Source organism: Ostrea edulis, chromosome 6 (assembly GCF_947568905.1).
Source record: "Ostrea edulis chromosome 6, xbOstEdul1.1, whole genome shotgun sequence".
NCBI lineage: Eukaryota > Metazoa > Mollusca > Bivalvia > Ostreida > Ostreidae > Ostrea > Ostrea edulis.
In genome coordinates, this window is record NC_079169.1 from 25243528 (window position 1) to 25365423 (window position 121896).

Here is a 121896-nt window from a genome sequence, read left to right on the forward strand (position 1 = left end):
TTAATTCAAGGGGAATTGGAATTTACTTCGTTATATCCGTAAATTCGCTATATCCGTGTTCGTTATAGACGCAGATTTTTATATAGAATATATAGAGAATTTGCCGGGGAAATCGTTTTCACTTCGCTATAGCCGTAATTTTGCTATATCCGTGTTCGCTATATTCGAGTTTTACTGTACATTTTACATTTATTAAAAAAAAAAACCCAAAAAAACAGTTACTCAGAAAAGACAATGTCTCTTTGTGTGGACTTGGTACTGTAGTAAACAGATGGTTTAGCTTAGCTAAAAGCAGTGTTATGGCGACTGTGACTCGACCAATGGGAATGAGTATTCTCCTATTCCACTAACTTATCAAAGCTTTAATTTTTGGTATTTGAACACTGTAATTTAAATCGACTATTTTTTTCATATCCACAGAAAATTCTATTTAGAGTAAGTTGAAAGTATTGTATTTGATATATCCCTGTGAGCTCGAAATAAACGACACCACAGGGTCGTCCACTTCTGTTTCATACTTAGATATTTTATTGAAAGTAGACATTAACGGCAAACTGACAACTCAACTGTATGACAAACGGGATGATTTCAGTTTCTCCATCGTCAACTTCCCATATTTATGTAGCAATATTCCATTATCACCTGCATATGGTGTTTATATATCTCAACTGATTCGATATGCAAGAGCTTGTTCTGCGTATTGGCACTTTTTAAATCGAGGTAAGCTACTGACAAACAAGTTGATGGTACGGGGGTTTCAACAGTCATCATTTCGCAAATTCTATGGTCGTTATAACGATCTAGTTCGTCAATACAACCTTGTATTGGGTCAAATGCTGTCTGACATGTTTCATACCGATTGTTAAGCCGTTCTTGGCACACTGATTTTGACTGCGGGTAACTCCGTTTACCTGATCAGGATATAGGGCTCATGGCGGGTGTTACCGGTCAACAGGGGATGCTTACTCCTCCTCAGCACCTGATCCCACCTCTGGTGTGTCCAGGGGTCCGTGTTTGCCGAATTATCTATTTTGTATTGCTTATAGGAGTTATGAGATTGATCACTGTTCGTTATCTTCACCTTGTATCCCCACTCTAGTTTCCATCTTGTATGGTGATATACTTGACTAGAGAATTTTTAGAGCCTATCCAAACAATTTTTGTTCTTGAGCTGTTTATGTTCAATCCAGAAAAAGTAATGTAGTAGTCTATAGAGTCAAGTGCAGCAAAAAGAGATTTTGGTGAACCCATTAAGAGTCAAAGTTGTGTCGTCTGCATATTGATTGATTGAGTATTATTTAACATCCCTCTCGAGAATATTTCAATCATATGGAGACGTCACCACTGCCGATGAAGGGCTGCAAAATTTAGGCCTATGCTCGGCGCTTATGGCCATTGAGCAGGGAGGTATCTTTATCGTGCCACACCTACTGTGACACGGGACCTCGGTTTTTGCGGTCTCATCCGAAGGATCGTCCCATTTAGTCGCCTTCTACGACAAACAAGGGGAACTGAGGACCTAATCTAACCTGGATCCCCACGGGATGTCAGCATATTAGAAAATTTTATGTTCCTTACCATTCACTATATTCCTTTTATATCTGCATCAATATCACTCTGTGATATATCACAGCTTTATATCATTTTGTACCTAGCTTTTCTTAAATATATCATCCCGTGGAGACGTTAAACAATATTCAATCAATCAATCAATCTTAAAGATATGCAGGTGTAGAGAAGAGGTTTGAAAATTTGTAAATTTTTGGCCATTGTTCTCCGCCCCTAAGGCCCCAGGGGTGCAGGAGTTTTGAAATTTGCAATTCATGTCCACCTTGTCCCACAAATGCCGCATACTTGAAGCGAATTGGAATGGTAGTTATCAAAAAGAAGTTCAAAATTTCTACCATTCATATATCTAATAACTGATTATTTTGGCCCCACCCTGATCCCAAAAACCCCTACCCCTGAGATCATCAAATTTACAATTTTGGTAAAGGACTACCTGCTCTTTCTAAAGATGATGGTATCTAAGTGTTTTAAACACAAACACCATATACTAAGTTTGTCCCTACCCTGCGGTCAAAAATCCTACCCCAGGGATAATTAACATTACAATTTTGGTAAAGGCCTTCCTGTTCTACATGCAAGGAGAAGATAACGAACAATGATCAACCTCATAACTCCTATAAGCAATACAAAATAGAGAGTTGGGCAAACACGGACCCTTGGACATACCAGAGGTAGGATCAGGTGCCTAGGAGGAGTAAGCATCCCCTGTTGACCGGTCACACCCGCCGTGAGCCCCATATCCTGATCAGGTAAACGGAGTTATCCGCAGTCAAAATCAGTGTGCCAAGAACGGCTTAATAATCGGTATGAAACACGTCAGACAGCATTTGACCCAATGCGAGGTTGTATTGACGAACTAGATCGTTATAACGACCATAGAATTTGCGAAATGCTGACTTCAATCGAAACTGTTGAAATCCCTGTACCATCAACGTGTTTGTCAGTAGCTTACCTCGATTTAAAAACTGACTATACCCAGAACAAGCTCTTGCATATCGAATCAGTTGAGATATATAAACACCATATGCAGGTGATAATGGAATATTGCTACATAAATATGGGAAGTTGACGATGGAGAAACTGAAATCATCCCGTTTGTCATACAGTTGAGTTTCAGTTTGCCGTTAATGTCTACTTTCAATAAAATATCTAAGTATGAAGCAGAAATGGACAACTTTGTGGTGTCGTTTATTTCGAGCTCACAGGGATATATCAAATCGACATATGAATGAAAGCTATCATTGTTAATAGAGAAAACGTCATCGATATATCAAAAAGTCGAATTGAAGGTCAGAGCGAGAGATTTTTTCTTCTCACGTAGAAGTTTTTGAATAAATTCTGCTTCATATGAATATAAAAACAGGTCAGCTAACAAAGGAGCACAATTCGTGCCCATGGGAATTCCAACAGACTGTTGGAAGACCTGATCACCAAAGACCAGGACGATATTGTCAATGAAGAACTCTAGCATATTTGTTATTTCAACTTCAGAGTACTTGTGCGTGCATTTAGTTTTTCTTACACATGTGCAGTTTTAGAGAGGTTTTTTGAAAATTGGTCTATTTTGGGAAGTATTGCCCCGTTGCAGGGGTGAAATGTAAAATGTATGTCCCCTTGTCACAAGGACGCTTCACAAGACGACAGGCGACTACCAATTGCAATAGGTCGCCTGAATTAACTCACTTGACCCCCCAAAAAATGATAAGTTCAATAAAACATTGATTGATTGTATATTGGTTATCATCCCTCTCGAGAATGTTTTACTGATATGGAGACGTACACACTGAAGGAAATGTTATAAATAAATAACTCTTTTACTTTCATTTCAAGAAAAAACATGATGGATTCAGACATAACACGTGTAAAACAGAGATTAAGAATCAATTACTAATTAAGGTTGGAACAAGTCGCTGTACTTATTGCCTTCGTAGAGGCAAGAGCCATTGTATGCCTACTACCAACTAACCATGAAATAAAAGTCTCCTTTTCCGGTGAGGCAATTTCTTTCTTATGACCCAATCGCAATCTTTATGAAAAGTAGTTCGCGGGAATTTTTAGCCCACAATGCAACTAATGCCACATGAAGGATTTAATAACTCATTAGAGTTAATGTCACATTAAATTTAATGACACGTTGATACAACCAGGTCCTGTCTTTTTCCATGTAAATTATAACAGAAAGAATGCAAATGTGTAAAAGTTTGTTGTTTATCTAAATGATGAAAAAAAAAAAGTATAAATGCAGAAATAAATTGACTGGAAGGCATACCACCATCTTGAGTAGAAATACAAGATATGAAAGTATTACACAACAACGTTCTCCCAGCCACAACATTGTTACAAAACACAAATGTTATAAAGCAACAAAATGCAACATGAATCGTTTTTGGAAACAAAAGTGGGGTATACAAAAATATGTTTGATAAAACTGTTAGAATAAATCACGCGATAGCGATCGAGAATTGCTTGATTAGTTAGAAAACACAGTTGAATTTCAACAAAAACATAAATATTGCACCGCATCCCTAACATCTACTGTGCACTACGTAAATGCTTAGTCTTAGATGAAAGAAATTTTGACCTCTTTTCTGTAACTTTTCTAAGTTATGTACAGTAACCTCAGAGTTCTAATGTTACAATAAACATTGTGCTCATTTACATTTAATGAATTTATTAGAATATGTCATTTTAAATAATATATTGTGAACAATATGAACCTTCTGATCTTCCGCACATTCATAGGTTTGTGGTTCATATTAATTTGCGTAATAAATAGAAGTGAAATAAGAAATTGAATTTTGAAATGTAACAAACACTGTATGATGAAACATTCAATCATTTTTCATACGCTAATATCATCGTAAATTTGAGCTTTTAGAATCGTTCAGACCTACGAAATCGAAACTGAAAGTTAGGGATTTTCCCATTCCTACGAGTTTGAAGACCCATCTCATGACCGTACGGTCAGTGAAAATGTAGGCAGAGCCTAATCTAAATAGATGTTATTTACCTGGAGTGGCTAGGGTCTACCAAGGTGTTAATTGCTATATCCCATGGCACTCAAAGAAATACACAGAGGCAGAACATGGTAGAAATCTACCTGTCCATGCTTTTTTTATATATATAGTTTTGATATACACAGGACCTGTCTCAGGGACCTCTCTGCAGAGTTTCTGTGGTCATAGTGGTTGAATAATGGTTGTATTCCTAAGGGTAGCTGACACACATTCTACACCCACCTCTCTCTCTCTCTCTCTCTCTCTCTCTCTCTCTCTCTGTCATTGACTCAATGAATAATTTCTGTTATAAATATAGAGGTATCATAAATTGATGACATTAATTATTTCAATAGGTTACAAGTTTTAAAACTTATTGTGCAAATTATTGTTTGATTTCTGATTGTGTAATCTATAATACATGTACAGGTATATAGAGGGGGAAAATTACAATTATATTGAAATTGCATTGTTCAGGGGCCTTTTTAAAAACAATTGAATTACAAGAAAATAGCAATTGTGGCCAGGTCATTTGCTATCACAACTCAGGTATACTGGGCTTCCTCAAGATCTAAAGAATGCCTGTAGATACTGGCTGTTATTGTTATCAAAACATCTCTCTGGGGTAGCCCCAGACCACAGTGTCTGCAGATGTCACTCCACCTGAAATCTATTGTTAAATGTTTGATTGGCAGGCAGCTTACAATTTGGGGGTGTCAACTTAAAATTGGGTCTTTAAAGGACATATCGATCGGTAAAATTCGGGTATCCGGGTCATCAAGATGGACACCGTGTTTTTCCTGATGCTCCCCGTGTGTGTATCTTCAGTATCGTTTCATACACGTGATTCATGTCCAGCGGATGTTGTGGAATGGAACAAGAGCAAACATCACTTCAACTGCTCCAAAACAGAATTTTACCATTGTCTTCTTGACGAAAGGAACAGATCTGGAGAATTTTGTATCAGTGAACGACCCTCTCGAGTTCAGATAGGTACGTTGTTGATATAAAGCGAAAGTAGAATAAACACCCACCACATTTTATGAATACTAGCTAGGTACTAAATAGCTTAAATAATAGAATTCTTATGTCGACTTGTTCATGTAAAATTGTCCAGAAATGGAAATATATTGCCTCATGTTCATCATCTTCTATAGTACTGTAAGAGTGATTTGAATTCCATTGTGGATCCGAAGTGTAACAACCTAAAAGGACGACATGATGTCCGGATATTTATTAAATCTCCGATCGACTACCATGTGTAAAATAAAGACCATGATAATAATTTCAGTGAGGTTCGTCTGTATTTAATTGTGGGGGTTTATTTGTAATTTGAACGATTTTGCTAACTTGAAAATGTGTTTGCATATCACAAAAATTACTAAATTCATCAGTTAGATTTTAAAAAATCATTTAGATTAAATTCAAAGTTTTTATGTTACTAAGTATAGTCACGTGATACACCATCCCAATGTGTATAGTTTGTATCTGACACAGGGAATGACTTTGACGAAGCTAAGCTCTATTGGAAGGCGGTATACTGTAGAATCCGAAATATACGCCAGGAATTTATTATCGTGTAACTTTTGCGAGAGACATCACTCGCGAAAGAAAATTATTCTCTTTTATTTTTCTGTTATAATACGTATGACAACTCTTAATTAACAGACCACACACAAATTCATGTTCACGCCATTTGACATATACGGATCAGTTTGCCATACTAAGTACTCGCGTAAAATAAGGAATCTGTAGTAAATAGTTGACATATTTTACAGTCTTTGGAAAATGCACTTCCTCTCCTTTGTGATTGGAAGAAAATACATAAAATAAAAATTCTAATTTATTTCATTGGTTGACATTCTGTTCAACGCAAGGGAGATACTTTGCTGGTGATTTGATTTAAGTCCGACTTAACAATTTTACAACTTGTTTACATGAAACGTTTTTCACCTTCGCAGACTTTTGTTTGGAAAGTTCTTGTTTTCAACAATTATATGCCATGCTATTTCCACTTTGTTGATTTTTATACCCATATTATGAAGAACCGACTTCATAAAACAACCATTTACAGTTTAATTGAAAAATTTGAATATTACAAAAATATGTAGATTCGATAGTACCTCTCTACTGGATGCTGGACTCATTACAGTGTTATATGCTAACAATGAGAGAATAGATCATAACACATTAAAACGAAAATGGATGTGTAACTTTTGGTATGTCGAAGTATCCTTTTCCAAGGAGGTGAATAACTTGACAAATCAAAAGATAGATAGAAATAACAAAATATTAAAAAAAAAGCAACAACAACAAAAAATAAAACAAAACAGCAACCATAAAACGTATGAAATCTAAAAATGAGGGAGGGGTTATCCTTCAATAAATGGCTTCATTCATCGTTTCAAACTTTCATTTCTACTACCGCTTACTACTGAATGTTATACAAAGGGGCAACCACCTTATAAATCAAACTACTTTGCTTTATCAAAACCAAAAACGTGCATTGTCAATGAAATCCTTTTGACCCAGCATGACGTTTTCAGTGTGCAAAAGATAGATGTATAGACTTTTGTTGTCCCGTTTCTCATTCCCCAGTCTAATTGTATATACAGAATCAAGTTTATTTTCGTCCTTATGTTCATTGCTTATCTTCATTGTGCAGTTTTAAAATGAACGAACATTCAATTTTACTTTTATATCAGAAATACTAATATATATCAAAATACCTCTCACCGGTTAGTCGTGGTAGCTCAGTGTTAGAGCGTGTGTTTCATAACCGGCAGGTTGTGAGTTCGAGCCCCGCTCAAGCCATTGCGGCGTGAAACCTAAGACGTAACTATAAGTAGTTAATTGCTCCTTCGCAAAACGCTCGGCATCACCAGTCTTTCGGACATGACCTTATAAACGGAGATTCCGTGTCGCGGCAGGTATTGTCACGTCAAAAATCCCTCGTTCTTACGGCCGTAAGCTATAAGCATTGATCTAGATTTGTGGAACTTCACCTACAAATGGTAACGTTTCAATATGAGTAAAAAAAAATCTTGATGGGACGTGAAACAAACAACCATCCAACATCAAAATACCTCTCTCTTAGGATCTTCTCTGCATCAAGGATTATACCCACACTTGCTTTGCTTGTTTTGAACTAGCCTTATTTGTACCAAGGCATTACCATGTAAATATATGGGGCAGGTTCAATTCCAAGTAATTACAAATCTAACTTCAAGATGCTGCTGCTTAAAAACTGAATACATATCAAACTTAATCAAGATGCTGAAATTATCAAATATCGACATCATAGATCGATTACCAAAATAAACTCTTTAGGGAGAGTGGATTCCAATGAAATGATCTTAATTTATCCTAGACACCTGATCCCACTAGACACCTGATCCCAGCTCCGGTATATCCTGGATCCGTGTCTTCCTGCTCTAAGTTTTGTATTATTAATAGAATTTATTAATTTGTCTGCTGTTCTTTATCCTTACCTTTTCCATCCTGCAATTGGCCTCCTCCTTTTAGATGGGTGACCAAGTAAAAAAGAGTTTATTTTCAAGTAACTATACATTCTCAAAATTTTATCTTTTCAATCCAAGTGTACAATTATGCTACAGGTGGTTCTGGTGTAGCAATAGTACTAGCATACATAAAAGTATATCGAATTCTTACAATGACAAAGGTCATTTTGCCAGGCCTAAAACACCAACTGCTGCCCAAATTGATCATTCAATAACTGCATTATCATTACAAAAACACTATTGATTTAGTCAAAGGAGAAAGTAAAGAATATAATAATAAAACTAACACTACCTCTAACCTTTGGATACTTATCTTACTTTACAGACTTTTGCCCAAGGTACAACAGCCACTCTGGAGTAATCACGACAGAACCTTGTAATATGCAGCATGGATGTCCTACTGTACCATTTACCTCAAACGAAGTATATAAATGTAGGTACTCAAACAAAACACACACTAGTATTTTCATGATCAATTGATAACCAAAATTCATGACAAGATTTTATTTTCACACATTGTAATTTTACTTTTGTAGACCCACCTTGCCTGAAGATTAATGTGAGAAAATAAGGCAAATCTTATATATCACATTATCATACGTGAAAATCATGATAAGACAAAAGAGAAGTATAAATATACCCATAAAAGAAGAGCCATATTGTGGATATTATGAAGATACCATTTGGATACTCTCATTTTCATTCATATTTCGATTCTATAAATCTCAGTGCATTCATAATAAAACGTACCATAGAGTTTTTCATACCTGCTTCATATCAAACATAGACATTAGCGGCAAACTAACAACTCAACTTTCTGACAAATGGCATGACTGCCGCTTTTCCATCGTCAACTTCCCATGTTAATGTAGCAATATTTAGTATCACCTGTATATGTGGTATATGTCTTGACAGTTTAGTGATGAGCTCGCTTTAATTATTACACATTTGAGTCACGTGATTTGCTCTTCATTACTGAGAAACATTGGGATTTACCCGTAATGCTTGTGAGAAAATGTCGCCGTCACTGCGGTATACTTCATAGACAAAAAACAAACCTTGCACTATCACCTCTGATGACTAAACCAAGCTGTCATACTTGCCTTGCTCCACTCTACATCCGATGCGAGGCCTCACCCAGACGGTTCGGGAAGTGTTGGAGCTGGACCAGTTGGTTATTATGCCGCTGCAGGAGGAACACCAGCACATCTCGCCTTTGAGGGTTCATGGTGATCTCTTCTGGAACAGAGATTTGTACTTCTCGGCAGCTCGGTACAGACTGGTGGCGGAGTGAAAGATTGACCGTTTTATATACCCGTCACTACATGTGTGAACCGTGCGTGTCTATTGCGCTGTTTATCTGCTATTCATTAGTGATTAATACGCCAATTTTGTAAATTTAATGCGATTTGTGCGCTGTATACGAGATATCAAAGTGATACATCTGTGGTACATGCGTGAAAGGCCCGTTAAACATTTGCATATGCATCTCGCAAAAATCATGCACAACTGTGTAAGATTTACTTAACATTTGCGTAAGAATTGCTTATAAACGTAAAATACGCGTAAACTGCGTAAATCTCAACCGACCAAAAATTTGAGCAACTTTTAAAAAACCAAAATCACGCAAAGACCCGTCTTCCGAAACCCTCGACGGACATCTGCGCACATCGACGAATGAAAAACGCAAGAAACACTTATGAATTACGTATGGCTCGCATGTATCACGAACGACCAAAATTTCATACGTGGAATATGTGCATATTGTACGTAGGAATGCTGGGGTGGCAGGGGATAGTTTCTTTGGTTTTGAAACATGTGGATAGGGGGTATACACCAAAGTCAGATTATGACAGACTAATGAAAAATCATATTTCCCTTTTATGTCAATACTTGTATTTCATATTAGTGTAGTTAATAAATTATGACCCTAAATTACATGTAATCTATAAATACTGGTGCTGGTGCACAAAACATGCACTGAGCAGGTTCCCCTTTTTTGCTTTGATTTTCCCTCATTTGGGCTAATCCGCACCACCCCCACACCATCACAGTACCAAACATGGGGATTTAGACACTGTGCACAATCAAGAACCCTATCTGCCCTTCTCAAAAATCTACCTCTCATATGGAGCCATCCACCTTCCCTCACAGCTACAGACCTTTTGCTAGACCCTGCATGTTTTCACCGGAATTTCTTCAGCAACTGACCACGTGTCTTAGTTTCGTATTTGCACCCATCTATATGCTAGGAATCATGGTGACACCTACATGTTGTATATCAACATTTTTACTAAGCACTCAGCTACATTTGACATGCATCCTAAAATTATTGTACACATTTTTACACATGTAATATCACTTGAAATACGGGGTAATTCGATTTTTTGAAAAAGATGACCGGGCCTATAGTGCGAAACTGTCCCCTGCTACCTGGACAACTCGCCCGAAGACAACTCGCTCTCAAGACAACTCGCCCACTCTGAGGACAAATCACACCCTCTCTTGAGAAAACTCGCCCACAATATTATACATGTATATAAATATATTATCACACTTTAATCCTATTTTGTGTGTGTGAATGTGTGTATATGTGTGTAATTGTATTTGTTTTACACTTTCAATCTATACAGATACTTTTTTTAATTTCAAACTTTAACATGAACGGTGAAGTTTAAATAGAATTATACGCAAATTAGTGGATTTCAGAAGAATGGTATCATTTTCAAAATTCAATTGACTAGGAATTATATTTATTGATCTTCACGTAATTGATTATAAGAAATAGATCTCCCCAATATTAAGAAAATGTTGAGGGTTTTTTTTTTGGGGGGGGGGTATCAATACAGTATATATATATATATATATATATATATAAAGCACTAAATAATCACAACTAGGTACTGAAAATTTTCGCCCCAGCCCGGGGTCGAACCAGCGACGTACGGCACCCACCGCCTAGCAAGATTGTCAAACCAGTGCGTAAGTCCACTCGGCCACAACGACTTCCCTAAGAAGGAAGTTTTGTTATGCTCCTAAAGCGCTACTTATACACACTGATGCAACCTCACACAGTCGCTGTGTCATTCAGTGTTTAAGATATTTTATAAGGAGAGTGGATCTCTCGATGCAATTGTATAGAATATTTAATATAAAGCACAAACAAACAATTATAACACCCAACCTTACGTTTACCCCTAGGATCTAAACGATACATGTGATAATCAATTAATTAATATATAAAGCACTAAATAATCACAACTAGGTACTGAAAATTTTCGCCCCAGCCCGGGGTCGAACCAGCGACGTACATATATATATATACTACATAAGTGTAAATTGGGAAGCGAAGCGTGAATATTCTGATACATGTAATTATATTTTAATACGTTTCTTAACTAATTCTTGTTGAAAAATCATAAAATTCTCATTTAGGAAATTTTATCATAAGGGCTTTGTTTTATTGATTATTTTTACGCTGGGATTTAAAAGTGAAAAATATTAAAATGTTACATGTAAGGATTACCTTAACGTTTGAATTAAATATGTAACAGCTTGATGAAAATCAAACAATTAGAGTTAAAGCAATACAAACTGATTATTGATAATTATACTACGCCGGTTGAAGAGCCAAGCTAATACACTCCCTATCAAAACCTAGCTTGCGTCTGCAATAAGTATATATTTTACATAAAAGTGATGATGAGTTTATGGGATCCAAACAATGGATTTTCACGGCTTGGTATAATTGGATCTTTCGTTTTTGCATAAAAAGACATGAAGTTTGGTGTTTATATACCAGTATCCATGTCTTTTTGTCTGTGATGTATATTTTATCTACAATTTTACCTATTTTTGGATTAAGAACAAAATATAATAATTGTAAACATGTATGGTATGAAGGGACGATTCTTTCACTCTTTTTTCTTCTTTTTGTCAATAACAAATGACAGGTCTTATCCCAATCATTGGACTGTGGATTATATAAAAAAAAATAACGAGTTAAAGAAAACTCTGGTCGCTGCATCGCAATTGTGAACACATAATCACTGATATAATTGATGAATTTTTATTTGATTTTTTTTTTATTTTACAGACCGACTGCGGAAGGGGTAGATGTCGTGTACTCCCCCTGGCCTATCGTCATTGGAATCAGTGTAGTAGTAGTAGCGGCCGTTATCTTTGTGATAGCTATCGTCTGTTATATTCGCAGACGACAAAGTAAGTGTGAAAGTAACACAATGCAATTGCACACGAGATCATTTACGTATGGGAGAGATTAACATTCATAATAATAGGAAGTAATGGATGCCGTATTTTCACCCGTTCATATATGTTTAATTTTGAACATTAGACTTAATCTCAGAGTAAACATCTTTACAGCATTACCACCATAAGGTCTATTATTTCAGAACCAAGGAGACGACAGGAAGAGGAATTCCCTTTACTCCATAGATGTGGTATTAGTGTATATTAAAATTAACAAAAGTTTTTACATATCTTTTACGTATTATATGCAAATACATCTTCCCCTACATTCAGTGCATATACCTATATATTTTAATCATATTCTTTTCCAGGAGTACCTTTCTAAAAAACATCAGCCTTTCATGAAGCATCAAGGTTTTTACAAAATGGAGGAAAATTTCTGTATCTCTGTGGACGTTGGGGATCTGGGAAAACGACAACAGCTAAACATGTTTATATGTCTGTAACCAAAAGGAAACCAGTGGTCATCGAGGACATAGCTGAATTTGATGTTAGTTCATGTACCGATTGCGTCATCATTGAAGAACCATTTTCAAAGCTTTTATCAGAGGTAGCAGTAGAAAATATGACGTTTAAGATGAAAACCCTCTGCTCAAAAATAGGGACTGCAAAAGACAACTTTGCTATTTTTACATGTTCTGATGAAGAATCGAAACAATTTTCATATGAAATCGAGAAACTCTTATTGGAATTAAAAAGTTGGCCATTCCTTGACATTTGTCTAAATTACGATAACTTGAGTCCAGGTGACAGGAATCAAATTCTACATTCAATATTTGATCACTACAATCTTACAACAGTTTTCAGGAAAGTAGAAAAAGTAGCTATTAATTTTAACGAAGTTTGTCTTGGTTATGCCGAAACATGCACACTGTTGTCCAGATGCAGAATCTCACAGATCAATGTTGGTCCCATTCTCTTTTCAAATCGACCACTGTTATATCTGAAGTTGTATTTGGAAAAAATGTGCAAGTCTTCGGAGGAGATGGAACGTTCTAAATTTGTTATGTTAGTATTCATGAGTCTTAATCAAGGGAAAATAGACCTAAACAAATCAAACATAGAACTCCGCGAACTCTTTATGGCATGTGACCTTTCTCCTGGGAAGGTCCAATCAACATCGATTTTACCTGAAGAATTTGTCTTGAAAGAAGGAGAGGGAGTATACGTTCTTCAGCATGACGTCATACAAAGACTGGTACTCGTAGTATTTGGTACGCATCATTTTGAAAAACTAGTCAGATTTTCTTCATGGAATGAGCCACCAGACTGGATAAAAGAGAAGTCGAGACTGAATAGAATATCGAAAATAAAAGAAACTTTACAGGAAATACAACCTATCTTAGAAATCTCTCATGAACAGATGACCGAACTTCGAAACAAATGTGAAAGCATTCCGGAAACACGTATGTCAGAGAATAGTTTACTAATAAGCCATTAACATGAAACAATAACTGTGTTTCTGTGGTGAATATCATGAGATACTGGTGTACTGTCTGGTCTGGATCTCAGAATTACATATAATTTTAAGTATCTTAGAATGAGGATTACGATATAAAACCGCATAGCGCTGTTTTAATCTGGTCACTATATACATTATCTAAGGAGTGAAGCTTATTTTGACCTATGTTATACGATATGAGATAACTTGGTGCAATTTCCCCTTTATAATTTACAGAGGAGGTTTTAATTTCATGTTCTGTTAACGTTAAAAATTAAAATAAAATAAAAAAAAACAACCGAATGCTTGAGTCGAATTTCTTGTACTCAATCATCGGATGTTTCCATGATTACCTAGTCGATCGGTATCATGTCCACATCCCAACATAGATTCCATCAAATTCTGTCAAGGAGTATTCTTTCTTGAAAACTAATCGTAACTCCGGCAGTTGGCGTTCCCCTTTCACAAGTTCTGCTAAGAAGTCAGAAGTTAGTGTAAAGATAATGATAAATCAAAGTACTGAAAGTACTCATGGGAGTTGAACATTGTGGAAATTCAGTTAGAACAGATAGCACTGGAAGGGTAGGGGGATAAATGACTGAATATTATTATGATTTTAGATACAAATCAACTGTTGTTGTTTTTCAAAGCGTTACAACAGCAAACATGGATAATGGAAGGCCCATGGGCCACAACGCTCCTCGAGTAACTGCAGTTGTGTTGTTGTTTTCTAGAATTTCACCCCTTTATATTCTCATGATAAATGTGACCACATATTATGGCCCAAACATTCAAATCAATATGGTTATCAATGCCTTGCAGTTATGAAGAAGTTTTTTCCCCTGTATATATACATTCAAGTTTAATCCTAGTTGTAGCTAATTCTAAGGATTCATTACTTGAAAAGGTAGTCCAATATGCTAAACTGTCACCTGAGTATACTACAGTCCTGTAGAGGATCAATGGAATGGTAAATAATTGTATAATAACTCAAAATAAATGAAATGCAAAAAAATTAAAAATCGTCCGGCATCGGAGATGCACAAACCGAGTTGCGCAAGGAATGGGCATAAAGGAAACCGGCAGAAAAGTTTTCAAGAATTATCAAGCAGGGAACAAAATTTTGCGTACATAAATTTCAGCCGACTTAAATCCTTTGACCTTGACCTTTAACCCTTGACCAAAATCAATAGGCTTCAGGGTTCGAAATTCACTTTTTCAAGCACTAGTCCGTACGGACTAGTCACTATTGATGTTCACTAGTCCGCAAAGCATATTTCACTAGTCCATCCAGTATATCATTAAATAATCATTTTATTCAATAGTATTTAATGAAACCAAACACATCACAGTTGCAAGTAATTCATTTTCTGACACCTTCAGAAGAAAAAGATCACCATACTTTATTTTGCATTCAAGATCTTCAGAAGCATACATTAACCTCCGAGTTAATCCTTTTATAAATGTCCATAAGTGCGTTCGAGATCGACGTTACCATTGTTTTCGTGCTCAGTTCTTACAGTCACAGGAGTTCGAAATTTTATCAATAAAATTCACTCGATTTACCAAGCCATGAGCTATAGTGTTACAAACTCCTGTGTTTGAGTCGTGAATGACGAGAACATGTGCGCACAAACGTGCTTGTTCTTAGATCACACTACTTGCAGTTCTTACACCTCGAATCCGTTCTCGTGATGCGTACTCGGAGTTCGGAATCGGCAGGAATTTGTGCTCGTCGAAGAATGGCGGTCTCGAACGCACTCCATGTGTTTGAAAGATCAGGATGTCATAGTCACGCAAACACTTAATCATGCAGGTAATCGACCATAAGTTCAAACATCTAAGAGACTCAGACAAATCTTGCTAAAATCTTAACCAATTCAAGATTGATTTCCGGATTTTCACTAGTCCGTACAGACTAGTGCTATAGAGAGTTTACTAGTCCGACGTTTTTTACTAGTCTCGGACTTACGGACATGAGGTAATTTCGAACCCTGGGCTTCTTTGTCTCATCAAGGGCGATAATCCATATAAGTTTAATTGAGATTCTATAATTTGTTAAAAAATTATAGTGCAGAAAACAAAATTTTCTCCAATTTCAGTCTATTTATAGCCACTGTGACTTTGACCTTGTGACCCCGGAATCGATAGGCTTCTTGTCTTACTGAGGGTGACAATCGATCTAAGTTTGATTGAGATCCTATAATTCGTTCAAGAGCTATGGTGTGGAAAACAAAATTTTCTCCAAATTTCAGTGTATTTATAGCCAGTGACCTTGACCTTTGACGTAGTGACCCCAGAATCGATAGACTTCCTGGTCTTACTGAGGGTGACAATCCATTTAAGTTTGCTTGAGATCGTATGATTCGTTCAAGAGCTATGGTGCAGAAAACAAAATTTTCTCCAAATTTCAGTCTATTTATAGCCACTGTGACCTTGGCCTTTGACCTAGTGACCCCAAAATCGATAGGCTTCCTCATCTTACTGAGGGTGACAATCCATCTAAGTTTGAATGAGATCCTATAATTTGCTCAAGAGCTATGATGCGGAAATGAAATGTTGATGCGTGCCCGCCCAAAGGCACTTCATCAGATCATAAGCCGAGTTCGACTTCATCGCAACTCCGCTAAAAATGAAACACTAGTCAAATAATGTTATTCATTGCCAAGGTATTTGGGATATTATACTGTGGCTCAAACAGGGGGTGAATGAACCTGACAGTATGGGAAGCATATAGTGGAATCAGACTTGTGATGCTGGAAATCTATAGTGATTAATAAATTATACATGTACAAGATCCATAACTATTTTTTTTCTTCAGTTTATGAGGGAGAATCCTCATGTCTCTTTCATCTGTAGACAAATAAACTGTAGACAAATAAACAATGTGTTTTGACCAGAGCAATTTCCAATCCTTTTTGCAGCATAAATTCAACATTGTGGCAACTGGGTTAAACTTTGATAGTGAAGTAATACATGGCAGCACCTTATCCCATGCTCTTAAAATTTCTGTTTGACACACACTCATGACATCCACTCATTCATTACAGAGTGCAGCAAAATCCCATTGTAATAGGGGATTCAAAATGGATAACTGGTACAAAATATGGTACATACTATTCGAAAAGGATAATGAATTTGACATATTGATGTCTTGGAAAAGGAAATTCTGACATCGGGGCTCTAAGCGTTTTCAAACATTGTCATTTGATAAAAGTGTTCTACATTTTTAAAAATAGAGATTAATATGTCTTTACATACATAGGTGAGAAAGTTTCCATTATTCCTAGCCGAGACATACCATGTATGCGCAAAAAATTCATAAACAAATATCAAAATACTCACGTAGAAAATGTGGACCTTACCGTCATCAAGCGCAGTGAAACACGCCATTTCGAGATTTTCGCCGGCGAAAGCTCGGTAACAGTAATGAATAAGGTACACTCATTTTGTATCTATTTTGTGACTTTCTTTATTAAAAGGAACAGTTCTCTAATGTGTAACGTGCAATTACTACGTAATTCAATAACTTGAAGCATGAAGCAGTTTCACTTTGCAACCGGATATAAGACATTTTATTTCGTATTCCGATCCCGATCGAAAGTTGTTGACTGGGAATGACGTGTTTTAATTCAATATACATGTAACATCAAGCATTTTTTATATCACATTAAAAAAAATCAAATATATACACATACACAATGTTGTAGAGTTATTTCTTGTAAATTTTCTGAGGTTTCGCACCATATTCGATATTTCGCGCCACGGTGTCAATAGGTCTTGTGTGCAGTTGTCGTTCGTTTCCCTATCAATGTTTATAGGTGACGCTGCGCTACAAACGACAATTTTCAACCTTATCTTTTATTTTTCTATGTATATCAGTATCAATTTGATCGAAATCTTGTATTCAAATTGATTTGAATACAATATCATTGCATTTACTTACATGTCAATTATCAAAATTAGATTAATTCAGAAAAGTTACATGGATTATTTAATGGCGGATGTTTATAAAAGTTTATGTTGATTTACCTAGGAGTAAATCAGCTGACACAGAACCCCCGTTGACGACCACTATACAAATCAATACAAATTACTACGCAGAAAAGTGCGTGATGACCAAGGGAGATTGAACATAGTTCAACTCCCAAAAAATGATATTACCAGTATTCCAGAATTTATTTTATTTTCCTTGTTTGTGTACATGGGTTATGATATATAACTTATTCAAATATGCAAAATGCTTTGTATGATATGAACAGTACCTGTATATACCAATAAAACTGTTTATTGTTCAATCCGCTTTTGTTCCATGTTAAAAAAACAATTTATCAACCAGTGAAAATGTTTCCATGAACATGATTATTTTATCGAAACTACGAAAACATAGCCCCAAAATAAACTTGTACATTATTCACCTTCTTCAATACATTTTTTATTTAGTTTGTCCAATCTGTTATAGTTTAATTTTCCTTATCCCGAGAAATTGAAAGCCGAAATAAAATGAGCTCTTACTGAAGCAAATTCCGAAAACACATAAATTTCAAAAAGATTCAAAACAGTCTCGGACGAGGATATCAAACTATTACGGTATATCCGATTGTCAGATTCAACGAAACGTAACATAAAATGTGGTGTTAACAACTTGTTTAAAATCGTTCAAGGCAATTCAATATTCATGATATTCCGGTCAAATTAGAAATATCTATATCATATTGCTAATATGAATGTATACTTACACGTGTAATCTACACATGTTCACTTTATAAATGGGTTACCTGAACATCTCTATATTTTCTACAATTAATAAACATATTGTAGAGATGTGTGGGCTCGTTCGGAACAATGGGATGATCATTAAAGTGGTTTACGAGTTTTGATATATTTCCCGTTTATCCTGTTTATCTGATAGTTATGAAACATTTGTAATGCATTATAAAGCTCCTAATAATAAAACTGTTTTATTTAACGACTTCAAACCAGTAGAATATGTGCACATAATTTTGGTGTTTAACTATATTCTGAAACCTTTAATTCTTCATATCTCGTGAAGGAGAAAAAATGATATGCACATAAACATTACATATATTGTCGGACTAAATGATACCCATTTAATGACTGGGTATAGTATCTACAACTGAATCTCGTTTACGCTGTGTCTTGTACAATAAAAGCCTGTATTACATTGTAGGTACTGTATACAAATAGTAATGAAATATCATAACGGAAATGTAAAAAACAGATGATATAATTCTGAATTATGGGAGAAGGATAATGAATGAATGGACATTGGCAAAATGATGGGAAACAAAAACAACAGTACGATGCTGAACAAGAGTGTACGAACTCTTCACCGTGATATTGTTTATAGCTTGTTTGCAAGGTCATGAGGGTGAAAGTGATCTTGGTCAGAGGAAACGTATAATTATATATAACCAATCGGAGTATAACAAATAAGTCACCAGAGGTCAAGCATTTGTATATATTATTTACGAGAAACAAGAAATTAAAGATTAAGCAAAAACATAGAAGTGAAGTTGAGTATGCAACTCTAAATTATAGATTTTTCAAGGAAATAATTGTGTTGGCTTTGAGTTTGAATTAAACGCCAATGTCAATTGTGCTGATTTTTTATTAGAGATATAACAAATATGGTCAGGAATGTTGAAGGATGTACGGGGGTATAAATGCGAGGAACAGAGGCAGAGTTCTTCAGTAGCTGAACAGAACTTTGTCTCTGTCCTTTCATTTGTACAGGTAAGATATTAAGTATAATTGCGCACTTCTTAAATAACTTTTTAATTCTTCAGATGGCTTCGTTAATTTCTGTGTGTGAACTTTTATAATAATGTTTGTAATTATTATTGTATACTGTGTAATATGGCTTGTAATCAATAATTATAATGATGAAATGTTTCTTTAATAAAAGAGTAGCTGAACAGAACTTTGTCTCTGCCCTTTCATTTCTACAGGTTGAACGAAAAAGGGCTACTCCGTTCAGCCTGAGAACACAAAGATCCCGAGGTTAACTGGTACTAAGCAAGTATTTGCATATCACGCTTTGCGCCATATCTGACTTAAAAATACTTCTTCCCCAAACTTGTTATATGAGCTATTACGAAGTTCAAGTCAGTTATGGGGCGAAATTGAATATGATAGAAATATGCAGATATAAGTATCATTCTAAACAAAAACAGGAACGGATGGAAGAAGAGATTATGTCAAACACTAAAACGAATTTTTCATTCCCCGTTACTTTTGACATCCCCTGCCCTTTTGGAAATTGCCGGTTAGGAGTCTGGCTTAATACACGATAATCAATAGCGGTATTTATATTATAATTTTTTCCTTCATAGTTAACCTTTACATGCATGTTTAACTTTCTTCCTTTTATAATCATTTAATAACTTTCAAAGTGATGACTTAACAACGATGCTGATTGGATGAAAAATTCGTTTGATTTCTTGGTAAAAAAAAAAAATTCGTCCGGAGTTCATCTGCACTAAGCACGTGGGACTACTTTTCTCTGGAATGCGTCTTTCCCGTTTTATTTTTGCACTACTTATAGAAGGGGAATTTCCACAAAAGCACTGTTAAAGAAATATATTCGTTTGATTGATTGATTAAATATTGTTTAATGTCCCTCTCGAGAATCTTTCACTCATATGGAGACGACAACATTGCCGGTGAAGGACTGCAAAATGTCGGCCCATGCTCGGTACTTACGGCCTTTGAGCAGGGAGGAATCTTTATCGTGCCACACCTGCTGTGACACGGGGCCTCTGTTTTTGTGGTCTCATCCGAAGGACCACCCCATTTAGTTGCCTCTCACGACAAGCAAGGGGTACGGAGAACCTATTCTAACCCGGATTCCCCATTTATTCGTTTGAGCTACCAAAAATAAACAAAACCAAAGATATGAATAAAATACAAATTAATTTAAAGAAACAACACACATATGCCTAGTGATCACGTGGCACAATAGTCAACTTGATGACGTAGGACATTGACTGATAGAAGTAGACAGATTACACGAGTTCCCGGTATATACATGTATCGTCTGCTGTACGAGTTCGATAACATAACGGAGCAAACGACGACTTTCGATTTGGGAGATATTAATGAAATTGAACTGCATTATATGGGGCCCAGTCAACGAGGGCAATTTAGATGAAGAGGTATTGTGCTTTTTACTTGATATTGAAATGGAGCCGAGTTGCATTCCACCGTTCCTACGACATAACCAGTGCTCAACGTCTCATCGAACGCAATGCAGCATACATCCAGTCACCACTTGTTCACTTCCTTTATATCTAATTCAGCTTTTAATCATTGCAACTTTAATTTGACGGATAATCTATTTAATTCTGCACAGTAACTCTGCCTGACCTGAACGCATAGCCAGTTTTGTTGGTGTTTTCACAAACTTCCACCAGAGTTCATTTGCTTACAAACCAAACTATTCCACTTAGGCATTATGGGATAGCGATTTCTTAGGCCGCGTATACTGTGTGACGTCATTGTAAAACGACGAAAAAACATAACGTCAAACGTAAATAACTTTCAAAACAAGAACGTAAACATCAAGTTCACTACTTTACACAATAATTTGAACAGAGTCTCCCTACTTTTTAATGGTCTTTTGATCATTTTATGTTTAAAATAAAATCCATATTTTTATATTAATGCTTTTAATGTCAATATCTTCAAACTTTTAACTACGAACTACTTCTTTAGTGTTATTTGCCTGCGTGATATTCGCGGACTCACAATATACAAATCTGTATATTGCACTACGTCACATAGGAGAGGTCTATTCGTAGGTGACGTAATGAGGCCTCGATGGGGAGTTTGGGTGTTTTCATTGTTACGAATAAGTATTCCTACGCGACATTTCAAAAACGTTAATTCAAGCTTTTTAATGAGAGAAACTTTTCATTTTTCTATTTCAAAAACATAATGAAATAAAAAGAAATGGAGCTTATAATTCTTTATTTGATGCATGTATCAAACGATAAATTGGACAGAAAAGCTACGCGCATTGATGAAGTTTTCCATCCAATTTTTATTTGTCATCTTATAGCGTAGCATTATTTAAGTTATTTTGTCTTCTTTGGGGGAAATTAAACTTCGAGTAATTTAGCTTTGCAGGTACTTTGATGTAGAACGTATTAGCTGATTTCCCCCAAAATCTTATGTTGAAGATTTCTTTCGTCATTTGGTATTGTAATAAATGACAATTTTTCGATCTTAATCACTCTTTTGTTCAAATTTTTAATGAGAGCAAAATCGAGCTACGGTGAGCAGAGTTTGGGTAATAGAAGCTGATAAACATAAATGGTATGTGGGTAAACCTATGGATTAATTTGAAAACAAAAGCAATTGTCACGGGGGGGGGGGGGGGGGGGGGGCTCCGTGGCCGAGTGGTTAGTGCATTGCGCTCAAAATCACACGGCCTCTCACCTCTGGTCGGCGCGGGTTCGAATCCCGCTCACGCCGGTAAGTGAGAAAGTTTCCCAGTTTACTTTAGGAAGGTCGGTGGAGACATTGTACATGGTACATGTACATTGCAGTACATGGTACATTGTATCTGCGTTCTCTCTTCCACCAATAAAAACTGGGCGCCACCAGATAACTGACAAATAGTTGAATGTGGCGGACAACATCAATCAGTCAATTAATTGTTACGGGAAGCCCTCAGTTAATATTCTTGATATCCTTCAATTCCTTTTTGATTTAGGTTTATTATGAGGTGTTAGATTTGTTGGAGTCGAGGCAAGGTTTCTGCTCCCCCTTCCCCGTTTTCTTTGGACCTGACTTTCTGCGGGCCTCTTTACTAAGAATATTAAGAATATACAATGACATAAGTTCTGTTAAAACCTCGTTATCAATCCAAGACAACATTGCAGCTCTGGACCCGGCTGTATCAACATCTAATGTGACGAAAGACACATTAAAGTAGCTCCATCCTCATGAATTATCAGTATTAGTAGTTAAAAGTAGAGATACAATATTAATTTCCACTTAATATAGTTTAATTCAATGTTACTGCCTGCTAGCGGAAGTGTTTTTCAAGTTCTTTGTGATACGACTGGGGTAGACAAAAAAATGTCTTCCTGTGTCCTTCAACTTCACATTCAGATTCATTGACTGTATATTGTTTAACGTCCCGCTCAAGAATATTTAACTCATATGGAAACGTCATCATTGGAAGTGAAGTGCTGCACAATTTACACCTATGCTCGACGCTTACAGCCTTTGAGCAGGGAGCGATCTTTATCGTGCCACACCTGCTTTAACACGGGGCCTCGGTTTTTGCGGTTTCATCCAAAGGACAGCCCCATTTTGTCGTTTCTTCCGACAAGCAAGGGGTATTGAGGATCTATTCTAACCCGGATCCCCAAGGGCGTGACATTTAGAGATGAAAATAAATATTAACGGCAAACTGACAACTCAACTGTTTGACAAACGGGGTGATGTCAGCTTCCCCATCGTCAACTTCCCATATCTATGTAGTAATATTCCATTATCACCTACATATGGTGTTTATATATCTCTCTCCAATAATTCGGTACGGAAGAGCTTGTTCCGCATATGAACAGTTTTTAAATCAAGGCAGGCTACTGACTAACAAGTTAATGTTATAGGGGTTTCAACAGTTGTATTTCAAGTCAGTATTTTGCAAATTCTATGGTCGTTATAATGATCTACTTTTCCAATGCAACCTATCATTGGGTCAAATGCTGTCTAACTTGTTTCATACAGATTGTTAGGCCATTCTTGGCACTGATCTTGACTCCGGATTGCTCCGTTTACCTGATCAAAATATATGGCTCACGGTGGGTGTGACCGGTAAACAGGGGATATTTCCCCCTCCTAGGCACCTGATCCCACCTCTTGCTTTTTCCAGGAGGTCCGTGCTTGTCCAACCCTCTATTTTTGTATTCTTTAAAGGGGTTATGAGATTGATCACTGTTCCTTATCTTCATATTTCATACAAGAACTCTTCATATCAAGGACATGAAAACATTATTTTAGAGAAAATTTCAGAAACGTTGCGTATGTTCTTCAGGCAAAAAATGTCTATGAAAGGGGAGATAAAAAAATCCATGTATTTAGGCTGAGTATACGGTACCCTTATTAAGTTAAAAAAAAAATACAGTTTTATCCTTCTTAGCAATGAATGAAAGTATATGACAGAACTTTTTTCAAATTTGTCAAAGGCAAAACAAAAATATAATTATTTTTTTAGATTTGAATTTTAAAATAAGGTTTTAAAACAAAAATAATTGCAATGTCAATAGAAATGTCAACCTAAATCATTTTATGGCAATAAAATAGCGTTGGTATTAATGTTTACAGAGTTATTAGTTTGATGATTTATCAAAATTAACATGCTTATTTGAAGTATGTAGCCTTTTATTAAGGATGACGCGAGCCAATCAGATAACGTGACAATAAAAGTGAGATCATGACCACCTACATATACATGTACGTAATTGTCAATGGAAGTGAAACCTCCGATCCGGTGAAACCAACTTCAGAATACGACTAATAAACTGATGACATGATGTTTGGATGAAAAGACACAAGTAGATCTATATTTGCCTAACTAGATATCACCGAAATCATTTGGGTAAGGTTATTTATACCCCGCGAAACGGTCTACTGTCGAAAATTTTCCTCAATGTTTGGGCTGGTTTTAAAAAATTATATTTGGTCATCAGACGTTTCGACAAAGCCTGTGTTTTAGTAACTATGAATGAACGTAAACAAAATATAGCAGGTGATGTCCTACTACCCATAGTCCACTGCGTCTCCGCACACAGAGGCACTACCAAATATCGTATAACATACATGTATACCAATCTGGAATTGTGTACATCCGTAATTACAACGCAGACTAATTAAAAAGCGCAGTAAATGCGCACTTAATGTCAGAGGTTTCCTTTAATGAAAAGCTTAGGGTTTCATAAATGAATTGAATTTTCAGGGTACGACATTGGAGTATATACATGTAGAAACAAGAGGCCCACAGGCCTTATCAGTCACCAGAGTACTAGTTAAAAGTATCACTAGTCCCAAGGGCTATGGAATCTAGAAAAACCCTTTCTGAATATCTAAGCTAAATTCTAATGTCCAGTATGAAACAGTCTAAAACAAGATGTGTTAAAATTTCAATGCCCTCAAAAGTGCATACACTGATGAAAGTTTCTACACAATATGATATATATATTAACATTAAACGATATGACTAATTTAGACCCATCTAGAGTCAAAACCCTGAAGTTTGAGAATTTCACCATTTTTTGTTCATTCTTCCGGCTATTCCTAAATATGCTTTCAAAGTTTTTAATTTATATGTCAAATAACAAAAATGATTTATCTTAAAATTCAGCCAAAGCTTATTTTAAAAGTTTTAAGACAATGGAATTCAAATTTCGGGATATGCATATTTTTCTACCGATTTTCCGCGCCATTGCGTGTGGCATCATATGCGCCCCTTCAATCGAGGAGGTACATGCAAACAGCTGGAAGCCATTTGTAATTAGTGTGTAAAAACCGTTCTAAACCGATTATCTCCTAATCTTATAAGTTCAATTGATTGTTAGATGTGTGATTATGCTTTTCTGTGCCGCCTTCGGTTGTAACAGTCGACAGAAGAAGGGGACTGGGATAAGTTTGTTTTTTTACCTCTCCAAAGGATGCCGTGAGGAGGAAGACAATTTTCTGCCGCTGTGAGGACTTTGAACCCACGAAGAATAACCAGTTGGGTTTGATACATTTTTCCAAGAGCCAGCTAGATAGAGATCCAGAAAACTCCAAGAGAATAGCTACGCTGGAGCTAAAATCCGACTGCGAAGTGATGCTGTACCAGATATTCCTCTTGTAGTGTATCAGTTTCAGGAATGTCGAACCATCAAAGCTACGTCTACAAGGAACGTTTTCATAAGGCCTATGTAAGGTATTAGGCACATTTATTCTTTAATATTTTCATATTTATTGTAATGTTGGTGTGATAATCAATGAATATCATTGATCCTGAAGTGAATAATGCACGGGTAGTTTCAGAAAATATTCTACAGGCATTAGGCCTATCAAAATTAAGATCTAGATCTACGTACATATGCACAATATATTGTACTTTTTATAAAAATGTAGAAAAATATGGTGTCCAGATAAGGTTAAATAACATGTAAATGAAAGAGAGGTGCAATTATCAAAGAAAACAGTTTTATGTATCTAAATGTGATTCTAATAAAACACACATAGATCACCCAAAAATACAATTCACTCGATACTAGATATGCCTTAGAAATGATTGAAAAGAGGCACCCCCTAACTCCTTACCTCTAATGATTGGACCGCGCTAACACCACCCCCTCCCCCAACTGAAATCCTACATCCGCCCCTGGTATGCATGTGCAGTGTGCAATACAGCTCAAATATCTATAACATACATGTTTGATGTTTGACAAGTAAATTGTGTAGATCAAATATTTTACTTAACAATTTCCTAGTAAAAAACATATTTTAGCTCTTTACTATACTTTATATAGGTTATTCGAAAAGTTCTTGAAGAAATGGAACTCGGGAATGCTGAGGAGAATTCGACGACAGCTGGACAGATGGACCCTAAACTTGCTTCGCTCCTACCAACAGCCACAATGATGGATGAACAACCAACTGCCATCGAACCTTCTACAGCTGATAACAACCCTGTTGGAACGGAAATTTCACAAGGAACCTAGGCATCCCTTCGACCCCCACAGGGGTCAAGGCGGATCCAGGTGTCACTTCTGTCCAACCCTGACGTACAGATTGTTTCCGTTGCTGTCCAGTGTTCCAGCCTATCTGATGGGGTACCACTTCAAGTGGCTGCTGGTTTAGTGGTTTCTGAAGAATTACCTGAACAGCTTGATAGTGTGGGTGAAGATCGACCTCATGAGCCTGACTCAGACTTTGATCCTTTGGAAGAAGTTGATGACAGGGAATCCGATGAAGAGGACCAACCTCATTCTTATCCATTAAGGACCAATGCCCCACCTGAAGAGGAACGATACTTCTTGGTCTCTGAAACATCTCTGGTCAAGTTGTTGCAGAATTATGGAGACTGCTTACAGCTGTGCGAGACATCTGTTCAGTACAGTAGAGGAACGATGATAGAAACTGTTTCTGTTTGCCCAAAGGACATTCCTCGCAGTGGGAAAGCCAGAAATGTCATCATGGGATGTCATGGTCTAATCTCCCTCTAGCGATATCAATTGTCCTCAGTGGCCTTAATGTGTCAAAGTATCTTCGCTTCCTACGACATCTGAGGGTGCCAACCGTTTCCACTTCTACGTTCAACAGGATCTAATCAGTTTATATAGTCCCAGTGTTGTAGAGTGAGCCTTTCCCCCATAATGAGACTTCCCCCCGGAAGCCTGGCTCTAGAGTGAGCCTTCCCCCGGAAGCCTGGCTCTAGAGTGAGCCTTCCCCCTGGGGGAAGGCTCACTCTAGAGCAGGAGAACCCCCGGGGAAGTCTCACTCTAGAGCCAGACTTCCCCGTGGGAAGACCTACTCTATCACTAGTTGTAGAGTCAGACTTCCCCCCATAGCAGGACTTCCCCCTCCATTTATTCCTGGTAAACTACTATCACTTTATAGAGATTGTTTAGATACCAGGACCATTTTCAGCAGGGCATTAGATGATTTTGCTTAAGCCGTTCATCAAACTCAAGAGAAGAAAACGGTGAATAAAACACATTGGAATTGATAAGCCATTTTGTTTGACCCATAGACCTTGAACTTTGACCCACACAATACCTATGTCGTGGTTAGTTTTAGAAGTTTGAACAATGAAATGAGGAAATTTCGAATTTATGTTAATTTCTTCTCATCTGCGTACAAATATCGGTTATGCTTTTAAACGTGTACAACTTCAGGTAGAGAGGTAGGTAAGTTGGTAGGTAGGGTACTTTTGAAATAAGACAATAATAGCTCAAACAGTTCTTTGTACCAACCACATCTTTTACATCAGTAAAGTATTTGAATGTTTCATTCTGCAAAAAAAAGTCATTCAAGGTCTTAATGCCTCTGTCAACCCAATTTGTATTAAAATTCCATTATTTAACATCAACAAAGTTTCTTATATCTAAATTCAAATAATCTGTAACAGAAAGAGAGCTTTCTTTAACTCTTCATAGAGCTTTAAACACATCTTCCCAAAACACATTGTCAATATGATTTACAAATTCATTAAGTATTTCTTTGGATAGGTGAAAAATGAAATCCACATTTCTAAGATTTAAAATACTGTGCAACATATGTTGCCATATACCCTCATTATCAGCAAGGTACCTTTTGGCCCATTTCAGCTTAATATAAGATATATAAGATGCCAAATGTACCATATTTCATCATAATTACCCACAATTGTATTTCTTTTAAACTTTTCTACCTTGTGTCCCCAAATAAATTTAAAAAATATTTTATTCAACTCTTCCAGTACTTATTTAGGTGGGTCAGGCAATGCTGAAAATAAGTGTATGAGCTTTGGGAGTGGTAAAGTTTTGATAATTGTGATTTTACCTATTGGAGTTAAATCCCGTTTAGTCCACAAACCTAGCAATTTTTAATGGCATTGATTTTAGATTGATAATTACATAAAGTCATGTCTTCCAGATGTTTTGTAAATTCTATTTCGAGGAGCTTAAAATTGCTATTTCCCCATTTTATTTTCAGATCATTACACAAAGTTTCCGCCGAACCTGATTTGCTCCCCAACTAAATTGCTTGTGATTTTGAAATATTTAAACGTAGTCCAGAAATCATTCTAAACATATCAATAACTCTCATAGATTCTCTAAGTGATTTTTCACTGCCATCTAACGTTAAAAAAGAGTCGTCCGCATACTGGCCTAATTTATTTTATTTTCCAGCCATAGTTACACCCTTAGTATTTCGATTTTCTTTGAGTGCTTTTGCCAACAATTCTACTGTAATATTAAAGATATATGGTTCCAATGGATCTCCTTGTCTACAGCCTCGTTCAAGACTGAAGAATTTATATAAGTTTCCATTGTTAATTATACAACTGTTACTAGAGGTGTATAGAGTAAGAAACCATTTTACAATAGATTCCCCAAAATCGAAGGACCTGAGTGCCTTTACAATAAAATCCCATTCCAATGAATCAAACGCTTTTTCAAAATCTAATAATAACAATCCTGGCTGATTTTCCTTTTTTAGAAAATCTTTTTCTTCTTTGGGAATGCAAGTTATTACACCTTGGGATTGAAATTAAAAGACACATTGCTGATTTTAAAAACAATGCAAAGTACATCATGAATTGTTGAGTCCAAATCAGTGTATTGTACAGAAAATGAACTCTAGTTCTTATGTTAAATTTTTATATCAAGTTTTGAAGGAAAAGGAGTTCATAGCCCCACAACTCAAAAGAGAGAAGTAGGAAGCTTATCTCAGTGAAACTATTTCAGAAAAATGTTGGGAATTTCATTATACGAATGCATCTTTATGCACAAAAGAAACAAAATTAATTTATTTTCAATACCGTATTCTTATGTGTTATATACATGTAGCTACAAACTCTTTCCTTCGCAAACTTAAACTTGTAGATAATGACTTGTGTTCAATTTGCAAAAGTGAAAGAGAAACAGTCAGTCATATTTTTTATGACTGGGTGTATGTATCTGCCTTCTGGAGAGATTTTGTGAAATAGTACAATGCATTTATGAAAAGTTATAAAATCACAAAAAGAAGTGTGTTACTAGGCAATATTGATGGAAGTTGTTTGGAAATTTTTCTTCTTTCGTTAGCAAAAAGCACATTTATTACTCCAAATTACGGGACTCAAAACCCAAATTGTCAGATGCAATTAATTTGTTTAAATACTTTAGAAATTTAGAAAAATATTGTCAAAATGTATTTCATAGCAAATCCAAAAAGCTTGGTAAATGGGCATTGTATGCTAACATAATGGACTAGTAGTTTGTTGAAAATCATAATACATTTATATGAAAAATAAAATAATTACCTTTATCTTTGAATATGTATGTGTATATATGTATGTTTATGTGTGTATATATATTTATGTGTGTGTATGTATATATTATACAAGTATATATCATATATACAATTTACTGTTATTGTTGATACAGAAGGTGCACAGAGTAATTGCAAGTGTGAATGAGCGAGTGTAGATTACAGTTTGAATGTATAAATGTGTTGAAAATACAAAAATAAAACATTTTTTTAAAACGTAGGTAGGTAGGTAGGTAGGTATAGGTAGGTAGGTAGAGAGGTAGATAGGTAAGTAATTCCCTGTCCGATAAACTAAAATTTATTTCATAGTTTGCATAGGAGGGGATGAAAGCGGGCGTGTCCTTCTAGAGCGAGACTTCAAGAGGGTGTTATGGCTCTAGAGTGAGTCTTCCCCCCTGGGGGTAAAGTTTATTCTATAGCACGTCTGCTGGGGGGAGGCTCACTCTAGTGCGAGACTGCCGGGGGAAGGCTCACTGTAGAGCCAGACTTCCGTGGGGAAGGCTCACTCTAGAGCCAGACTTCCGTGGGGAAGGCTCACTCTCTCACTCTAGAGCCAGACTTCCGCAGGGGGGAAGGCTCACTCTAGAGCCAGACTTCCGCGGGGGGAAGGCTGGCTCTGGGGGGAAGTCTTGCTCTATAACACTGGCAGTCCTGTCCACTTGGGATTTCCTCCAAGCAGAGCTCTTGGACAGGTATCGGGATAGGATCCCAACTCTTGGCGGTGATGCGAGATGTGACTCTCCAGGCTTCTCGGCTAAGTTTGGATCATACACATTGATGGGCTTAAAAAGTGGAAAAGTTGTTGACTTCCAATTAGTTCAGGTACATAGACATAATGTGTATATTATATGTATATGTAACAGTAAAATGAAACTAAAGCAAAATTTAATGAAAATTAGAAAAAATTGTATCTTGTAAAGGTATTTATGAATTCATACATGTGTATGTAAGTAAGTAATTGCTTTTATTATCCTATATTACAATTTACAGACCGCCGCGGTGGCCGAGAGGTTAAAGCGTTCGCCCCGCATGCGGAAGGCCGGGGTTAGAATCCCGGCCGCGACAGACCTAAGTCGTTAAAACAGGTAGTGACAGTTCCATCGCCAAACGCTCGGCATCTGGTGTGAATGTTACGGGTCCTTGGAGATGACCTTAAAAACGGATGACCCTTGTCTCAGTAGGTGTGGCACGCTAAAGAACCCTCACTGCTCAATGGTCATAAGCGCCGATCATAGGCTTAAATTTGAAGCCCTTCACCGATCTTGGTGACGTCTCCATATGAGTGAAATATTCTCGAGCGAGACGTTAAGCAAGATACATTCATACAATACAATTTACAGAGTAACGAGGTTACTGGATCAACCCATATAAGAGTTGGAGGGATTGAAGAGGGGGCTCAGTCGATTGGACTAGGCGGGGATTAATATCCAAACCCTTGACAGACAGGCATGGAATGGTTATAAAGTACATGCGGAACATGAGGACAAGAAGCACTACTTTGATGTATGGCACTTAACTAAAGGTAATGTTGAAAAAGAAATATGATATAAATAATTGAGATAAGTTAGAAAAATCTGAAATAAACAATATCAGTTTTCAATAAATTTTATAAAAGGTGGAGGTAATATGGGGAAAAATGGCATTTGTGTTAACAACTTGAGTGAAAAGTACAAATGCCATTTGGTTTTCAGATTAGTATTACGTTTCGAAGATAAATAAGTAATTTTTGGTAAATATTATACAGGTGTTTCAAACAAGCTGGAATCTGTTGCGAAGAAGGACTGTGAGGATATTCGACTCTGGGTAGAGTTCTGTCAACCATTGCTACTGGGTGGCAGGGCAGCCTCCAGTGGAGAGGATGGAGTTCAGAAGGAAAGGAAGTGGTCTTCCTTGGTGGAGCATGTCGCCAACAAGCATGACAGCTCTCATTGGATGGGAAGGCCATCCTTGTGTATCAGCCACCATCCCTTGCATCGTTATACGCTGCAATTGACATGTATCAACTGGTCACCACAAGAGTTGGGAGGCAAAATTAACCAACAGCAACTCGAGGGTATTGTAATCCGGTGTAACTCTCGGAGGGAAACTCCTGTCGGATCCTGGATACCACACATGCTGGAAGAACCTCCCGATTGCCTGGTCCAAGTATGTGCCACATCCATAGAACGAACCGTCTATAGGCTATGTGTCGATAGACTTTGTTAGGTTTAATTCATTATTATTTGACATTATTTTGTGCTTGTACAGATTAATATATTGATTTTACTTTTGTATATATTTCTTATTTAATTTATGATAATATTTTAACCATGATTCAAAATATGATTAACTTGTTTAATGTCTTACTCATTGATGGGTTCATTGTCATCGAGTGGCCCTTCTATCTGAATGCAGTCATAGAGGCTAACTTCCAGGACTCTAACATCAAACAATTGTCTATGAAAGTCTGGTGGTGTGTAATGCACTTGATTCCCGCATGTTGTCGATGGTTGGAACATTCTGTGTTTGTTCCCATTGGTTCACAGCACCCACACTCACACCTGCATGATTATAAAAATAAAACAAACAAAATTATTTTGAAATAGTACAAAATATTAAATGTCCAATGTCTTGCATTACAGGTAGTGTTAAATAAAATAACTGATATGAATCTCAGTAGAACATTGCCATTGTCATTAAAAGAGAAAAATGATATTTAAGTATATTTACATTTTGTAATAAAATGTCTCTAACTTCATGTATTCTTTTACACAAATTTAAAATGAGGCACGATTTCAATACATATAGGCGTCTGTATGCTTATTTGAATACTGCACAGAGTTTGAATAAATTATAAATACATGTACCGTCCAATCAAAGTAATCGTTATAGTAACGGAAGTCTTCTGTTTTTAAAGGTAGCATTAACTTAACTTTGCTATCACAACAGTTGTATACCGATACTCGGCTGAAAGCGTCTTGTTGAGTGGACAAATTCGCAAAGGGTGTACGATGAGCACCCAATCAAATTGCCTCATTAATTATTCATGAGAACGAGCGAGTAGGAATGAATGGACCCACGGGTGATGGAGAGATGAACGATGCGCAATGAACCGTGGGTTTCCGACGATAGGTTGGTATGGAATTGAGCAACATTGCTTCGTTTAATTATTAATTTGATACTACAGGAAATGTAATCTTTTGAAATCAAAACATATAAAATACAATGTGTTTGATTTTTAACGATAGCTAATATGAATTATATATTTACCAACACGTGTTCGACCGGCGATGTCGTTGATCACGATCACACCCATTGTCGCATTCCTCGCTGTTTTCCTGTGCGTGTAATCGGGATTCAGACGCATTGGTGGTTCAAACATATAAGGCTGTACGTTGATGTTCTCGGGAATGTCATCGATGTCGACATATTCGTTATTCGTCGTGATAAAGTATCGCCTTTTCACAGCGAATATGACGTCACGGTACCACGTGGCACTCCTATCTAATTAACTGAAGATCTATCGTACGGGTACAATTAGAGCCAATTCATGTACAATTAATTTTTCAGCACAAGCACTTAATCATGCATATGATTATAGATACAGAGGAGGTGAAATGCTCATGATTTGATACTTTTTAAAAACATGCGATATGTCCTTCAAATCCTAAAACCAAACTCTTACCCCCTAGGATCATGAAATCTACAATTTTGGCAAAGGACTACCTACTCCTTCTAAACATCCTTTTAGTTTCAATTTAGTATCATGACATCAAAGAACATATCATTTATATGTTTTGCATATATACACTATATTTACTAAGGTTGATCCCCTTCTGGAGTCAGAACCTCTACCCTGGGGATCCTGAAAGTTACAATTTTGGTAGATGCCTTCCTGCTCTATATCACTTTGTATTTAGTTCCTGCTCTATATCACTTTGTATTTAGTTCCTGCTCTATATCACTTTGTATTTAGTTTTTCTTAAAGATATGCAGGTGTAGGTAAGAAGATTTTTTAAAATTGGTAAATATTTAGTAGTTTTTGCCCCATCCTTGAGATCCCGAGGGTGCAGAAGTCCTGAAACTTATAATTTATGTCTCCCTTGTCCAAAAGATGCTTCATACAAAAGTTGAAAAGAATTGGAATGGTAGTTATCAAAAAGTTAAACTATTTTTTCACATATTTGGTATCTGACCATTTTGACCCGATCCTGATACCAAAAACCAGTCTGACTGGGATCATCAAATTTACAATTTTGGTAAAGAACTGTCTCTTCTTTCCATTGAATATCTATTTAGTTTCAATTTAGTATCAGTAGCACTAAAGAAGATGTTATCTACATTAAGTAAGTGTTTACACATAAAAATTATATACTACGTTTGATCCTGCCCTGGAGTCAAATTCCCCACCGCGAGGATCATGAAAATTACAATTTTCGTAGAAGCCTTCCTGCTCTACATCACTACATGTATGCATTTAGTTTTTCCTATACATACATGCATGTGATTGTAGAGAAGATTTTTGAAAATTGGACTATTTTAGGGGGTTTGCCTCAGGGGTGCTCGAGACCTGAAATTTGCAATTTATATCCCCCTTGTCCCAAAGATGCTTCATATCAAATTTGAAAAGAATTTGAATAGTAATTATCAAGAAGAATTTTAAAATGTTCAATTGTTAACACAAGACGGACGACAACCAATTATAATAGGTCACCTGAGTTAAAAATAAAACAAATTCAATAAAACATTAATTGATTGTGTATTATCTAACGTCCCCCTCCAGAATTTTTCACTCATATGGGAACCGCCGCGGTGGGTTAGAGCGTTCGCCCCGTATGCGGAAGGCCCGGGTTCGAATACCGGTCGCCACAGACCGAAGTCGTTAAAACAGGTAGTCACAGTTCCATCGCCAAACCCTCGGCATCAGGTGTGATTGTCCTCGGAAATGACCTTAAAAATGGATATTTTAATCCCGAGTTTTGAATTTCTAATAACGAATGAACCTTCTGGTCTTCCGTACATTCCTGTGTTTTTGTTCATATCAATTTGCGTAATAAACAGAAGTGCAATATGAAATTGAATTTTGAAATGTAACAAACACTGTATGATGGAACATTCAATCATTTTCTCATGTTAACATCTTTGTACCTAGAATCGTTCAGAGTTATGAAATCGAAACTGAAAGTTAGAATTTCCCAATTCCGTCGAGTTTAAAGTACATATCGATCAATAAAATTAATCTATTCTAGTCATCAAGATGGACTTCATGCTTTTTCTTATGCTCCCCGTGTGTGTATCTTCAGTATCGTTTCATACACGTGATTCATGCCCAGCGGATGTTGTGGAATGGAACAAGAACAAACATCACTTCAACTGCTCCAAAACAGAATTTTACCATTGTCTTCTTAACGAAAGGAACAGATCAGGAGAGTTCTGTACCAGTGAACGACCCTCTCGAGTTCAAACAGGTAAGTTGTTAAATTGATACGAATCGAAAGAAGAATAAACAAATTATCACATTTTATGTTTATCAGCTTCTATTACCCAAACTCTGCTCACCGTAGCTCGTTTTTGCTGTCATAAAAAATCTGAACAAAGAATGATTGAGATTGAAAATTTGTCATTTATTACAATACCAAATGACGAAAGAAATCTTCAACATAAGATTTTGGGGGAAATCAGATAATACATTCTACATGAAAGTACCTGCAAAGCTAAATTACTCAAAGTCTGATTTCCCCCAAAGAAGACAAAATAACTTAAATAATGCTACGCTATAAGATGACAAATAAAAATTCATCAAAACAAACCCAGAGCAAAAAGATGGCGAACAAATAAGGCCACAAGATATGAAACACAGTATCATATCGGCGCCATCCAAGGTGAGCAGAGAGAAATAACAAGTTTGACTGTGGAGAGTTAATAAACATTTATCACACATCAACAGTTAAATACTGACCCGATTGCAATTAACAGTGTATATGGTTACCAAAGTTGACACATTCCTGTGCTATAACATAAAGGATATTGTATATAACAAAACATACTTTGGACATATCTGTGTATAAAAGGATAGCGTAACTAAGTGAGTCAGTAAGGTATATTGCACCAACCACATATAGCAATGTATACAGTACCAATATGTAGCATATAAAACAGAAAAAAATTTCTCTACAACTTGAAAAAAAGAATTACTACAAAGAAAATATAACAGATACCAACTTGCAAAAAACCTATTTTGTTTAAATATTTACATAGTACCAAACTTTTTGCAGCAGTTAAACACTGACCTGCTCGAAGTCTTAAAATTGATATAACAGTCAATTGATACAGTCCTTAGCAGCAGTTAGACACTGACCTGCCCAAATTTTCAATTGATATATGCACGCAAGTGATGCAGTCTTTAGCAGCAGTTAGACACTGACCTGCCCACTGATTTATGCACGCAAGTGATGCAGTCTTTAGCAGCAGTTAGACACTGACCTGCCAAAGGTTGTTGCTGAACCTGAATGCGCCCTGACTACCAAGTAAAAAAAATAATAAAAATCAGAGGATGGGGTAGAAAATAAGTTAAAGGTTGAACGCAGGTATTCTTATGTAGCGACGAAAGGCATTAGAGTTCCATCTGCCTAATTGTTTGATCAGATTCTCAGAATAACCCAGACTTGTGGCATATGTAGCAGCACCTATTCTAAAACTATGACCTTTGTACAACTTTGGGTTCAGACCAGCAAAGGTTGCAGCGGCATAGAGTTGAGTGGAGACATAAGAATATGTAACAGGGTTTTCCCCTATGAACTGGAATAAGGGTCCCGAAGAATGCTTGAAATGTGATAAATAGCGATGCAGAGCTGCCACAGGGCACATTGTTGGATATATGCTGCTCACAAGTGTAATGACAAAAGGATTGTTATGTTTCTGATTTTTGAAATGATGTAGAACTATCTGCACTGATTTCAGTAAAGAACCCTCAAATTGAAAGGCGACATTTGACCGCTGCACCACCAAACTGCTACTTCCTGCAGATTTTGAAACCACTTCCCCAAGGCGAAGGAATGCATGAAAGCATAATTTAAACAGAGCATCTAATAATATGCAGTTGGCTTTTGCTGCAACCGTATGAGACAAAGCCGCAATAAGTTTTGCTAAAATATCTTTCGTTATCGGTAGCCTTGAGTCTACAGTCCCTGCCAATTTGTGACAACCACGCAGAAGTTTCTTTACTACAAAGGCTTGAGAAGGATCTGGCAAATTGAACAATTTGTGGACATAGCCCAGAGCAGATATGTGTGATGATATAGTGCTTGCACTCAAATTGGATTGAAATAAATGTCCAATGAAGTTGCATACATCAGAGACTTGCAAAGGTAAGTTAGTAACTGGTTTGTAATTCAGGAATAGGTACCAAGACCGCCTATATGCAGCTCGAGATGCGTGTGTTAAGGAAGCTGTCAGAATATGAGCTGTTGCTGAAGTTAAATTTGCAATAAATGTTCCGGAACCGGGGTGGGATACTGCTCCAAATATGGAGCTTGGAACCGGGCTGTCTGAGAAAACTACATCTAAAATCGAACCCACATTAGAAATGTTGGGGGTGTCCATGGGAGAGACAGACTGTGGTCCAGGTAGGACATTGGTAGCCCCCACACTATGGGTTCCCAGGGCTCACACTAGACCAAAATTTTGTGTCGCAACCTGGCGAGCGTGCATCGACTCATACATGTTTACTGTAGATCTATATTTCATGTATATTATTCAAGAGGCATATACAACATATTATATCTCTGATTATTCTTACACAATGTATACAACATAGCTTTGTTTAGCTTATTGTGAAAATCGATCGTATTTCAGCAGATTGCTTTTTAGTCAGTCTGATGACATTGCAGCACAATCATGGTTTTATTTCTAAATATTGTTTTTGGCTAAGTTGACTCCATTCTATTTCAACCACAGTACATCTGGGCATCAAGGAAAAAAGGGGCATGTCAACTTCCAACAAACTTGATGAGTGAGAAAGTTGGCAAACTAATACTACTGTAAACACCAAACAGTATACCACATGACATCCAGCAGTTCGCCTGTATAATAAAATGGACTTGTACATCGCAACAAGGGCTATTGTTCATGATAACTGAATTTGACTGAAATTCAATAGCCCAAAGAACACCTCTAGGCACAATAATATATAGATAATATAACTTGATAGAAAGAAACTAAATGCCAAATCTGGAGGCTGTTTTTAGTTATCAAAGAATATAAATATAGTACCATAAGTAGGTGTCAGGGAAATATGTAGTAATAGTAGCGTCATACCGCTAACCTTTCCCTACTTTTAAATCATACTCATGTTAATTGATAACAATGGAATATCATACTGAAATGCCTCTCAGTGTAATAGACATTGCATTTTATGTATCTCTATAGCACAGGCCTTGCACTCTGCCCTGCTGCTACTTTACAATATAGACAGATATATACTAATAGTTTATATCTATATAACTCTGCAACCACACACTAAATGTTTCCGTGGCAATAATGACACATTATACTGAATGCTTCCTGGTAATTATGTAAACATTATACTGAATGTTTCTGGGTAAGTATGTAAACATTATACTGAATGTTTCCTTGCAATAATGAAACATTATACTGAATGCTTCCTGGTAATTATGTAAACATTATACTGAATGTTTCCTTGCAGTAATGAAACATTATACTGAATAGTTGGCGAGATATTAAGTAGTTTAAATAATAGAATTTTCATGTCGACTTGTTCATGTGAATTGTTAAGAAATGGAAATAAATTGCACCATGTTCATCATCTTCTAGAGTACTGTAAGAGTGATTTTAATTCCATTATGGATCCGAAGTGTAACGACCTCAAAGGACGGTATACTGTCCGGATATTTATTAAATCTCTAATCGACTATCGTGTATAAAATAAACACCTTGATAATGATTTCAGTTTGCTTCGTCTGTATTTCTGGGTTTTATTTGTTATTAGACCAATTTTGCTAACTGGAAAATATATTTGCATATCACAAAAACTATTATATTCATCAATTAGATTTTTAAACTCACTTAAATTAAATCCAAAGTTTTTATTTTACTAAGTATAGTCACGCGATACACCATTCCAATATGTATCCAATTAATGGTTTGTATCTGACATCAGAATGGTTTAGACGAAGTTAAGCTCTATTGGAAGGCGGTATACTGTAGATTCCGAAATATACGCGAGGAACTTATTATCGCGTAATTTTGCGAGAGACATTACTCGCAAAATAACATTATTCTCTTTTATTTTTCTGTTATAAAACGTGCAATAACTATTGATTAACAGGCCACACGCGAATTCATGTTCACGCGATTGTACGTGTACGAGTCATTTCGCCATATTAAATACTCGCGTAAAATAAGGAATCTATGGTATATAGTTGCAATATCTTCCAGTCTTCGAAAAATGCACTTCCTCTCCTTTGTGATTGGAAGAAAATACATGAAATAAAAATTCTAATTATTTCATTCGTTGACATTCTGTTCAACGCAAGGCAAATAATTTGCTGGTGATTTGATTTATGTCTCACTTGACAATTTTACAATTTGTTTACATCAAACGTCGTTTACTTTAGCAGAGTTTTGTTTGGAAAGTTCTTGTTTTAAACAATTGTATACCATACTATTTCCACTTAGTTGCTTTTTTATACCATGTTATGAAGAATCCACTTCATAAAACAACCATTTACAATTTATTTGTAAAATCTGAATTTTATAAAAAAAAAAAAAAAAAAAAAAAAAAAAAAAGTGTAGATTCGATAGTACCCCTCTACTTGATACTGCACTCATTAGAGTGTGGTGTTATATACTAACAATGATACTTACACGGAGGTAATAGATCATAATGCTTTAACACGACAATGGATGTGTAAATTTTGGCATTATTATCCAGGCATGTCGAAGTATCCTTTTCCATAGGAGTTGAAGAATTTAATCAAAAGATATATAGAAACTAGAGCAAAGCTCGTTGCAAAGCAATGAGAGGTCTTCCGTCGGAGCTGTGTGACATAAAAACCTTGAATTTTACCAATCTCCTTGGGTCAGGTCCTAATGCAGCCTCAGTTAACATGAAAAACTGAAGAGAATAATTCATCGAGTTTGAATTATTTATACATACAAATCACATAAATTGCTCTCAAATCTTGAATATTTTTTAAAACTTTAATATCTATCTGCGTAAATACATGTAGGTATATTATGTACACAGTGCGCACAGAAGTCGCGTATGAATGTCACGCTAGGGACACGTGCTGAAGTTACATAATTTGGACCAGGAGTTCTGAATCAATGTTTAATCAAAGTCATTGTTTTTAAACAATAAAACAACAAATCATTTGAAATGAGACTGGTCGGCTATGGGTTTCTGAATATTCTATACGCATGTTTAGATTTGGTTTAATCATGATTATAAACTATTGATTTCAAAACATGCTCAGAAATAATTCGTTATGTTTGTAAAATGTATCCATTTTCTTTTTCACAACGAAGAGTTTGAGTAAAGCTTGTGTGTTCAGTTAGAGTAGTGTAAAATCACAGATCGCTAGTTCAGCAGCGATGAATCTCCGATATTAAACACACATTCAATTAGACATGATTGAGAAACGAACTGTATATTAAATTGCAGATTTTAAAATTGATGCCTGACTCAATGCTCTAGAGTTTTGAATTTAAAACAAATCAAACGTAAGACCAGGGACGTATATAAAGAAGTGTATACATCCCCGGAAAGATTGAATTATTCTAAAAATCCAATATAATAAAAAACATAACATTCTGTGTTATATTTAGGACGACAATGTTTACTTTGTGTACATGCCCTGGTTCACACGCGTTGGTTCCTCGAGGCGGTTAGGCAATTGTAAACAAAAACAAACCCCGCGGTGTATGTAAGATGCGTGTAGTTAATGACTGAGTTATTCTATGCTTGAAGGTTTGTTTCTTCAATCAAATATATCGTTGCTTTAATAACAAACGTAGAAGAGATAACCTTTTCCTCTTTTTTCTTTGGAACGATTGTTTATATTAAAGTTACTAAATAATAACAAAAGAAAGTTGTCGATAGATGATTTTTAAAGGAACTATAGATCACGTTAAAACTTTATTTTAAAAGAATATTAGTATTTCATGAAGTCAGATTTATCAATTAAAGCAAGTTTATTTAAGTTATACGCATATCCCCCCCCCCCCCCCCACCTTCACCTACTTAATGATACAGTTACCTGTTTGCGGGTCAAGCTTTTTACTCATATATAACACAATACTCGAGCAAAATATTATGTTTATGAGATCAATAAGATGTTAAAAAACAACTTTTCCAGCGAAAGCGATATCGAAATATTTACCGTTTTTTAGTTATAAAGCGAAAACTTTGAAGATCACCAGATCCCTAATTGAAGGGGCCAGCCCCTTTTTAGGGATATCAAAAGAAAGCTCTTAACATTTTGCGCAACTTTTGTTCTACATGTCTTAACAAAATATTTTTAGTTTAAAAGATATAAAGGAAAATATGTGTAATTTTTTCCTCCTTTAGGCGTCCTTATTTTTCAACCCTGTCAACCACCTTTTCGAACACTGTAATCAAAAAACAATGTGCACAACTACAATGCTCCTACTTTTCATTTTCAATGCATTTTCTGCTCAAGCTTTTACAGTCTCGGAGCCTTTGTCTGGAAACCAAAGCCCCTAAAATTTCATTCAAAGGGGCATAACTCGTGAACAGAAGGGTATTTCTGAAATGTAGTACATGATTTTAAAAGTGTTCTGTAAAGTTTATAAACCCTGAAAATTTGAGCAAAATCCATGCAGAAATGAGCGAGATATGAAGCTTCAAAGTTAGCGTCTAGGAAAAAGAAAAAAAAAGAATAATAAGAATAATCTTAACCAGCACAATCAGTAGAAGGTCTTCCGTTGTTACGGAAGACCTTAATAACAAAATAATCACACACAAAAAGCAAAACAAAAAACCGATAGAACAAAACAGCAATCGTAAAACGTACAAAATCCGAAATGGGGGAGGGGTTATCCTTCAATAAATGGCTTCATTCATCGTTTCAAACTTTCATTTCCACTACCGCTTACTACTGAATGTCATAGAAAGGGAAAACCACCTTGTAAATCGAACTACTTTGCTTTATAAAGAAAACGTGCATTGTCAATGAAATCCTTTTACCCAGCATGACGTTTTCTGTGCGCAAAACATAGATGTATGGACTCCTGTTATCCCGTCTATCATTCCCCAGTATAAGTGTATATACAGAATGAATTTCAGTTTCGTCCTTATTGTCATTGTTCAAAAATGAGAGACCATTCAATTTTACTTTTATATAAAAATACAAATATATATCAAAATACCTCTCACCGTTTAGTCTTGGAAATCAGTGGTAGAGTGTGCGCTTTGTAACCAGCAGGTCATGAGTTCGAGCCCCGCCTGTCATGACTGCTGCCCGACATGGTGTCCGGGTAGCGCCGAGGTAGCGCTCTCGCTTCTCACCGCTGCGACCCGAGTTCGATCCCCTTGATCTGCAGTGGTTGTATGTGAGAGGGTATGGCGGTCGCCCGCTCGGACACGTGGGTTTCTTCCGAGTACTCCGGTTTCCTCCCACATAAATGACCCCTAGCGCAAACATCCGTGCATCAAAAGGACCCCATTGGAAATAAGCTTTCGAGCTTAATGGGTTATCCTTGGTATCTTATGTATGTATGTATATACCGAATAAACATTTATTTATTTATTTATAGCAGCGTGAAACCTAAGACGTAACTATAAGTAGTTAATTGCTCGTTCGGCATAACCAGTCTTTTGAACGTAACCTTATAAAAGGAGATTCCGTGTCGCAGCAGGTATTGTCACGTTAAAGAACCCTTGTTATTACGACCGTAAGCTATAAGCATTGGTCTAGACTTGTGGTACTTCACCTATAAATAGTAACTTTTCAATATGAGTGAAAAAATCTTGATGGGACGTAAAACAAACAACCATCCAACATCAAAATACCTCTCCTCACAGGATCTGCTCTTCATCAAGGATTATACCCACATTTGCTTTGCTTGTTTTGGACTAGCCTTATTTGTACCAATGCGTTACCATGTAAATATATGGGGCAGGTTCAATTCCAATTAATTACAAATCTAACTTATAATATCATTAAGACTGTAGGATGCTGCTGCTTAAAACATGAATACATATCAAACTTTTGCTGAAATTGTTATACATCCTAGGTCGATTACCAAGATAAATTCTTTAGGGAGTGTGGATTCCAATGAAATGATCTAAACTTATCCTATACATATCCGGTGTATCCAGGGGTCTGTGGCTTTCTGCTGCAAATTTTGTATTATTAATATAATTTATTAGTCTGTCTGCTGTTCATTATCCTTTCCTTTTTCCATCCTGCAATTGGCCTTCTCCTTATAGATGGGTGACCAAGTAAAAAGAGTTTAATTCCAAGTGACTATAGATTCTAAAATTGTGATCTTTTCAATTCAAGTGTACAATTATGCTACAGGTGGTTCTGGTATCAATAGAGGAGTTTTACGAAGAGGCTTACTTTTACATTCGATTGCTGACTTTTACAATTTAAAGGGATAAACTCAACTACAGAAATTGAACCAAAAGATATACAGACCGCTTCAGTAAAAACACCAATCCGATTATTATTTTTATTAATAGAGTATTGTAAACTTTTTAGCAACTCTTTTTCTGTCTACATTTGTTCAACACTTTCGCAATGCACAACTCGTATTAATTCATTGCGAATTTATTGTATATCATAAATGTATCATAGCGTGCTCAATATAAGCAGGCGAACACGAGTTCTCCTGACATTTCTAAATAATGTGTCATCAGCCCTCAAAGTTTAAAAGTTCTCTATATACATGTATCACATCTTAGGATCCTGGCTCCCCCAGGAACAAAGCAACCCCCACCCACCCACACACAAACCTACCTTTGAATGGCAGCTCTATATTAGATCAAAAAGGTGAGGGGTAGCTTGTCGAGATATATTTTTTCATAGCCCCTCCCTCTCATTTTCAAAAAAAGTTACGTCCTTGTTTCCCTCTCTTCCGTGTTGAATATCTAGGTATAAAGGTGTGGACAACCAATACGTGATGTGTAATTGTATGCATGTATATCAATTAATATACACGGTAGAATCAACAATGTTTGTGGTAATTCAATGACTTATGAAAATTGGCCCCCATGAAAAACGATTATTCCCCAGTGTACTAGTATATTTTATACATTATTGATATAAAGCATTTGACATGCGCTTGTCCTTTAGAAATGCCATACCCCGTGGAAAACCGGATTAGAATGGCTCCTCAATACCCCTTGTTTGTCGTAAGAGGCGACTAAATGGGGCGATCCTTCCGATAAGACTGGAAAAACCAAGGCCCCGTGTGACAAAGAGTGTGGCACGATAAATATCCACCCCTGCTCAAAGGTCGTAAGCGCCGAGCATGGGCCTACACCTTGCAGCCCATCACCGGCAATGATGACGTCTGTATTTCATTGATTGTTGCTTCCTGGATGTTTCACTCATATTAAGAGGTCACCATCTGTAGGTAAAGTACCACAAAGGTAGACCCGGCCTATATTTAGCGCTCAGCGCCTTAGTAGTGAGGGCTCTTTATCGTGCCAACTGCCAACACATGCCGCGACACGGAAACTCCGTTGTTAAGGTGATACCTGAACGACCCGTGATTCTCGTTTCTAAATGCCGAGCGTTTTGCGAAGTAGAAATCACTACCTATTTTGACAGCTTATGTTTGTCATATGATTGGAAAATACTCAAAAGGGACGTTAAACAATATTAAATCAATCAATATTAGGTTTGACGTGGCCATGGCACGAACGGGGCTTGAATTCACGACCTCCTGGTTACGACGTGAATACCCTACTACTGAGCTACCACAATCCGATATGAGTGAAAAATTCTCGAGGTGGGACATCAAACAATATATACAACATGAATGCGGTAAAGTCTTTGAATTTTGCAAATACCACTCCCAATTTTTTCATATTTGGAGTTGGTCCCTTTATATTATAAAAGTCAGCCGTCGATTGTAAAAGTAAGCCTCTTCGTAAAACTCCACTAGTACTAGCATACATAAAAGTACATTGAATTCATAGAATGACAATGGTCATTTTGCCAGGCCTAAAACACGAACCGCTGCCCGAATTCATCATTCAATAACTGTTTTATCATTACAAAAACGCTATTGATACAAGTAGGCCAATAAAAAAGTGATAACTGTTATATAATAAATCAAACAATACCTCTAACCTTTGAATTTTTCCCTTACTTAACAGACTTTTGTCCAAGGTACAACAGCCACTCTGAAGTAATTACGACAGAACCTTGTAACGTACTGCATGGATGTCCTACTGTACCATTTACCTCAAATGAAGTATACAAATGTAGGTACTCAAACAAAACACTTACTAGTATTTTCATGATCAATTAATAACCAAAATTCATGACAAGATTTTATTTTCACACATTGTAATTTTACTTTTGTAGACCCAGCTTGCCTGAAGATTAATGAAAGAAAGTAAGGCAATTCTTTTATATCAATTTATCATACGTGAAAATCATGATAAGACAAAAGAGAAATATAAATACACCCATAAAAGAAGAGGCATATTGTGGATATTATGGAGATACCATTTAAATACTTATTTTCATTCATATGTCGATTCTATATATGTGAGCAGCCACGACAAAACCAGGATTGTTGAGTTTTAAGTCATAATTGAGAAAACGGCGTTAACAGAAATATCAAAATCGCGTTGTTTACTTGTTGACGTTGTTGATTGTGCGACATCGAGCTGTGTTCTTTGTTTTGTTTGGTAATAAAAATGATTAAATTGCCCTTTTAAGATTTTTAAAGCCGAATTGTAACAAGAGATGTTTATAAAACACATATGCCCCTTTTGACCATGTGACCTCAAATTCACTAGGGGTCATCTTCTTCTGAAGATGTGCCAGTGTACCAAGTTTGATGTCTGTCAATCAAAGGGTTCTCAATATATTGAGCGGACAGTATATTCCAATGTCCAGTTTGACACTTGGCCTTTGACCATATGACCTCAAAATCAATAGGGGTCATCTTCTCCTGAAGATGTGCTGGTGTACCAAGTTCGATGTCTGTCAAGCAAAGGGTTCTCTAGATATTAAATGGTCAGTATATTCCTATGCCCAGTTTTACCCTTGACCATCTGACCTCAAAATCAATAGGGATCATCTTCTCCTAAAGATGTACCAGTGTACCAAGTTTGATGTATGTCAAGCAAAGGGTTCTCAAGATATTGAGCGGACAGTATATTCCAATGTCCAGTTTGACACTTGACCTTTGACCATGTGACCTCAAAATCAATAGGGGTTATCTTCTCCTAAAGATGTGCTGGTGTACCAAGTCTTATGTCTGTCAAGCAAAGGGTTCTCTAGATATTGAATGGTCAGTATATTACTATGCCCAGTTTGACCTTTGACCATATGACCTCAAAATCAATAGGGGTCATCTACTTCTTAGGATGTACCAGTGAGCTAAGTTTGATGTTTTTCAAGCAAAGGGTTCTCAAGATATTGAGCGGACATTATATTCCTATGTCCAGACTAGATTGACCCTTGACCTTTTGACCTGAAAAACAATAGGGGTCCTCTTCTACTCATAACCAACCCACATATGAAATATCATTATCATCAAGTGAATTGTTCTAAAGATATTGAGCGGACAACATGTGGTCTACCGACCGACCGACCGACCGGTGCAAACCAATATCCCCCTCTTCTTTGAAGGGGGAGGGGCATGAAAATGATATAAAAGTCACCAAACTCTTCAAAACAAAAGAATGGAGTGCTGTAATGCACAATGTAGCGAGATACAATGTGTCATTGCAAGCTAGCATTCCTGTTTCATGGACTTTTGACAAGGACCTACTATGCAGTTATTGCATTACTTAAATGCAGAATAAATATATTTACAAATTTTTTGCAGACATCGATTGTCGTTTTACTGCAATCTGTGATTTTAATGTTGTCTTTTGCGATGTGATATCTCCTGTATGCAAGTGACGAAAGAGTTCAGTGTTATATGAATTGAAACTGCTGTCAAAGTCATGAACATGGACGATCGAGTTCACAATGGACCGGACACTACACCGCTATCTGGTGAAACTCACTCATGAACTTATTTTGTCTGATATATAAATATCACCAGCATTAAGGAATGATAGATGGATGCATCCCGTCACCTTCGTCAAAGTTTGAATAAAAGATATTGCATTTACAAAGAATTTTTCATTGCCCACACTGAATGAAGAAAAAAAGAAATGAATAAGAACAAACTAAATTAATTATATATCCTTGTGATTTTGGGCTTGGTTATTAAAGAAACCATGAAATTAAAACAAAACGACAGAGAGATGTTGGGTCGTTTTTCTCGTTACACAGCATAGTTATCAATTAAACATATCGGACCTTTCGGAAAATTGACAATTGTCTTTGAATCCACCTTTGAAAAGAAATTTACAAAATCTCATACCTACGCTTATGTATGTTTTGTTTTGGATGGTGTAAATACCCTTAGCACAAACATTAACCATTCTTTCGCACAAATGTTGACGTCACACGCCGACAATGTCATTTATCAAGGTACATGGGAGACACTGAGAGGAGGGACGCCGTGATACAGAAAAGATTATCCTTGCAAATTGATTCCCTGCCTCTATGTTTTATTGACTCAATTACAGGAAAAACGGTAATTGTCATTGCCAAGAAGGGGGAGGGGCGTCATACATTTATAAACATTTGAATCAATCTCGTATTCGAAATTGAAAAAAAAAAATGATCACGCCCACCCCACTACCCCTCCCTCGATAGCAATGAAAAAATAAGACTTTTTTTCCCGTTTGAATTGTTATATTTCGATAGTTTCATTTACCGGTATATGTGTATAAATTTGTAATATGAACAGTCAATTTAATACTGTTCTAGAAAAATATCATTCTTTGTCACTTTAGATCAAACCCAGTGTTTTATTTTTTCGAAAAATTGAGCCAATCGAGGGATTTCCTTTCAAAAGAGGAAAAATCATACCCCTGAAGAATATATATTACACATTTAGACACTAGAAAATATACTATGTGTTATCAACTGTTTATCCTCAATAATTTAAACTTGAAAATTAAAGAAGATAGTAGAGAGGATAGTGATATCCACCAGTCAGCTGCGTTTGATTATAAAACAGGAAATAATTGTCATTCACATTAACTAGAACTATTAAATCAAGGCTGGTTAAAATTAAATGTATTTCATTACTATATTCATTCAATGCTGCAAAACCCATGCGTAGTTATGATAGTAAAACAAATCGTTCTATTTACATTTTCCCCTATACATATTGGGGGGGGGGGGGGGTTTCCATTCCGTTCCATTTTCCATTCCGTGTTTTAGCAACACCTTTACCAGAGCAAACAATCGGTGGGAACAAGATTTAGTAAAATTTCACTTGTATTTGATGAAGAAAGTCGTCGAAATGCGCTAAAATCACCATGAGTCGGTCAGTTATTATACATGTAAGTGAAGTACCCAGTGAAAGACACAAAATTCTGTCCATAATTACGACTAAAACTAAGTAATTTTATTTTTATTTTTTATTTTTTTTTATTTATTACCTTTCTTCACTTTTGTCCCAAAATTAGTATCGGTAGATTAGTTAGAGTTCCTAAAATATGAAAATTGCACTCAGTGACTGTTATTAGTTTGGTTTCAAGAATATAATGAATTTATAAATACTATTTAGAAGCAAACATTTTCCATTCTTATAATGTTTTATGTTCTTGAATTAAATAACAGTAACAGTAAACATTACAAAAATATTACACACGTAACGTAACATTTAAACGTAATGTAATTTTCAGTAGGAAGATGTCAACTTCGCAATGTCATAAATCAATAGATATAAGAAATATTTCATAATTTTATTTATTGATATAAAGCCTATCAAAAATGTTAAAATATCATTTTGTTGAAAAAAAAACCCAGTAAGCCTGGTTTTCTATTCATGCTTCATATCAAACACAGACGTTAACAGCAAACTGACAGCTCAACTTTGTAACAAACAGCATGACCTCAGCTTCTCCATCGTCAACTTACCATGTTTATGTAGCAATATTCCAGTATCACCTTTATTTGGTGTTTATTTCTTGACAGTTTTGCGACGAGCTCGCTCCAATGATTACACATTTGAGTCACGTGATTTGCTCTTCATTAGCAGAGAAATAATGGGATACTTCATAAATAAACAAAAACACAAATAAATAGTCTGGAGAATACTATAACCTTGCTGTATGACCTCTAATGACTAAACCAAGTGGACACACAGACCTTGCTCCACTCTACGTCCGATCCATGGCCTCACCCAGACGGTTCTTTGTCTTCTCCTCGTTCTCCGCCTCCGGTTCAGGTGCTGCTGGAGCTGGATCAGTTGGTCATTATACAGCTGCAGGAGGAACACCAGCACATCTCTCCTTTTGGGGTTCATGTTGATCTCTTCTGGAGATCATGTGCAGAGATGTGTACTCCTCGGCGGCTCGGTACAGACTGGTGGAGGGGTGAAATATCGGCCGATTTATATACCCTTCACACCATACGCGAATTTGTGTGAACCGTGCGTGATTATTGCGCTGTTTATCTGTAATTCATAAGTGATTAGTGTGCCAATTACGTAATTATATTGCGATATGTGTGCCGTATACGCGATATAAAAGTGATACATCTTTGGTAAATGCGTTGAAAGATTCGTTAACCATACGTGGAACGGTCGTTGAAAGCCAAAACTTTGCGTATGCATCTCACAAAAATCACGCACAACTGCGTAAGATTTACGTAACATTTACGTAAGAATTGCGTATAAACAACGTAATATACCCGTAAATTGCATAAATCTCAACCGACCAAAATATTTGAGCAGCTTAAAACTGAAATCACGTAAAGACCCGTCTGCCGAAACTCTCGACGGACATCTGCGCACATCGACGAATGAAGAACACAAGAAACACTTATGAATTACGTATGTCACGCATGTATCACAAACGACCAAAATTTCATACGTGGAATATGCGCATATTGTACGTAGGAATGCTGGACAACTCGCCCTCAAGACAACTTATGACAACTCGCCCCCTCTCTTGAAACAACTCGCCCCCAATATTATATATAAATATATTAACACACTTTAATCCTAGTGTGTGTGTGTGTGTGTGTGTGTGTGTGTGTGTGTGCACGTGAGTGTGTGTATGTGTGTGTCATTCTCTCACCAGAGGGCGCGTTACGCAAGATTCACATACAGTGTAGTGCAAGGAGCGCATCGAACTCCAAGTAGAGAATGACGTGTGTGTGTGTATGTAATTGTAATTTTTTTTTTACATTTTCAATCAATACAGATATGTCTTTTTTATTAATACTTTAACGCGAATAATGAATAGAATTATATGCAAATTAGTGCATTTCAAAAGAATGGAATAATTTTCAAAATTCAATTGACTAGGAATTATATCTAAAACAAAATAGATGTCTCCAATATTAAGAAAAAATTGTGTTTAGGGGGGGGGTATCAATACGGTACATGTACTGTGCATGTATGTATATACTACATAAGTGTAAATTGTGAAGTGAAGCGTGAATATTCTGATACATGTACTTATCTTTTAATACGTTTCTCAACTAATTCTTGTTGAAAAATCATAAAATTCCCATTTAAGAAATTTTATTATAACGGCTTTGTGTTATTGATTATTTTTACGCGGTGATTTCAAACTAAAAACTACTTTTAAAAATGTTAAGGATTACCTTAACGTCTGAAGTAAATATATAACAGCTCGGGGGAAATCAAACCATCAGATTAAAGCAATAGAAACACATTATTGATAATTAAACTATGCCGGCTGAAGAGCCAAACTAATACACTCCCTACCAAAACCTAACTTGTGTCTGCTATAAGAATATATTTTTATTATTTTACATAAAAGTGATGATGAATTTATTGGACCCAAACACTGGATTTTCACACCTTGTTATAATTGGATCTTTCGTCTTGCATAAAAAGACACGGAGTTTGATGTTTATAAACCGGTATACATGTCTTTTTGTCTGTGATGTATATTTTATCTATCATTATATCTATTATCACTCTCTTGGATTTAGACAAAATATAATTATAGTAAATATGTATGGTATGAGGGGTCGAGTTGTCTCAAGGGGAGGGGGCGATTTGTCCCGATTTTGTACGTAGTATCCGGGGTAACATTGCCTTTACTCAAATTGTCGAGGTAAAACTCTACAACCATCTTTGGGCAAAGTTCTGTCAAGAAACATTCTATACATCCGCAGTATCACATATGATCCGTAGTGTATAATTACTTACAAATTAAGAAAAAAAAATACTAATCATATCCAAACTGGCTAATCTTTTTTCTTCTTTTTTTCCATTTTTGGGGGGTCAATAACAAATGATAGGTGTTATCCTATTAATTAAACTGTAGATTTATATTAAAATTAATGAGTTTAAGAAAACTTTGATCACTGCATCGCAATTGTGAACACATAATCACTGATATAATTCATGAATTATAATTTGATTTTTTTTTTTTCATTATTTTGCAGACCGATCGCAGAAGGGGTAGATGCCGTTTACTCCCCCTGGCCTATCGCTATTGGAATCAGTGTAGTAGTAGTAGCGGCCATTATAGTGATAGCTATCGTCTGTTATATTCGCAGACGACAAAGTAAATATGAGAGTATGGGAGAGATTAACATTAATAATGATTGGAAGTAATGAATGCCGTATTTTCATTTGTTAATACACGCTTAAGTTTGGACATTAGACTTAACCTCAGAGGAAGCATCTTTACAGTATTACCATCATAACGTCGTTTGATCTAACTCAGCATAGTGTCCCTAATTTCATTTCATCTATCAATTTCAATTAAATATGCCGACTTAAATCCTTACCTGCTGATTTAATGTCGTGGTCATACTGAGCAAATCTATTATTTCAGAACCAAGGAGACGGCAGGAAGAGGAAATCCTTTTACTCCATAGAAATGGTATTAGTGTAGATTAAACATAACGAAGTTTTTACATACCTTTTAAGTATTACATGTATATATATGCAAATATATTTCCCCTATATTCAGAGCATATCTATATATTTTAACCATATTGTTTCCAGGACCACCTTTCTATAAAACATCAGCCTTCTATGAAATAAATTTTCCCCTATATTCAGTACAAATAACTTTATAATTTAATCATACTGTTTTCCAGAGGTACCTTTCTACAAAACATCAGCTTTTCATGAAGCATTAAGTTTTTTACAAAATGGAGGAAAATTTCTGTGTTTCCATGGACGTTGGGGATCTGGGAAAACGACAACAGCTAAACAAGTTTATCTGTCTGTAACAGGAAGGAAGCCAGTAGTCATAGAGGACATAGCTGACTTTGGTGTTACTTCATGCGCCGATTGCGTCATAATTGAAGAGCCATTTTCAAAGCATTTGTCAGAGGTAACACTAGAAAATATAATGTTTAAGATTAAAACTCTCTGCTCAAGAGTTGGGAATACAAAAGACAACTTTGCTATTTTTACATTTTCTGATGAAGAATGGAAACAATTTTCACATGATATCAAGAAAATCTTATTGGAATTAAAAAGTGGGCCATTGCTTGACATTAGTCTAAATTACGACAACTTGAGTTCAGGTGACAGGAATCAAATTCTACATTCCATATTTGGTCACTACAATCCTACAACAGTTTTCAGGAAAGTAGAAGAGGTAGCTACTAATTTTAACCAACTATATCTTGGTTACGCCGAAACATGTACACTGTTGTCAAGATGCAGGAACTCACAGATCAGTGATAGTCCCGTTCTCTTTTCAAATCGACCGCTGTCATATCTGAAAATGTATTTGGAAAGAATGTGCAAGTCTTCGGAGGACTTGGAACGTTCTAAATTTGTGATGTTAGTATTTATGAGTCTTAATCAAAGGAAAATAGACCTAAACAAATCAAACACAGAACTCCGTGAACTCTTTGTGGCATGTGACTTTTCTCTTGAGGAGGTCCAATTAGCATCAATCATACCTGAAGAATTTGTATTGAGAGAAGGAGAGGGAATATACGTTCTTCAACATGACGTCATACAAAGAATGGTACTCGTAGTATTTGGTAGGCATCATTTTGAAAAACTAGTCAGATTTTCTTCATGGAATGAGCTACCAGACTGGATAAAAGAGAAGACGAGAGAGAATATAATTTGGAAGATATGTACACACCCTTTAGATGAAATAGAACCTATCCTAAAAATATCTCATCAACAGTTGACCGAACTTCGAAACAAATGTGAAAGAATTCCGGAAACACGTGTGTCAGAAAATGATTTAGCATAAAACCATAAGATGAAACAATAACGGTATTTCTGATATGAATAACTCGAGATATACTGCTTTGTCTGGATCTCAGGAGGTCTTTTGTTTTAACACATCTTGTCTAAATATCTTAGAATGAGGGTTATGATTTAAAATCGTATACCCGTTAATTTTGTGTTGTTTTGATATGGCCATTCTGTACGTAATTTTAATATATAAGAATGTCATACATCCATCTAAATAGGTCAAGAGATGTTAATCCTGGCAGTTCAATGGAGAATCTGCTGTCAAACATCTAAAGACAACGATTTGGAGGTTTTGATTTCACAATGTTGTTAAAGTTTCAAAAGAAGAAGGGACAACGTCAGTTCGTTTATAGAATTTTCAAATACTTGAATCTCAATTTCTGGTACTGAATTAACGGATGTTCCTATCATTGCCTAGTTAAACGGGTTCTCGTTGACATCCCTAAATACATTACATCAAATTGTGACGAGAAATATTTTTTCTTGAAGATCACTTGTAAGTCCAGTGCTTGATATGTAATCATATTTATCTAATTTCTCTAAATCCCTGTGCACGTGTTCTGCTATAAATCTGAAGTTAGTTTAAAGACAAACTCAAACAAGAAAATTAATACCGGCATTTCAGCATTTAATTTCTTTTCCTTGTTTTAGATACGTTATGATACACAATTATTTGAATTTGCAAAGTACTTTATATGATATGAACAGTGTATGTATATAGCAATACAACTTCTTATGTTTATCTCCCTTTGAATTGTTATTATAAAGTCATCAAATTTCGTTATTTTATTAAAACTCCGAAAGTATGTACCCCAAAATAGACTTATGCAAATCATTCACTTTCTTCAATTGATCCATATTGGAGGTGGCTTACAACCCTCTGAAATAGTTTCGCAAATTCTATGGTCGTTATAACGATTTAGTTCGTCAATACAACCTCGCATTGGGTCAAATGCTGTCTGACGTGTTTCATACCGATTGTTAAGCCGTTCTTGGCACACTGATTTTGACTGCGGATAACTCCGTTTACCTGATCAGGATATAGGACTCACCTCGGGTGTGACCGGTCGACAGGGGATGCTTACTCCTCCTAGGCACCTGATCCCACCTCTGGTGTGTCCAGGGGTCCGTGTTTGCCCAACTGTCTATTTTGTATTGCTTATGGGAGTTGCGAGATTGATCACTGTTCGTTATCTTCACCTTGCATCAGTACGAATTGATTTGATCATAAACGATATGATGATATATAATAATTATATATGCCAAACAGGCACAAAATATGCAAATTTGTATTGAAATTATTTCAACACATATCCATGAACAAAAGACTCTGGTGGATTCGAACTCGAGATTTGGGGTTCACCAGCCCAATGCTTTAACCACTGAGCTACGATGATAGACAAACGAATCGATCGATACAAATAATTTCACAAACATTTAAAGACCCAAAAATAATACCGTTCGGTTTCTTCAAGAATCACTGGATGGAGGCGGAGCTCATGTATGTTCATTATTATTTACCTGACCAAAAGATCAGGGTGTTATGTATAGTTTTGATATATATACAGGACATGTCCAAGGGGAGTCTGTAGAGTTTTTGTGGTGATAGTGTTTGTATAATGGTTGTATCTCTGGATAACTGGAGCTGACACACAGTCTATACCTACCTCCTCCCCCTTTTTTCTCTCTCTCTATCTTACTCTCATTCATTGGCTGAATGAATAATTTCTTTTATAAATATAATAGCTATCATAAATTGATAATATAAATTATTTCAGCAAGTTACAAGTTTTAGAAATTAATGTACAAAGTATTGTTTGATTTCTGATTGTGGAATTTAAAATACATGTATATATAGAAGAAAAGAATACAATTATATTAAAATTGCATTGTTAAAAATTTAATTACAAGAAAACAGCAGTTGTGGACAGGTCAATGCTATCAAAACTCTGGTATACTGGGCTTCCTCCAGATTTAAAGATGCCGGTAAGTATTGGCCGTTGTTGTTATCAAAACACCTCACTTGGATAGCTCCAGACCACAGTCTCTGCAGATGTCACTCCACTTGAGATCTATTGTTAAATGTTTGAATGACAGGCGGCTTACCATTTGGAGGTGTTAACTTAAAATTGGGTCTTTAAGTCGCCATCATATGTCATAAAGAGTATAAGCTTCAGTGTAGTGAGCTACCTTAAATGCATAATCAATTTGTAAAGAAGTATGATCTTTACAGAAAAGATTTACAACTTCTGATCTATTTTCCGTTATCTAATACGTATGACACATTTGTAATGCATTATAAAGCTCATGTTTGCTTTCACTATCTCCATCGTAAAAAAAAAAACCATCAGAATATATGTGTTTAAAGTGGTTGGTCCTTGATATCTCTTGAAGAAAAATTAAATATAATGTCGAATAAAACCATATCTATTATGAATTACTTTTATTAAGAATGGCTAGGTAGGGAAGGAGCTGGTCTTAAAGAAATGAAAATATTTTTAAAGGGTTAAACTGAAATGTAGAGGTCTTCATATTTAACAATAAAGGTGCTTACAGGTTCTTGGATAAACTTAAGAACTATTACATTGGGGGAGGGGGTATTAAGTATTTATGATTATGTAGATTTTGTTTCACATACTTCAGGTCATTAGATTGGGATTAACTTCTCCATCGTCTATTTCCCATATTTATGTGACAATATTCCATTATCACCCGCATATGGAATGTATATATCTCAACTGATTCCATACGCAAGAGCTTGTTTTGCGTATGAGCAGTTTTTAAATCGAGACAGGTTACTGACAAACAAGTTGATGTTAAGGGCTTTCAACAGTCTCGTTTAAAGTCAGCATTTTGCAAATTCTACGCTCTTTATAAAAATCTAGTTCGTCAATACAACCTACCATTGGGTCAAATGCTGTCTGGCTTGTTTCATACAGATTGTTAGGCCGTTCTTGGCACACTGATTTTGACTACGGATAACTCCGTTTACCTAATCGAGATATAGGGCTCACGGCAGGTGTGACCAGTCGACAGGAGATGCTTACTCCTCCTAGGCACCTAATACCACCTCTGGTATGTCCAGGGGTCCGTGTTTGCCCAACTCTGTATTTTGTATTGCTTATAGGAGTTATGAGATTGACCACTGTTCGTTATTTCCACCTTTCATTGAATGCATTCTGACGTGTTTCATACCGTTCGTTATATACTGTTTTGCCTACGAATTATTCCGTTTACCTGATCAAGACAAAGGGCTCACGGCGGGTGTGACGAGTTATGTCTAAGATACGATATCGATTATTTCAACACTACTGGTTACTAGTATGGTTCTGAGGCTGTAATCCTATGGGTTTGTATAGTCGATATACTGGATCATGATTGTTCAGATTTCTGTCTTGTTGATATCGACAATATCGCATCAATATCCGATTTAGAATGCTCGGGTTTCCCGTCTCGTTGTTATCATATGGATTTCGAATCATTATCGTGTTGACCATCATCTGAACCATGCATGACCGTTTTCGTCTTAGTAAATCCTTCCTGTCGATATTGACGATATCGTATCGATATCGAATCATGGTCGTTGAGATCCTCCATCTTGTCAATATCATCAATATCAACGACATCGTATTGATATCGAATCATGATCTTGTTGACTATCAGTTTGATATATCCCTAATAGAATATAAAATTTGATACTGTACAAAAGGATATTCAAACGTTCATTGACTGGTACCATATAACAGAACACTTCTAGTATACCGGTCCCCATAAATGTGGCGCCATCAGTTAGGATAAGGCCGGTCCTTATAAATATACCATCTAACCCTAAACCTTATATAATATACATTTATTGCATGATAGTGAGGGAGATATGAAGATTTATTCACCCAAGAAAAATCATATTCCCCGAGGGCAACGTCCGAGGGGAATATGATTTTTCTTGGGTGAATAAATCTTCATATCTCCCGAACATTCATGCAATAAATTGTTTATTATACCGAAACAAAGCAAGACTACAAAATTGTATTTGAGATTGGAGTTTACTCATCTATACATCGTACATGTATGTAGCTGAGATCGCCCTAACAGTAACAACGCGCCGTCAACGTATATATAGAAGGTACAACCAGCGAAACACAGTGATATGATAACCAGTTTTTGTATTTCCATTCTCCTTGAATGCTGATTTACTTGCATGTTTTTATATCAACCAAAATCAGTCGATTTTAAAACTGTATATCAGAGACCCGCATATTTTGTGTCTTACGAACTATGAAAGTAGAATGACTCGGACTTATTGTGACGTCATAATACACTTCGTATACTTTGACGTTAAATTTATGGAAAATGCACGAAGCTGCCCAAGGGGAAATATGATAGGGAGATATGATGTTTGAGAGGGAGATATGAAGTTTTGTCTTCCCTGGCACGTGACTGTCTAGACCAATCAGATTACGCGTTGCATAGAATTTTCATACTGAGGTATAATAATATCATTATCGTATGTGACGCTTGAAAACAGTGCTGAATATAAATGTATGGTAAATTATAACTTTGTTAATTGACGTTATGGAAACATCATCGATATCGACATCGAACTTGGTCATTGGTAAACAGCGTTGTATATGGTAAACAAGAACTTCGTCAGATGTTGTGTCAATATGGTCATCTGACGAAGTTCTTGTTTACCATATACAACGCTGTTTACCAATGACCAAGTTCGATGTCGATATCGATGATGTTTCCATAACGTCAATTAACAAAGTTATAATTTACATATAAAGCATTGTTTTCAAGCGTCATATACGATAATGATACATGTATTATATCGTCATGCTATTATCGATATTTGGTCCTGAAAGTCATATATATGATAGATAATAACTTTGTAAGATGACGATATCGGCATCGTGTTTGGTCTTGGACGTGTGTGGGTGTGACCAATCACCAGGGGATGATTACTCCTCCTCGGCATCTTATTTACAGGGGTTGATGTTTGCCCTGCTTTTGATTTTGTATTTTTAATAGGATTTATGAGGTAGATCACTGTTCGTCATTTTGAAAAGGTGAAGATAATGATCAATCTCATAATTCCTATGATTACAAACACCGATTCCTGGACATATCAGAGGTGGGATCAGGTGCCTAAGATGAGTAAGCATCCCCTGTCGACCGGTCACATCCGCCATGAGCGATGCATCTTGATCAGGTAAACGGAGTAATCCGTAGTCAAAATCAGCGTGTAAAGAATGGCCTAATAATTTACATTTTGTATATGAAACACGTCAGACATCATTTGACCCAAGGATAGGTTGTATTAGCAAACTAGATCGCTATAGCGATTATAGAATTTGTGATATCGTGAATATTGGAAACCTCTGTAATATCAACTTGTTTGTCAGTAGCTTGTCTCAATTAAAAAAAACTAATCATACGCAGAACATGTTCTTGCGTATCGAATCACTTGAGAAACATAAACATCCTGTAGAGGATAATAAAATACTACATAAATATGGGAAGTAGACGATGGAGAAGCTGAAATCACCCCGTTTGTCATCAAGTTGAGTTGTTAATTTACCGTTAACATCGATTTTCAGTAAAAATCTAAGTACAAAGTAGACGCGGAAGACTCTGTGGTGTCTTTTATTTCGAGTTCACTGGTATATATCGAATCAACATAAAAATGAAAATGACTATTGTTAATTTGTTAATTGATAAAACGTCGTCGGTCTAAATATTGAATTGAAGGCCACAGGCAGAGTTTTTTCTTCTCATGTAGAAGAGTTTGAATAAATACTGTCTCCCAAGAATATAAAACAGGTCTGCTAACAAAGGAGCATAATTCATGCCCATGGGGATTTCTATAGATTGTTGGAACACTTGATCACCAAAGACTACGAAGATATTGTCAAACATCTCTTTAATTTCAACATAAGAGTACTTATAGAATCAGAGTCGTGTTTAACAAATTTATTGAATGACTGATCGCTAGATATGAATATTTTCTTATTCCATTTTTGTTGGAGAAGCGCTTCAACTGTCTATGATGTCAAAAAGACTCATCTTTAATCTGTCGTAAGGAATGGTCGCGTGAAGTGTTAAAAAGTCATATGTTTTGATGTTGTTAATCTAAGACAAGTTTTGTGATTCAAATTTACTCTTTAAAATCCACATTTGATTCGCATCGCTTCTGGCATATGTTGGGGCACAATACATGTACATTTGAAGTCCCTCCTTCACAGCTGTTAATATTTTTGTGACGAGGAAAGATAGGAGCTTTGTAAAGCATTTACTGCATCAAACAATATATCTTTGTAATGATTTTTTGTGAAGCTTAGGAATCCAGTATAGGCACGGTAACTTATATTCATTCGTCCCAATTACTGGGATATCAAATGTGTTTAAAACTGAAGCATTATTTTGAAGATATTTCATTTTTCGAAAGGGTATTTGGAGTACAAGTACGATTTCCAAATGTTGACGTGTTCGTTTAAAATAGTTTTGGAGTAAGATCTTCAGTGGATGGATTGATTGATTGATTGTATCTTGTTTAACTCTCGAAAAAATTTCCCTCATATGGAGAAGTCATCAAGACCGGTGAAGGGCTTCAAATTTAGGTCTATTCTCGGCGCTTACGGCCACTGAGCAGTGAGGGTTCTTTATGCGTGCCACACCTACTGTGACACGGGACATCCATTTTTAAGGTCATCTCCGAGGACCCGTGACATTCACCTGATGCTGAGCGTTTGGCAATGAAACTGTCACTACCTGTTTTAACGACAGGTCTGACGCGGTCAGGATTCGAACCCCGATCTTCAAACGCTCTACCTCTAGACCACCGCGGCGGTAAAGAAATTTGTTAAACAGTCAGAGATTTCAAAGGTTCATATACACGAGTTTTTATCTAAGAAACTATTAATGTTTAATGTAGAGACTTTATTGAATCTTAGAATGATCCATTTGATATTATCAAATGGGTGCTAGATCCTTGATTTAGAGATGAGCCAGACTGAAAATATTTCTTTATCAAATTATCAATACTTATCTTTTGGTGATCGACAATTTACGAAAGATCAAATTTTGATACAAAATATGTAACATAGGACTAACGGGTTGATTTGGTCTCTCGTCCACAAAAAGCTCAATTGTTATATGATTTGTTTCATAGACCAGCCGATGCCTTCAAGGCGCTGGTGTCGTAACGACAACTTGAAAGACTTACAGATTTACTTCTTACTAATTTGCCATTTTAACTTTACCAGAACTACATGTAGAAGTAAAAGCTACTGGGTAGTCACCTCCCAATACTGGTTGTCAATATTAATTGTATGATAGTGAGGAATACCTGAAGCTTCGTTCATCCATGAAATATAATTTCCAGGCGGTAAATAACTCAAGCTCCATATCCATTGGACATCATACAATGTACATACCAAACTGACATTCTTGGGCAACAAACTTGCGCGTACTGGTTTGAGGTACTGACATTTGATTGTAATAAGTATCACCACTGGAGTTATTGTGTTTGATTATTAAGAAAGAAAAGGAAAATGCGGGCTGGGAGTCCACAGAAATATTTCAATGAAATACGAAGTTGATCCTCTCCAATCACATGACCAAACAATCCAACAGATGATCTCTTCATAAAATCTTAGATAAGAGGTATAATAAAATTCCACATGGAAAATGTATCTACCCTGCAGAAATATATAGTCAGTGTATTTAGCCTTAGAAGATTTCAATGGTCTCTACATCAACTCTGAAGGGACAAATCAGTAAATGACCAAATACAGAGGAATTGATGTCCTTGTCTAATATTCTATTCAGAACACAAAACAAATCCTTTACTACATTTTAATAAATGTGGAAACAATTACACTTTTACAAATTTTAAAAATATGATCATTAAAACATTTACATGATTAGTTTCAGTGCAACCCTGCCATGACCCTGCACTTTAAACTGTACAAACATTCACTGTAATACATCCAAGGCGATACAAAGAAATGTATAAATCAATATATATATCTTTCTAAATCCTTAACTTCTCATCTTACAGGACTTGTCACACTACTTATCTCTCTTTGTGAGGAAAAAACTCTGGTATCCAAAGAGAGCGGATCAAATTCACTGCTCTCGTGTTTATTTTGTTTAATGAACCTGTAGTCATGCTATCAAGGCATCCTACAACCAATATGGGTCTGAGTTGGCTTCTAAATGCACTACTCACTCTGAGATACACCCCAAAAAGTTTCGTAACTTTACAATGACTACTATCTCTCAAGGGTCTCTTGGATTAAAATCTAAACCATGAGAACTGTTTTGCCATCAATTTAGAAAATAACTTAAATATGAATTAAATAATGATTTGAGACAAATCTTCAGAAAACGTTGATAGTATTCCTACTGGGTATTAACAGGCTTGGCAACGACATCACTCAATCCTTTCATCTTGAGCATTAGTGTAGAAAATTTTCAGGATTCTGTACTTTTTTATAGCATTTGGCAAGTCATGACAACCTCACCATGTACTGTAACATTTAGCCAATCCACTAAATCTCTACCTTTCCTACCCAATTCAGAGAGAATTTTTACAAATGCAATACGAGAACATGTTGTACAGTCTGAGCACTTAATATAATGCAATGTCACACATCTTTATACATATAAGTTTATAATCTTTGTGATAAAAATTATTCAATATTGATGTACAAATGTATATCAAACATTACATAACTACAGTATATAAATCATAGAATGTTTAAACCAGAGTAGTTAAGAGTTAATAAAGATTAAATCTTTCATTATTTTTGTACACATTCATGGATGTACAGCTACATGTCCACACAATTTCCAATCATTTCTTTCTCAATAATACACTGCAATTTCTGGATACAGTTACATGAGAAACCTTAAATATAATATTTTATAATTCAATAAATTCACAATTTTCAACACGGCTGTCAATGACATGAATCATACGCTTCAATGTGCTGTAAGTATCTGACACATTTTAGAACAGTGTTCATCAGTATCATAGCATCATTTAAAAAACAAAAATTCTCATCCCTTCATTGACAAAAATTTATGACTGGGAACAACTTTTAAAATAAAAAATTTTATAGTAAGAAAACTTATAAATCAACAAGTTATCCGATAACAGTCACACAAAAAACTGCAGTAATATGCAAATATGGTGATAAATAATTTGTTTAACATGACTTCTAAATGCAGTTTACCTATATATGTCAAGAGAAAAACACCCAAATAAGCATTATGAGAATAAAACTATGGCAAACTGCTTATAAGTACCATATATATGTGTGGCACCATGTGCAAGTTGAAATCATGTATAGAAGCAATATAAAAAATCAACTAAATTTCATGCTTGCTTGGCATTACTGAGGCACAGAGATAAACTCCTAAAAACCAATGCCACAACAATATGATGACATACACACAAATAAAGATAGGAAGCTATGCAAAACAGTAGGAAATGCAAGTCATTTAAATGAATATCATAAATAAATCACAACTGCTTACAAATATTCAAAAACATAATGCTTAGTAAACTTCCCTAGGAAAACATTGGAGCATCTTCATCTACAAGCTCTACACTCTCAGTGAACTCACATTGATGGCATCTACATTTAGTGAATTGAGCCGAGTCGTAAACCGCACCACATTTATGGTTACTGCCATGTTATAACTTCCAATATTACAAATACTAAACACTGTGAAATTCATTTCAGTGTGATTTTGATGAAAAATTTCATTACCACCTAATTTAAACGTTTCCATACTGCGGAATCTGTCTAATCCGACATAAATAGGATCTATTTGGTATATTACTAATAACTCCCTTATAACATGAAAAAACCCCAAAACAACTCAACTGACAGATAAACTTAATGGCAGCTGTTTGGATTGATACTCATCAATAATGTGTGCAATGATAACTTTGGTTGTTTATAATTTTTTCTGTAACACCAAAAATGAGCAATTGTTTGCAAGTTCTAGTAATTGCAGCCAAAATGCAATACAAACATGTACAAAGTCTTAATTCAAGTGCGAGTTCCCTGTTGTATGCAAGATACAGGGCGGGGTCTAAGGCGAGAATGATAGCTAGAGTCAAGCCTTTCCCATATCTCCCATACATGTAAGGAACGAGCACTCTAAATGGCTTGTGATATGACATTTTAGCTACTTTTCAATTTTGGGGACTCTGCATATGTATAATTTTTGCAGCCAATCAGATCTTACAATCTTCACCAATTTGAATTTATATCAAAGTTAAAGGTTATAAGTACCCAACCAATACACAATGCATTAAGTGTGAGTGCGAATTGTTAGTATCATTTGGACGGTGAAACCTATGGATGGTCAGGAGCTGATGGATATTGATTTCCTCGACTGGAACAATGGCATAGGCGATTTTTCACTGTTACAAATTTTGAAACATTGGAAAATTTGGAATTTGAAGGAATGTGCGATTCATCTTTTGATCAGATCAACATGACACAACTCAAGTAATGGTTATGATGCTTTTGATGTAGAAATAAACTGACATTAAAATCCCTAAACCTACCGTCAAACCCAAGATAAATATAGCTAAAGAAAAGTCTACATGCTTTAAGACACCAGTCACAGAAGCAGAGTTGTCCAATCAATATAATGTAAATACAAAAAGCAACATTAGATATTTGAGCGAAGTTGAAAAAAATGTAAGTTCAAGATCCGCTATGAAATTGTGTTAAGAGGTCATCAGAACCTGAAAATGAAGCATCTTTTAAGCATTTCAATATGAGCAAACCATTGTGCATTGAACTCTAAAAATAATTTTGTTGTGTCATAACTAGGTAATATGTCACAATAAATACTGCTTTTACTGCTTTAAAAGAGAGTGGCATTCCCAAATTTTAGAGAGCGGTTTTAAGCTTCGAATTCAATCTCTGATTTCGGGGACAGAAAAAAGCTACCTTCAAACGTTAGATCTCAATCTCCTACTGCATGTCGGATTAGACAGGTGTCGCTGTATACAGTACTGAGGGAGCTTACTAAAGATTGTGCCAAACAGGCCTATACATATAATTGCACTGAATTTTGAATACATTTTACTAAGCACACATATAGTAACAGCTGGAGAAGATATGGGTGATTTTGTCTGATTACTGTCTAGAGAAGCTGGTATGGTGGTGAAGATTCCTGACCAATGTGGAAGTAACATTTTGAGTGAGCTGTATTGCATCACAAAACTGCTGACAGAGATGGAAGGCAGAATCACAGAACTCAAAACAAACGGCACAACTTCCTCTTCCCTTTCTTTATATTCCCTTTCTTTTCTTTCTGCAAAAGTACAAACACTTCCATTGAGTTATAAATTCATATCTCAAATGACATGCATGTTCTATAAACAGCTAGAGATTTTTTTAATATTTACAACAGACATATTCTAACTGAGAGCTGAAATATACATGTATCATTTAAAAATGAGCAAAATCCTAACAGTGTAAGTCATACAGTGATGGACTTACAAATTTCCTAATTTCTCTGACAAGAGTGTAGAAAGCGTCATCGACTCCCTGCCTTGTTTTGGCTGAGGTTTCTACGTAGGGGATGTTGTAGCTGTCAGACACCTGCTTGGCTTGCTTACCCTCCACTGTCCGTGTCTGTAAATCTACTTTGTTACCAACCACTGTAAAAATAATATATAACAACACTGTGAACATCAGGCAAAAAATCCTATATAACAACACTGTGAACATCAGGCCAAAAAATAGTATATAACACCAATATAAACATCAGACAAAAAACAATATAAAACAACAATACTCAAGAAATTTTCCAAGTGGAAAGAAACCTATGTTCCGTTTGTTCATCTTGTATGAAGTTGAATATATAAATAAAGTTTTAAATACATGAAATGTATTAATACTTTCACAGGGGATGGATTGAATATAGTTATGATGTGGTGCGTACATTAAAAAAACCCTAGGGTGCCACCCACCCATCCCACCCCAAAAACTACATCAAATCGAAATCTGAAAAGAACAATACAAAATATTTACTTCATCATGTAAAAAAAAAACTTAGAAAATATTTGATGTCATAATCAATATCACAGCAGTTTCAGACAACGGAATTTTGAATGGCTGTCTCACATAGATAATGTCGGTCTCACACTGGTAAAATACAATATTCTTTTTAATAAATTATGCATGCACTTCATAAGGTAAACATACGATAATTTGAAACATGCACTTGTAATCTAGCACTTGATTTCAGATAATAAACGACTGACTTTCTATCCAAATCGATCACCGAAATATCACTAAGTGAGATATTTCAGAGATGTAAAAAAGATATGAGAGAAAAAAAATCCATCATTTATACACTGTAAATACATGTAAACTGGGACATTCTATTTGCGTACTGTAAGACTTCAAATCAAGAAACACAACTCTTGTTGTCCTGCATGTGGTCAGTACAAGTTCAGCATCATCATCAAGACTGACTCCTTTGAGATGATACACCTGATCCGGATAAACTTTATCTACTTAATGCATACAGCAGTCACTGAAAGATTTACTTACACACCATGGGAACCTCATCTGCATCTTTAACTCTTTTGATCTGAAAATCAATGTAGCCATTATCACATTTACACCAATCACTGCTAAATGAACACATTTTAAAATACAGTTAAAAAATAATTCAGTCATTCATATTCCTTAATGGATGAAACCAATCATAAAGCTATTAGCTGATGAAATATCTTTTGAATTTTTAACTACTTTTTTTCTTTCTAAATCCATAATATGAATTAAATTCCATTTTCTTCATATATAACTGTCGTTCATTCTTTATAGATTAAGATACCAAACCCACATTTCAAAATAAGTGACCCACCTGTTCCCTGTATTGATTTATGTCTTCAAAGGACTTGGTGCTGTTGACAGCAAACACACACAGAAAGCCCTCCCCTGTCCTCATGTACTGGTCTCGCATAGCACTGTAATCATACAGAGAAACCTTTACTGCCGAGTTCTGACCCCATACATGGAGGTCATATTAAAAATATCAGAAAGATTAACCTAAAGACACAAAGAATTTATATACATGTATGAAAATGAATTTAAATATGTGTATTTTCATCTATCATTTGATTGTGATTTCATAAATACTTCAATTAAGGTTTCTCTACCACCCTGGAGTGACATTATTAAATTTTAACAGGTAGAATTAGGAATAATAGATCATTACAGACTTCAATATTTCTTGATTTTTTTGGTGGTTTTAGAAAAGATTTTTTATTTCGCTGAACTTGAATCTAGTTTGAGCCATATTTTCTTTATTTTGTTAAAGGCATATTTTTTTTTATAATTTGATTTCTTTTGTTATTTTGTTACACACAATTAGATTGGCCGAGCAATAAATTTTATTTTCAATAACAAAACATGCTACGTAGAGCATTGTATCATAATTGCTTGACGTTTTTGTTTGAAATTTATCCTAAAACATGGAATTAAAAGAGCATTCAACAAGTGATAAATTTATATAAAGAATAGTGAATTCAATACCAAAGTAATACTTATTGCACATTTATTTTTATGATTTATTTGAACCAAGGGTGGTGACAAGTATGAAGCACGAATCTCCGCCCTTCGTCCAAATAAATCAAGAAACACCGAAATAAATATTCAATAACTTACTTGTATCATGGCCAATTAGAAATATATATGTCATGTGACTAGTGGTTATTGCATGATTTTTTTAATTACCCCAATGAAAAGTAAAATTTTTGTCAGGTGATTGCTTGGAGTTTTTTCCTCTTCCCACCAGGCATGTTCATCATCCACTATTTGCCCGATTCTTGATGAGAGTGGATGTGCAGAATGTGTCTGATCAGAGCACCTCAACTATGAACATTGGCGATTTACACAATTTGGGTGCATAGTTTTAACAATGTGGATTTCCACAATTTGGGTCTACAGTTTTTACAATGTCGATTTCCACGATTTGGGTCTACAGTTTTGACAATGTTGATTTCCATGATTTGGGTCTACAGATTTTATTCAATGATGATTATAAGGATTTTCTCACAAGCATTTGATGAAGTTGAAATGAATCACACATTTCTTGAAATTAAACTGGGGGATGATGAAATGGATATTGACACAGTTGTAAGCCTATACATGTAGATCTAGTGAATTTTGATTTAAACTTAGAATCCATCGTTTTCATGCAGCCGAGGCCGCGCCATGCATGTTTAGTTTTGTTTTTGGTCAATTATAAAAGCCATTATCTGATTGGCTCCACACTACAAACCAATCATATGCTCCGTCTCAAGCCCATGTTTTGAATGGTGACTGATGTCAAGGGTTAGTGCAAGGTAAAGAATCAATAACCCTTGACTTGTGAAGATGGGGGGATATGTACAACAATATTTTGAAAATGAAAACTTTCATCAAATTTATTTTATTTAGCCAAAAAATTCAGTTTTACAAGAAAGAATGTGAAAGAAATTTTAAAACCCTGCTGGATTCGAAACCGACCTAAGTTCAACAATTGACATGCTAACCTACTGAACTACTTGGCTAGGCAATATTAAATTAAACAGAATAGACAAATACTGCTGATATTTATATTTCCATTCCTGTTTTAAAAGGAAGTCAGCCATTAGGATGATGTGGTATACCTGCTTATGGTGTCAATCTCCAGTTTAGACTTCGTAAATCCTATTTCATTTCAAAACTCTTTAGCAACCAAGAGAAATTTCTTGAACATTTCCACACTTGTGTATTCCTTGTGACAATTTTACTATTTGTAGTTTTCAAGTTTGCAACAGAAATTTAGTTCTCTTCAAAGGGGAAACAATTAGTATAGACTTTAGAGAACAGTGGCTTTCTGGGAGGGGGAACTGAGATAGACCATTTCTGTAGCATCTCCAATCCATCCCATCCACCCATCCCCTCCCCAAAAGCTAAAGTTTTTCAGCTACATGTATGCCAAAGTATAGTTTAACACTTTGAACATCCTAAAATGCTATTTATGAACAAATAACCTTATATAATAATTAAATCAATTTAAATAAAACTAAATTTTAAGAATAAAACTACATAAATATAGACAAAACTTTATTTACATTCTACTCTATTCCAAGGCTATGAATTTCAAGTAAAAATTGAAGGGGTTGAAAAGGTGAAATATCTACCAATAAAGCCATTTATCCTCTATTTGTCAAATTGAATTAGTGACGTAACAAAAAACAAGAAGTAATTTTTTTTTTATTCTGATGTCTGAACATGTTTAACATTAAATATAGGTAAAGCAAATTCAAAACTTTTTAAAAGAAAATTTACAATAATGAACAGCTAATGCTATGATGCATCTGTATTAATGAGGGGAGTTGATGGTAAACACTTCACCCTGATTTTGCTACAGTCTGCTCAGTGACCAGACAAACAACTAGAAGCCTTCCTCTGGAAATCACCACTTGTGTTTACTAAGCATTGCTAATAGGAGTTTCCTGTACACGGGAGATCTCAAGATTTGTAACCTTCAGTGTTCCATCATTTGATTAAACCTTATCAATAAAACTGCCAAAGAATATATTCCATATACATGTAAATCATGCACACTGTATCTAAACAATTCATGTGGTGTATCGTTTCACTACTATTTGTGGAACTTTGGCAAATTCATAACAGGGAAAGTTTTACATCTTGAAGAAGGCACATATCTAATGCAGCTTTGCCTCAGTCAGTAAGGGGGTTTGTCCTACACTTTATGTTAATATCAGTGCAGTTCTACGCCACAATCTGACATCTGCGGGTTCTGTTTTGACGTCACAATGACCTGGTACGATCACGGGACACAACTCTACACTGACCTGTACTCTTCTTGACCAGCCGTGTCCAGGATGTCCAGCAGACATGTTTCCCCGTCGATCACCACCTGCTTTCTGTAGGAATCCTCTGTGAAAAATTTGTGTCATTCAAAATATGTAATCACCAGAACCTGATATCCTATTAGTAAAACCTAATCAATATGTCACCTTATACCAAGTAATCAATTATGGAGAGAATGACAGCATTTTACCTTACTGGTGTGTATGTTTCTATTGATCACAGCTGACTTTATATGAATTAATTAAACAATAATCCTAAATCAGTAGTAATGACCTACATTAATAAAGTACATCTATTTCCTTTCTAACCATAATATTAAACAGAGAAACTTTTTTGCTAAAAATCCTTCAAATTACATGTAGCTTTCATTCTAAATTTTTGATTCTGCATAAAACCTATATATTATATACTAAAACTAAAACTGGGCCGGCACACATTAAACACTCAAACATGTAACAGGAAGAAATTATATCTTGGTTTTGTCATCTCATGGCAATTGTATGACAAAACACCGTCACTCTCTACTTCATATGACATAGAAAGAGCTTTTTAAGCTGACTTAGCAATTTCTGTGGAATTACAAATGTTCAAAATGAAAAAAAAAAGTTCCCTTCCTTCCTTAATGTGAACACTGGCAAATAGCAGCAATTGACACATGTAACATTATATAATTAAGTGCATAGTGAAATACACAGTGCTTGGTCCTGTAACTGCAAATTAACATCTATCTTGTCAATTATATGTGATGTAAACTATTATAACATTCAGTTTTAAACGTGGAAGGTTAACATTTGCCTCTCAATAAATCAGAGATTTTCTTCATAAGCTACATTCTTTCTCCAGTTGAGTCCAACAAACTTACCTATTGTGGGGTCATATTCTTCTACAAAACTGAAAGAAAAGAAACACTTGAAATAAACATGAAAAGCTATAGCTGAAGAGAAACAGATTCATGCTCTTTACAGGAGTGTCCAATTTTCTGCTGTTATTGATAATCTAATAAAACAAGCATGACTAAATCCACAATTATTTAACCGGTTGATAAGACTTTGGCATACTGGAGCATGCCATGAGCCCGGACTCAGATTTTTATAAAGCAGCAAGATATTTCACTGCCTATATCTTTACCCCCTCCCCCATATGTCAGATTTCAACTATACAATTTATTTCCAAGTTTAATAAATTACTATTCTGCAGTACATGAATATTTCTGAATGAACTAAATTCAAATTAAACTGTTGTCATTGAAAATTGATTTATTGATGATAAGTCTGATCTGCTCTGTCTACTATGTATGTAGTAATAATGTCTACTATGTATGTAGTAATAATAGTATTAATGGTTGATCAGAACACAGTAACTTTATTCATCCATGCAATCTATCATTTCCCTGTCCTGTCACCACATTTATAGACAGCTATTTTCAGTTACCATGGTTAAGTCGGTAGTAAAAGTCATAAACAGATACTAAAATCTCTCTCTTCACACATGCATGTTCCCATTCTCTTTTACTTTAATTGGTGTTTTTATTTCTATTTTTGCACATTTAATTTTTCCATATCATAATACACACATATATACAGTGAGAGAGAGAGAGAGAGAGAGAGAGAGAGAGAGAGAGAGAGAGAGAGAGAGAGAGAGAGAGAGAGGGGGGGGGGGAGGGGCGATAGAAAGAGGGGGAGGAGGGAGGGGGTAAAATGCAGGAAAAGTCCATTGTACATGTATAGGTAATAAGTAGAAAAGAATAAATATATTCAACAAGGACTATGTACACATGACCCACATTTAATTAAATATGGACCGTGTGTACATAGTAATCGCTGGGATATATTTTGTATATATCATGGCTACACTCCACTGCCCTAGTTCTATATATAATGTTATTATCACGGCAGGCTGTAGATCAATGGCTTCCCACTCATTCTGTGCCTTCAGAAGTCAGGGGGGACTTCGACTATAGACAAACCATTCCTAGTAATCAATACACAGAAAAAATAACAGTCCCCAGATGAGAAAATGTTTGAATAGCTTAAATTCGTCACCGATATCTACCAACATAAACAAGTCATCAAGAGTTGGTTGTTGTTTTTTAATTTATACAAGTACCATATTCTTATGTTTTTTTAACATAGTACTGTTATTGTACTTTCAACTTTTAAAGTTGCCAATGAATAAATATCTATCTATCTATATAAACATGATAAATGACATCTAACAGGTACATGTATTACCTAGTGACAGTAAATGTCAGCCCCCCCCCCCCCCCCACCCTAATTGGTCAATGTCTCAAAATCCAAGGGAGAAATCAATCTGCACTTCAACCAATCATAAAGAAGAGGCCGTGGACCACTAACTGTACTCCTGCTCTAATCCTGAAATATAAATAATTTTACCGTCTTGGAGGCAATAATGATTCTTTAGTCAACTCAACAACAACAAAAAGTAACCAGGGTCATCAGGCTAATATGTGGCTTAATGCATTGCAAAGACTGATTTCTTATAATATACATTGCATGGACTGGAAATTACATTTGGCACTTGGTATTACAGGTCCATGATTCAGCAACAAGGGTCAGACAATTCCTCAACTTGCACTCAGCATTGGTAGTACATGCCCAGTACGTATAATGCATGTAACACTAGGTAGATGTTCATTGTTGAAGCTACAGTGTATTTCTAAGGACCCTTTTATGATTGTGTGCAAGAAAGTATGGCGGTCACCAGCTCGGACTAGTGATTTTCCTCCAGGTACTCCAATATCCACCCCCCAACCCCACAAACATATCCACCCCCCCCCCCAACCCCCACACACACACATATCCACCCCCCAACCCCACACACATATATCCACCCCCAACCCCACACAAACACACATATTCACCCCCCAACCCCACACAAACACACATATCCACACACCCCCAACCCTACACAAACATATCCACCACCCCCCAACCCCACACAAACAAACATATCCACCCCTCAACCCCACACAAACACACATATCCACAGCCCAACCCCACACAAACACACATATCCACACCCCAACCCCACACAAACACACATATCCACCCCTCAACCCCACACAAACACACCCCTCAACCCCACACACACATATCCACAGCTCAAACCCACACATACACACATATCCACCCCCAACCCCACACAAACACACATATCCACAGCCCAACCCCACACAAACACACATATCCACCCCTCAACCCCACACAAACACACATATCAACCCCCAACCCCACACAAATCCACCCCTCAACCCCACACACACATATCCACAGCTCAAACCCACACATACACACATATCCACCCCCAACCCCACACAAACACACATATCCACAGGCCAACCCCACACAAACACACATATCCACCCCTCAACCCCACACAAACACACATATCCACCCCCAACCCCACACAAATCCACCCCTCAACCCCACACACACATATCCACAGCCCAACCCCACACAAACACACATGTCCACCCCTCCCAACCCCACACAAACACACATATCAACCCCCCAACCCCACACAAACAAACATATCCACCCCCCAACCCTACACAAACACACATATCAACCCCCCAACCCCACACAAATGCACATATCCACCCCCCAACCCCACACAAACACATATATCCATCCCCCAACCCCACACAAACACACATATCCATCCCCCAACCCCACACAAACGCACATATCCACAGCCCAACCCCACACAAACACACATATCCACCCCTCAACCCCACACAAACACACATATCCATCCCCCAACCCCACACAAACACACATATCCACAGCCCAACCCCACACAAACGCACATATCCACCCCTCAACCCCACACAAATGCACATATTGATGACCTTGGCACACTTACCTTGTGATTTAAATTAAGTTTAATGTTATAAAGGAGTTCCCTTCTATAATAATATCCTTTAACTATTTATTGGATGACCAGAATAATGTATCCTTTCTATAATAATATCTTAACTATTTATCAGATGACCAGAATAATGTATCCTTTCACAGAAAGCCTTGGGTGTCATCTTTTACACTTTAAATATTATGAAGGCTAAAAAGTTCATGTTATAATATATTGTAAAGTGTAAACCAACATTTTTTTGCATGTGAGGAATTTTCGCGACATTCACAAGAACCTCGTTACCAACATTTTCCCCCCATGAACCAGTCCTTTAATGTCTCTCATATTTGTTTAAGATTATCTTGGTTGCAAAAATAAGCCGCCACGAACCAGTTCATCATTGCAAAACATAGTTGTCACAATAAAAAGTTGGTTAATGTGTGTGTGTGTGCATGCGTGTAATCCAAGAAAATAGAAAAATTCCCACAAGTAGTAGTATATCATGATAAAAATATCACAACACCCACTCAATATACTCATATCAAGTTTAGAACATACTCAACTATTCAAACTAGTTCAGTACATATTAGGTATATATTCAATCGACATTGTGATATTTCATAATTATATATAGGGAGTAGAAGTGATGCAAATCATGATTACAATTTCAATGTATTCTTTATTTAAATAAATATAGAATTATCCAAGGGCAGATAACTATCATGTGCAAAAAGTAAAAGTACACTCCTTCTAATTCACCTCCATCTTAGCATGCCCTCTGCAGTTTAGGACAAAACAAATCCATTTCATCCCTAGATACTTAAATCTTTTAGCATCTACGAATTTTATACTTTAATTATTTTTTTTTTTTCTTTCAAGTACAATAATTAGAACGTACTTCTGAAGTGAACAGTATATAAATAAAGTCAATTTTAACTCAATCAACAAATTGCCTGCATCTATAATGCAATGAATACTTAATGTTTCAAGCTGATTTGATGAGATTTTTTTTTTCTTTTATTGTAAATTGCATATGATGTTCTGCAATTTCAAAATCTAAAATAAACAATGACTGTTAGGTTAAATTTAGATTCTGACATCTTGCACCAAAATAGGAAGTCTTAGATGCATAAACCGTCAGTAAAACAAGCTAGATCCAAATAAACGGCGACAAAACAAAGACACTAAATTGGCATGGCTTCTGCTACTGTTCCATTACACTATAAACTTCTTACAACATCATCCAAGTGGTCAAACTGCACCTGATGCTTCCCAATATTGTCAAGTCTACAAGATAATGTGACAATCCCCTGCCTCCATTGAATTTTTAACCCCATTAACATCTAATGGTGTTCATTTGTACTTCACGCAAACAAAATTGTCATTTACTCCTGGTAAACACAATAAATGTAGTACGAGTGGTAGTATACCAGCATTTCTGCTAGCTTAAGCTAGTAGTTTAGTTCTTTAGCTCAGTAGTAGAGACTTCGACTCTTATAAATAACCCAAAGAACTCTTGATCTCAGAGAGTCGATACCCACTGCCAGTAGATATTTATTTTGAAATGAAATAATGTTTATGAGTATTATCAATGTATATAAAAAAGCTGCTTACTGGTTTTGAATTAGTTGGATGGTTAAAGCGCTCTTTCCCACGCCACCAGCTAGAGAGGGAAAGAAAAAATAACAATAAACAACACTGGCATGAAAGAAAACATTACAGGCTAAAAAAATGTTAAATTTATATCACCATGACCTTACTGGCTTAGTGTACTTGTATATAGAATTAAAAGCTTGAAAATTGTCATCGTTTAAAACAAACTATTTTCTATCATTTAAAATGAACCATTACATTTTAATATGATATGGTAACCAAATAAATATATTGCTTTATGGTGCCCCTTAAGGAAATTCGGGATTATCATAAATGACAATTCTGTTCTTTATAAAAAATTTGAAATTCGTCATTTTCAGCAGAACCAACAATCTCAAATATTCAAGTCGCTACATTCATGTAAAACATAAAGAAAAAGGCCCTCAATTTTAATACATAAATAGCAAAGTGTGTACATCAGTTATGCACAAAACATTGAATGCTGGGCGCGACCACCGAGGAATTCCGAATTGTTTTAACTTACCTCCAACAACAACTAATTTATACTCCGTCATTAGGATCTAATAACTTTCAGAAGACGGTACCCACAGTGAAAACCTGTGTTTGGGAGTACACACATAAACCTAGATCCCTAACTTCTTGACCTCGATCCGTGAGAACGAGGTAAAATAAATTGTGGATACGTCACACGTCAATGAAGAACGTTACACATTGAGTGGGGTTCACGGAGGGTAATCAGGTTCGATAAAAATTCCTGTTATAAATATGTCGTGAGAAAAAGTTATTAACGATATGACTACATCTTGAGATTTTTATGTACATAGTAAATTTCAGCTCAAAATTGTATCTTTTCTCTCAAATTTTTGAGTATTCTCTAAAAGGCCCTCACGATCTAAAGATAGGGTTGGGGCATCTAAACTATTTTTAGATTTATGAGGTACACTAAAGGTCAACTAGTGTGAACCGGATTGTATATTAGCCACGACATTTTAGCATCGTGTAATGACAAGATCTTTTTTTAGACGATCAATAAAATATTTTGAATTAAAAATGGGGAGGAAAAAAAATGATAGAATACTTTAAAAACGTGTGTGATTTTTTTAATATCATTTTGGAACGCGTTTTGAAAGTCTAAGTTCCAATCATACAGAAGCTATAGGGTCCACATTGGTGACATGGGGGCATGGCAGAATTAATATACTCAACAAAATAAGCTAAGGGCCAGGTAAAGAATATATATGATTTGTTGGGAGTATTTGTTCAGTGAATGGGGAATATATATATATATATATATATATATATATATATATATATATATATATATAATCATTTTAAAATGCTGTAAAAAGCAAAGAGACAGAAACAATTTTCATTTGTAACCAACATAAACATTAATTTGGTAAATCAATGATAATGGCCATCAACAATGGTTTTCATAAATAAGTGCAACATTAAGGATCGTTGAGATGTTGATTAATGAACAGTTCAAATATTGTCCTCTGTATTTGGTATTAGCCCTTTGATGACTTCCCTACATCGATCTGGGAAACTGTTTATTAAATTCCGGAAATCATTTTGAGGAATTCTCGACCATTCTACTACCAGGGCTATTTCAAGTTCACGAAGAGTGCTACACTGGGTTTCTCTTCTCGAAATTTGTCTTTGGAGCATGTGCCATGCATGCACGATTAGATTTAGGTCAGGTGACTTAGCTGGCCAACCCATCCTTTCGATTGTTTCGTCTTCCAAATAGTGATTGACCAACCTTGCACAATGGGGTCTGACATTATCGTCCATCAGAATGAAATATCACCAATGGCATCAGCAAATGGCCTAACAATAGGTGCAAGGATCTCATCTCTAGCAGATCCATTTCTCATGACGTAGAGGTATGTGGTACCGTAGTAACTTGGTGCCTGCCCAAACCATGATAGAGCCTCCACCGAACCAGTCATGCTCAGCGATACAACAGTCCTGAAATCTATCGTTTTTCTTTCTCCTAATTCCTGTACGGCCATCATTAAATTCCAGGCAAAATCTGGATCCATCAGTCTGCCCAAACCATGATAGAGCCTCCACCGAACCAGTCATGCTCAGCGATACAACAGTCCTGAAATCTATCGTTTTTCTTTCTCCTAATTCCTGTACGGCCATCATTAAATTCCAGGCAAAATCTGGATCCATCATGGACACATCTTGGATACGTTGTGGATCCCAGTTTACACATCGTCGGAAACCCACGGTTGATAAAGCTTGTTCGCATGAATAAATATTTAAAAATGTCCAATCAAAGAAATCATCATAGTAATGGAACGTACTCTTCTGTTTTAAAACGTAGCTTTAATTAACTTAACTTTGCTATCACAACAATTGTATACCAAATTGGGCTGAAAGCGTCTTGTTGATTGGAAAAATTTGCTCAGGGTGTGCTATGAGCACCCAATCAAATTGCCTCATTAATTATTCATTAGAACGAACGAGTTGGAATGAATGGACCCACGGGTGATGGAGAGAGGAACGAAGCGTAATCAACCGTGGGTTTCTGACGATGTAGTTGAAATGGTCTTGTGCAAACTGGAGGCGGCGGTTGCGATGATCCACAGTAAAAGGTGGGCGCACAGCTGGACGTCTGACATGCAGTCCCGCATCATGAAGTTCATTTCGCAAGGTCTGTGTGGAAATCCGTGTCTCTGTTGCTACTGTTAGCTCCCTGTTGGGGAAATTGCTGAGGACATTCGATTTCTCTTTGCAAGTAGTGATATTTGTCGATCTTGTCTGACAGTTGTAACTTTCGGACGACCACTCCTAGGTCTCTGTTTAACATTGTTAGTCTGTTCAAACCGTTTTAACAAATGTCCAATGACAGAATGGCTGACACCGAGCTGTGTACCAACATGGCTTTGGGAACATCCAGTCTGAAGCATCCCAATGGACCTTGCGGTTTCTCTACTGTTAAAGGTCTTCGTTGAGGCATAATAACTCAATAAGGTCAATGGTAACTTCTTGTGTAGCATACAATTGAAGAGAATACCTTTTCAAGTTTGCCAAAGATATTTTGTAGATAACCATAGACAGAGAACTTCGAAAACCCCGACACCCCAAACTCCAAGTCTTTCACGGAATGAATATAAATCACGAGAATGTTTGAACAACAACTCCAGAACAGGTATGGAAACACCAAAATAACAAAAATACTTTGGCAAATTTAACTGGCCCTTAACTTATTTTGTTGAGTATATGACTCTGCACACAAAATATAAAATGAAATGCACCTGCGATAGCGATATGCCAACAGCTTTGGCAATATCACGAATCGTGTATCTGTCATCACTTTCAATTATGATTTTTGAGACATTTGCCTTGCCTGTTACAGCCACATTTTGCTGCATCTTTGACGGACTTGTAACAGTCAGAAATTTCTTTCTCCACCTATGAACTGTCTCGTAAGATACCTTATCAGACCCATAAACTTCCCCAATTTAGTAAAAATCTGCATTACCGAATGACCGACTTTTGCGCGAACTTTTATACAAGATCTAATTTCTTCAATATTCTCAACCCGTTTCGCAACCATATTTGCAACAGTGGTCAACGACTGGCTCTTTTGAAATGACAAAAAGTTTTAAACTATGTGGAACTGAAGGCTCGTGTTTATAACGTTGGAAATGTATTGAATAGAACTATTCAAGAGTATCATCATCCACGAAATCGTGCAAAGCGTATCGCGCTGTGGTACAATACACTATACATATTGAACAGCCCTCGTATATGGTCCCGCACTGCACTTTCCAGCTTGTCACTAAAAATGTCCATTACACCCCTGAATATTTGTCCACCAACTAATTTTCCCAATCCACATTGGAAAGAACTTCTCTCATTGCACTGTAGTCCCCTTTATTATAATTGTTCTTTCTTGTCTTACTGATCAGTATCTCAGTCTTACACGTGTATTCAAAAGATAGTATGCAATGATCACTATTCCCTAGCGGAACTAGGTAACGTAAGTCTTTTACTACATTACACTCGGTTGTAACACAAGATTCAAGAGAGATGGTCTTTGGTCTCCACGGTACCTCGTAGGTCTATCCACATGTCGGATGAGGAAGCCGTCTCTAATGCATTCTATGGATTTGTCATTTTCAGAGTTTTCGCTGTCGGTTGCTGTATGGTTATCCCAGTCGATATTGGGATAATTTAAGTCCCCAAGAATGACTATGTCACGTACACCAGGTCCTGTGTCCGTTACACTCCGAAGTAGTCCCTCTAGGTTCTGATCGTTATCTTCGTCACTTGATGGACTGAGATATATACACTGTACAATACAATTGTGTTAATTCCTCCAAATTTCACACTGACCCATACCGACTCTTTAAACTCCTGTTCACTATCACGTACCACGTTAATAACCTCTATATACGTACTCCCAGTCCCTCCAGCTCCAGGTTGTGGACTGGTGGATGATAACCTTCCAATGCTAGCACTGTCACTTCTAGTTTTGTTATACCATTCTTTGGTTTCACTTATGTCTCGTTTATTTTCCTTCACACGCTGTTCTGCGTCTAACATCTTAATTCTGGTTCGAATCCCGTCCGCGACAATCCTAAGTCGTTAAAACAGGTAGTGACAGTTTCATTGCCAAACGCTCGGCATCAGGTGTGAATGTCACGGGTCCTCAGAGATTACCTTAAAAACGGAGTTCCCGTGTTACAGTAGGTGTGGCACGCTAAAGAACCCTCACTGCTCAGTTCCGTGAGCATAAGCCTAAATTTGAAGCCCTTCACCGATCTTGGTGACGTCTCCATATGAGTGAAAAATTCTCGAGAGGGTCGTTAAACAAGATACAATTACCAACCATCCTTGATAAAACTATTTACATCTCCCTCATGCATAGCTCTTATCGTTAAAACGAATTTGACTCCACTTTTTTGGCACTCTGTTTTTCCCTAAAATAGCTCTTAGGGCCAACAAGTTTACTGTTATTTCGGATTTCAAAACTTTCGGTTGAGCATCACTCAAGATACATTATTTTGTCGAAATGCGCATCTGGTGCATCAAAATTGGTACCGTATAAGTTTTACATTATGACCCCTGGGTCGAGACCTCTGCTGGTGGACTGTTAGTCCCCGAGGGTCTCTACAGCCCAGTAGCTAAGTACTTCCTTACCAACTTGAAAATACGGATGTATATTTAATTGCTGTAATAAAATTTAGAAATTCATTTCAAAATTAAGGATTATCTCCCTCATGCATAGCTCTTATCCTTAGACGAATTTGACTCCACTTTTTTTTTGGCACTCTGTTTTCCTCTAAAATAGCTCTTAGGGCCTATAAGTTTACTGTTATTTCCGATTTCAAAAATTTCGGTTGAGCATCACTGAAGAATGCACATGTAAAACTTATACGGTACCAATTTTGACGCACCAGATGCGCATTTCGACAAATAACATCGGATGTTTGTGCCGTTTACCCTGGACCTTCCGAGTCCCTGCCTGTAGCAAAGTCCGCTGTGTCCCCTCTCTCTGAACTGCAATAACCTCTGTTGTCGCTGAATGATTTTCCCTCCTCTGATAGAAATATCAGCCTCGCCCTGGTCCCCACTATCCCTCAGTTCTATCGCAATTTGTAATCCTCCAAACGTTGTGTCTTTCTTAGATCCGGGCCACTGAACACCTCCTTGCACGTGGTCTGTGTTATCCTTCAGTGTTGTTGAATCTTTAAGAATCTTTCTCTCAACTTGCTTCCTCGCTGATCACATACTGTCGCTTAAAATTGTCATTCTAGTCTTTTTTGGGGTCATTTTCCCCTATTGTTCTACAACTTTCCACTACATCCTCCCCATCGACCATAATCGCTCTTAAAAGCTGCTTAACTGACTCGATATCCTTTGCTTTACTCATGATCCAACTTCTGTACAGTTTTGTCTGAATCCGACTCGAGCAGAATTTTAAGGAATTCCTTCTAGTGGTCCTGACCTTCAAAATCTATATAGAGTTCAACAACTCATTATGGGAACCTAGTATGCAAAGAGTAAAGCCCCCACCGTTCTATGGTGCCTGAATTCTGTCCACATGGATTTTAAAATGAATTCCCTCAAGTGAACATGCCATGTTTACTCCTTTCCTAGGGAACAAAATAGGATTCGACAACTGGCTATATGGGGAACATGCTAAATTTGATGATCACAGGGCATGCAGCTCTTAGTCTATATTTGTACGTTTCGTCTGAATCTTGCGGCCCAGAAGGAATCCCTTCAGTGGTCTTAACCTTTGACTATGACTTTTAAAATCGATAGGGTTCAATTACAAGTGCCTACAATGTACCATGTTATGCAAGTTTGGTATGTAATTCTTACCCGTGCAAACACGCACAGTAGCTTAATTATAGCAGTCCATTTATGGTTTCAAAGGAAGTTGGCCATTTGTTCATCATGTAGTATGTATATTCCCTTTGTAGCCTATAAGTTTTTTGTCAATTGCACAGAAATATACAGAATGCATGGTCATTTAAAAAAAAAATATTCTGACCGCTTTAGGATGCAAGCTTTCATAAACCGCGCATTATTCGTGTTAAAACATGTGGACATATTTAATATCGTTTTGACAAATAGTTTATCAGACTTCGAATAATTTTAGTAAAATACTGAGATTTACTATTTAATGTCCATTGTCCAATAGGCCTGATTCAGGACGGGACATAAATTACGTTTAAATACCCCTTATTGAGCCTCTAATAGAAATCTTAATCATCTAGACGCTTAAGTCCATTTCTCGTCGCAGATGTTAAGCGCACCAAACACCCTTTATCACGGATTACCTCGGCTCTTTCCGTTCTAGAAGGGACGCCAAGTCGAGAAGAAGGGCATCTCGAACTTCTAGAAGACCTTCGGATACACTCCAAAAAGGTATTCCGAGAGATAGTTCGTGGAAGTTGGACCACACGTTGTGAAAACGTGTGTAGATTAGATTGATTAAATGTATTTTTTTTCTAAATCGCTTACATTGACTTACGAACATTTATTGACTTGATTCAAAATGGTGGCTGCTTCTTTTGCATGTTTTCCCGCTCCGAAGGTACATGAAACACAACCCAACAGTTTTTTACATTCCAGTACAGAGCCAGATTTCTACTTTCATTTTCGTTGAAATTTAACATTTGCATTACGGAAACTTCTTGAATACTTGCAATATTTTAAGAGAAGTTAAGTTAATTTCCACACAAGTGTCAACATGGCGTATCGAAAAACGTACTAGGGCCTAGAGAAATATCAGAAATTAGCAACTCGCCCAAGTTCTCACATTATTAGGCCTAGTTGAAATGCACACTACAATTGAGTTATAACTTTGAAAATGTTATCGAAGAAAACTTTATTGATGATTGTGTAAAACGAAAGCAAAGCATGACCAGTACAGTACTCGGCCCAATCGTTAAAAATTCAGCAAATTTCTAGAATGAACATGTTGATTTAGCTAGCTCCTAAACTTGTTAAATTCGATTCCAAATTAGGATTTTATAATCGATGTAATCAATAATATGATTACGATGTGACCGTTGGAGCGAGCGCAGCATATCTGAATACATTTTCAAAAAATGTATATTGAAAACAAGGAAATCTGATCTGGTTCACTGTCAATACGTAGGATTACTGTCTTGCTTTTCTCGCCAATGTAGGAACCAGTTTAGCGGGAAATGCAACGAGCGTGTTGTGACGTAGCCTGGTAGTTGTGACGTGACTGTTTACATTTCTTTAGACAATATTTTAAAAAGAAAAAGAAAGGGGGAAGAATGATTGTCATCCTTTCCTTTCAAATAAGAAAGGTTTCATGTAATACTTCAAAGAGTTTTTTTTATTATTATTTTACGAATCGAACCATCTGCCATTTTGTACGAGGGACTTCTGGGATTGGCGTCAAAAAAAAATTCTTGTTAGAGGTTGAGATTTAGCTCGGATTATTTCCCGCGCTCTAGTCATTAGAGCTCGCAGTACGAGCCTGCGCTCGCTATAAATTTAAGGTGGGATCATAGCATAGTTTAATAAACATACTGTTGCAGGAGTTGCTTATCTGTTATGTTTAATTAGAAGCCCTTGTTACAGCTTGATAATATGCGATACTAATGGTACTTAACTGCTGGTTAGAAAATTAATAAAATACATTGTCTTTATATGTTATATATGTCAAAACATACTGCAGTGATACCCCAACCCACTACTTCAATGTCAACTTCTTTGTAAATGTGCATCCTTCATTAGCATGTATAGCATCTATGTGTGTGTGTGTGTTCGATTTACTGCAAATATACAAGAACTAATATATTTCATAGCAAACACCAATTACCAAACATTTGATGAATGTTGCCCTTCCTGGATTTCTCAAAAAGAATTAAGGAAACTTGTGACTGCTCAAATAGAAGAAAACTCGATTTAAGATTTTTTCAAGAAATCCAAGCTTGGTAACACTCTATCAATCTCGGGAAGTATAACATTGTTTACAGTTGTAACAGGAAGGGAGAAAATGCTACGTACCAGACTGGGTTTCAAACCCAGGCCCCCTGAATCTCCAGTCAGTTGCTCTACAGGCAATGAAATAAAGGGGAAATACTCGCCAAATGCGAGTTGAAAAATGGAATTGCGAGTAAAAAATCACAAGTGATCGCAACTTTTTGCAAGTGAAAAAACCGCCGATCTTTTCCCCGGATTTCCTCGGTTTATTGGCTGTACTTTGAAGTTTACAATAATTTGTTTTGAGCATAGAAACACTTTACAGAATGAATATACAAGTATTTAATAAGTAAACGTGGATCAAATAAATAACTAAGGCCAAGGTCATCTCAGTCAGTGATGTCGAAGATGGCCTACTTCAAGCACACTTCAGGTGTCTCAATGTCATCTGATTTAAATAGCAAGCATGTTGATTTCGTCTGTGTCAACATGAAACAACAAATGACAGTGTTAGTGTCACTGTTTCACGTGGTGTCCTTCTGTACTCTATAGTCAAATACTTCGAGTTCGCAGGGTTTTCTTTTCAACTAGAATTTTTTAGATTAAATTTCCAAAAGTTTTGAACATATAGTTTGAATTGGCGCAAACAGTCTTTAAGATTTCAAACCACATGATGTTGTAAATAGGTGGTAGATCTCTGGACAGCGAGTACGCCGCACAAGTGTACCCTATGACCCTCACCATGCACCATGTATGTTGTCTGATAATTAATTAGATTTTAAATGAAAGAATTCGCAATCTTATTTTTATTATTGCACTTTAAAGGAGATTTTAAAAGATTTACCCTATATTTTGATAAAGAGACATGCTTGTTTTCTTAAATTCATGTAAAACAGCAATCGATTGAAAAATGCTAGTAAAAGCTCAATTTTGCTAGTTGGAAAATAATCCACTAGCTAAAATTTGCTAGTAGTGAAAAAAGTTAATACGCCGGTTTCGAGATACGTCCGAGTTATTTCCCTTTGGAGAACTCTCGTACATAGTAAGGTGCTAAAGAATTTGTTTACATGCGGGAGTGGGACAGATATTCATCACAGCGTAAGTGAATGTACTCAGTAAGTTTCTCATACGCTGTTTGATAACCCGAATTCGACTGATACACAAATTAAGTAAGTGATAAGTATTTAGGAAGTAATTAAATACATAGAATTCTTATCCTATCACGTTATTTCGTCCGTCATAAGTACCATATCCAAGATATTTCTTGCAAATATGACATTGTTTGTATGTTTCCACCTCGGTAAAACATTTCTTTCGATAGTATTTAGTATTTCCCACATTTACATATTTAAAGGGAAGCCGCTTTTAATACATTTCATCGTCTTCCTTGTTGGCTGTATATCCACTCTGTCCCACTTAGGCATTCAAAGTTCCACTAAATGCACCTCCTATACAGAAGAGTTCGTATCTCGAAACTGGCGTATTTCGATCCCTGCTCTACCAACCAAGCTATTTAGCCACCAGCGATCAAACCTGTCTGTCTGCTGCATTCCTCCCTCCATAAATGTTTTCACACCTTGAAGACAACAACCCAGGATCTTTATCCCCTGGCAGGCATTTTCACCTGTCAGTTTCAAGGGCTGGTCTAACGGCACCAAATGTTAAAGGAAGGGAGAAAATGCAGCGAACCAGGCTGGGATTTGAACCCGGGCCCACTGAATCTCTAGCCAGGTGCTCTACCAACTGAGCAAACTGTACACTGGTGATCAAACCCTTCCGACTGCTATGCAGTAAATATTATACACATGAATTTTTTTTTGTACAGTATGTGCCGGTTTTCTAGAGTACATATGACCAGAAAATGAAATTTTCATCTTTAAACTTGATAGAAACCACAGAAGAGTACACTTAAAACAGCTTTAAGAAAAACATTCCCCTCAAATACTGGAACATTGCAGAGTGCACACACACACACAAAAACCTCACAAAAATTGTACAGCATAACTCTCTGGCCTTCAATACTACAAAGAATGTATACTTGTATCAAATGACATATCACATTATTTTCTCTCTTTCACCACCCCTCTGTCTATCTCCACCAGTCTTTTTCTCTCCCCACTCCTCTTTTTTTTTCTCTCTCTTGCATTGATGTATGTGTATGCATTTGTACACTTATTTGTGACATGGATCTCAATAAATTTGTCATCCAAAAAAAAAACACCACAAAGATTAATATTATCATATACTTAGCAAACATAACAATAAAGTCATGAAACTTTTGTATAACAAACATGCATTCTAAACATGTTACCAAAAATTCACTTTCGTACACTTTGTAAGCATTCAACAACAATTGCGTGTAAATTCTCTTGTAAAACAACTTGCATAAAAAATTTCAGATTTAGCCTAACTTTTAACATCTTGGAAGTTTTTTTCTCATAGAAAACCATGTATTAAGGCTATCAGTAGAAGTGACTAGTACACATTAAGGGCTCATGCACCTGCGGAAGATGTTAATTCCAAGCAGTCAGCTAAACCAAATTAATGTAATATTCAAACAAAATCTGAAAAAATATGTAAGCTGGAAAAACATTTTATAGAATGGTAAATTGGCCATAACACATTTAAATGTGATTTGATACTGTAGTTATGAACTTACTTTAACATGTATTGTCTATGGGACAATGTAGATTTACTTCATAGAAAATAAGTATTTGTTAACGTCTGAAATCTAAATCGCACAAAAAGTCTTTCTAACTGGTAATTCAATGTTTCCATTTATAGGGTTTTGACATGAATAGGGATGGCCACTCTAGAACTAACAGCTGCACCAGGAGGTGAGAATCGCTTGCTGTCATTAAGGGTAACTCCGGAGCAGGAAATTGCCATCTATGCATTCTTTCAAATCAACGGGTGGACCATCATCACAGAGGGTAAGCAGAATTTGGTAACATTGTTGAGTCGTGAGTTCCTTTCCCAGGTTGAGTGGTTCAACAGTGTTCATTGTAGAAACTTTCAGAGGTGGGTCTGATTGACCCCTTCATTATGACAAGAAGATCTGGGGTTGTGTGGTTTGACCATTAGAATAGGAACTTGTGTCTACAAAGTTAGTTACATCATTGTTTTATGTTATATTCACATATACTTCACCGTGCATGCTTTAGGCTCTGCATAAATACTTGTTATATAATTAAAAGAAAATGCTGTTGTCTTACATTAAAAATGACTTGCTTGAAATGAAATATTTGTCTTGAATTATGTTTTTTCTGGTGTATTTCCCTTTTCCTCGTCATGTATTTAGGAAATGTATGCCAAAATCTTGTCATTGTGACTATTATTTGATGGAAACTTTACTCAGTGTTTTGAAATATAGTCAAAGTTAAAATGTATATTTAGAAAAAATTGTTTGTCTCTCTGAATTTCATATGAAAATCTTGTGATTTTGAACAGAGGTGCCAAAGCAGTGTGAGATATGCCAGAAAGCAATTAATGGGGAGACTCCTGAACCTGTCCATTGTCAGAAATGTCAAAAGGTCATAGAGGCGGAGTCAAAGCAAAATGAGGCTGAATCCCAGGAACAGACAGCTGTCATTCAGCAAATAACACAGCAGTCCAACCAACCACAGCAAGGCTCTGTCATAGCTCTTCAGGATCAGATGGGAAGAAAGGTGGTGGTCGTTGGCAACACAATGACTATGTCAAATCAGAAGATTCAGGCTCTTCCACAGGTACATAATCTAGGGGCTGGGTCAATGAATTGATAATCATGTATAGATTGCAAGTTATCTATTGATAGTGATACAGAGAGTTCATGTATGTATGTTATGAAACAAAAATCAAAATTATTCCATGTCTCCTACAGCAAACAAACAGCAATGAAACAATCATCATTGAGCGAATACTAGAAGCCAATCAACAACAGAAGGCTGATGTTGAGCGAGCGTTGGAAGTCACCCTGCAGAAAGGGGATGTGGAGGCAGTCCCCCCCAAGATCTATAACCTAAACAACAGTTCAGAGAACCGACCTTACAAGTGTGAGGACTGTGGAAAACATTTCAGAAAGAAGACTCATGTTTTAGCTCACATGAAATTCCACAACGGGGAGGCCCTGCCTAAATGTGATGTCTGTGGTGAGTACAGGAGAGATGGTACATGTACACACAGTCACATGCCACGCCTTTTGTCTCTGTTTTAATATTACCGGACTCGGTAACCATGGCTAGCGACGATGATGTACATGTACACAGAAACACATTGATAAGTCCTGTTCAGAGTGCTTGAAATGAATGTATCACTGAAATGTGTATATTTATTAATAGGGCTACGACAATATATCGGAATATCGATAAAATTTATGTAAAATATATGCAATATGCATATTGATATGTTTAGTGAAATATGAATTCCAGATTTATCTATGGAAGAAAGAGTCGTTGAGATATAGCAAATCATATCTGCTGTGGTTCTTCAATGTTTGGGTCAAACTGGTTAATTCTATTGAAACAGCAAAATTGAAATATATTGAGTGTAGTGGTACACTTACAGCATTTTACCCCTTTATATAACTGGTACCGATAAATGGTACCATTCCCATTGTATGAGGCTCATAATTCACTTTGTATGAAATGTTTTATGAGTTAAATGATTTCTTCACTTCCTCTGAAATAGAAACTTGAGGTCAATAGAATGGCTCTCGTTTGTAAAATTGTAAAGAATGAATTTTGTTTATTCTTTAAGGTATGATTTATTCAGTTGTTAATTTGTTGACATAAAAGAAAATTTCCCGTTTGTTTTCTATTGATGCTATTTTTTCAGTTGAATGGGTATTGGTACCATTCACATATGGTAGAAAAGAAAACATTGACTAATGATAGATGATTCCTTTTTTAAAGGAAAATATTTATTTTACAATGTTTCGATATCACAGTACATGTATTGTATCAAGGCAGCAGAGATGCAGAGGGCATCTGTATTGTCCCAGCCCTACAAAATCATTAAGAGTGTCCTCCAACATTTTATTAAGAAATTGAGAGTGATAAAGTAACTTTTTCTTTATTCAAATCATCCAATGAGTGCAACGCTTTTAAGCAGTGAAGCATGCTGATACCATATATACGAGTATAGAGGATTCCCCAGGATCAAGGCATTCTGTTTTATACTGTTTCAGGGAAGGAGTTTCTCTACAAGCACAATTTGATTTCCCACGCCTCCATTCACAGCGGGGAACGTCCATATCAGTGTAATGCATGCCCCAAGAACTTCCGTCGCAAAGATGACTTACAGGTACATTGTAAAAGCCAGTGTGTGGGAAAGGAAAACATTGAATGAATATAGACATGACTATCTTCTGTGTGATAAGTATCGCTTTTATGATAAAACCAAAAAACAGGATTGCAGTACATGTAATTTTTAAAAAAAACTTCTGATTTTAAAGTTGTTTGTGTGTAAATCTATACATACTGAGGCTGCAGTGCATATGAAGCAGTCCATGAGATGGGTTCTACTGATAATCCACGTATGCCCATTTAACAGGTGTAAAGCAGCCACAGCCATCCTATTCACTCTACATTCTCCAGCCTAAGCAGCACTACCCTTCAAATTTTCTGTAGCTGCAGATCTAATTATACCTCTGCAAAAAATAGTTATGGGGCATACATGAATGACCACACCTGTCCATCTGTTCTATTTTCATCAGGGCTAAAACTCTGTAATGGAGAAATATTAGAATCTTATATTTGGCACATTGGTTCTTTATTGATAGATGGTGTATCAAATTTTTTATACCAGTGACCAACTTTTGTACTGAGCATAAAATTTTAATAAAAGAATTTAATAAACAAGGTCATTTGGCCAAGGTCACTGGTAAAAAGAAGTTTGAAATATTTGTCTGTTTTTCTGAGGGTCATGAATATGTAACGAAGATTAAATTTTATGCTTAGCACAAAAGTTGGTCACTGGTATAAAAAATTTGAAGTCTATATCCAGGAAATAGTCTTGCAATGGACCCATATTAATAGAACTTCGCACAAAGGTTGCTTTATATGGCCAAATTGGGTGTCATGATCCTCCAAGAGGGAGTGAGAGGTATGATTTTAATCAGACTGCCTCTTGGAGGTAATTTTGTTGGTAGAAAACCAGATCTCTCATGAGTCATTTCTTTTTTCAGATTCACATGCGAACACACACTGGTGAACGGCCTTACAAGTGCGACATTTGTGGAAAGTGTTTCACAACACAGAACCAGCTCCCCAAACACAAACGCACTCACACAGGTACAAATTACCTTTCAAATACTTTCATCCTTAAATTACTGGATTGAGGTTGTTCTTTGATATACTTAAATTTCATTATTCACCTGAAAAGTGGAAGTTCAAAAAATGCATTGTATCATTTCAGGTGAGAAGCCATACCAATGCACAGTATGTAGTAAAAGTTTTCGTACTAAGCCACACCTAGAGAAACATCACCGAACTCACAGTGGAGAGAGACCTTACAGGTCAGTTCTGTGTGTGTACTTATAGAGGCCCTACAGGTCAGTTCTGTGTCTGTACTTATAGAGGCCCTACAGGTCAGTTCTGTGTGTGTACTTATAGAGAAACCCTACAGGTCAGTTCTGTGTGTGTACTTATAGAGAAACCCTACAGGTCAGTTCTGTGTGTGTACTTATAGAGAGGCCCTACAGGTCAGTTCTGTGTGTGTACTTATAGAGAAACCCTACAGGTCAGTTCTGTGTGTGTACTTATAGAGGCCCTACAGGTCAGTTCTGTGTGTGTACTTATAGAGAAACCCTACAGGTCAGTTCTGTGTGTGTACTTATAGAGAAACCCTACAGGTCAGTTCTGTGTGTGTACTTATAGAGGCCCTACAGGTCAGTTCTGTGTCTGTACTTATAGAGGCCCTACAGGTCAGTTCTGTGTCTGTACTTATAGAGGCCCTGCAGGTCAGTTGTGTGTCTACTTATAGAGAGGCCCTACAGGTCAGGTTTGTGTCTGTACTTATAGAGGCCCTACAGGTCAGTTCTGTGTCTGTACTTATAGAGGCCCTGCAGGTCAGTTCTGTGTCTACTTATAGAGAGGCCCTACAGGTCAGTTCTGTGTCTGTACTTATAGAGGCCCTACAGGTCAGTTCTGTGTGTGTACTTAAAGAGGCCCTACAGGTCAGTTCTTTGTGTGTACTTATAGAGAGGCCCTACAGGTCAGTTCTGTGTGTGTACTTAGAGAGAGACCCTACAGGTCAGTTCTGTGTGTGTACTTATGGAGGGCCTACAGGTCAGTTCTGTATCTGTGTCTGTACTTACAGAGAGGCCCTACAGGTCAGTTCTTTGTCTGTACGGGGAACGATTCTTCTGTGCACCCACTTGTCAGTCAATTTGACCACAAATATGTAGAGTAGGATTTTTCATGAAAGTTGTAGAATTTATTGATGCAAGGATTTGGATTTGCTCTGCAACAAATGAATTCTAAATATGCAAAGTGTATGTCAATGAAAAGATTAATCTTTGCTGTACTGTGCTTTCATATCAAACTTGATTAAAATTCATTGTAGTTGTCAGGAATGTGGGCGTGCCTTTACCCAGAATGCACATCTGATAGCACACTTGCGGACGCACACAGGAGAGAAACCATTTGAATGTGATGAGTGTGACAAGGCATTCAAAGAGAGCAAGACGTTAAAACGTCACAAACTCATCCACAAGAATGGCATGCCATTCAGCTGTCCGATCTGCTGCAAAGGTAGACAATAGTAGATACATGTACACAGGGAAAAGTGGCTCGCATGAAATTCGCATGAATATCATGCGAATTCTTCGCATGAAAAGGAGATGAAAAGGACCATGCATGATATTCGCATGAAAAAATCATGTGATTTTCATGTGAAATTCGCATGATTATCATATGAAAAATAATTCGCACGATATTCATGTGAATATTATTGTTACCTACTATTAAGGTTTTTCGCACGATATTCATGCGAATATTATGCGAATATCATTATATTTTCATATGAAATCCATGTAATGTATACATTTCAATGCTAGTACTTGAATTGGACTTTGAATTTTTATAAAAACTTAATGAAAAGTTTCATAAAATTCTGTGTTGCTCAGCAATTTGTTCCTCACAGATATCTACAGTTTTGTCTATAATTAAATTTACAACTGATCATCAAGGTTTCACTGTTAATGATATTCATACAGAGATATAATAAGTACAATCTCAAAATCATGCAGCAAATGAATTACATCTAAATTCATTATTTAAAACTCCTTAATTTGAACCCGGATTTTGAGGAAGTACCATTATAAGTACAGTGGAACTCCGTTATTACGTTTTCCATTTTGTCACGATAAAATAACGTAATACCAGGGGCAACGTAATAAACGTTCCCAGTTAAATCTGTTAAAAATATCGTTTGGAAATTGTATATCGTCCGTTGGTACTCCGTGAAGGGGTGTGTGAATATATCTTTACTGTTTCTTTGTTTAAAAGACTATGATACTTTGTTTTATTTACATCTTATCTTTAATGTCCGTAATTCTTCATGTTCTTATCCCTTTTCTTTATTTCGGTGTAGGATACATAAGGATCTTTTGATAAACGTTGCTTTTTCTGCATTCGTTTGGACCGCCATTTTGTTCAGCTGTAAAACAATGCGTTCATGTAAATTTCTCTTAATAACTCGTTCCGGTTCGTATTCAACATTCGTATTAAAAAATAACAAAACATCGTTTTTATTAAGTTCTCTAATTACACAATACACAACACAATAAAAAAAATCCCACCCAAAAAACAACAAAACTATAGACACAAAACGCACACGATACCCAACACTTGCACACTTCTCACCAACGATAAACATGCACGGAGAACAATTTAAACGCAATCCACATTAAAAAAAATATATAATGATGCACGAAGCTTTCATTTATAACGCTAAATGATGGCACTAAAATCACATGCGCATCAAGGGATTTTAAAATATTCACTGAGGTAAATGCCGTGCACAAATCGGCCGATAGATTGGTGTATGTATGGACGATATTTACGAACACCCAATCTGCATGTCCAAACAACGAACAATTTTTTTAATTGAACACCTTTAGTCACCTATGCCCAAGCAGTTACCCAAGCGGTTGTAACATTGCTACGATAAATTTTGTCTTTCTTGTTTGGTACCAAAGCTGTCCGTGAATAGAGTTTTAATAGCGAAGGTAATCACACTATGCTGAACACGCAGGTGGTTGAGAAATTATTTCTTTGATTATCAAAATATGAAAAATGAAGTAAATTTCATAGAGTACAATTTCTAAATAAACATTATTTAATTGTTTATCACTGGCTTCTATATGGGGTATTCACCTGTATTGATGTCGCTAGATCTATCAAAGCGTGATCAATCAAGCGTCTCTAATCCCCAAACAGACCAGGCAATTTACGTGGTGACTGCCTCAGGCAGTCAAGGTGTGAATGGCTTATTATTTTGAGAATCACTATTGAATAATTAGAGGTTTATTACGTTTTTGTCGGAATATTTACAACGTAATACCGAGTCCCGGCATTTTAGAACGTAATAACGAGGTCTATTTTATATAGGTTTGTTAAGAAATGGTTTTGTGCTTTGAAATTCCAACGTAATATGCGGACTAACGTAATAAAGGGGGAACGTAATAACGGGGTTCCACTGTATGAATATCCAGGTATTTTTTTTATTAATAAACAACTGGACAATTTCTGTTTCTTAATCTTCTTTATTGCAAGCTTCAACTTTCTTTTTCATTCTCAGTTCAAGGGCAACCCATCTGTCTGGTGTCTGTTTCATCTGCAAGAGAAAAGAAAACCATTTGTAAATAATTTAAATGAAATACATGATTGCTCAACTGCAGTTTCAAAATCAATATTTTCTAAATTTATCAAGATGAACTAGAAACTGAACAAGTACATTTATAACTAGAAATAGCAATCTCAGAATATACCATCTCCACAAATATATCTACAGATGTCAGAATAGTTAATTGAAAAAAATTTTTGTTGAAAAGGAAATTCAGAATTTTCCTTCCTTAAACCTTGTTTGAATGACCATTGGATAAGGCCATATCACATTTACAGGTTTTCTTACTATGGGCTTTCTAATTTTCAAGCCCTAGAAAAGAAATAACACTTTTTGCTGTCAGACCTAGTTATGTACTTGACCTTGACTTAGGACACTCCCAGATAATAATGGTTCCCATTCTTTGTATCAAGTCTGGGCTTGCAGTGTATGTTTCACTGTTATAAAGTCATGGAGAAGACAAGAAGTGAACAGTTTTACCAATGACCTTATATTGCCTAAATGATGTTCAATGATAATAGTTACAAAACCATAGGTCATAAGCAACAATGTACATGCATCTAATGTTTCTCTCATACAAAGTTATTGATAAGATTTACATTAAATTTTTCTGTCATGATCTACCTTCAAGTGGTACAAATGTATATAATTATATTTGTTTCCTTGAGCATGCAATTCGTATTTGTTACAAGAAATTTCAAGGCAGGAATTACATAATTTCCTGACAGACTAAGACTGGCCTTGACTTAATACAAATGACCTTGACACAAGGTCATGACACAATGCCAGGTCATAAGTAATCTTTTTTAAAGCAGGAACTTCCAATGTTTCTCAGAGAGTTATGGACAGTATATGAATTATACGTAAACATTTTCTGTGACTAATAATGAACTTGCCTTAATGACCTTGGTTTAACATTATGACATATCCTCAATACAATATATAGTTGCTGTCTGGGTACACTTGCACAGACATACCGTAAAGTTGCTGCTTTTTGTAACAGTGGATAATAGAGTTGATTCATCCTATAATTCGGTTTTGGAGGGAGGTGGGCAGAAACTAATAATTCTGATATTTCTTAAAGATTGCCTACCATTGTGTCAATATTCCTTCTAAACGCACGCCAGAAGTCTATGGCTGTGGTTGGGTTCTTGAACAACCTGTGCCCATCTGCGAAAGCCCTCTGTAAAACAATGAAAAAAAATATATATATCTAAATAATAAGACTGGGCATGATTTTGATATTTCATTTCTGTTCTCTGATTCTTATCATACAATTAAATAACAAGTTCAATATATTCAAACAAGAGGTATTGTGAGCATGACTATGTCAAAACCCTATAATCAATTTTGACCTTGGTGTCAAAGATCAAGGTCATATGGAGGTCATGAAGGTACCCGACACATCGTCTCATGGTGAGATGGTAAAATACATGTATGACCATTTTATGTACATTGTTTGTATGTGTCTTGAATAATTCCTGCAAATTTTTAATATAGGTGTGGGAATTAGGTTTTTTTCTTTCAATTTAATGCAATCTTTTGAAAATAGTAATTTACTTGTGTATATCGTATTGAATTTAAAAAAAACGAATCACTCATAAATTCATATAATATCTTCCTCTTCTTTTTATGAATATTGCATAATATTTATATGAATATCGCACGATTTTCACATGAATAACAGACAAAATTGGAATTCACACGATTTTCATGCGAAATTATAGTCGCATGAAAATCGCATGAATTTTGCATGAAAATTTTACGAACACATTCGCATGAAATTCGCATGAAGTATTTTTCACATGATTTTAACACGATTTTCACATAAATTTCATGCAAAAAGGCAAACGCATGAAAACCATGCGAGCCACTTTTCCCTGTATAAATATATTTATTCTCTGCTTTAGGATTTCTGAGGCAACAAAACTTGGAGGTTCACATGTGTGTCCACTCTGAAGACGAGCCCAAGTACAAGCGTAAACTCCGCCTCAAGCGGGAAATGTTGGAGAGATTACGAGCAGAAGATGACACAGAGAGTGGTCTTCATGTGGATGTGAGTGATGATTTCACTGCCTTAAATCACGACCACATGGAGATGGTGAAGAGTCGGAAAGCAGACGGGATGGAGGAACTGAGCATGGACAGTCAGAACATCATTGAGGAAGAAGTGTCTGGTCTGGATCACGATCACCTTGACATTGTTCCAAAGGAAGAAGCAGGGACACAGAAGGTTTGTGTTTTTAAACAGAGCAATGGGAAATGGAGAAAAAGGTTTGGAAAATACCATAGCTTTTCCATTGGAATTCATATTTCACAGGTTGTGAAAAATTTAAACTGCATCCAAGATTTCATCCAAGAACCTTTAGTAAAATAAAGTTTTATTGACATTTTTTTCTTGCACTGTGAGCCAGTGATGTGAGAAGATACTATTACTGACAGCCATATGCAGCATTTTCCAAATTTCTGTTGATGTTATACTTTTGGAACTTATAATGGGTTGTTGTTTTTTTTTGTAAGTTTGAAAAAGAGGTATTTGATAAATGTGATGTACACTGCAGATGTCAGAGGAGAATGGACAGATGGTGATTGATACAACAGAGGAGGCCAATCAGAATTCCATAGCCAGTAGTCTGCTGACCTTGGTGGAGATGATCACTAGTGCTGAGCAGGGAGGGGCCCAGGCAGCCAATGTACAGCAAGTGCAGGTTGGAAAAACTATTCTCATATGATCACCAGTGTGAGGCTGATGTTACTCATGTGAGATTAATAGAATCCTTCATTAGTACAAGTGTGGGATAAGCAAATTCTACCAAGGGCACAAAATTCGAAATCTATGATGAGGCTTTGCCAAGTCCTAGACAGCAAATCTTGTTTTAGAGATGGAATTACCCAATCCCACATGAGTTGATAATGAAGGATTGTTTTTCTCACATTTTACCCACAGTTTAGTACACAGATTCAGGAGCTTTGAGAAAATTATCAAAATCTTCATTTGAACTTCAATGTAGAAAGAGCATACCCAAAAATGGTTTACATTGTAAGTGTAAACTAAAAAACCCAAGGTTGTCCACCAGTAAGGTACATGTACAGTATGTATCAAATTAAAATCTAAATAACACAATGCAAAATATTTTACTTCACTGTGTAAGTATTAGATATTCACTCATATTCGAATAGGCTAGACTCATATTCGAAAAGGCTAGTAAAATTTCCGACAGAGTAACAAAGTTCTAGAGGCACTAACCTGGTTTATTTTGAACTCTGAACGGCAGCCGATATTTTTTTGGATGTGTGGCGGTGATTTGAAAAAATATGTTTGTATGGATGGTTGTCTTCCAGGTTTAAAAAAAACATGGGTGCCTGTGAATTATGACAAAAATGAAAATGTATCACGTAACGTTTCTTTTATTACAAAAGAAGAAAAGCGGATCCATCTTAAGTATGGAAAAAAGATGATTGATAAATGGGCAGATAACTCAATGTTACCGTAAAACTTTCCCCTCCAAGGCGTTACCCAACCTATTGTACCTGTCCTAAACGACCAACTGTCTAACACAACCAACGATCAGGAGTTTTAAAACTTTTTCGTGTAATTTCACCTTTATGAAACGACTGTACATTTTTCTGTAACAACGTGATTCCTACTTTGATTTCAGTCGAGCATGACTATTCTAGGAATTATCACACCAAACTCTTTCATTTTAAAATGCACAGGTAATAGTTCGGCGGTGATCTTTTTTAATCAGCACTCTGAATCAATTATTATACCCAAGCTATTAATTGGTTAATGTGTAGATAACATGCAGCGTCGTGTGAGGTTAATTACCAAAACCCGAGTTGTTGTTTATTTAACAAAATCAAGACCGTTGTTTCCTAAGGTGTGAATTTCAACAGACTTTGATCTGTGCGGGGTAAATCGGATATGAAATCTCCCACCTGGTATACCATTACGTTTAACAGAGTGGAAAATTTCCCTGATTGCGATATAAATCAGGTAAATATTATGCTTGGAACTAAAATTTTAAATGGAATATTCGCGAGTTTCCTATTCGAGAGATTGTAGGGGAAAAGTCAAAGGAAAAAAGTCACAATCTATATGCAAACACTTTTTAATTTAGGGAAATATCTATGTCTTGCACTGAAGTTGCGAGAAAACCTAACTCGTTGAAAAGTTCTTCTCCGTTGCTTGCTTGAATTTGTACACCGCTATACAATGCCATTTTATGTATGCATATTGTAACTGATGTAATAAGACACATGTCTTTTAAAAGCAATAAAGAGAGTAACAATATATGTGAATTTAAATTTAAAGTGGTATAATATATTCATGTTTTATTTAGTTTTATATATCATTAAAAAAAAAAAAAAACTTCTTGTTATTTCAACAATTGACAATATCCCACATCATTAGTCTAGTGAAACTGTTTGTTTATAATAAGCAAACAGAGCTAAGTTTCTACAACTCATATGTTTCCAGAGTATACAAAATTAATTGCATTTTTTCTTTCATTTTATATGCTGAGATCATCCTTTTTTTTTCTACCAAAATTGCATTGGAAACCAAAATATGTAAAAAAAAAAAAAAAAAAAAAAAAAATTCTGCAATGATTGCTACCTTCATCTCCCGATGAAGCAACAAAGAAGGACATTTTATTGTTTTTATTTTTATGCATTTTTAAAAATATAAACTAGAATTAAGTTCTAAAATATCATATGGTTGAGCCATTTGTTACGTTAAATGAAAAGTATTGAATTGTATGGGTGGTGGTGGCAGGGGAGAATCTAATCGTATGGGTGGTGGTAGCAGAGGAAAATTTAATTGTATGGGTGGCTGTCTTAGTGCCCCCCCCCCCCCCCCCCCCCCCCCCCCCCCCCATATTTTTTTGCTGGAATAGCCCTTAGAGATTTGGGACTCCTCAAATCCTCATTTTAGACTATGAATCTTTTCCCTTTAGATGAATTCCCCAATCCCACACTCATACTAATTAAGGGTTCACTAATTATACCTGGTCTCTCTTCAACAACAGAAATTATGTAACATAGCTATATGTCTGCAAATCATGGATTTCGTATTTGGAAAATAAATAATATGCCTTAAAAGAAAACTTCCATTTTCTTGATTCATTGCAATTTTTCCCACTTTTATGGTGGAGAATCTACTGTATTGTGAATAATACTGTACAACTTAATGAATTTCTTTAAAGTTCAACTAACTTGAATATAGTATCATTTGAGTTGATTCAACCATATTAATTATTCTTGTGTATGCTATTTGACCATCAGATACAATAGTACAATTGGGGGCTCAAAGGGGGAGAGTAATACATAACAGTTTCTGTATTAGATAAAATGGAAATCGAGTACAAGGTGTTTTCTCCCATGTGCAGGTGTCTGGTGATATTGGTACCCAGCCCTCGTCCACAAGCTCCATCATAACAACGGCAGCAGTTCAGGGGGTAGACCAAAAGAACATACTAATCCCTAGCAGCAGCCAGGCAACAGGGGTCATTCAGAATGTCATAAGTCAAGGCCACTCAACAGAAATAGGTCAGGCAGATGGACTTGCCCAGAACATCATTATAACAGAGGTGGACAGTAATGACCAACAAGTGAGTTGTACCACTCTGTCGACACTGACATCAACATCCTGCTGAAACAGTAGACTCTTGTTATCATTTGTTTGATCGTAAAGGGACTGATACACTATTTCTCCCCAAAGTTTGATTTTCACTTTTAATGATTAAAATCTACAGTCTAATGTGTTTGAAAGGTTTCACAAAAAAATTAAGGTTATACACTATGACTGTAGCTCATTATAGAGAGTTTATTATTTGTTGTGTAAACAAAGTCTGAGGTTTACAAAGTCTTGAAAAGGTATGGTTACTGATTTAAGTTTATGATATGTATCACATATCAAGCATTCTTTTTGTAAAATGTCTTTAAATTACAAAATTGATGTTTCGCTACATTGTTTATAAACATAAACAAGACTCGAGTCGTTTAAATAATACAGATTTAAGGCTAAAATATTGCCCTTATCCTTGCGTTACAGGGGTTTCGACAGTCTCATTTAAAGTCGGCATTTCACAAATTTTATGGTTATTATTATGATCCAGTTTGCCAATACAACCCATCATTGGGGCAAATGCTGTCTGACGTGTTTCATACTGATTGTTAGGCCATTCTTGACACTGACTTTGACTGCAGATTACTCCATTTACCTGATCAAGACATAGGGCTCACAATGGATGTGACTAGTCGACAGGGGATGCTTACTCCTCCTAAGCATCTGTTCCCATCTCTGGTATATCCAGGGTTCCATGTTTGCGCCACTCTCTATTTTGTATTCCTTATAGGAGTTATGAGATTGATAACTGTTCATTATCTTCAGCTTTCAAAAGGAAAGTCAAGATTTTGGTTGTCAACTTCAAATGAGTTATATTTTCAATGTTCAACATCAAAATTGAAAAATGTTTATTTTAAAAATGTGAACCAGTTCCTTTTAAGCAATATTGTCATTTTGATGGCAGAAAGTGTTGTTGTAAAATTGTGATTTACTAATTTAATGAGAGAAAAATAAGGTTCAGAAATTTTTTTTATTAATATTTGTGTTAGAAAACCCATTCAGAGGCTCTGAATGAAGCAAAATTACATCAATGTCTTTCCATACAAAAATTGATATCTATGTAAAGCTAAATATTCAATAGAACTGAAATCTTCATTTTTACAAACTCTTAAACTTAGCTCCAATTTTGTTAATGATTATGGTTAAAGTTGTATACAAAAATATCATAATAGCTTATTTTGACAACAAAATACTATTTTCAGATTTAAAAACAATATTGCTTTAAAGTTTACTTTTGTGTTTTATTGCAGATTATTCAAACTATGACTGGTCAGTTTAGTGATGGTGAAACATACGTGGTTCAGTATGTCCAGGAAGACTCCTGAGAGAGAAAGAAGACCAACAGATAATCACCGTTCTAAGGGCATCCTGTTAAGGACTGTACAATGTACATGCTCTTCATATTTAAATTTTTTTTAACATTGTGTTTCTGTGTTATAAGTGTTTCAAATGTATTTCCTACATTGTTTCCTTTAATTTTTTTGTCATTAAAGAAGGGGGTACACATTCACTTTTATTTAGCCCTGTGTTTCAGTGTAAACAGTTCATAGAAAGGAAATGATGGTGCTTCTTTAAAACAACCCAATACCTGAGAAGTACGAAGCTGCACAATTTTATCTAACTGAATTGAAATACACTCGGGTGAATTTTCCCCACTTTCATTAGAAACTACCAGAAGATACATGACAACTTAACTAATATATGTGATTAACCATATAATAATGCATGAACTATCTAAAAATCAGCATGGGTGATGACTATCAACAACTATTTGAAAATGAAAAACCAAAGGAGAAAATGACCATTTTCATTGATTTTTTCATAGATTTTCTAAACCTAAAGATTTTGATAACATCACGATTATTCTAAACAGTGTTTGTTTGCATTAATGCTTTTTGTCATACACGTATCTAATTTTTATTTTAGTTTGAGAATATTTTGGTTGTTAGGGCAGATAAATGTTGAAAACATACTTTCTTTCGAGACAGAAATTATTTAGGAAGTGATTTTAAAAGATTGGTTGTCATTACATGACACAGTTTGCATGAATATTTTGACATTGTGTTTTGTGAAAGAGTGGCAAGTGTGAAACACTGTAATCCTATATGAGAACCACGTATGAGAACTTGATGTCAGAAATTTTTAAAAACAATTTATTTCAAATTATTCTACGTTTAACAATTGTTTTAATTTTTGTTATTTACTGAGTAATATTTATTTTTGGAGGATGTTTAAATGAAAATGTCATGTAAATGATGCTCATATATTACTCATTACAATGTAATTTTGATGGAAAGGAATTCAAGTTTTCATTTGGAAATCTGTTCTGCTTGCATGCATTTTGGAGATCAAATCTGTGCATGTTTTCATTGTGGATTTGAATCTTAATCTGTGTCTCTGTGTTTATACATGCAATAATCTGTTATGAATATAACAGGGATTACATGTACATACTGAAAGAAAATTATCACCTTTATAAATTGTTGTTTTTGATCACTATGTGCATGTGCTATACTAAACATTCTAAATATTAAAGGGGTCACACGCAGGAATACTGATGAGAGAGAAAATTAATAGTTTTTTAATATCAAGAACAAAGATACTAGTACTTCTGTCTAATTTGAAATATACAAGCACTGTACATGTTCATATGATATATGCAAGCATGTTTTAATTGGATTAGGGCCAGCTTGGAGTCATGGTTATATGCGATATAAAGAATATCCTCCTAAGTACAAATTGCAGGTATCCACACTTTTGAATGGATCCGCAATTTTTATGCCCCTGAGATTGAAGATCGGGGGGGGGGGGGGGGCATATTGTTTTTGTCCTGTCATTCTGTCTGAAACTTTAACCTTGCTAATAACTTTTGAACAGTAAGTGATAGAGCTTTGATATTTCACATGAGTATTCCTTGTGACAAGACCTTTCCGTGGGTACCAACATTTTTGACCCCGTGACCTTGACCTTGGAGTTTGACCTACTTTTTGAAAACTTTAACCTTGCTAATAACTTTTGAACAGTAAGAGATAGAGCTTTGATATTTCCCATGAGTATTCCTTGTTACAAGATCTTTCCATTGGTATTGAACCTTTTGACCTTGACATTTGACCTACTTTTAATTTTTTTTTTACATTGGTCATAACTTCTAAATGGTAAATATTAGAGCTTTAATATTGTACATGAGCATTTCTTTTGACAAGAATTCGTCATTATTGGGGGGCATTTGTGTTTCACAAACACATCTTGTTCAAGATTCATTTCCTAAATACCAGTAATTCTAATGTTTGGTGTTTTAGGGGTTTTTTTGTGGGTGTTCTGTTTTATACTGAAAATGTATATTAGAATTTTCCTCTATATAATTGTTGCGTTGCTTTCAGGTAGTGTGTATTGGTTTTTGAACATTGTTTCTTCTGTTTTAATATTTCGTGACGAAGTGACAGCAGTATTTCTTGGATAAATTTATACCAGTTGTTTATCATATCAAGTCAAACTGTATGTAATGGCTAGTTATCTTTTTCAGAGACTGTGCAAAGTGTTTTTGTTAAAGTGAAGAATGCATTATAATAATGCCCAGCTACAGCTGTCACAGCTCGCTGAAATAGTGTCCTAATGTTCTTGTTATATCATACTGTTACATAATAAAAGGCTCTATATTACACGTGTGTAGCTGTCCTTATTAGAGAAATCACAACTCATAGCATTATTCATCTTGTGGTAATTCTTCTCTTGAAGTCCACGGAGTCAATGACACAAGATGCTGCCACATACGAAATGAAACGGTATTTTAAAGGGGGTGGATGGGTAATGTTGTGATAGCTGGAGTAAGTATTGGTTACGATGAACGAGCGCAGATTCAAAAAAAATAATTGGGGGGGGGGGGGTCACCCCGCTGCATTTTTCCCCAGGGGAGTAGTCTTTACAAGGGATGGTGTGGGGCTAACAATTGATATGTAATAACTGAAACTGCTAAGAATAGGCAAATGTATGTATTACTATAAAATGGTTATACGTTAACAGTGATATATAGGTATATGTGATGCATCTTGATGAGTGTGAGCCGTCCCTTCGTGCCCATATATGCTTCGTATAAAGAGTTTGAAACTGAGACAATGGCGTGGTCACGTTTTGAGAAAAATGCCCCCGCATGCAGATTGTAATTGGCCATTTACATCTGTTAATGCAATGCATGTGTATTTCAACAAGTACGGTTTCTAAACAATTAAGTACTGTTTCTAAAACTAGTAAGGAACCTATCATTTTTCACTACATAACTTATTGAAATCATTTTATATATATATATAATTTATTTATTATTATTAATAATATATAATCGTTATAATAATAATACCGTATTTATATAGCACCCTTTTCATACACTATGTACGCTCAAAGGTGCTTGAGCATACATAACTTTTTATGTCACCAGTCCAGTCGGACTGATGGGGTATAATTTCAACCAGTCCTCAGACTGTATATCATTATGTATAATGATTACGAAAAATTCAATTTTATGTGATCATGACAATTTCACAAAAATGTATAATTCTTAACGGTTAAAATAACGTTAACCTCCTCCAGTTTAACTTTATAAGGTAGTTGGGATAAACTCAAGTGAAATCAGTAAATGCAGTCACTGTTCGTTATCGTTACACGTATGCACACGCATTTAATTTCACGAGAATAACGACACTGTTAGAATCGTTAGCTATATTGGCGGTCAGACGGGTTTGATCGCCGTTGACCAGATAGATCCGTTGGTAGAGTACCTGACGAGAGATTCAGGGGGCTCGTTCCCCAAAACGAGTGATCAAGGAGTGGCGGGGGCGGGGACCAGACTATTACAAGTGTGACATCCTGTACCACAGCTAATTAGTGTTTCGCGAGTTTCCGCCAATTGACAAAAAATATCAATTATAGACAAAAGTCAAGAAAGTTCGCGTTTAGTTTCATTGGAATAAGTTTTATTTAATAGACCTAGTATAACTATAAAAAATCACAAGTTAAGTGATGTTCTACGGAAGCCTAGTGGGGTCAAATTATAAGCATGAAAATTTAGTTGGTTGCATGGTTGTTATAAGCTACGTCCCGTTGAGAATATTTCACTCGTATTGAGATGTCAACAGTTGTTACACAGGGGGCTAAGCCCGTTTTGACCCGAAACTCATTGTAACCATAAATATACAAACTTTCTATATCTATGGTTACGATGAGTTTCGGGTCAAAACGGACTTAGCCCTTGTGGTAGGTTACATTGTAAGCAGCACACATTTAGACCCACATGTATGCTAAGCCGCTTACGACCGTAGCAATCCGGGTTCTTTATGCGCTAACCAAAGGGGCTAAGCCCGTTTTGGGGCCTGATATGGTATGGCAGAGTTCGCCGTCCCAAAACGTCTTAGGTTTAACGCGGTCATGGAACAAGCGGGGCTCGAACTCACGACTCCAGGTTACAAAGCAAACGCTATACACTCTACACACGCGCGCGCAGAGAGAGAGAGAGAGAGAGAGAGAGATTTAATTCGTAATGATGAGATAAAAAGTAATCTTGAGATTTTTAAAAAGTCGTTATATTCAAGTGTCTTCGAATATTTACATCCATTCTTATATATGTAAACAGATGTGACATCACACATCGATTTTAAGTAGTCCCCGAGCATTTATAGTGCGGACAGTTATGGTTCAGTAATTCAAGACCAGGTACTCTATAAAATCTATAGGGGAAAAAAATCAAAATAGGCAATAAAAATGAAATTAATCATCGGATTGATTTATCTATAACAAACGAATTCAGGTTTGGTATGCAAGTCAATTGTAGTTCTTCTAAAGTCTAAAGTGCATGACTGGCACGTACGTTTGTTAAAATTTTCATACACTGATATTTAGATAATGCCATCTCATTTGTATAGAGCGCCAAACTAACATATTGAACTTATCTAATATAAGATATCTTTAATCATATCATAATCATACTAGTATCATCAATTCATTTGAAGCGCGCAACAATTCAATTAAAGATTTCTTCAAACAATTAATGATATCTTCGACTTTAAATTAGTATGCGCATTGATTGAAATGTTGATAGCATTAAGGTAATTTGCCAGACCACGTCAATATACATCCTCGACAAAATACATGCAAATTTTGATAGAAATCTGTAGGTTTTTCAATACTTCACGTTATGATTCAATGAAAGAAAGCAATAATTCAATTGGTGCACGCCATACTTGAATTTTTTTGTATTCAATTGAATCATTGCCCTGTTGAATTAATTCAATTGATGCGCACAAAAATTCTTTTAGAGAGAGAAATTATTTAATACGACATATCTTCAATTCAACATATCTACAAATGAAGTCATTACCTCTTTTTAGCTAGTGTTGATACACAACTTTATAGAATTCTAAATCAAATTAAATTGTTCTCTTTACAAGAATTTTATAGCAATAATTCCGCCACATTGATGCGCGCATCAATTTGATTACACTGTAATTGATGAGCTAGGGCAAGGAAATTTTCATGCGCTCATCAATTCAATATCAAATAGTGCGTCACCTATGTTATCTTTTGGGGAAGTAACCGAGAAATATTGATCACTTCAATTGATAAGAGCAATATAACTGGTTTGATGGGTGCATTATTGATTTTAATGATATCTTGAAATGATAAATATAAAGCATTTATGTTAATGTGATGCTGCATACATTTGGTATTTAAAAATAACACAAGATAAACTCACAATTTACCTCGTTATTTCGACTTTTACTATGACCTCACTAGGCTTTCGTAATGTGAAAATTTGACGGAAAAGGACAAGAGGAGTTTCGCTTCGCATTTTCTTGGAAGGTAAAACAAAAGTACATTGAAAACGGACCGTGACATTGCGGTAGGTATCAATGGTCTTCACTGGTCAATTTTTCGTTTGTTTTGTCTGAGATTAGTGAACAGTCTCCTTCAATACTGTCACAGTTCTGGTACAGTGATTCAAGCAGTTCCGGATTCTTCGGGGGGGAAATTCGATTACTTTCGTTTGGATGTACTTATCTCTCAGCTCTAAGATGAATCAAATACTCCTCCAATCACTTGCTAAACACACCAAAAGATTTTGTTGGAAACGATGAAATACATAGCCAAATTTCCGAAAATAAATTTCACAAATTTCAAGTAGTTTCGTATTTTTCAAGTAGTTCCGGTAATCGTCATTTCAATAAGGGGGTTGGTCTCAAAAATCATTATAAACGATAAGACAAGACAGTATATTGATCAGAATATCATAACAAGAATAGAGACACAGTTTGAACTTTTTTATTAACAAAATTGAAAACAAAATAAAATAGGCAGGTATAAAAATGTCCTATCTTGACTTTTAAAAAATGTAAAACATACAAACAAAGGGGGAAAAATATTTGGCACATCTTGGCAAAATGAAAAAAAAAAATAATAATAAAAATATTAAATACAAAAACTAATTAGATTCAAAAACTAAGTAGTAGAACTATATAATGAAATACATGTTGTAATATCATGTACAACACGTACCTTTATTTCACCACACTTATCACTTATATAAATCCTTTTCAAAAAAGGAGAAAATTGCAAAAAAATAGTGTCTTGATATAAGGAAAGGGAAATTTCCCTAACTGCACCAATATAGCACCATGCAAAATGTAGGACCATGCAAGTTAAACTAATTGTAATCTTATGAACTCCCCCTCTGGCATATTAATTAGTGCCTGTCTCAACAAATTCATGACAAAGTCTTTGTGAATATGATAAATGTGGTAATTGCACGGTATCACAGTCCCTCCGCCACAATCTGTAGGAGCTGGCCATGGTGGAAAGCTAGGAGTAGGATCTCCAGTTGCCTCAGCAAATATATCTCCTTTCTCGTCAAGAATTTTTCGGAAGGAACTGGACAAACCCAAAGGAATATGACCTATCGGAAGACCAGCTACATCTTGAAGTAATAGACCTCTTTTAGCATCGGTAACAGTCTCATGAATTTCCCGACTAAAAGTGTCCAGTGGTGGAATCCAAATGAGGCATACGTTAGGATCATGAGTGTTTGTGTACTCTCTGTCCACCGGGAGCATTGTATGGGGATCTGTATCAGGTGGTCTAATTTGGAACTTGTGATATCCCTTAATTACACAGTTCTCTAATAAAAAATGTTTTCGTACTGTAACACTTGACACATCACGTAAGGAATCAACAACTTTTGACCTTTCTTTGGGAGTCGGCCTCTGTAAAAAACAAACAAACAAAGGTCTTAATTTACCGTATTAATTACCTTACACTTTTCATATCAAATAATGATCTTTCAACTATATACATGTATAAATGACACACATAAATAAAAAACATACACTCAAGTCTTAGCATGATTTACTAGATACATTCAGGGCAGAAGAAAGGATCAGAATCGATATCTCCAATATCAGAGCCACAACAGTCAGAATGCAGCCAGTTCTGGCACTGATCGCACTGAACCCAGAGGGTTCCTGCTGCTATTTCTTGATCCTCATCCCAAGACATGTGACATCCTATGCAAAAGATTTTCTCATCTGTTTTCTCTGCTTTCTTTGTTGAAGATTTACTTGTTACTTGACTTGTTCTTTGTTTCCTTTGATTTGATGCCTTACTGCTACCTATAGGTAATAATTTCTTCATGAATATGACTTTTGCTTTTCTTTCTTTTTCTGCAAATGCTCTGATTTTTTCCAGATCTTTCAAAGCCATCAGTCGTAAGGACTCGGGGGAAGTTAAATTGTCTGGCAAGGTGGACTGAATAGAAATTCTTTTTCTTTTTTTGGATTCATCAGCATGAGGAAATGTTAACATGCCTTTCAACACTGGAGATATACTAGTGCTTTCACTGGTACTTGTGCTGCACTCTTCTGTGTTTAAAATCTGATTGTCACTGACGGCTGCTACAGAGGCAAGTAAATCCAGTCCTGATGGCACCTCCATGTTAGACTGCAAATCTCTAATTTTGGAAGCAGATGGACGGGATTTCTTGTGCAATTTTCGATAGGCATCAAAGCCTGGTGATTTCCCCTCTACATCATATCCCTCTCTAAGCCTTTCTTCATACTTGTCTCGAACTGGTGTGGTTAAAACACTCTGAAAGGCCTCAAAAGCAATTTTCATCTTTTCTTCTTCATTTATGTCCTTTGTTCCTGAGATTTGTTCTTGTGTTGAAGACGTTCCCCCACTGGTTGTTGGTGAAGAGTCATCAGTTAACATACTTTTAAATGTCAATCCACTTTTTAACTGGTCTACTGTAATGATATTTCCATCAACAGGGTAAATTCCAGAAGATCTAAAGCTGTTTATCACAGTTAAGGGTTTGTAGAAAAGTAGAAACGCTTCTTTCAGTTTCTCAGCAAAGTTATCTTTTCCTATAGGAGTCCCTGGATTTTCACGAGTGTGTTTTCTTACAACTTGGTGTCATCGTGTTTTTAGAGGTCCAAACACACCTACGTCAAGGGGTTGCATAACGTGAGTTGCATTTGGCAAAAGACGATACAATTCTATTCCCTTCTGTTTGGCAAATTCAAATGTTTTCATATCAATGTGGCTACTGACACTGTCAAATAGAAGCACTATAGGTCGCTCACTGCCAGCAAAAGTGTTGAAATGTTCAAGAAAAACTTTGAAAGTAACAGAATCCATCCATCCTTTTTTGGTATATGCAGCTGCACCTCCTTCAAGACCTGCTGACAAAGGATTATACCCTTTTGGTTTGGGTTCTGGGAAAACAATGAAGGGTGGTATCATTCGGCCATCAGCTGCTCCACAGAACATTACAGTAAATCTCTGTTTGCTGTGTCCACCCGAGAGATGTGGGACTTGGCCTTTCTTTGCTGGGCCAATTACTTTACCAGCTACACTGCCAACACTAAAACCTGTCTCGTCTGCATTCCATATTTGTCCCGGTTTGTCTACAAGTTCTTTCTCAATAAGGAAAGACTTAAATTTGGAATACCACTTGTCTGTTTTCTCCTTTGATAACTTTGCTCTGCATGTTTCGAGTGGGGTTTCTTTTCTAGGTTTTATCAAATGAGAATTTCTAGATAAAAACTTATAATACCAATCATAGCTGGGCCTATTATTTTTGAACGGTGTCTTTCTATTTTCTCTTTTCACCACGCTTTCCACAAAATCTAAAAATTCCCCAGGTTTCAAGCCAAAGCCTCTTTCAGCCATTTCACTAAGCCACTTTGCCATAGCTTCTTCCTCATCTGCAGTAAATACGGGTGGTGGTCCATTTCTGCTATCTATGTTAACCTCTCCAGAAAGTCTTCGGCTCAGAAACCCATAAGATATATTGTGTTCTTTAGCAGATTCTTTAACAGTTACCTTCTTTGTCTTGACATCATATAGCGCTCTCCGCACTCTTTGTCCTTTTGAGGGTGATTTAAGATATCTGCTTTTATATTTCTTGGTAATAACCTCTGCCACTTTTGCAGCTGGACTTGTTCTCTTCTGAGTTACAGTTAGTCTCCTCTTTTTCTTACTCCTCATTTTGTCGCTCACTCTTATACAATGTACCTGTGCTGAAAATATCGGATAAAATTTATACTACATGACATTATAATTAAAAAGGGTGTCAGCTTATAAAATTTTACTCTTTTCAATCATTCCTATTCTGACATCAAATACAATATTAAAACGAACTGTTGAGAGTAAACTTGTATTAGAGAAATATGAAACAAGAAAAAAAAGTTTCATGAAAAGGCAATATAAATCGCAGGTTTTTCAGCTTCTCAAACTACTTAGAAATTAATTATGTACATTCACAACTCTACTACACATATTCAAAACCTTAAAAATACACACAAACCGATTTTTAGTGTATAACTTATCTAATATTTAAAATACACTTTTGAGAAAGCCATTATGGGATGAATCCGGAACTACTTGAATTAAGACGTTGTGAATTATGCGTTTTAATTTGTAATTCGCAAACATTTCAATGAAAACAATAACTCATGAGGTAGACAACAACTATAGTCTCTCATTAAGCTTCGAGCCAAAATCATATGCCTTTTAAAAGTATATCGACTTACCTCCAACTTTCTCTACAACACGTGTTTTGGTCAATCAAAGTCACTCAAGCGCTTTGGGTAGTAAACAAAATAACCTGACAACGGAGAGAAAAACGGATGCTCGGAACTCGGTTTACCGTCATAAACATCTACAGTGAACACATTTGTATTCACACTAAAATTCGTGTAAAACAGAATTTTTTAATTATTTAATTCCATTGTTTTTATTTTTAAAAATCCGGAACTGCTTGAAATCCGAAACTGCTTGAATCACTGTACCCTTTAAAATCGGACCGTCTCCGGTATATCAACGGTCAATAAATGAAGTTTTACGAGATATTCTGCATTTTAAAAAAAAAGGAGGGGAAAAAAGATATTGCACACAACCAAATCCATCTTGAGGGGCCTCAAACTGTTTGATATTTTTACAGACAGAACTGTATTCATCATATCCCATTGAAGCTAAATGTGTCATTAATTATAAATGAAGCTCGCTATGCTGACTTTATACAGAAAAACTGTTCAATTATCTATACATTGATTGAAACAAACGTTACAGCTTTGCCGTTGGAATTCGGGTTATGTTACAGTTAGTGGTTGAGAGCAACATTATTAAGGGGGAAAATGCGTCTGTATTGCTTAGAGGTTTGATAGCGTGAATTTACTAGTGTTCTGATAACCTGAACCTCACGGGTGATGCGGGAAATGTTGATCGATACGTCATGCAGATAAGATTACTATTTCTGCTTTCACCACATTAGCTCAGTTCTACTACACCGACATATAGATCTACATGTACCTTACACTGTCAGATTGAGATATACAGAGAGTTACGTTACAAGGTTTATACTCTATCCAGTTGAAATCTTTTAACTAGAAATATTATTTCCTGCCATTTTGGGTTTGAAACAACCTTGACTTCCTTTTCGTGGAATATATATATATTGAAAGAATCAAGGCAATCCCCACTACCCATTATGTATTGTGCTTCGACTTCGCATTTTCAACCAAACTTTGAATACCTTTCTCTCTCAAAGGGGACGGACATCTCTCTTTTAAAATCACAAATTCCTGGGAACCTTCGATTGTCCATTGTCCTCATCCGAAATATCGGGATGCGCGTTTCTTTTTACATCCAGTTTCATTACTAAGGGACCGGTCAATCAGGGACGGATCCAGGAATTGCGGTTAGGGGGGGGGGGGGCGCCACTTCATGAGGCAGGGGTCTGGGGGCGAAGCCCTGGTGGGGGCCCAGGGGGCGAAGCCCCCGGATTTTACAGATTTTGTAGGGCTTGAAATATTTCTCCTATTTAGTCTTTTGTACTATTTTCTATCATTTTTTATGAGGTGAAATTAACAAAATGACGGAAATTTTAAGAGATTTTGGAAAAAATTAAGTTTTCTCAATAAAGTAAATCAAGAAATCAATAGATTTTGTCATTTATTTCTCCGGGAGTGGAAGAAATTATTGCTTCTTACATCGTTTAGTATATTTTTCTAAACAAGATACCACAATTTACCTTAAGTTTGAAAATTTTAGGGGGGGGGGGGGGGCGCCGAAAATGCAATAGGACACGCATTTATTTTGACTTACATACTCATAGAACTCCCAACTTCTTTTATTTTCAACACTGATAGGACAGCTATATATATTTTTTTGCAAATGTAGCAATGAACAAAAAATATTTTAAAGTATTTCAAACTTTTAATTCAACTATCTTTTAAACAATAATACTGAATTGTTTGCATGCTTTATTTCAAGTCCAAGTTGAATATACTAAAGACAATTTGCAATAAAATACTAGACCTTTGAAATTTTTTAATATTAAAACATGTAATTAACAAAAATCACAAAAGAAGTATTCAGCTGTGAATAAAATTGCAAATATTACATGTGAGTTTTGAATGGAGTATGGGTTTCAATCATAGAAAATAAAAATGGTGTATCATGTTGGTCACACCAGAATTTAACTAAAGTCTAAACACATCTTTAATAATTTGATAGTTTGCCAATACAACCTATCATTGGGTCAAATGGTGTCTGTCTTGTTTCATACCGATTGTTAGCCCGTTCTTGGCTCATTGATTTTGACTACGGATAACTCCGTTTACGTGATAAAGATATAGGGCTCACGGCGGGTGTAACCGGTCGACAGGGGATGCTTACTCCTCTTAGGCACCTGATCCCACTTCTGGTATATCCAAACTTTCCATTTTGTATTGCTTATAGGAGTTATGAGATTGATCACTGTTCGTTATCCTCACATGTCATAGAGAATACTGAGATGTGAAAAATACTTGCAAGTACATGAGACAACAATTCAGTAAAACAGTAATTTAAAAAATTGCAAGATGTAGCACTGTAAACAACAATTTAACAAAAAGAAAAAAATAAGATGATAATAATGATGAGATTTGTAACTTCACTAGACAAATTACCGAACAAACATGACAAAGTAAACAAAAGTTTCTCAGGAGCTTGAATCCCTTAGCTGATATAACAATGGAGATACAATTTTTTTAAAAGTGATAATTATGAAGAACTCCAGAGATTTTCAAAATGAAGTAAATATGTATATCTGATATAGGACAGCAACTTTTTTTGTATTCTTAAAAGATAAGACATAGGGGTTTTTTTTAAATGGTAATAGGGAATGCACCGGTCACAACCCCCAATAGATATTGACCGGTCCCAAAAAATGGATGGTATTCAATTTCAACTTCCATATTCATTTCTAGTAGTGGACAGTCTATTGTCCACTATGGGAGTCCGTGATGGTAACAATCACAGGTCGACAAGAAATATTTGTAAGCAACGGGGAAAGTAAGAGTATTGGGGTTCAGTAATGAGTTTTATCATTTAGATACTAGCCACCAACGCAGAGGAAATGCCATTGAACATTATCCCCATAAACTGCATCATATTCCTGTTTTGACCGTCTTGGCGCTGTTTGTATCGACTGTAAGATGACACGTATAAAACAGATATAAAACAGGGCATTTATTGGTGGTTTTTGTTTGTTAGTTGTTTTGGGGTGGGGTTTTTTTTTTTGAAATTGTGAAATGTTTTTAAAGATACGAAAGTCAGGTGTTAGTTGCTGCGATTCAATAAAGGGGATCTGTTGTGTGATTCGTGTAGTGTCCGCCATGATCACGTGATGACGGTCTAATGATTGTTATCATGTAAAATGCTAATAACATGCTACGTCTATTTGTCTACATGACGAAGAAGTTTTCCATTGAGCAGTTAGCAATTCAAAATTAATTGATTGATTGAATATTGTTTAACGTCCCTCTTGAGAGTATTTCACTCATATGGAGACATCACCACTGCCGGTGAAGGACTGCAAAATCTCGGCCTATGCTCGGCGCTTATGGCCATGAGCAGGGAAGGATCTCTATCGTGCTACACCTGCTGTGACATCGGACCTCGGTTTTAGCGGTCTCATCCGAAGGACCGCCCCATTTAGTCGCCTTCTACGACAAGCAAGGGGTACTGAAGACCTTTTCTAACCCGGATCCCCACGATTATTTCAACTAAATTTCCACCCGTAAGATGATTTTAAAAAAAACATAGAAAACACAATAACTACACGTATACGTTTCTCTTACTAAAGAGTGCAAACAAGGATGTATCATTGTAGCAAAACTGTATGAGATTGATTCCATTAAAATACTGGCAATGCTATAGGCCTACTAGATTATCCGAGAAAGGAAATTCATGTAAAGCACTGTGTCTTGTCTTTCCTATTGATTTTAAGGTCCACCGAGATAGCCAACTTTGTAGACTTAGGAGGGCTAGAGGGAGAGAACTACAACGTAATCTGTTCTTTTGCAGTACTAATAATGAGAAGAGCAAAGAGTGCCACTAGGTATCCCCCAGCAGGTGTCCATCCTTCCGAACTGGTGGTGAAAAATGCTGTTCATTTTATTGTATCAAACGGAGGACAATTGACAATCTCCCAGCTTTTACCTTTAATTCGTCAGCATCCACAACTCAACTTTTTAGATATAGGAAACTTACATAAAATTTTACAAGCTTATCCCAATGTTTTTGAGGTTGTGGACAATAGGAAAGGCAAACCCCAGATGCAGGTCCACTTAGCGTTTGAGTTAGATGTATGCGACCAGCCTAGAAAGTGTGGCGGTTACCCTGTGTGTAAAGCTCTACACATCTGCAAATATTTCATTCAAAACAAATGCCGGGAAAATCCAGACAGATGTATATTTGGGCACTCTTTGCATTCGCATCAGAATCTTCCTATCCTAGCAGAATACAGTCTTGACCAGATAGATCCAATAAAAGTCAAAGAATGGATGCAGCAACGACACAATGATAAGTCTAGAAGTTCTCGCCCGCCTCAAGTCTGCGTCTTCTATAATACACAAAGAGGATGTAAGAACGGCGAAGAATGTCCATTTTTACACCTTTGTAATTACTTTGTCAAAAGAAGCTGTAAGTTTGGGTCCCGTTGTTCTCGGAGCCATGCCCTTCTCTCGAAAAGGAATGTGGGTGAGTTTTTTTTCACTGACGTATATCTTTTGTATTCATTGTTATGTAATGGTGAATGGGAATTCGTTTTGTCCTCTTATTCGGGTTTTAGTACTCTAGTATTTTATTAATAAAGAGTCGTTGAAAATATATTTATATCCTTTAGAAATCCTTAAGGAACATGATATTGACGTAGGATCCAATCCAGATCAAATTCTAGACACGCTAACCGCTCACAATACACAGGACAAGCAATTTGACAAATTCGAAAGGTAAAACTATAGGAACTTTTAGTGTTTTATATACTAGTACATTGAAGAAATTGTTTATAAATTAAAAATGTACGCTCTAGCATGACAACTTTCTTTCCATTGCAAGGATGACATTTTATCTACTATTGACAGTACATATTCTCTGTATTTTACTTTTTCTTAAAGCCATCCTTGTCTACCTGCAGAACCTGATTACCCAATGTCACAATCCAATATGGTAATTTTTTTCAATAATATTGATGGTTGAAAGAAAATAATTTAATTTGAATCGGATTTTTAAAAAAAACAAAGATCGTTACTTTTTTTCAAGGATGAAGGGAATTATATGACTCCAGGAAAGCCATTCCTGATTGAAGCAAAATCGGATTGTATAAAGCTGCAGTGGAAGCGTGTTTCTCAGTTATCATCCGACCAGGAATATCAGATACAGTACAAGGACATGTCGGATGGACGATGGTATATCTACAATCAATCAGTATCCTATGATTCAACGCGAACTTCCGTGTCGGGTTTGAAGTCACAATCGTCATATTCATTCCGGATCCGTGTTATAGATACCCGGAAAGGGAAAGAATATCCTTTTAGTCTCGAAAGTCCAGTTTTTGAAACACCAGAATCTCCGGCTTTGAAGATGCGATATCGTTCTAAGTTGTTCAAGTCCGGAAATCCAGACGTATTTCGACTACCTACGAAAGAGGTTTTAAAAGCAAGAAACAGTAAAGTCAAGTCCAAAAAACTTTCTATAGGTAAATCGTCTTTCCAAAACCCTTTCCATAATATTGTGTCTTATATATTATATTTCAATGAACATGTTTTATGAACCTATATTCTTGCAGGTTCAGATGGATTAGTTGTACGCGAGAAAACTATCATGTTAGTTGGAGCTACCGGAAGCGGAAAAAGCACTCTAATTGATGGTTTTGCTAATTATCTGTTCGAAGTGAACTGGGAAGATCCTTTTCGGTTCACACTAGTGGACCTTGAACACGAGGAAAAGAGAAGACTTAGTGACCAGGTTTGTATACTCTACATCTGTATTTGTAGTAAACATATTGAAATACTAAATAAGCGTGTATTTTACTGTATTTTCAAAGTAAAATTCGGTGACATTTATAGAAGAGTATATGAGAAATTGCATTTGGAAAGCTAAGGACGCTCTATTTTCCTTTTTAGCACCTGAGTGCGTCATTGTGTGTAGTCCGCTTAACAATAGTAGTATAATCGCCCGACACCCCCCCCCCCCCCTTTACTTATGTGGGAAAATTGTGCTAATTTTACCGATTAAGATAATGAGATTTGTCAATGAAAGGGAGATATTGAAGTACATTACCGCGAATGAATGAGTACTGATATAAAAGATATATGAATATTAATGGAATGTAAATGTACATTTACGAAGAAATACATATCGTACTTAATTTTATCGTATAGGGAATTGAAGGACATCTAGTCCTTTTGAATGTTTAGGTTGCCGTATCCCCCCGAGCTTGTGAACTTCGGAACTCGGGGTCTTCGGAAACATTGATACCGGAACCTGTTGGTAAACTAAGAAACTTTTCATTAATAAGTATTTTTTTCAAGGGTCGTTCCCTTGCCGTATTTCTAGCTTCTTCAATAGCAACACCATCTTGGACTAATTTGCTAAAGTATCCAGACAGTATTGCTCATCATGTCCAGACCGATCATTTCGTCTACCTCGTCTGTTTTAAAATTAAATATTCATTCGGTATATACATACATACAAACATACATACATAAATACCAAGGATAACCCATGAAAGCTATAATCTTCGTATTTCCAATGGGTTCCATTGATGCACGGATGTTTGCGCTAGGGGGTCATTTATGTGGGAGGAAATCGGAGTACCCGGAGGAAACCCACGTGTCCAAGCGGGCGATCGCCATACCCTCTTACATACAACCACTGCTGATCACGGGGATCGAACTCGGGTCGCAGCGGTGAAAACCGAGAGCGCTACCTCTGCGCTACCCGGACACCCACTGTCGGTATACGTATCTTCCACTGAATCTTCGTCACAATTACAGTCAGTCACCTTTTTCAGTGTGACGACCCAGGTCATAAGGCGTTGTAAACACGAGACTGCAGTCTAAACTAAAGGGATGACAATTTTCATCCTCACTTTGCTTGGTTGAGTAATTGCTGATATAATTCATTTCAAAATTAAGGATTATCTCCCTCATGCATAGCTCTTATCCTTGGACGAATTTGGCTCCACTTGTTTGGCACGCTGTTTTTGGCTATATTTAGATCTAAAACTTCATAGTTATTTCGGATTTCAAACATTTCGGTTGAGCATCTCTGAAGAGACATTATTTGTCGAAATGCGCATCTGGTGCATCAAAATTGGTACCGTATAAGTTTTACATATACAGGATGTAAATTCCTATGGTCTGAGTTTTTGTTGAAAATATCAATGTGTAATCTCTAGGATTCGGGGGGTGGTTTGTTTTAAATCGACGATGCGGGATCCATGGGACTTTTCAACGGCTTTCATATTGGCATCTATCAGTATGTTAGACTGTCCCTGATACATCTTGATGAGAAGATATTGACTGTTAAGGCTCTTCTACTGATTTTCTTTTCCACCATTGAACATATGCTTCATAATGCAAACATTGCGCATGTTTCTGTAATGTGCACATTCCACGTGTTTATCGTTTAAGAATGTAAATATCTTTCGTTGCCCATACTCTGGCATTGCATTTTGTAAAGTCTTTAATGAGCATGGGCACGTTTTGGGCCATTTGTGGGTTTTTTTAAAAAAAGAACACATCTTGATATATAGTGCTGCTGTATATTAGCTTAGATGTGCATAACAGGGAAATTATGTATTTCATAGCTTTTCAATGGAACTAGTGATACTTTTAACTAATATTCAGGTAACATTTAAAGCTTGTGGACCTATTATTGGAAAATAATCAACACCTAATTAGATTCAACTGTCCATTCTAGATTTGTTGCATGTTACTTAGGTGACCGTTCATAACCTTGTACCTATTGTATTGTATCTAAGAGAATTGCATCAACAAATTTTACATGCATATCTGAATGGAAGGTTTTAATGCAAGGATAATAAATGATAGATAAAGCATTCTTTCAGGCATTATCCCAGACTGAATGGATCACATGTTACAGCATTTATCCAGATGTAGCAAGCAAATTAGACCATGCACTGCACATAGTGGATACTCCAGGATTTGGAGACACGAGAGGAGTTCAACGGGATCAGGAAATAATTGACCAGATTCGAGAAATGTTCCTTTTACCAGGAGATAAAGGAATGGCTTGCCTCGATGCCGTCTGCTTTTTAGTGAAAGCTCCAGACGCTCGACTTACACCATCTCAGAAATATATTCTGAGCGCCATTTTGTCCTTGTTTGGAAAGGATATGGAGAGTAATATATGCACATGCATTACATTTGCGGAAGCACAAGAACCTCCAGTGCTGGCATCTTTAGCCAAGTCACGTTTGCCACACAAAACATATTTCAAGTTCAACAACTCTGCATTGTTCGCAAACAATGAACACAAGGATGATCTTGCATATCGCTTTTGGGACATTGGAAAGAGAAGTTTTGACAATTTCTTTGATTGCCTAGATAAAATGGAAACAAAAAGTCTTCAGATGACGAATGAAGTCCTTAAAACGAGACAAGATCTGGAGAATACGGTTCATAATCTTCAAAGTCTAATTACGGCTGGAATGTCCAAAATATCCGTTCTAGAAGAAGAAATGGCAATTTTTAAGAGACATGAAAAAGAAATACTGGAGAACAAGGATTTTGTTTATGAGGTCACAGAACAGGTTCAAGAAAAAGAGGATATATCTGGGAGAGGTCAGCATACGACGAACTGCCTAACCTGCAATTACACTTGTCATGAAAAGTGTCATATTCCTGAAGATTCTCGTAAAGATCATTGTGTAGCGATGAGCAGAGATGGAACTTGTACTCAATGTCCCGGAAATTGTCGCTGGCAAGCTCACCACAACACTCCCTATATCATTCGATGGGTATCCAAAAAAGTTAAGAAAACATACCGTGAAAAATTGCAGCGATATACCTCTGCCCAGGAAAACGTCAGCACACAGAAACAGGTTCTTCAAAAAATGACTAGAAATATCAAGGATCTTGAGGAAGGAATAGCCATTCTTCTCGGTACGATAACCGACTGTAACAACAAGCTCAAGGAAATCGCCTTGAATGAGAACCCCATGAATACGGCCGAATACATAGAGTTAATGATTGAAAGCGAGAAAAGGGAAAGAAAGCCTGGGTACATGGACCGTATCAGGGTGCTAGAAGAATGTCGACAAAAGGCGTTGATTGGGCACGAAGCCACAGGCTTCTTACAAAAATCTAGGCAAACTAGAAGAAGCGCTTCAACCAAGCACAATATTAATCTTGGAAATCGTGATTCTGGATCATCAGTCATCAGTAAACTGCATTCTTTGATGAGTAGAGCGTAATAACAATTTTAGAAAGTAAATAAAAAAGAATACATGTATACCAAAGTAATTGGCAGAATAAATACTTTCTCTAAAATGTACTTATCATCTCACCGATTATAAGTTCATGTCTTATAGTGTTAGGGGCTATGGAAAACGTTGCTGATAATCATTTGCAAAGAAACCATAGTATATATAAAAAACTATTTCAAAAGACTCATTGTTAAGCATTGTAATTTTTACAATGTGATCTTGTGTGCTATTGCCCAGTTTGCCTATGTTTTGTTATATGAGGTTTGATTCATATCAATATATTATTTATAAAAGAAGATATGGAACGTTTCATCATGCGGTAACCGAAACATGATAGAATATTCATAGACCATGCAGTGCCTTATGTAAGAGTTGCTATACAGATATAATGCGTGAACATATTAAAAAGGAAACCAGTATTCGTATCTGTCAATCTTTCATCCTCATTTTCTCTGTTGGGATATACATGTATTTTAAACATTGCATCGGGATCGGTCTCAATTCACTAGTGCTTATAAACTATCTAAACTGTGTGTTTGTTTCTGAGATAGTATTTTCTAGTTTAGTTTCTTTCTTTGTTCGTTTGCCTGTTAGTTCATTAGTTTCTTTTCCAGTGTTAAAATTTCAGTTATTTTCCTTCTCAAGAATGAATCAACCAATATTTACTGTTAATGAGACTGAATATAATACATCAATTTCTTTTCTTCAACTATTGGAAGGTAGAATAAAGCATATAAAACCATGTAGCGGATTGACTGTCCATAAATGATCGTATACGTATGTTATACTAGTATATTGGTAGATGTCAAATTTAACAATACATTCCTGGAAGAGATAACTAAGAACATGAACAGAGGTTTTATTTTTAAGTATTACGTTAATGTAGCTGTTTGATCATGAGATTGTCCAAGATCTGTAAAACCTTCTTATCTATTTGATTAAAATCTAAATTTTGTATAGATTATTGAATCTCCAAACGATGTGTTTGTCATCGATACTCTCAACTCTTTATTCTGTCTGAGCTATAATCTTTGTATTTTATTGAACAGGATGCACATTTCAGCAACCTGTGGTGTTCTTTTTAATGTGTGACTTAATGTGAACAATATCATGTTATCTATCTTTAACTTTTATTTCTATCCAGACATTATCCTGTTATATAACATGATACCGTTAACAAATTTTTTGTTATGATTTTCATTACTCGTTGTATGAATTGCTTCAATAAAACTTACTTTAGTCGATCTTTGTATTAAAATTTCTATTAAGTTCGATTAAGTACAAGTCTTAATGAGATGGACCGTTGGGGAACAATTATTCCATCATTGGGTTATTACATTAGACCAATCAATATTTTCATACCACCTATTGTTCAATTTATTGACAGTTACTTGCAAGGTGAAGATAACGAACAGTGATCAATCTCATAACTCCTACAAGCAATACCAAATAGATAGTTGGGCAAACACGGACCCCTGGACACACCAGAGGTGGGATCAGGTGCCTAGGAGGAGTAAACATCCCCTGTTGACCGGTCACACCCGCCGTGAGCCCCATATCCTGATCAGATAAACGGAGTTATCCGCAGTCAAAATCAGTGTGCCAAGAACGGCTTAACAATCGGTATGAAACACGTCAGACAGCATTTGACCCAATGCGAGGTTGTATTGACGAACTTCAACAAAAGGAAGTATTCATATCTAGTGATCAATCATTCAAATAATTACTTTGTTAAACACCACTCTGATTCTACGCAAAGTACTCTAATTTGATATTTAAAACATACTGGAGTTTTTCATTGACAAAATCTTCGTCGTCTTTGGTGATCAGGTCTTCCAACAGTCTCTTGGAATGTCCATGGGCAGGAATTGTGCTCCTTTGTTATCTAACGTGTTTTATATACTTATGAGACAGAACTTATTCAAAACCTTCTACATGAGAAGAAAAAATTTCTTCTTGTGGACTTCAACTCGACATTTAGATATATCGACAATGTTTTCTCTATTAAGATAAATAATTTTCTTTCTTATGTCGATTTAGTATATTCATATCCAATATAAAATCCAATATAAACATTAGTTCGCTCGACAAAGTCATTAATAGTGACAATCTTATAATGTAATGCATTGGAATAGAGTTTTATTGGCAACAAAAAATGGTAAAAAGATATGTGTAAGCTTTGATCAAAGGTCATCATTCTAACGTAAGAACGATTGTTGCACAGGAACATTATTAAAAATCTAACAATCAGTTTCAGTTAACCAAATGTAGGATCAACAAATAGGGACCTTCGGTTTTAAAGAAAAAATATATAGGATTTCTTGTGAATAAACCAATGTATTCAAGGTGAATATAACGAACGGTGATCTATCTCATAACTCCAATAAGATATAGAAATTAGAGAGTCCGGCAAACACGAACCCCTGTATATAGCAGATGTGGGATCACGTGCCTAGGAGGAGTAGCATCCCTGTCAACTGGTCACACCCGCTGTGCGTCCTATATCTTGATCAGGTAACGGAGTAATCCGTAGTCAAAATCAGTATGACGAGAACAGCCTAACAATCGGTATGAAACACGTCAGACAGCATTTGACTCAATGATAGGCTGTATTGGCAAACTACATCATTATAACGACCACAGAATTTGCTAAATGCTGACTTTAAGCGAGACTGTTGAAACCCCTGTAACATTAACTTGTTGACATTTTTCACTCGTATTGTCGTGAAAGGGTTGATGATCAAATCATTTACATAAATGAAAGGTGAAGATAACAAACTGATCAATCTCATAACACGTATAAAAATACAAAATAGAGAGTTGGGCAAACACGGACCCCTGGATATACCAGAGATGGGGTCAGGTAATGTATAAAATTATCGTACCCAAGGAAAAGATTCTTTGATGAAAAATAGGGTTTGATTGTTTGTTTTACGTCCCTTTGGA

At 36.1% G+C, this 121896-nt stretch overlaps 6 protein-coding genes and 1 pseudogene across 16 annotated transcripts; 4 read left to right on the forward strand and 3 right to left on the reverse strand.

The window, feature by feature from the left end:
- Positions 1-5335: 5335 nt before the first annotated feature.
- LOC130046564 (uncharacterized) lies at positions 5336-12311 on the forward strand. 2 transcript variants are annotated; one of them, XM_056142154.1, is made up of 3 exons: positions 5336-5558; positions 8412-8546; positions 12183-12311. In XM_056142154.1, exons 1-3 carry the CDS (start codon positions 5348-5350, stop codon positions 12200-12202), a joined length of 366 nt encoding a protein of 121 aa, XP_055998129.1. In that variant the 5' UTR covers positions 5336-5347; the 3' UTR covers positions 12203-12311. The 2 variants fall into 2 exon arrangements, with proteins under 2 accessions (XP_055998129.1, XP_055998130.1); XM_056142155.1 differs by lacking the exon at positions 12183-12311 and adding an exon at positions 8623-8818 and having other exon boundaries at positions 8412-8519.
- A 19564-nt stretch (positions 12312-31875) lies between these two features.
- Positions 31876-34862, reverse strand: LOC130047225 (uncharacterized; annotated as a pseudogene).
- On the forward strand, positions 34861-53486 carry LOC125683373 (uncharacterized). Its single transcript, XM_056142152.1, has 6 exons — positions 34861-35290; positions 45196-45303; positions 45407-45437; positions 51551-51672; positions 51946-51993; positions 52214-53486. The coding sequence occupies exons 1-6, from the start codon at positions 35080-35082 to the stop codon at positions 53335-53337; spliced, it is 1644 nt and encodes a 547-aa protein (XP_055998127.1). The 5' UTR covers positions 34861-35079; the 3' UTR covers positions 53338-53486.
- A 7699-nt stretch (positions 53487-61185) lies between these two features.
- Positions 61186-75472, reverse strand: LOC125645865 (GTPase HRas). The gene is made up of 8 exons (XM_048871745.2): positions 75264-75472; positions 74741-74789; positions 70119-70147; positions 69238-69322; positions 66255-66357; positions 65939-65978; positions 64880-65040; positions 61186-64691 (listed from the first exon to the last, which is right to left on the reverse strand). Exons 1-8 carry the CDS (start codon positions 75292-75294, stop codon positions 64635-64637), a joined length of 555 nt encoding a protein of 184 aa, XP_048727702.1. The 5' UTR covers positions 75295-75472; the 3' UTR covers positions 61186-64634.
- Positions 75473-81520: 6048 nt separating this feature from the next.
- Positions 81521-102292, forward strand: LOC125648385 (zinc finger protein ZFP2-like). Of its 5 annotated transcripts, none has more exons than XM_048875430.2 (12): positions 81521-81640; positions 85961-86109; positions 86627-86904; positions 87039-87306; positions 88344-88459; positions 89343-89448; positions 89573-89672; positions 90722-90909; positions 94915-95237; positions 95566-95712; positions 98395-98616; positions 99884-102292. In XM_048875430.2, exons 2-12 carry the CDS (start codon positions 85980-85982, stop codon positions 99956-99958), a joined length of 1953 nt encoding a protein of 650 aa, XP_048731387.1. In that variant the 5' UTR covers positions 81521-81640; positions 85961-85979; the 3' UTR covers positions 99959-102292. The 5 variants fall into 5 exon arrangements, with proteins under 5 accessions (XP_048731387.1, XP_048731386.1, XP_048731388.1 ...); XM_048875429.2 differs by having other exon boundaries at positions 81542-81688; XM_048875431.2 differs by having other exon boundaries at positions 81628-81809.
- On the reverse strand, positions 92905-109800 carry LOC125648388 (jerky protein homolog-like). 4 transcript variants are annotated; one of them, XR_008796266.1, is made up of 4 exons: positions 108996-109273; positions 105380-106876; positions 94098-94187; positions 92905-92995 (listed from the first exon to the last, which is right to left on the reverse strand). XR_008796266.1 is itself a non-coding variant. In XM_056142162.1 (4 exons), the coding sequence occupies exon 2, from the start codon at positions 109158-109160 to the stop codon at positions 108084-108086; it is 1077 nt and encodes a 358-aa protein (XP_055998137.1). In that variant the 5' UTR covers positions 109161-109192; positions 109706-109800; the 3' UTR covers positions 92905-92995; positions 94098-94187; positions 105380-108083. The 4 variants fall into 4 exon arrangements, 3 of the variants coding, with proteins under 3 accessions (XP_055998137.1, XP_055998135.1, XP_055998136.1); XM_056142162.1 differs by adding an exon at positions 109706-109800 and having other exon boundaries at positions 105380-109192; XM_056142160.1 differs by having other exon boundaries at positions 105380-109273.
- Positions 105389-120194, forward strand: LOC125648384 (uncharacterized). Of its 3 annotated transcripts, none has more exons than XM_056142156.1 (7): positions 105389-105519; positions 113523-114197; positions 114343-114448; positions 114614-114665; positions 114759-115194; positions 115285-115463; positions 117571-120194. In XM_056142156.1, exons 2-7 carry the CDS (start codon positions 113531-113533, stop codon positions 118936-118938), a joined length of 2808 nt encoding a protein of 935 aa, XP_055998131.1. In that variant the 5' UTR covers positions 105389-105519; positions 113523-113530; the 3' UTR covers positions 118939-120194. The 3 variants fall into 3 exon arrangements, with proteins under 3 accessions (XP_055998131.1, XP_055998132.1, XP_048731385.1); XM_056142157.1 differs by having other exon boundaries at positions 105422-105519; positions 113744-114197; XM_048875428.2 differs by having other exon boundaries at positions 105444-105519; positions 113446-114197.
- Positions 120195-121896: the final 1702 nt, after the last annotated feature.

What these genes read in the sequence shown, in the direction of transcription:
- LOC130046564 (XM_056142154.1), top strand. Translation starts at nt 5,348, where the DNA reads ATGGACACCGTGTTTTTCCTGATGCTCCCCGTGTGTGTATCTTCAGTA. An exon ending in ACCCTCTCGAGTTCAGATAG is followed by an intron (nt 5,559 to 8,411) that starts GTACGTTGTTGA and finishes CTTACTTTACAG; the next exon opens with ACTTTTGCCCAAGGTACAAC. An exon ending in CTCAAACAAAACACACACTA is followed by an intron (nt 8,547 to 12,182) that starts GTATTTTCATGA and finishes TTTATTTTACAG; the next exon opens with ACCGACTGCGGAAGGGGTAG.
- LOC125683373 (XM_056142152.1), top strand. Translation starts at nt 35,080, where the DNA reads ATGGACTTCATGCTTTTTCTTATGCTCCCCGTGTGTGTATCTTCAGTA. An exon ending in ACCCTCTCGAGTTCAAACAG is followed by an intron (nt 35,291 to 45,195) that starts GTAAGTTGTTAA and finishes CTTACTTAACAG; the next exon opens with ACTTTTGTCCAAGGTACAAC. An exon ending in TTATATTCGCAGACGACAAA is followed by an intron (nt 51,673 to 51,945) that starts GTAAATATGAGA and finishes CTATTATTTCAG; the next exon opens with AACCAAGGAGACGGCAGGAA.
- LOC125645865 (XM_048871745.2), bottom strand. Translation starts at nt 75,294, where the DNA reads ATGACGGAGTATAAATTAGTTGTTGTTGGAG. An exon ending in AGAATATGACCCCACAATAG is followed by an intron (nt 69,323 to 70,118) that starts GTAAGTTTGTTG and finishes AATTTTTCACAG; the next exon opens with AGGATTCCTACAGAAAGCAG. An exon ending in TAAATCAATACAGGGAACAG is followed by an intron (nt 65,979 to 66,254) that starts GTGGGTCACTTA and finishes ATTGATTTTCAG; the next exon opens with ATCAAAAGAGTTAAAGATGC.
- LOC125648385 (XM_048875430.2), top strand. Translation starts at nt 85,980, where the DNA reads ATGGCCACTCTAGAACTAACAGCTGCACCAGGAGGTGAGAATCGCTTG. An exon ending in AGTGGAGAGAGACCTTACAG is followed by an intron (nt 89,673 to 90,721) that starts GTCAGTTCTGTG and finishes AATTCATTGTAG; the next exon opens with TTGTCAGGAATGTGGGCGTG. An exon ending in AAGAAGCAGGGACACAGAAG is followed by an intron (nt 95,238 to 95,565) that starts GTTTGTGTTTTT and finishes TGTACACTGCAG; the next exon opens with ATGTCAGAGGAGAATGGACA.
- LOC125648388 (XM_056142162.1), bottom strand. Translation starts at nt 109,160, where the DNA reads ATGAGGAGTAAGAAAAAGAGGAGACTAACTGTAACTCAGAAGAGAACA.
- LOC125648384 (XM_056142156.1), top strand. Translation starts at nt 113,531, where the DNA reads ATGAGAAGAGCAAAGAGTGCCACTAGGTATCCCCCAGCAGGTGTCCAT. An exon ending in CAATTTGACAAATTCGAAAG is followed by an intron (nt 114,449 to 114,613) that starts GTAAAACTATAG and finishes TTTTTCTTAAAG; the next exon opens with CCATCCTTGTCTACCTGCAG. An exon ending in CAATGTCACAATCCAATATG is followed by an intron (nt 114,666 to 114,758) that starts GTAATTTTTTTC and finishes CTTTTTTTCAAG; the next exon opens with GATGAAGGGAATTATATGAC.